The sequence below is a fragment of the Parasteatoda tepidariorum genome, chromosome 6 (genome assembly GCF_982258835.1).
Source record: "Parasteatoda tepidariorum strain Cologne lab strain chromosome 6, Ptep-v5.0, whole genome shotgun sequence".
NCBI lineage: Eukaryota > Metazoa > Arthropoda > Arachnida > Araneae > Theridiidae > Parasteatoda > Parasteatoda tepidariorum.
In genome coordinates, this window is record NC_141760.1 from 2,549,597 (window position 1) to 2,693,775 (window position 144,179).

Genomic DNA, 144,179 nt, shown 5'->3' on the forward strand with positions numbered 1-144,179 from the left:
CAATAAATTCAAGAAGAGCTTTTCCCATTATTAAAAATAATGCAACCTTTAACAATGACACAAATGTTGCTTTTAGCATAAAGAATATTTGATATTGAGACATCATTTGGAGGATTTATAAAGAAAAACAATTTCATCAGAACATTCTTTAAACTTTGATAAACAAAAGAACATATACCAATTAACATGATCATCGAGAGAAAAACAAGTTTAGTATTCATTTTAGAGAGATTTACTTATTTTCTTACAAACCTCAACATTTAGACAGCAAATAAGACTTTCAATACAGTTTATCTATAAAACTAGCAGCCCTGTTATTATTTTCACCTTTGGTTTTCAATTCTTCAAATACACATTAATTTGTGGGTACTTCTCATAAGATATATTGAACTCTTTTGATATGTATGTAATTCACTACAAAACTTTAACACTATACTTTTCTATATTATTTTAAATTAATGGGAAAAGCTATCATTGCATAATACCCTATGTTTCGCATGTAAGAAAATGGTATTTGTCAGCAGAAATATTTCGTAAAAATTTTTTTTAAATACATGAAAAATTATTTTTAGGACTGATAAATAAGTTCACTTATGATTATTTTTTTTTATACAAGAATTAGACTATTTGCCCTTTTATTTACTTTAATCTTATTTTTGGTTAATATAGCGTGATTTCGTACATTATGTTTCTGAACACATAACAAAATCCTCAATTATTTTCCTAGAAATCTTTCACACACTAAAATAAAACTTATCTAGTAGAGTCATTCGTAAACCATCTTATTTAAACTTTATACTCGTTTTTATTTGTACACACCTAAACACTGTTTAAAAAATAATAAATTGGTTTTACATCATGTCAGTTAACATCATGAATGTCCGCACTTGGCCTTTATGATTAAAAAATATATATAGTTAAGGCATTTAAAGAAAAATTATGCAATAATTTATGTTAATTGAAGTCATTGGACAGAATTTTTCATTCACTCTAAAAGTTTTTACTGTGAGTTAAGTTTAAACTTGTCAGAGCCTAAAATCTGTGTTATGCTCCCATCTTTTTGAGACTGCCCTCATATTTCTATTGTAACAGAAGCAATTTCTTTACAAATGTTTCGTTTTCTATTCATTTACTAAAAGTAACATTTTAAGTTCAATTTTTATAAAATATATTTTAATAATAAACGAAAAGTAAAATTAAAACTGTTGTAGGAAATTACACATATATATATATAAACAAGCCTATAGAAAACCAAACATCAAATATTTAAAGTGCATTATTTTTCACTTTAAGGTCATATTTTATGGATTTTAGATACTTTGTATCTTTTCAGGACTTTTTTCAAGAGTCTTTTGGATAATCAACATCCTAGCCTTGGTCATCAGATATAATGAAGAGTACATGATCATCAAAACCTTCTGTCTAGTTATTAAAAGATGGTCAATTTAATACTCTGCATTGTATGATAAAAATGAGAAAAACATAAATACTAGATGAGTGTTTTTGAGGCCCTATCTGAATGATGAAACTTTTTAATGAACTAAAGTTCAATATTATTTGAAAAGACGAAATCACAGACAAAACATTAAAAATGAATAAAAAAATTTTAACAAATGAAGATGGCACTTAAAATAATCAGTTAATAAAGGATAATTTTTCCTACACCTGGTCTGACAAGTTTTAAGAGGAGAACAAGATAGTGTGTTGATATGGAATGGATATGCATGTTTGATGCCACATTTCATTTAATAATTTTTTTTCTCTTTTTTTTCTGAGTTTTAGTAAAAAATGGACACAAGCCAAAAGTGTAAGCTTACACATAAGTACTATAGATATATTCTTACAATGCTATCACATATGATTAAAATGTTTAAATCACTCATAATATTGACAAAATGTTAAAACTAAGAGAGCATTTTTACCCAAAATGATGTTTTAGAGAATCTAGCTCAAAAACTGAAAGCAAAAATAGTAATAATGACATTTAAAAAAACAAACATTATGGACCCTCAGGGTTAGCAAGCTTACCGCTCAACAAATTATCATACAGAAACACAAGAATAAATAATTTTATTTAAATGTGACCCCTAAATACATAATCAGTTTCATATTTAAAAAAAAAAAAGATTTATGATGAAGGGAAAAAAAAAAAAAACGTTTTACTGGTAAATATGTGTAAAAAAAATTTTCCAGGATCTTTTCTGTGGGTGAATTGGATGGCACTTAAAAATCGTTTTAAAATGACCGATTAAAATCTATATCCAGTCTCCGTGAACTTCGAAAAAGGTCTCTACTTTTTTCTTTCAAAAATAAAGCTTTTAGAGTAATAGTGCAAAAAAAGAAATTCTCCGTTCTAAAACCCAAATAGGCTACTTATGTACACATTGCGATCCTATTTGAATTTCAAAGAAGCGAACAAAAGGATTTTTCATCCCTTAGTTTGATTTTGTATTCTCTCTTTTTTTTTTAGAAACAAAAATCCGACTAAGCATGTGATTTGACATGAAAAGTCGTGCGTAGATCCCAAAAGCTACCATAAAAAACAACTCAACCCTGTCTGCAGAGAATGAGCTTGTAAATAGTAGTTGATAATAATAATATTTGTAATGCACAACTATAGTGAGCATGTATTTGGTCGAACAAAGCACACCTTTTAATATGTAAAAGGAATTCTGATGCAGTGCCTCATGACAGTGCAGAATAGCGCTCATCTTCTGAGCTCCTCCTCCCTTCTGCTGGATGCCTTTTAGCTGTCGTCAAGCATCTTTATTTTTATTTTTTCATAGAGAGGAGGGCAATTTGATCTGCCATCTATTTTATTAAATGACTGAAAGAATATGTAATTGGACTCTTTCACAAAAGTGAACACGTCAGCTGTGGGCTCACTGTGTAGCACCATCACGTCTCTGCTTCTGTTGTTCCAGTAGGCGCTCCAGGGGAGATGGCCCAGGACCCGACCACAGCGACTGGAAGAGAAACAAGTTTTATTTTTAACTTAATTTTTTTTTTAAATAAACCATCTTATGATTGAATTGATCTATACAAAAAGAGCTTCAATACTGCTAATTTCTTTTCAAAAAAGCTTAACAGAAAATTATTTTCTGCTTTTCCTATTAGCCTAAAAAACCTGATATTTTTTTTATGATTGAGGCACGATTTTACATTTACACTAATATAAAAAAGCAGAAAATTGATTTCATTGAAACTTTTTTGAAAAGTAATTAACAAGAGAAGCCCTCTTAGCATAAAATAGTTGAATTCTATTCTCATTGTGATATTTATAAGGAAAATTAATTTTCTCAACTTAAAAGTGTATTTTACAAGTTTAAATTTATTGAATTATGGGATTTTTGTGGATTGAGTGATATCCTGGTGAATAAATCGATTTTTCAAACTACTAAAATTTTACGGAAATCAGGGGATAGACACAGATAGTAAAGTCAGACAATTGTTACTGATGCATTATAAATAATGATATAAATATTAATAATTCTGTATTAATTTAAAAAACCATTTTTTATATGTTACATCGAATTATATTTGCCTTTTCTCATATTTTTTTCTGCATATAAAATTCTTTTTTCAGAAACTTTAAATTACACTAAAAAAAAATATTAAAAATAAAAAAAGTTAAAACAATTTATTTAAGATTCTTTCAAGAAAATAGAATACAGTGAAAATATTACTATATATACTATAAAGCTACAAATTCAAGATCCCAAAATATCATCAATGTCAGATTCTCCTCATTTGAGTCCTACAAAGAATCAGCTTCACCCAAAGAATTTGAAATTGCACACTTTTTAAATGATTTTATAAAAACATTTGAATCCACATGTCTAGTATTGTTTGACAGATGTCGTCAATGCAGGAATTTCCTGCTTTTATAAGATCTCCTGACTAACTGGTCCCCCACAGCATTTGTTATTACATCATTCTTTGATGGCGAATGCATCATATCCGGAGCAAAAAATAATATATTTTTAGCTTAAGAAAATTTTGAAGACTCAATATTTTTATGTTTTTTAATTTTAGAAATTTTTATACTTGGCTTTTTAGAGCAGTTGACATATACACCCTACATAACAGAAATTTGCTAAAAACTAAACTAAACTCAGCGGCGCAACAGCCCTTGAGGGCCAAGGCCTACTGTGCCCATCTCAGTTTTCTCGACCTTGGGCTTTGGGGTGCAGGAGCAGATGTTCCGGTCAGGTGGTCAGCCGAACGTGGAACCCCCAGTGTTCAGTTTCCAAGCATACTTGGTGCTCATTTATCGACTCACTGAAGGGATGAAAAGCTGAGTCAACCTTGCCCGGCCCGAGGATCGAACCAGGGACCTGTGGCACGACAGCGCGAAGCGCTACCAATAATTATATTATTGGTAGCGGTATTAACACAAATAAATGTCATTGTTAGAAAAAATACACAAATAAATAGACTAAAAAAGGCCAAAAAAAGAACAGTATTACTTAATAGGGCTGGCAAATTTTCCAACAAAAAATAAGCACCTTTTTAAGCACTCAAAAATATTTTTAAGCACTTGGCAATGTTGAAACAGCCAACCAACAAAATGGCAATGTTTAGTTGGTCCCCGTGATTAGCAAACATTCGAGAGATTTTTCAGTTCGATTTCAGGGGGTGGAAAATGAAGTCTGGAATTGAGAATCTCTTGCAAATTGCAGCAGAGTTGTTCATGAGAATGCAAGAATCGTCTATGCATTTTGCGCAATTCGGGTCAAAAATTTATATGATAAAGCACCTTTAAGGGCTTTTAAAAAACAAAAAAATAAGCACCTTTAAGCACTTTTTAAAAAAGCTATGCACCTTGCAAGGTTCTCCTCAAAGGTGGATCCAACTCAGAAAAGTCGGATTGAGCCCACTTAAAAAAAAACCATCTTTATAACCAAAAGGGTTTTTTTTCACAATTTATTATTTCCAATAAATTTTCCTTACAATTATCAAACCAAATTTTTCTTTGAAATTATCAACTTATTGTTTTATAAACTTTAACTAACTATAACAATGAATAACTTTTTATACAAAATTATATGAAGTAAATAGTTCAGTAATCTGAATTTATTTCAGCAATATGAGAACATATTTCAGTAATTAAAATTATGATAAACAAATTAGCTAAATACTTGAAAAAATTAAAGTATAGTATATTTTTGATATCTTAAAGTTGAAGGGTTTTTGAGATAACAAGTTCAGAACTAAGTACGTTCTAAAAAGTAAAAAAAATATTACTCTAAAAAGTAGACACATGAAACATAAGAATAATTACTATTAAATATGTATTGATAGTTGACTATAAATCTAAATACAACAATGAACATTTTATTTTTAAAAGTAAAACAAGAGCAATTATGCAATAAATAGAAACAAATTGGGTTGCAATGAGCTTACATTGTGATTTTTCCGAAAAAATTCATTTTCTATCTTAAAAATAATTCGACATAATAAGGTTTTACAAAGGAACCCTTTGACATAGGAATTCAAATTAACATTAGATGGATTTATAATGCCAAGGGGAAAAATACTTTTTGGACATAACTAGATTTACGAGATATTGAAGTCTGCGATATCAAGCTAGTTATCATGATTAAACAAAAATAAAAAAATATTGCTTAATTACAGTACATTACTTATCTATAAAACGAATTACATGTAATATGCATACACATATTTATTGCATAATTTATTTGTATTGTAAACTTTTCAGGGTTTGTTAAAATACATCAATGGGTATATATTAGAAAAAATCCAATATTTCAAAATAAAATATGATTTTTTAGACAAAAAATGTCAAAAAAAATTTTTTAGTTAAAAAAATATTCTGAATCATCAAATATTTGGATCCAAAATAGCCCCATTTCATATTAAGATCTCTATTATGGACCATTAAGTCCATAATTTAGAATATTCTAATAACTCAATTATTCACTGCTTATCTTACTACAGTTGGAATAGAAAGAATCTTTTCTGATTAGTTCAGTTCAATTTGCGAAATCGCTTAGGGACTCAATAGTTTCTGTTACGTTTAAATATTTCAATAAGAAATAAAGAGACTCTTCTGATATTTTCAAAAAATTGTCATAACACTTTAAGATTAAATTTATGTTTTGCATTTTAACAAGTACCAAAAGTGTAGTTCATTTAATATTTATGAATATTACTTTTGCTTGCTAACTAATGTGATAAAAATCTTGTTAATTACAGAAGAAAATATAAATTACAAAATGAACTATTTCTTAATGAAATGCATATTGTATATATTGGTTGTACATGCTATGTTCATTCAAACATAACTAATTAAACTTTATGAACACTTTTGGAAGTTCAATAAAATCTTAAATTATATACTTGGAATGCTCAGAAAACAAATATTTAAAAATCTTTTTTCATTCATTTCAATATATAATACAGATAAAAGTCGATCATTATTTGTACAATGTAAATCATAAAAAATTCCAACATTGAAAAATACAAATGAACATACCATGAGTATAAAAAGGATAAGTGCATTTCATTTCATGAACGTTTACTATGATTCTAGAAATCCTTAAATTTAAAGCAAATTATATGTTTAAATATTATTTTAAACTAATCACATAACTTATTATGCTTTACATTTTTCAAAGAATCATTTCAGTAACTTCAACATTATGCAATTTATTATACATTTAGAAGGCAAAAAAACTTGTGAGCTGATGGTAAAGTAATATCTTTTTCTTATTTTGTTTTCTGACTTTTTAATTTTGTTAAAAAATATTTTATTTTAATGATTTTTTTTCTTCACTTTTAAAAAACGTTTAAATTTTTTTTATGTTTTCTCTCTCCATATAAAATGTAATAATTAAGGATAAATAAGATTTCTAAATAATACTACAGAATGAATTATAATTTGCAGGAGTATTGAAGATGGACAAGACTGATGAATGGAAGAAGTGAATTTTTTTTTTCTTTACGAATTATCCTCTTTATTCTACAAACTCAAAATTATTAGTGATCTTGGTACTAAGCTTAATTTTTTTTCTTCATAAACCTTTTGTAAAAACAGTAGACTCGGAGAATCCTGACAAATAAGTAAACCTATTAATCAGGCCTTTTTCAAAGGAGAGACTATTCTAATGTGAGATATAATAAAACATCAAAAATCATAAAGTATAAAATATCATTATCTGAAAATAAGTAATATATAAAAATATTTCAATTCTAATTTAAAAGCTTTTTCTGAAAAAAGATCAACCATGCATAATATTAATGTAGCATCATGATTTGGATTTAAAACTATGCAGCTGTAGTATTTTTATACCTAAAAGATAAGATAATAAAAGAAAATATTCACTATATAAACTCTTTTAAAATATACATTTATTTACATTATCAATATTAATAGAGACTTATTTTTCTTATTTGCCAAAAATAGATTTTTTCCATCTTCTTATGCTACTCAGTTTTTTTATTATTTTTAATTCACAAATTGCAAATTAATATATGACTATAGAATTACTTAAATTAATAAGAAATGCTAAGTTAATCAAATTATTTTGGCATAAGATGACAGCCTAAGAGTTAATGTGTAACTTTTATAAATTAATACTTCCCTACAGCTTATATAAATTTAGCTTCCTCGGATATGTTTGGGGGATGGACATATATATTGAATTTGGTCAAAATTGCATCCGCAGTTTAGGTTTTATACGCTATTAAAGAGAATTAGTTACCCTAATGGCAACTATTTGTGCTTTAGGCGGTTTTACGACTCTGCGACAGGCGATAAAAATTGACAATGATGGACGGTGAGAAGGACGTATGAAATGGGAGATAATTATTGAACATAACATTAAATAATAATTTCTTTTCAAAAATTTTCATTCAACACAATTTTTTGATATCAAAAACTCACAATTAAAGTGTGCAACACAACTTGCATGACATTTTGTAAAAGGGGAACAGAAAATTAAAAAAAACTTGTGCAGTTTTTCGGGGTTTTTTTTTGTTTTAAATTAAAATGAGTTTAGAAAAGAGGAATATTCTCAATAAAAAGAAAACATGATTTCTAAACATAGGGTGACTTGGGGTAATTCCTCATCAAAAAACGCTAACATCTATTTTGTGAAAAAAACTATTTAAAATAGAATTTTAATATTTACTGGAAGTTTGAGGCTATATGAGATGAGTCCTATGCCAACTTTTGTTTGAAAATCTAATTAGAATTTAAAAGATTTAAAATTTTTAGTGATCAAGAATTACCCCTGGTCTTGATCATTTCTGGGATAATTCCTGATCACTTCTGGGGTAATTAATGATCACCAGCTTTTATTGTAAAGGGGCTGTTTGAAAATAATTATATAATGGTAATTAACAAATAAGACATCAAGATAAAAAAATAAACCAAAAAGATATGCTTAAGCAGCTAACAAAACTATTTATTTAAAAGCAAGAAGAACGAATAACGCTTTAAATTTTCAAAAATCTTTGCATCGTGTCACACATTTTAGGCAATCAGCCAACTCATTCTCATGTTCTTCTGAAATATAAGAGAGTTCCCACATGGGTTACTTTTGCTGGATTTTTTAACTTCATTAAGGGGAAGTGTAAAGTTAAGTAAGGTATGCCAACAGCTCTGGCAGCAGGTCTCACACTGAAATTTTAATTTTCAATCATTAAAAGAAATTCACTAATTTTGTTTTCTAGAAGCTTAGTATCCTTTTTAGGCTAATAATTTCTCACCATATTTATACTGGCAAATTTATAAACTTAAAAATTATTCTAACAATTATACTAGGCTAATTTATAAACTTGAAAATTATTCTAACGATGTACACACATAAAATTAAGGTAGAAGCAAGGTAAGACAAACCAGAAATGGTGTAAATCAGAATACAGTCTTGTAAACAGTTAAAAACAAATTTTGTTCAAAACAAAAATTCCACTTAATAAATATGAACTGTTGTTTAAGAAAAGACAATTAGCTATTTATAAGCTATTTTATATACTATTTATAAGAAGAAATTACAATGATCAGGAATTACCCCAGTGATCAATAATTACCCCATCTGTAGGGGGCAACATTTGATATAGTTTCCTATAATCAATTATAAAGTTTACAGTTGATGTGAAAAAATTAAACAAAAGCTTACACTACTTTTATGACAAAGAAAAAGAAAGTAACTCAAAATATTTATTATTAAGAGAATGAGGGGGATCTTTGTAGAAATATGCACATTTTGAAACCCATCTTTGAAATGGAAAATACAGAAAGCAGTTTAAAAGATACTTATTTTGTTAGATTAAACAAAAAATTATTATTAAGTAAATGTAGTTATACTTTAGTAAAGTGTACAAACATTCTTGTCCATGTCTCAAATTTAAAAAAAAAATAATTTTTTAAAAATAAAACTTAGGTGATCATTATTTATCCCAGAAACAGAGTGATTGTGAATTACCCCGGGTCGCCCTACCAGGTATAAAAAATAATAATAATTAAAAAAAGAGTTTTATGCAACATTAAAAAGAAAAATGCAAACCTGAATTCTGGACTGCATGAACAGTGGCTCAATGTTGCCATGCTGACCTGTTAAAAGAGAAAAAAAATTAGTTTATTGAATAGTTATAATAATAAAAGTAATTTTGTTTTTAACTATCCATGAATAATTTAAATAAGTGCATGCATAAAATACTCACAAAAGCCCATTTTATTAATTTTTTTAACATACCTTGTACAATAAGGCATAATTTATTATAATTTTAATAAATATGAAGTTATTAGGAATATTTTATAATTTCACGCTTGTTACGTTACTTAAATTTTTTTTCTCATTTTAGATTAGAAATGAATCTTATAATGTTGGCTATATTCTGAGAAGTGCCTTATTATTAATATCAACAGTTTTTAAATTGTTTAAAAATTTTAATTTCTGAAAAAGCGGTCACAAGTTTCACTGATAAAACTACTACCAGTGGCGAGTAGCAACATTTCCTAATTTTGCGCAGTAGATAAATTATTAAGAGCTAATTTTTAATAAAAGGAACAGAATTAAAAAAACAAGTAATTTTATTGTTTTTGTTTTGTTTTTAATCAATAATCTGCAGCAAAAACACAAATATTGCACTCCGTTTGCAACACCAAAAATTTCATAAATTAAATTTTTTAATTAATTCAATTTGTAGGCAGATCAGCAATGTAGTCTTTTTATTCAACTTTTTACTCTTACATATTTACATAAACCATAAATAACTTTTTTCAATAACTGACCTTCTTTAGAGGGTTGTCGAGAGACTGCTGCCATGTTTGGTGGCCAAGGGGAGTTGAAAAGAGAGTAGGTGTTGGAACCTAAGTCATGGGAGAGAGCAGAAGATCCATTGGCATTCTGAATCTGCTGCGCTGATAATGTACTCTGCAAATTCTGAGATACGGGACGACCAACAACCTATATTTTTAATATTTTATAATCAAAACACCATCTTATCAACAATTATCATTCTGTATCAATAATTATTTAACTATAACACATAACTTACAAACGTAAAAACTTTTAACCCTTTTCAGAGCACTATGATTTTCAAACCAAGGCCCATGCAATATAAAATAATAAGTAAATATAAAAAAAAATATGCACAATCTTTATAAAGCTTTTGTTTTAGCATTATTTTTATGTTACGTCAACATTACTAATTTACTCTGGAATATTTTGTTTATAGAATTAGAACTAGTTGGCAATTCTTAAATATAAAAAATTATTGACTATATTAGGGGTGCACAACCTTTTTGAGTGGAAGGCCACATGCACAGCAGATTGACTAATGAAGAGCCGTATGCCAAAGTATTTAGACAGGCATATTGACAGCAATTGTTGATAGTAATTGTTATATAAGCATCATTGTTCTAAGCACTAAATTCGTTTTGTCAGTTAACCTTGTAATATCTTTGCATAAAATTAAATACTTTTAAATGTTTAAAATTAGAAACTTCAAAACTGATTACTAAAAAAAAAAAAAAAAAAAAAAAAAAAAAAAAAAAAAAAAAACAGAATCAATTTATCATTAAAAAATTGAAATAAATTGAAAATTAGGGGAAAATTCATCTTTTTAATCATATTGCATAATACAAAAGTCTATTTAAACATAAATTTTCGTAGAATTAAATTTTAAAGAAATAATTCTAGTTATTAAAATAAATGTAAGCTAAATACTTTGATTCAAAGAAAGTTTATAGGGTTTAAAAATGATTAAAATTAAGACAAAACCCCTTGAGTGGAAAATACGATTTAGCATTTAATTGTGAATATATTTGAACTTTAAAACATTTATTTCAAATTAATTATAAGAGGCTGGGGCTGAGAGAGGGAAGAAAAGGAGAGAAAGAAAACATGAATTTTGAAGGAACTATTTTCCTTAATAATAAAAAAATAATAGTATTTTTGTTTACAACTTTTATGACAAATGTTTTTTTAACTTTAATTTTTTTGACAGTTGTAATTTACAATTAATACACATATATATTAACAATTAATAAAATTTACATTACTTTTTTCGAAACTTATCTTGATTACAATTTTTTAAAGTCAAAATTTAATGATATAAACTGCTGTTTGTAGAAAATGCAACACCATGAAAGAATCATCAGAATCAAATGAAATTTAATGCAGAAACGACTTGTACTGATACAAATAAATGATGAAATTTTCAAAACAAAAGAAACAAATTAAGCGTCCGAAATCAGTATTTGGTGCAGCCACCACGCGCTGCAATAAGTGCTGCTATACGACGTGGCATGGAGTCAAACAGATGTTGAATATCTGCTTGAGGAAGAGAATTCCATATCGCTTGTATGCGCAACCAAAGTTCGTCTTTGGAAACTGCAGGACGCGGATCACGAGTGAGACGCCGACCAACCATATCCCACACGTGCTCAATAGGCGACATATCCGGCGAATAAGCAGGCCAAGGAAGAAGTTGCATGCGTTGTGCTGAACAGAAGTCTCTAACAGTCCGCGCAACATGTGGGCGTGCATTATCCTGCTGAAAGATAGCTCCAGGGATGCCTTGAAGGAAAGGAACGACTTCGGGCTGTAGCACTTCACGGACGTATCTGTTGCTATTGAGATTACCCTCAATTCGTATCAAATTGGATCGTCCATGATACGAAATCGCACCCCAGACCATAACTCCGGGTGTTCGACCACTATGTTGTTCAATAATACACTCAGGAAGGCAGCGTTGACCGGCATAACGTCTAACACGAACACGGCCATCATGGGTCCACAAATTGAAGCGTGATTCATCTGAAAAGACAACTTGGTGCCAATCAGCTCGCCAGTCTCTGTGCTCAAGAGCCCACTGCCGACGCAGCCGTCGATGATCCGCCGTGAGGGGAATCCTGTATAATGGCACCCTTGCACGCAATCCACGGCGCAGCAGACGACGACGAATTGACGAAGCCGACAATTGTACACCTGTAGCAGTAGACCAATGTGCTGCCAGCTGCCTGGAGGAAGCTGTGCGATCATTCACCGCCATGCGGAGCAGGTGTCGATCATCGCGCTCTGACGTCACCTTCTGTCGTCCAGTGCCTGTTTTTCGAGTTGTTCGGTGCTCGTCGGTCCACTGCTTCCAAACTCGCATCACTGTGGAACTGTTCCGCTGCATACGAGCTGCTATTGCGCGATAGGAAAATTCTCCTTCTCGAAGGCCGATTATCCTCCCTCGTTCAAACTCCGTAAGTTGCTTGAATTTCTTATTCTTCCGTCGTGGAGGCATACTCAGGTCTCACTAAACGTTTGCCACTAACAAATAATCATAGACTATTTTCAACGTCCCGCTACAGCACTTTATTTATACGCTTTCAGCATCAATTCAGAGGGCGCTGCGCGCGCCACGCACGCGCGATGGCTCTGAAACTTTATTAATTTGCATAATATCCTATAATTGACATTTGCTGCGAATTTCATTTGATTCTGATGATTCCTTCATGGTGTTGCATTTTCTACAAACAGCAGTTTAAAATGGTCTAAGTAGGTGGAAAATGGTTTAAAATTTTTTTTTAATGATTATCCTGTAATTTGCAAAATTTTTTAATATTTTTTAATTTTATCTACTCGATCATGTGATAGCTTTTTTGAGCCATAAAAAGAAAATTTAATGATTTTGTTTAAAGACTGCTCAGTAATTTTGAATATGCCAAATTCATTCTGGAAAACAGTCTTTCAACTGAAGCTGTTGTTGTGGGTAGTATTAAACTTAGGACAGTTTTGGAATGTGTCCTAGATGATGTTATTCCTTTCCTGATTTTTAAATCTCGCGAATATAAATAACGATGTGTTATTTTCAAATTGCGTAAATAAAAAAAGCGATCCATGGTTTTCAAATCGCGTGAATACGAATCAAGAGATGTGTGGTTTTTAAATTGCAAAAAGACGACTCACAATGTAGGATTTTTAAAATACGTGAATATGAATCGCAATATGTGGATTTTAAATCCCATGAATATGAGTCGCGGTATATAATTTTTGAATTGCTAGAAGAGTAACACGTATGTTATTTTAAAACGTCAGAACACGAACTGCGATGGATGATTTTTAAATCTCGTTAATGTTATTGTTAGACAAATAATAGAAGTTAAAAGGTATGAGGTTCGATTTTCCGTCGTCGATCTCATGCATTCAACTTGCGTCGGTGACGTCATGGTCTGCGGGGATCGGCCAGTTTATTTTCATTTGCTGTTGGTCGTTCTTGCGTGGATCATGACGTCACCTGTTATCTGTATTTAAGCTTCTGTTGAAGCAGATCATTTTGTATTCTTTCTTTTCGTCACTCTGTTTGTGACATTTTTTATTACTAATGTTTTTAAATAAACTCATTTCTTCAGAAACTTCGTTTCTTTTTTTCTTTTGAGTTATTGATATACAGGTATGATATTCTGAGAGAATCACGGCTGTCAGTTATTACGAAATGCGATGCGCAATTCTAAGATCGCCTAAATACGAATTACGATGTTCGACTTTTAAATTATGAGAAAAATCAAAATGTACGATTTTTAAAAGCGTAACGCGATATGTGATTTTCAAACCATGTGACCACAAAAAGAATAGATTGAGCATGTGTTACTTACACGTGTTCAGGGGACTAAAGAAATATGCACATGCTTTGAATTATTTTTTTGCAAAAAGGGACCGTGTTTAATATAAATGTAAAAATCTCGTTTTACAAAAAAGAAAATTAAAAACAGAATTGAATTTTACGAGTTGTAATATTGTGTTAAAATATCATGATATTCTAAATCACAAGTAAAAATGCCGCAATAACGGGAAAGAGAGGAAAAAAAACTTTATAAAAACCTCTTATATTTAAGTTAAAATTGGTACAAATAGAGCACGTAAAAAGTAATTATTTTAATGCGCTATTCAAAACTCGCGTGCTGTCAAATTATAGCAGTAAAAATATCAGGTTTTTTTTTAACCTCAGGGAAAAGCTTAGTAATAACTACCCAAAAAATTATCAAAATCCCGTTATATTTATGATAAAATTGGCGTAAATAAAACACGTCCAAAATTTATGTATATAAATGCGGGAATCGAAATTAAAGTCGCAATAGCATATAAAAAATATCGGGACCTTTAAAATCTTGTAGAAATGTGTAGCAATAATTGGCAAAATAACAATTGAAAAATAATTTGATTTGCGATAAAATCAATACAAATGAACCAGGTGAAAAAATGTTTATCGAAATGAGCGATTCTTTACTCGTGATTTGTAATAATATCGTGCTAAAATAACGAAAATGTAAAAACTACCTGGAAATGTGTAGCAATAACTACCGAAAAATAATTGTATTTACGATGAAATAGGCACACACAAAGAGCGTCAAAAGTGATAACTAAAATTCGCATATCGTAATAATGACATATTAAAAATATCGGGATTTTCTAAACTATGAGCAAATCTGTAGCGTTAACCATCGAAAACATTGATTGAGATTGGGTGTGTCAAAAACATACATTTCAAATTTCTGAATTTTTTTTTAACTTTTCAAAAAAAAAAAAAATTTACTTTTCCCCCCATTTTGTCCATATTGCAACTGAGGGCCGCACATCTAAGGCTGACGGGTCGCATGTAGCCTGCAGATTGTGCACCCCTAGACTATATCATTTAATGTTTTTTATTAAATGAAACAAAAAACAGCTAGTGTAAAATGAAAAGTTCAATACCAATCCTCCAATTTATTGTAAAAACATATATAAGCAGCCTTCGGCAACACGCTCGGCCGTCTCCATCTCCTCATTACTTGGCACAAAATTTGGCCATATATATGAATTTCAATAATTAATAAATAAATAAAACACTTCAAGCAAAGCTATATTAATTTGTTAACTTTAACTAATAATATTGAGCGAGCCCCCGAGAATTGTTTAAAGTTTAAGTGTATTAAACAACAATTAAATTCCTTTAATGAAGCATAATGTGACAGAGCCTGAAATAACACACAATTTAAAAATGAATGAATTCTTATAAAATGTTGGATACTACTAAAAACTGATTTAAAAAAAATAATCCAATTATTTTATTTTGCTTATAAATATGAATCACAAATTCTTTTAATTGATAAATTAAATTACAAAAGTTTAAAATAGACAGAAAAAATAAATAAAAATTGCTGATGTTTGTTATACAAATATATTTGGTACACAAAGGGTATCTACTAAATCTGGAGTTTTTAAATGCATGATTTCTAACAATAACTTTTGATGACTTGCGTAAGTTAATACATTATTTCTCTACAATTTCGAAAGAAATTCTAAACAAGTTTAACTTTCTTTTCTTAAAAACAATATTGTTTCATTTAAGCAATGCTTTGCACCTTTTTCAACTAAGCCAATTTAAACAAAAGTAATAAAAAGAACTGAACTTTTAAACAAACTAAAAAAACAAATAACCCAGCAACTAATGGTGACAAAACAAATCAGAACATAGATTTGAAACTATTTGATAAATTAAAAACATTTACAAAGCTAAAATCTTTTATCTAATGAAATTCAAATACGCTACTTTCAAAAGGACAATTCCAGGAATTATGTTATTTTAATTTCAATGAGACAAAAGTTTCAACAAAAAGGAATTCATGTACTATCATATTACTTTTAATATATCAAAAAAGTCTAAATTTAAAAAGCAACATTCAAAACATTAAACAAAAATATGAATTTAATTTTTCAAACTGAAATAATTTTTAAAATTAGGTTTTACCGAGTTTTTTTATATTCATTAAATTCAAACCATTTTAGTTGAATAAATTTTTTGCTACAATATAACAAATATAATTTTTATATAACTACATATAAAAAATGAAAATATATTAAATATATGATTACTAAGTCAAATTGTATTATAACTTAATAATCACACTTTTACTCCTACAACTTAATACTTACACTTATAGAAACTTAAAACTATCTACCTTTTAATTTGTGAGCTTTTTTGTAAACATTATATACAAGTCATAAAAAGTTACTGAATATTTGATATAAATATGAAATTTAAAAAACAAACAAACAAATAAAATCTTAAAAAAATTAAAGATCTGCAGAGAAAAAGATTAGCTTAGATCAAATTGAGAATAAATATGAAAATAAAGATTAATAAAAATGTTTTAAGCATTATTATATTTATAAAAAATGTAATAAGCATAAAATAAATATTAAATGAAAAAAAAAGAAGAAAATATTTACTTAAAACTTTTTAAACCAGAACCACCTTTGTCAAAAATTAGTTTTGGCAAAAATTTTGCTGTTCTAAATATTTCATGCTCAAATACTTAATAAAATTAATTAATTATGTAATAAATCACATCGTGAAGTACAATTTTTTAATTCAAGCAAATAATAAGGTGTGATGTCTAAGTTATGAGAATATAAATAATGTTTAAATGCCGTAAATAAAAATATTGATGCAAGATTTTTAAATTGCACGAATTCAGATCCCGTTGTGTGATTTTCAAAATGCATGAAAGCGGATCGCAATGTGTGATTTTTTAAGTCACACAAATATGGATTGCACTGTGATTTTTAAATGATATGAATACAAATTATGATGTGTGATTTTTCTAAATCACAAGAATATGGATCATACCGTGTGATTTTTAAATTACGGATAACGATGTGTGATTTTTAAATCCTGCGAATACAAATCGAAATGTGTGATTTTTAAATCGCACGAATGCTGATCATGATGTGTGCTTTTTAAATCATGTGAATACAAATGACAATGTAGAATTTTTTAAATTATGCGACAGGGTTAAGGGCTCCAATACCCAAAATCTATGATGAACTGGAAGTTTTCATGATACTTTAGCATTTACCTCTGACTCTCCATGACAAATTACAATCAAGGTCCTTAACTTTTCACGATTTTCAATGACTTTTTATCTGTGTGGATATAATTTATATATATACATACGTAGATATTTTGTCATCAACTTTTAACTTTCTAATTTGATATGTGTTTTAAAGGACTTTTTGATAATGGTCTAGATTTGCGATTTAAAACTTTGGAAAAAATAATCTCAATTTTTAAATTAAAGAAGACTCAAAATTTATACGAATGTTGGGGAGTTTGTCTTAAAAAGCTTTTTTTTCCCCATGTTCAACAAAAATGTTTATTGTATTTTTTATTATTAAATCAGTAAGGTTATATCAGCATTGGAAACCAAATTTTTTAAGAGAAAATTAGCAAAATATGATATAGAAGTAGCATTTTTAAAATCCTGATTAATAGTTTGATTTTGTTTTAAATGACCAAATAAAATGCTTTAGGGTAAGATTACAAGTGAATATCTTCAGTGAGCTTTTTATTTTAGACATAACTCAAAATATGTTTAAGAAAAATGGACATAGCTTAAAATGCTTTTTTAAGAAAACGGCTATTGCTTAAAATGCTTATTTACGAAAACGAACGGAGCTCAAAAGGATATATTTAAGAAAATGAATGGAGCTCAAAATGCATATTTAAGAAAACGGATACAGCTCAAAAGGCAAAACTGACACAGCTCAAAAGGATATGTTTAAGAAAACGAACACAATTCAAATCGCACATTTAAAAAAGCAGAGAAGGCATATTTATTATTATTATTTATATTATTATTAGGCCTCATAAAGAATAAAATAATTAATGTACATTAACAACCGTATTTATAAATTTTTTACACCCACAGCAACAATGTAAAAAGCATTGTATACCATTGAATCTGTTTAAAAACACTAAATTAATAAAATTTACAATTCAATTTATGTAAATAGACAGTATTATGCATTTTTAATTAAAAATCATTCGTTAAATTTATATAATAATAATATATATAATATTTATATAATACTTTTATTCTCATATTTAATTAAAAATTTATCTTTAATTAAATAAACATTACTCATCAGAGTAGTTTGAAAAATGGAATAAAATGCTAGGTCTGCTTTTTAAAATAGCTATGCCCATTTTCTTAATTATGTCCCCAGAATTGGGCATGCTTATCCAGCTTTAGATTAATGAGTATCAGCTTGTCTCTTGCGCAATGCTGACCACATGATTGCTACTGTTGGTCCTGAAATCGTGGGCGTCAAAACCTTATTTTTGAGAGAGTGTTTCGACTCATAGTGAGAGGGTCAGGAATTTTAATTTAAAAATGTATGTAGATATATACAAACCTGATTGACACCCATGTGGCTGGACGACATATCGTTCCTCCCGTTCTCCATGCTCTGTTGCCACATACGGCCCGCAAGGTGTTCTTGTACCTGATCACGTATCATGTCAGGTGGCTGTTGCTGCAAGAGAGATCCCCCTGAAGCATTCCTATAGGCATGCAACAAATTAGAAGCTGCTTCCAGCTGATTCAGGTCCTGTTGTGCTCCATTTACGAGGTAGAAACTGGGCTGCTGACGAGGGGGAGGTTGTGAAGGTGGATTGGTGCCCTGTTGAACGATGATCTGAGCACTAGCTTGAGCAGGATTAGCAGCTTGTTGGTAGGGTGTAACGAATCCCATGTAATTCCACAACACATTGGGTGGGTTGGTGATAAATGTGTTGGCCTGGGCGGGAACAGCTTTTGTCAGCATTTGGTTCGGCTGTGACTGCTGGGCTGGGGGCTGCTGTTGGAAATTAAAATTGGGTCCTGGAGCTCTGATAATTCTTGGCATGGCATTTTGAACGTAGTTTGGAACGGATGCGCTGTTATCGTGAGTCATTCTATTGACAGAATTGATCCCAGTTCTGAAAATATATTGTCATTAAAATGATTAATAGTTCAAATTCATAAGGATCTGCGGACACAAAGACAAAATCATCAAAAAAAAAAAAAATTCTCGATTGAGGTAAAATGCCATACAAAGAATTCTTTTAAGGAGTAATTAAATTTTTAAAAGGTCATTTAAATTAAATGTAAGAATGAAACATTCATTTAATATGTATAAATGGTAAGATAAAGAAATAGTAAATAACGAAAATGTAAAACAATTATTTTTTTGGTCAAGATGCTAAAAAATGTATCCCATTATCTGACATGTACATTAAGTGTATTTTTCAACATTTACTATGAGGAAATGACAGGAATCACAAATATGTCTGCCTTATTAAATAATATGTAAGAGGTTTACAACTGACCAAATAGAAAAATAAACAGGAAACTTAAGTTCCACAACAAACAACATATCACAGATACAATAATTTTGCCACTCAATAAGTCAAAATTTGATTTTAAAACATAGTTAGGAATATTTACAGATAATTAAAGGAATATAAATTAGGAATATAATGAAAATTCGGCCCTTTTGCCGAATATTTGTCAAAGTATTATTTGGGAAGTTTTTTAAGGAGAAATTTAATAAAGAATAATCTAAAATCCTTTTTTTTACTATAGATGGTGTTTTTAATATAAATGTAAACAACAATAATCTCTTGAACAGTTCTACTTCTTGTTGCAAAGTATGCAGCTGCTCTCAACAGTTTATTCGGCGAGGCGATATTTTTAAGCAGATAATTTTGTTTTCAATAAGAGTAAAAAATTGATATTAAATAATTCTAGTAAGTTTGAAGTGAAAATTTGTTTTTCTTCTTTATAGATGTATTGTTAAATTAGGTGACATGGTTGCTAGATTTAGAAATAACTCGGAGCTGGCAGTCCCCATTTGGTCTCTTTTTTATTTGTTTATTACTCTTTGTTCTCGCTGCGAGCCATGCACAATCATGCACTAGTGTTAGCATATTGTTCTAGCAGCAAGATTAAGTTCATTTTACATATTATTTAAGTTTAAATTTCGAAGTTGGTACATTGTTGATAAGGTAAAAAGTGTATTATAGAGATTCGTTTCTAAAAATGACGATTCTTAAATGATTCTTTTTTTAAACACAAATAATAAACTAGGTAATAAAAAAGTATACAAGAAATACTACTTAAGATGGTCTCAAAACACAATGATCACGCTGTAAGCACACAGGAAAAAGTAACCCAGAAGTATAGGCAGTGCACAATAGTGTAGAAAACACTATCCATGCGCTATTAGAAATAGTTTTTACACATAATTGTTAAGTTCTTGTTAATTCTGATAGACACATGGAAATGCAAAATTTGAAGATTGCTTTATACTGAACCATGATTTTTTCTTCTTTTTTTAATTGTATTCAGGCAAGTCAATTCCATCATTTTTTCAATACTTTATATTTTAAAAATTAAAAACTTCTTTTTGTTTTGCTTCGTTTTTGTTAGTTATTAAATGTTAACGGAGCATTTCTAATAGATTTTATTCCTCCATTTTCACTTTTTTCTTGTACAGTAAAACAGAAAGCAGGTAATATAGAATACTGTGACTCTCAGCATTAAAGTTATATTTCAGAACTAAGAAATATTTTTTTTCTGTTTCTCTTTTGACTTTTCTTTTTATCAGAATTTCTTAAAGAGCGTTTCTAATGAACATTATTCTTTTATGGTCACTTTTTCTAAAAATGCGGTGAAAAGGTTTGATATCGATTTTAAGCGTTAAATCTATTGCTTAAAAATTAAGAAAGATTTAAGCAGTATAAATACTTTATATATATATATATATATATATATAGTTCTGGATTTCCTGGATTAATTCCTGCAGTATCTAAGTTTATGATATAAAAAAATATTGAGTAATTTAAATTATGTATGAAATGCAAGTTATCTGACTGCAACATTTACAAATGTTTTGATGGAAATTTATTTAAAAAAAGAGTTCTGCATAAATGACAGCCTGACATTTATCTTAAACATAAAATTTAGAATACTAGATCCTCATCAAAATTATGGCTAGACTCCATGCTTATGGTCTGAAAAAGAATTCCCTAAAAATATGTGTGGCACTCAACATGTTAATAACCTTTTCAGTATATATCTCAACTTTAATTAAAAAAAAAAAAAAAAAAAATATACAATAAGATATTAGCTGTTTACAAAATTACATAAAATACTCCCCCTCATCACACATTTACTTGAATGAATGAAATAGTACATCATTTAATAAAGAAATGAGATCCATATTTCTAGATGTGACTATGGTAAGAAATTAAGTAGTTATATAACATACTGATGGATGTTGAATTGTTGTAGCCATGCATCATTTCTTTCACAGGGTTGAACACCTCCCTTCATAAAAAGCAAATATTAAAATTAATATATCACAGAGAAAAAAAAATATCATAGGGAAAACATAGAATTAAATAATAAAAAAAACAATTACCACAGGATGAGTTTGGGCTTGAAATTGATTAAATTGTTCGGGAGGCACCATATGGTGAAGAGAAGGTCGATTCATATTCACCTAAACAAAAAAGTATGTTAAATAATGAAGGATTATTAAATGAAAATTCTAATAATAATTCAAAGCTGAAAATACTACCAAAAAATAATAACAAAAAAAATCTGCAATGGTAAAAAATTTGAATTACATAAGCCATAAAAAAATATTTTATCTTTCTCTTATGTTTCACATCTAATGAATGTCTAAAAAGCATTTTTTATCAATAGTTTAATTATCATTGAGAAATGTTTGGATACACATAAGAGAAAAAGAGCTTGCAATCAAAATTAAGAACATGAAATTGGAAATTACAGTTTTATCGAGTTTGGGTGATTCCCAATTGTGTCATGAGAAAATGCTAACGTAATTTTTTTTGGGGGGGGAGAGGGGGGGGAGTGAAAACCAACAGTTTATCATCCAACCTAACTTTTTTGTGGCGTAAAAATGAACATAGGAGTACTCTTGTATCACTTTTTATAAGCTATATTTTTCAATTATTTAAAAGAAAACTTTATTTTGTTATAAATTTTCCATTTGTTATAATTTCAAGTTTTTTTTTCCTTTAACTTCTATTATACATATTCAAAGGTTCCCATTGTTAGCCAAATTGCAAGGAGATCATGATCCATCAACTACACGTCTGCCCCGTGGTTGGTGCAAGCTGGGAGAAGAATTTGATCCTACCTCATCTCTCCTGAGTAGGACTGGGCTATAAATCGATATATCGCGACATATCGATTTAATGCCTGTGCCGGCAGGCCGATACAGCGACTTTCGTTCCAGGCGATGCATGAGAAATCTGATTTAAACCGTCGAGTAAAGAAGACGAACGATATAGCAATACCAGACACGCAAGGATCTCTTACGTTCCGATGCCAACTCGCGCTGGGGAAGACGATGTACGTACCGCTAGATTAAAACGGCCTTGATTGATGAGCGGTAGAATCAGAATCAGTTTTGAGAACATATATCGTGATCTCGCATATTCGTTTTCGCACCTTTTCTTTTCTTTTTTTTCTTTGTCGCGACTTGATATCGTTTCTTGTAGATTATTTTCAGTGGGACTGACTTTGTGATCGCCGTCTTTACACTGTTCTGAACGTAATCTATTATTGAAAAGAATATATAAAAAAGTGTTTCTTAATTAATTAGGTAAATTTCTTTTGAAACAAAACTTTCTTTTTTATTTTTAAATGTGAAAATTTATTTTGATATTATATGTTTAAGTATTATTTTACATTATTGAATTTATTACAAATGGAAATCTAATTTAAGGTGCCCCTAAAGAATTAAATTAAAAAGTAATTAAATTTGTTAAGCTATTTTTTACTTTATTGTAATTTGTTGAAAACTTTTTGGATAAAATAATAATTTAATGGGTTTTTATTACTGATTTTAAATTTATAAATATTTAGTTGTCTTCATTTTTATAAATAAAATTATAACAAAACTTATTTTTCCTCTTTTGGATTTGGACATAAGTCAATCAACTTTGTTTATTCAAAAAAATTAGTAATGTTTGCGATTGCGACTTTTTTTAAAATCATTTAGCACTTCGTTTTATAAAAGAGTATAATCGTGTTTTTTAATTTTCGTTCAATATTGTCAGTTGAATATATTATCGAATATCATAATTCTTTTTTTTTTTTTTTTTTAAGAAATTAAACCTTACTTTGTTTTCTCGTTCAGAATTCAGTAATTATTCAATTTAACTTTATTATTTATGTGAAATAATAATGATAAAAAATAGTGTTGTTTTAAAAGTGTTTTTTTTTTTTGTTTAATTTATTTCGCACTTTGTTTTAAGCATACAAATAATTTTTAACGAACTTATTTTTTAAATTTTCTTTCAATATTGTTAGGTAAATATATTGAAAAATTTGAATTTTATTTATTTTTTTATTATTTATTTTTAGAAAATATAACATAATTTAGAAAATATAATATTAATATCCTTCTTAAGCAAAACATATACATCAAATATATAAATTGATTTAAATCAATCTGAGTATGAAGTTTTCATAGAAATCCGACTTTCTGTGCCTTACAAATAAATGAATTTCAAAAATACTATATCGCGATACATCGGGATGCAAAACTGACGATGCATCACGACATAAAATTTCTTATATCGCCCAGTCCTACTCCTGAGCGACAACGGCTACAGATACAGAAGAGAAGTCTGTTTTATTCCTATCGCAAAATACATCAAGATGAAATTTTTGTTTACCCATTTTGAAACAAATTAATAAAAAAAAATCAGTTTGTTCAAATATGATAATGTGCTTATTTTTTTAATTTCATTCCAAGAATATAAATAACATAAAACAATTTTTTTTTCTTCCTACATTACAGAGAGTGAATTTATTGATCCTGCAATTTACCTGATGTGAATGGAACTGGTCACATAATCTAGTGCCATTCCTTTACCTGCAAATCAGACCAAAAGAACAAACCTAGTCTGGTTTAGTCGGCGAAGAAGAATAGGCAGTACTCAAAACCATAGAAATGTTTTTAATTCATTTGCTAAAAGAGGTGGCAATGCTGAATGGGTTAGTATTCAATAATTATAGATCTTGCTAGAAATACACACATTCAGAAAAGGAAAAATACTAATAAGTGAAATGGCAGAGAAAAGGCGACAAACCTCTTTCACAGATTGGGGAATGGCACTGTTGTCGATGTTACGAATGACATGCGCAGCATCCAAATGATTTTGTGGTCGAGCATTTTGTCGATTCATTGTTTCTTGATGAAGCAACTGTAAGGAAAACACCATCTTATTTTATAAAATACTAAAATGAACAGAATGTACTACATAATTTCTAAGTTTATTAACCAGTAAAATATGTTTCAACGATTTGATAAAGACATTGCCTCAATATTATTTTAAAATAAAAACATTAAAAAGAAATCAATTACTACAGTTCGATAAATAGAAGAAAATAAAAGTTATATTTTTGTTAATAAAGCTCTAAATAATTTGCTCAAATAAACAGAAGTACAAAACTGATACAAAAGAGAAAACTTTAAGGAAGAATACATAGCATTTACAATTAATATTATTTATGAAGAATATCATTCGTAATGTATTACTAAAGCATTCTTAAAGTTATTACTATTACTTTTTACTAAGTTATTCGTAAATTATTTTGAAATCTACCACATTAATATATAGCTTTCTAGTATAACTTGTGATATGATTTTGAATGCATAATCCACATTAACAATAAAAATATGTAGCAAAACTGTTTATTTTATATACATTTAGCAAAAATTTGCAAGATTCATTTACGATATTTATTAGAGAGAAATAATAGCACTCCTGAAATAAATTGAAAATTATTTTGGACATTAAAATTTATTAAGTAACCTTTAAATTATTTTAAACACTTACCACATTTGTTTCTTTCCCAGTATCTTGATTTCGAACATGATTAGAAGATGAAGTTTGAGCAGCACGTTGCTGTAGAATAGCCTAAAGCATAATAGAATATGAAGTGATTATATGCATTCAACATTAAAACCTATTGAAATTGTTAAAATTATTTATAGAATGAATAACTGTTTATTAAAGATATACCTGCATAGCAACATTCTGCCTTCTTCTGTTGCTTTCCTTAGTGTGTCTCTCTTTCTCATTATTTGTTTCTGACTTCCTCTGATGAGGAGTGTCATCCAGTTTGAAGCGCACCTCTTGCTGCATCTCATTGTGGGTAGGTTTTGAACGCAAGGATGTGCTGCTGCTCCCGACTTCTAAAATGGATGCACCTAACATTCAAAGGAACTCATTTTAGAGCATTTATACAGATCTAAACTCTAACAATTAATTTTAAACTTAATTTACAGTCAAAATTTATAATTCTGTCTAGTAAAAGAAATTCTTATAAATTATTACATACATTTTCCACACATAACTGATAACAAGTATTTTTTCTAACCAAAGAACCAATTTCGGAAATGAGACAAATGTAACATCAAAATAAGAAAAAGATCTTTAAATAGTATTTAGGATTTTACAAATAAAAATCGAAGTTTAAATGAAATGGTTACTTGATAATATCTTAAATGAATGGCAGCAACAGATGAAGTTAAATTTTACTGCGTGAAGAATTACGAAGAAAAAACAATTGAGCGTTTTCATCCATACCGAAAGGTAAACTACAAAACCATACTATTATTTTAACAAAAACTAAATTAAAGTAAGTGAGAGCACCCCATAGCATAAATAAAAAAATATATAATTTCTCCTTCCTTTCTTTCTTTCTTTTTTTTTAATTTTTGTACTTCATTCTGCATAAATTTTTTTTTAAAATTTCAATCATCAATTTTAAAAGCTGTTTTAATGTATAAAACTATATATTAAATCACTTAAGATTTATTATAGGCTATAGTTTTCACCGTGAAATAGTCTGAAAGAGTTTCAATGAGATAAGCAGGGGTGGGGTTATTGCAACACAAAAGGAAAACTCCAAATATTTTAAGTATAAAAACTTAATATCAATATATTAAGTTATATACAATACATGTTTAATATTATTTTCTGCAAACGAAGAATATCATCACATCTTTAAAGTAAATAATTTTAGAATCCCAATATAGTATTTTAAAATAGAGTGAATATGAACGGCAAAATCAGTTTTTTCAATAACCTGAAAAGGAATGGGGATGCATGATTTTTATTCCACATGAATACAAATCACAATGCGTGACTTTTAAATGACACATAAATACAAAAATCGATGTATGATATCACAAACACATGGATGTGAAGCGCAACATTGAATTTGAAAAACGAGTGAATGAAAATACTGACATTGCATTTTAAACTCACTTGAATACAAATTATGATATTAGATTTTCAAAACATGCGAATCATGATATTGATTTTAAAAAAGTGTAAACAAAAATCAGGATATTTTATTTTTAAATTACATGAATACGAATTATGATGTACAATTTTTAAATCGCAGGAATACAAATTGCAACATGTAATTTTTAAATCAAGTGCATAAGAAAACCAACGTTTGATGTCAAAATTGCATAAACACATATTGCGATATCAGCGCAGTTTCAAGCATTGAAGATGGTGAAGATTTGCCAAACCAAAAGAATGAAATTTGTGGATTTGGATCTATTGGCATAAGAATCACATGTATGTAATCATGCCATTAACAGGATCTAAAAAAAATTTAACGTTTAAATTTCAGATTGCGGAAAAGTTTGTCGGATTATAAGCTTTTGATTCACAGATGTTTGTTAACCAAGGGTCTCGAGATAAAGGGAATTCTGCTAGTTTTGCGGAAAACCGGAATTTTGGGGTACGCCAGGAATACAATCCGTCTCCTAACAGAAGTCAAATAGATAATTAGTGTATTTACTTCCATTCATCAATGCTGGAGCATCATTGGTGGAATTTGAAGGACTTGGGTTGATTGTCAGCTCCTGAATTTGTTGCAACACTTCTTCAGAGAGAGATTCAGTTTGATGAACTGCTTTGAAGACTCTTTTTCCTTCCTCACACTGAGAGAGGGACAATAAATTCAACCTAGTACAAGAAAAAATTCAAAATTCAAAACTCACCATTATGATACATTTTTCTTTTTAAATTGTATCATCATCTTACCCCTCCTTCCCTTTTTTGTCCACTCCGGCCAAACATTCTCCCAATTTGCAGAGCCTCACAGAACGGAGCCAAGTAGACTCTTCCTCGCTGGGCGTTGCAGCATTCAAGCTGAATTTAAGTCTCCTGAAACAATAGATATCAAAAAAGCAAAATATTTTACAGAGGTCTCAATATGAAAACTGCTTTGCTAGAAATGTATTATTACCTTTGTGATTTCTTCAAAGGCAAGAAAGCCTGAAGGTCCCAATCTTCAGGAAGAGGAATATCTTCCACTGTAAATACAGGAATTCAAGATATGAAATAAATATTTAGGAGCTAGCTTTTCAAAATATAATAATAAAATTATTAACAAATCAATTGCTTTTTAAATTCAGATCTGAAAGAACAGAATCTTTAGATTATCAAAGGTTGCGAAAACTATCTTTTTATAAAACCATTAGCGCTGTTTCATAAAATTATATTTTTGTACATAAAATTATATTTTTGTACATATTTTAATAAATTAACAAACATGCATTTTTTGTTAGAATAGTTACATTTTCTAAGTTCTCAAGTTTTGAAATGATGCATAGGTAGTGAAAAGTCCCATATAGGAAATCAGTGAGATTTCACCGAATTCGGATAATAGATTTTCTGTATAATAAGATCCCAAGGTAAACAAAGGTCAGAACATGTCTTATTCAGTAAAAAGCAAACAAGAAACATTATTTTTTAGTCAACAACGTTTTATTAATAGAATGATCAGTAAAGTTTTAAAAGAAAAGTAAGTGATTACAGTATATTTCTGAGCATAAGCCCTTTTGTGCATAAACTGAAAAGTACACTTTTTATTATGAAATTCATCCAAAATTCAAAACTTGTATACAAGCAAATATAAAAGAAAAATAATTCTTGCTAGGCTTGGAAATAAAAATATACCCTCTTTCTTGTACTATTGGTTGCATGGTGGGTAAAAGAAATATGGACCTTCCAAATTCATAATTAGAAGGTTAAAAAACAATAGTATTTCTTTCAAATTACCTTTTTATGTGTTTCTTTTTTGATTTTTATACTTAGGCATCCTGTTTTTACCAATTATTTTATGTATTTTTATGTTCTGTAGGTACTTTTTTTTATATTTACCGGTTATCGCTAATGTCTTTCGAATGACAGTCAAATGTACCAGATACGAGTACTAAATTAGTTTATAAGTCAAAATGGAAAACTACAAAACTATGAATTAAATAACCAAAGTAGTAGATGAGAAAAACATTGAAAAAATATATAAATAAGCTTCTTTTCATTTTTTCTTACTTTAAAATGCGTTAATTAATTTTCATTGTAATTTGGATTCAATGAAACATGGATTAACAATACTTTTCGGCCGATCCAGAAAACGGTGAAATTCAGACATCCGGGATAGCAATGATCTCCCGGATAATTGGTATTCATAATACAGTATTCATAAATTTAAATGCTTAAATTACAATAAACTGAAATAATTAACTGCGTCTTACACTTCTTGAGATCATAAGTTTCCTTGGTTGTCACATCCAAATCATTCAACAATTTACAAAGTCCATGCCAAACTCTATAAAAAAAATCAAATTTATCAAAAAAATAGCCAACAGTAAATAATTTATATTAAAATAAGTTTGGAGAACTGAAATTTTAACATTGAGTTTCGTCTTTAAATTTAAAACCATACATTGTTTTTATAGCCTGCCAGGAAACATTAAGTGGTAATTTGTATAAGAAATCAAGACTTTTTCAGTGGCTACATACATAGTATTTTAAAGGATATCAAGCCTGCAGAGAAAGTATATTATAGAGCGAAAGCTATTATTGATAATAGAAAATTACTAAGCACAATTTCCAGTGCTGTCCAAGAACATAATGTGTGGCAAATTCTTTACAATCATGAAATTTATAATCAATCTAAGCAACTAGACATAATAAAAGTATAATAAAGGGGAATTTCAGTCACTTATTCTCATGAGAGTATTACAACCCCTCTAAGCTATTAACCTTCAACAAACCAAAAGGCATTTAAAAACAGAGAGAACTTTTCAGACGGCTGGATGATATCAAGAAAGATTTAAAAACAGTAAACAGACTAATTGGAAAGATTATAGCTTATTATGGGCTGTAGTGGCGAAAAGAGAAAGAACAAATAAATAAAAAAGAAATTACAGTTCATAATCTTAAGCTATGTGGGACCATTTTTAGTTTAATTCATCTAAAAATTTAGACTACCTCAAATTCCAATATAAATTTAAAAAAGAGTAGGCAAAATGTAATAATAATTCTAAGTACACAGCTTAAAGCATACATAAATTTTTCTACATTAAACTGACTATGATTTATTGCAACTTTTGATTGAGTCCTACAATACAACTTAATAAATTGCAACTGTCTTATAATTTTTATCATAATACAATATCTTTAATGCAAAGCATTATGTGTTTTTTTGCATCACTACTACTCTTAGGTTCAAAAATTAATGGCGTTGTATAGCACAAAATATAATTTATCAAAAAAAAAAAAAAAAAAAAAAGGAGAAGTATTTTAGATCAGTTAAATATAATATCCCTGCCCCCATCAATGCACTGAGCTGAGAGGCTTTAAAATTCTGCAGAAGATTAGTCACTGACTACATCCATCATCATACTCAACAAAATATAATTGCAGGATCAAGTTTATAATGTTCATCCAACACTACTGAAAAATTTGTTGTTGCATGTAATGTTGCTGGTCACCTGATGAGAACAACATTTTTCGTCATGGCCTCTATTTTACAGCTGACTACACTGCTAGGGAATATACTCTAAAGGTGCTTTGTTCCCTCAATGTCTGATCTAATCAGAATGAAAAATACTGAAATGGCGTCAGCATATTTTTAAATATTATTTGCACATTTACAGAAACTGAAAACACTGCTTAAAAAACTGAATTTAGTAAAAATACTGCTTCCTGAATATCGACACCATGTCTGATTGCCCCTAGGCAGCACATGACTTGAGAGATTTTATTACTTGTATTCAATTACATTCACTGAAGGATATATATCCTCCAATACTAGCAGCTATCAAAATCAAAAACAAGAACGAGCGCCATTATGACATTTTCCTACAAACAAGGGTGCTCCTCAACTATTGAAGTCTTAGGCAGACTGGCAGCTTTGTCCAAGATGTCCTTGTTTCAGATTTAAAGCAAGTTAATAATTATATAAATTCACACTGAAATTCTATGGATCAAAATAAAATCAGTAACTTACAGATTATTTTTCAAAGGAAAACATAACAGGACACTTCAAAATAATAAACCATTGTCACACTAATCAATAAAGATTTACCATCTTTGCACTAGAGTATCAAATGGAGAAAGTTTCAACTTACTGAGGATTTTTAGCAATGGCTTCATGCTGCAGAAGTTGAGGATCTTGCAGAAGCCAGTCAAGTACAATTTTGATGGCTGGAAGTGTGTAGTAACTTGCAGTCTCTTTGGGTTCGAGGGAGGCATGCACAGGAAGTAAAAATGCATGAAGCATGCTCGCTATACGAAAGAGAAGAAAATTGAGCTTTTATTTTTGAAAGGCAGATCGTTGCCTACCCACCACCAATACTTATTGAGTAACAACAAAACACAACCACAAAAGGTCAATAGTACCACTTTGCTAAATTAGAATCTTACTATCTTTCATGTCAGACTTTAGCATATCGACCAACATTGGAGAAATAAAATAACGGAGATTTTACTAGCGATATTTTTTAAGCTACGAGCAATGTTTTGATTTATAAGGCATAATCATGTTAGTCAAAAAGAGAAATTCAAAATTGGAAATAATGTAAGCACTTACATGCAGCAGAGTTAAAAATATGTACATAAATCTTGATCAAAAGAAGATTTTTTTAAACCATTATCCATAACTACTAAATCTATTTTATTTTATAACCGCCATTGAACAGCCGACCTAATTTCAGGCTTACAACTACTAACGGTCAACTCCATAGCCATGTAATTTGCCTTTGTGGAGGACTTTTTGATGGAACTAACCCGCATTTGTGTTACATAGAGAGGAAAACCATGAGAACCTCCCACGGCTAGGAGACTCTAACCCATGATACATCTTTCACTGAGGATATATTATGTCAGCACTGTGGCAGGTGTAAGTCAAGTGCCAAATTCACATCAACCAGTCATTGCTGGGATTTGAACCCAGTTCATCTCAAGAGCCACCACGGCTCTGCTTAAACTATTAACACTCAACATATTGCACTACTGGCAATAACATCATCTGTTGAGGAATATTTCTGCCCTCAGTGGATATTTTATTGGCATTTTTTAAAAAAAAATTTCTTCAATAAATATGGAGAAATTTGAGAATATACGGCTAAACAGGAGATAGGTGTAGAATATAGGAGTCTCTGTTAAAAAACTGGAGACTTGGCAGGTATGCTTAAGTATCAGTCGAAAACAATGTCTCTAACGAGATCTTTCTTTACTTAAAAAAACAGATAAGAAAGAAAAACAATTAATTCAATTTGTGAGTATAAAAAAATGAAATGTTCTGATGATTAAAATGATTTCTTTAATTTTTTACTTTAAAACAAGATATTCTGAATTATTGTTATGGTTTTAATTAACTTTTATATTAAACATAAAAACGTATTTTCTCTGAATAAAAATTTCCAGTATTTGAACTGTGTTGGGCTCACAACCTTTAAACTCAAGTATTGAATTCTTTTTAGTAACAATTAAATGTTAGCAATTTGAGTTCTAGTATGTTACCAGGGGTTTAAACCAATGATTTTAAATTTTGAAAAAAAAAAAAAAATGGAAGGAAAAAAAAAACATATCAATGATCAAATTTTAAATTGAAACAGCGTACAAACATTTACAAGTTTGTAAACTGGTTTCGCTTCTTAAAAGCTCATAACTTGACACGAATTAGTACTTATACAATTTAATGATGTAAATCACCCAAATAATTGAGTAGGTAATCAAATTAAAAAACTTTTTTTAAAAAACTAACCATATGCTTTATTTAAAAAGCTCAAGTTGGATTAATTTCTTGATATATATTAATACTTGTATCTTACCTAACAATTCCTCAACTAAAGAGGCTGCTTTAAGTTCCTCAAGGCTTAACATGGTCTCATCAAACTTAGTCACATTTCTGTCAATATCCATAGTTCCCCATGCATGCTCAATGGCAAACAAGCATACAGTTATCATTTGTACAAGCTGCCACGTTTCAAACTTTTCAGCAATAATAAGTGCAGGGAGAGAAGATGTTAATTTATTAATTATTGGTTCTGTTTTCTTGAGATCTAATAAAAACAAATAAAAGGCATTTCTTTTAATGACTGAACAATTAACTTAAGATAAAAAAATATTATCTGTTTTCAAATACCATATCTCATAGTAAACCAAAGGAAAAATCAGCACAAGATTTTTTAAAAAAAGGAAATTTTTTTAAACAGTACCAATACCAGTACAGAGATACTAGACTGTTATTAATAAGTCAAACAACAAACTAATTTGCTTTACTTAGATATAACAAATGTAAATTTTATAACAAAAGATTAATAAAATACACTATTTTTAATTTCAGAATATCTTTGCTAAAGACAGAATTTTTTAACAGTTTTTATTGATGAACAGCTTAAAATAATATAAGATCAATATGGAAAATGTAAAAAAAAAAATTAACAATATCAATTATTTTAAGTTCTCTAATACAAATATTTAGCTAACACTTGTAATCAAGTTCAAGACTTCCTTAATCAACCTTCTTTAAGAGTAAGGTTTCAATAATTTTGAAAAGAAAACACAGCAAATATGACATTTTTGTACAAAAGTAATTTAGTGGATGAGTCTTCAATTCCCCATTTAAAAATTCTATAATACGATTACTGATTGGAATAAATTATCTCTACAATCAGATGAAAGACACAGATCAATAATTATGAAACTGTAAAACACCGTCCTACAAGATTATACTGGATTTGCTGAAAATAAGATTATGACCCACAAAAATGTGACTAAATAAAATTTGTAATTGACCTTCTTTTTCATAAAATGATTAGAAAACTTTTAAGGTATTCGTTTGGGTTCCACACAAATATTTTTAAAAACAGCATTATAATTAAAATTTAAGAAAAAATACTTTTTCAAAATAAGGGCAAATTTGAGCATAAAAACTACACATCTTATGGCAAATCTACAACAAATTGTAATACCTAATTATCCAAATAATTTTTTCTCAATCAATAATATGGTTTCCTGTCTTTTGAAGTCAAATATATAATAAAATAGAACTAAATATATTGTTTAACATTTAATATTGAAAAATTCTAACGTTCTTATTTAAAATATAATAATAAATTTTGACTTAGACCTTAGCGTTCAGTTAAAAACTTAACATTATACAAAATCAGCATATATAGTTTAAAAGAATTCTAAGAAAATTTTTTTTTGCAATGTACGTTAGTGTATATATTCCAGAGATTAGCAAAGATTTACTCAAAATCAACGTTGTCCTGAAAATGCATTTAAAGTATGAACTGCTGAAAATACAAAAACAATTAATTTTATATGAATAAAATAATTATAAATCATAGCACTCATTCTCAAATTAAAGAGATTAAAATTGGCACATAATATGGTTCATTTTGGCAAGGTCATGGCTTTTATGAAAAAAATACAAAAACAATGTCTTTTGAGGAGTTATTTTTAAACTATGACTTAATGGCATCGCCATTTTTAAAAAGGAAGAAATTTGCGAATCGTCCATTTTTAAAATGGAAATAACTATGAGAAGAGTCCACTTTTAAAATAATTTGTGAAGGGTTAATTAACAGATCTAAATTTCTTCTAAATAGACACCTGATATGTTAATTAACAATAGTTTCAACTAATGCTTATTTAATGAGTGCAATTCCATTATTGTATTTTTATTTTTGTACACAAGATCTTTGACTATAAAAATAAATTAAAGAGATTTTTTTGAAAAATACAGCAACTTTATTTTGTTTGAGACATCATTGGGAGTTTTCTATTATTAAAGGTCAGAAGCACACTAGGGAGGTAAGGGGGAAGCGAGAGGAATATGGAAGGTGGGGTAAATTTGTTTCCCATAGGTTTCCACCAGCAAGCAAACAATGAGGGAATGAAGAGTTTTTTCCTCCAGGAGGCAAACAACTCCTGTAAACCTCTCGAATTGGTTCGACGCTATTTTCGCCTCCGTAAAATCTTGCCTCGTCTTCACACAAGATTGTGTTTTGCTCAAAATAAGGGACGGTCCTGAATGGAATAGATAAGTTCAAAATGAAGAATAAAACAAAGAAAAATTATAGACATATGAAAAAAAGGGGGTGGGAAATAATAAGTAAAAAAAAAAACAACAAACAACATTTTATTAAAAAAAAAAAAAAAAAAGTGAAATGTTAATTAAAAAACCGGAAAAAAAGCCGGAAAAAAAAGATATAATCTTTTCTTCAGCCCACACGATTATATCCGCAAAACAGAGTGCTTTCTGATATTGTATCAATAAAGCCAAAGCAAAATATATTAATACAATAGTGTGAGGAGCACTCAAAAAAATTTTTTTATAAAATAACTACATAAAAATAGATCATAAAAAGTAAATATAACATGTAAAAACAGATAATAAAATAAAATAAAAAGAAAAAATAAAATAAAAAGAAAAAACATTAGAAAGGGGGGACTATAAAGCGAGTAGCAAAATCATAACAACTTACATGGACAGTTATTTTTCAAGAATGATTTAAAAATGTTTTCGCAGAAAGATTGCCAGATTACAAAATATGAAATCAAAAGCGCAAATTGAGTGTAACATAAGGGTTCTAAAGTGTCGTTCTTACTGCACTGCTGAAGTGATTTGTTATTCTGAGTTTTGATTTGTTAGTTACCAAGGATGGGCCCGAAATGGATGTGCACAAGGTAATATTATACTGGATAATTTTAAAAATTGATCATAAATAGTTTTAGAAGATAGATGTTTATTTAAGAAAAAATATAAAATAGAAAAGAGAAACATAAATTGCCTGCTTTGCAAATAATTTTAGCCGCGGATTTGCACGATATGGATTAGCACATAGAAAAATTATTTAAATTATCAAAGAAAAAATTTTAATAGATAATTTTTAACACGGATTTGCCCGAAATGGATTTGCACATGGAAAAATTAACAAAGAAAAAATTTTAGCAGATAATTTTAACCACGGATTTGCACATGGAATTGTATAAATTAATAAAAAAATTTTTAGCAAACAATTTATCCACGGATTTGCCCGAAATGGATTTGCACATGGAAAAACTGTATAGATTAACAAGGGAAATTATTTAGCAAAGGAATTTTTAGTAAATAATTCTAACCACGGATTTGCCCGAAATGGATTTGCACATGGAAAGATTAACAAAGAAAAAATTTTTAGTACATAATTATAGCCACGGATTTGCCCGAAATGGATTTGCGCATGGAAAAATTACATAAATTAACAAAGAAATTATTTAGTAAATAATTTTGGCAATGAATTTTGGCCTGAAATGGATTTGCACATGGGAAAATCATAAAAATTAACAAAAAAAAATGTTTAGAAAATATATCCACCAAAATATACGATTAATTCAATGATTTTATATAAAATTTTATTACATTAGTTGGGTATCCATTGTTTTTTATCAGATTTTGAAAGAGTTTATCGATTTGTATTTTGGATAAATAAATATTACTACATATTCTTTTAATTCTGTTCATTTCATTAAAAGTGGTATTTAAATAGATGCTCCTAGAAACATTAATATTCCAAGTAACTAGTTTATTAATATTAAAATTAAAATCATTTCTTTTATCGTATAAATCAACAAAGCAGATATTTTCAACTTTCATAATACCCAAATCCAAAAAATTGAAATTAATATTATCATCATGATTACGAAGTAAGATTAATTCCACAGGGTATATATCACTCAATAAAACAGTAAAATCTTGGAAATTAAAGATAATTAAGTCATCAATATATCTAAAAACAAATTTAATACTCAGAGTAAAATTTTTTTCATAATAATGCAAAAATAAGTTAGCTAAGAGAGATGAATAATTAGATCCCTGTGGTATTCCATTAATTTGAAGAAAGATATCCCTTCCATTGTAAAGATAATTACTAAAAAGACAAAAATTAATCAGAATTTCCCAATAATCAAAATCGCAACAAAGGATATTTTTAAAATCATGAATTATTCATTCATCATTTGAATTATTACCATGATTTTAAAAATATCCTTTGTTGCGATTTTGATTATTGGGAAATTCTGATTAATTTTTGTCTTTTTAGTAATTATCTTTACAATGGAAGGGATATCTTTCTTCAAATTAATGGAATACCACAGGGATCTAATTATTCATCTCTCTTAGCTAACTTATTTTTGCATTATTATGAAAAAAATTTTACTCTGAGTATTAAATTTGTTTTTAGATATATTGATGACTTAATTATCTTTAATTTCCAAGATTTTACTGTTTTATTGAGTGATATATACCCTGAGGAATTAATCTTACTTCGTAATCATGATGATAATATTAATTTCAATTTTTTGGATTTGGGTATTATGAAAGTTGAAAATATCTGCTTTGTTGATTTATACGATAAAAGAAATGATTTTAATTTTAATATTAATAAACTAGTTACTTGGAATATTAATGTTTCTAGGAGCATCTATTTAAATACCACTTTTAATGAAATGAACAGAATTAAAAGAATATGTAGTAATATTTATTTATCCAAAATACAAATCGATAAACTCTTTCAAAATCTGATAAAAAACAATGGATACCCAACTAATGTAATAAAATTTTATATAAAATCATTGAATTAATCGTATATTTTGGTGGATATATTTTCTAAACATTTTTTTTTGTTAATTTTTATGATTTTCCCATGTGCAAATCCATTTCAGGCCAAAATTCATTGCCAAAATTATTTACTAAATAATTTCTTTGTTAATTTATGTAATTTTTCCATGCGCAAATCCATTTCGGGCAAATCCGTGGCTATAATTATGTACTAAAAATTTTTTCTTTGTTAATCTTTCCATGTGCAAATCCATTTCGGGCAAATCCGTGGTTAGAATTATTTACTAAAAATTCCTTTGCTAAATAATTTCCCTTGTTAATCTATACAGTTTTTCCATGTGCAAATCCATTTCGGGCAAATCCGTGGATAAATTGTTTGCTAAAAATTTTTTTATTAATTTATACTATTCCATGTGCAAATCCGTGGTTAAAATTATCTGCTAAAATTTTTTCTTTGTTAATTTTTCCATGTGCAAATCCATTTCGGGCAAATCTGTGTTAAAAATTATCTATTAAAATTTTTTCTTTGATAATTTAAATAATTTTTCTATGTGCTAATCCATATCGTGCAAATCCGCGGCTAAAATTATTTGCAAAGCAGGCAATTTATGTTTCTCTTTTCTATTTTATATTTTTTCTTAAATAAACATCTATCTTCTAAAACTATTTATGATCAATTTTTAAAATTATCCAGTATAATATTACCTTGTGCACATCCATTTCGGGCCCATCCTTGGTAACTAACAAATCAAAACTCAGAATAACAAATCACTTCAGCAGTGCAGTAAGAACGACACTTTAGAACCCTTATGTTACACTCAATTTGCGCTTTTGATTTCATCTTTTGTTTTCATATTTTGTAATCTGGCAATCTTTCTGCGAAAACATTTTTAAATCATTCTTGAAAAATAACTGTCCATGTAAGTTGTTATGATTTTGCTACTCGCTTTATAGTCCCCCCTTTTTAATGTTTTTTCTTTTTATTTTATTTTTTCTTTTTATTTTATTTTATTATCTGTTTTTACATGTTATATTTACTTTTTATGATCTATTTTTATGTAGTTATTTTATAAAAAAATTTTTTTGAGTGCTCCTCACACTATTGTATTAATATATTTTGCTTTGGCTTTATTGATACAATATCAGAAAGCACTCTGTTTTGCGGATATAATCGTGTGGGCTGAAGAAAAGATTATATCTTTTTTTTCCGGCTTTTTTTCCGGTTTTTTAATTAACATTTCACTTTTTTTTTTTTTTTAATAAAATGTTGTTTGTTGTTTTTTTTTTTTACTTATTATTTCCCACCCCCTTTTTTTCATATGTCTATAATTTTTCTTTGTTTTATTCTTCATTTTGAACTTATCTAATGAGTGCTGTTTACTTGCAGCTTAAGCGCAATGAATAATACTTATTGTTTTTCTTAACTTTCATAGTGTTTTCTTGTATTTATTTATTTATTTATTATATATATATATATATATATATATATATATATATATATATATATATATATATATATATATATATATTATTTAGGAAATAAAAATAAATTCGTAGTATACTAAATAAAAGCTTTAAAAATTTCTCAGTAGAACAATTTTAAGTGCACAAAATTGTTCTTAATACTACAGGCATAAATTATGCTATCAAGAATTATTTTTCAAAACTGATTATTCGTATTATAAAAAAGATTATATTTGGTGATTATTGATAATATTTGGTGATTAATATCTAAGAAGATTTTCTTAGTATTGCTAATTATGAAGTGTAATTTTCATAGTAAATTGAATTACATTGAATACAAATTTTGAGGAACTATTTATTCTGCGCACCCAAAATTGTTCCTAAAATTTTGTTAAGAAATATGAGTAATCAGCTTCAAGAATAAATATACCTTTTTCAAAAAAAATTTTCAAAAAAATTATATAAAAAAAGCTGTTTATTTTTACAATTTTAAAAGTTATTTTCTTCTTGAAAATGTTCTTAATAATTCTTAAAAATTTTAATTTTAATGAAAATAGCTTTTCATCTCCTGATAATGAAGAATAAATGGACTATCTATCTATCTATCTATATATATAGAGATATATATCTATATACATCTAAGGTTTGCAGACATGGACGTGTGAGTAGAATAAACAGGCACAGGATTTAAAAGAGAGCAAACAAATTTATTTTATTCAATCATTTTGATATGTATGACGAGAGAGATTGCGCCACAATTTCATTGTGCTCCAGCTTAAATGTTAGGGAAAATCTTGTAAAGAAAATCTGTAAAATGCTTCGATTTAGGGAAAGAGGGAAATCATAGTAATTGTAATTGGTTTATTAAATAGGTTGCGCAATACCCACAAAGAGCAAAGGGAAAAATGTCTTGCTTTTAATTAATGCATACTTGAGCCAAAAATAGATTAAAGGACAGGGTGTGAATTTAAAAGTGTGAGAAAGCATTTCGTTTTGAATAATAAATTAAGAAAAGGATTTACAGAAAAGGAATAATATAAAATGATTAATTTAAGCTTTTTATGCTATATATATATATATATATATATACACACAGTGGTGGCCAAAAGTGTGGACATTTTTTGAAAGTTTCATGTTCTTCAACTTTGTGTGCTTGTAGAATAAATTAATTTTCACTTAAATACAAATGTTGAAATATCAAATTGAAGGTAATTTAATGTAGAATTTAATAACAAAAACAGAATTAAAATATCTGCATTACAAAAAAAGTTAAGCTCATTTTAGTAGAACAAACAAACACAAATAGTTTTGAATAAGGACGTGTTTTGTAATAAAAGCGTACTAACCAATCACAAACACTGTTCTTAGGACCAATCAAATGTCTGTAACTATAGTTTAGGTTATTTGGATGGTAAAAGAGTTATTGTTGTGGAAATATTAAGCGGAATGATGCATACTAGTACAATTAAATAGAGTATTGCTATTTTTGAATACTTAAAGTCCTTTTTTTTTAATTAAACTAATTTCAAACAATCTCATCAACAAGAAGAACTAATTGGACATCTACAAAAAGAAGCCGAATTGTCATATTGATAGAAAATGGCCTGTCTTATGCTGAAATTGCAAGACAAGTTGGTGGTTCAGAGACTTGTTCTGGTGTACAAAAGTTAAGTTTACGTTATGAAAAAACGAAATCAGTGGAAAATAAAGTCAAATCAGGCCGAAAAAAATGCACAAGTGCTACTGCCGATAAAAAAATTAAACGGCTATACTTTAAGATAAAAAAAATTCATCAGATGCCATTAGATGTGAAATGAATGCAGCTGGTATTGCAGTAAGTTCAAGAACAATAAGAAGGTCATCAGGATTTGGACTACAAGCTAGAATTCCAAGGAAAAAACCATATTTAAATCAAAAGCAACGCGAAAAACGAGTCAAGTGGGCAAAAGAACACATTAAATGGTCAGAAAATCAATGGAAGCAAGTAATCTGGAGCAATGAGAGTAAAATATCGCTCTTTGGTAGTGATGGTAAAAAATACGTGAGACGTAGAGTAGGTGAAGCACTTCATCCTGATTGCATTGAAGCAACTACAAAAACCCCAACAAATGTCATGATTTGGGCATGTATGTCTGCAGATGGTGTGGGCCGAATTCATGTGATTGATGGCATCCTGAATGCCAAAAATTACGTCGAAACAGTCCTGAAACCAAAATTGATACCTTCCATCAGGGATTTCTTTCCCAACTACGCACCATTTATTTTTCAGAAGGATTCAACTCTATGCCACACAGCAAAAGTATGCAAATCATGGTTTCAAAATAAAGACATAGATATATTACCATGGCCAGGAAACAGCCCTGATCTCAATCCAATTGAAAATTTGTGGCGATGTTTGAAAATTCTTTAAAAAAAAACTTCCATCCAATAAAAGACAACTTATTGAAGCTATAATTGATTCTTGTCACCATGTGATTACGAAAGATGAACTCCAAGCACTCGTTCACTCGATGAAAAGACGCTGTGAAGCTGTCTTAAAAAATAAGGGTTATCCTACTAAGTATTGATCGTGTAAGTATCACCTTAAAAAAATGCAAATCTAAGATAGATCTTACTATTAGTTGCATAACTTTTTTTGTAATACAGATATTGTAATACTGTATTTATTATTAAATTCCACATTAAATTACCTTCAATCTGATATATAAACGTTTGTATTTAAGTGAAAATTAATATATTCTACAAGCACACAAAGTTGAAAAACATGAAACTTTAAAAAAATGTCCACACTTTTGGCCACCACTGTATATACAGGGTGATTCTAAAGAGATGGGCAAAATTTTAGGAAGTGATAGTACACACCCAAGCAAGCAATTTTTATCAAAGAATGCATGTTTGAAAACAAAACGCAAAACCACTAGAGGGCGTCAAAGTTTATGTTCGAATATGAGGCAAAAACACACAAAGAACGATGAAGTTAAGTTATAAAAGCAAATTTAATGGCATGTGATTACAATAAGTGTTCAAAACAGTGGCCGAGAGCGGCTATGCACGCAGTACAATGGGGAAGAAAAGATAGAGGAACATTCTGAAACACAAACTTTCCTTGCAGCGGCCGAAAGCTTGGCGACAAGTAACGCAGCGCAGTTACTCGCAACAGGAATGGAGCTTTCACGTTTGCATCAAACAACTTTCCAAATCCGCCAGCACCTTTGCGTTTTGTTTTCGACCATGCATTCTTTTATAAAAATTGTTTGCTTGGGTGTGTGCTATCACTTCCTAAAATTTTGCCCACCTTTTTAGAATCACCCTGTATATATACATATACAGTACAACCTCAAAAAACCGGACTCTTACGTCCAGTTCACCTGAAAAAAATTTCCAAAGGAGAAAAGAAAAAATCGCTTAAAATGAAAATTTAAAAGTAAGAGCGCAAAACCGCAAATCTACTCCAACAATGAAGCAGTAGGTGAAGAGGTAGGGGTGGAGAGTGAAAGAAAGCTGATAAGGAAATTCCAGTCTTTCTTATCAGCTCTGTATAGATAAACGATGAATATAGAGGGGATTCCCCTCGATATTCTTCGATGGAGAAGGTGTGAAAGAGGAGGAATTCTTCTACCACTTTGTTTTTCTCCCTTGTGAAGAAAGAAAACTGGTTCTTTCTTAACCTTGAAGCTTAGGAGGTGGGGACAAGTTCTTTCATCCCCTAACAAAAAAAGGATTAGTATCAGCTGGTACAGTCTAGTATAGAAGCATCTGTTTCAGTTATAAGTTGAAATTCAGCTCGTGTTTTAAGCCTATATTTTTAGTTTTAATTGTTAATAAAAACGATCGATTACGAGGGGAAATGACGAAAGTTGATTTTTAATGTCTCTTATTTATTATTTAAAGTGTATATTTATGTTAAGTTGTTAAAATTGACGTCGGAGGTCTACACACGCGCGTTTCGCGGAATCGGCCTGGCGAATTCGAAACTTCGATAATTCTATCAATTTAAGAAAGGTATCTAAAATTCGGAAATCCGGATCTTCCAAATCCCCTAGCAGTCCGGATTTTCAAGGTTGCACTGTATATATATACACATACATATTGCTAGAAGAAAAACGTCTTTTAACTCCAGATCACACAAATATCTGCCGAATCTATGCCTGCGGTGAGGAGGTGACAATACTTCAGCAGTGCGCAGTTATTTTTCAGCTCACTCCCTGAAAACCCTTTGATGGAGAGGCAAAAATCAAACTGGAGGTTTTCCTCCTCCCTCTCGCTTCCCCAATGTGCGGCCAGCCTAAGAGCCAATGGACTGCCTTATGCAAAGTTTTGTAAAAAGTGGAAAAGTTTAATAGCCAGAAAATAAAGACTAAACCACCCTTTTATTTTTATATAACCATAGTTTAACTAAATCAGAGTTTCTGAAATTGTGCATCGCAACAGGAGTCACTAAAAGTTTCAGAAATTTCGATACATTCTTTTTTTCCTTTTTTCTACGACATACTTGTGTGAGACAACATTTTGCCTTACAAGTGGCTATATTTAATGGACAGAATACATTTGATGTTTGAATTTACCCAAGAAATTTAATTTTATTATTGCATAACTTTCAAATTTGTCACTTATTGATCTATTCTATAAAATATTCTTATTGTTCTATATCTCAAAATTAAAGTTTATGTCCTAAAACTGTGACAGTACAAGCGAAGAATCTGACAGTGTATCAGATTTAGGCAATACTTATGAAGTCCCACAAAATTTTTCTAAATATTTTGAAGTCCCCAAAAAGTTTAAGAAACCCTGAACTAGATTAATCACTTAGCTAATATATGAGATATTAAAATATCTATGATTTATTTTTTGTATTTTAATTTATTGGATCATGTTTTTTTATGTAAAGTATTTCCTCCAAAGGCACAGGAATGCTTTAAATTCATTATCCCAAATTGCTTAGATGAAATGTTTTTACATACAGATTGAATTTTCAATAATCACATAATGAAAGTGACACAATTAAATGAACAAAAAGCAAATTAACAAGTATTAAATAAGACTATTTGCTGGTTAAATATTCAGTAGAATGCTAAATAATGAGTATTTGGCCGGTCAATTATTTGTTGTTTGCTGCCCGGCCAAAATTACCATTTGGTCCTTTCTAAAATGTAAAATTAATTTTTTCTTAACTCCAAATAATTAACAAACAAAGAAATTTAAAAGCAAACTAACAATTTTAATATGAATCAATAATTGAATGTTTAACAGTGTTCAAAAGGATTAATGATTACCATTATTAAGATGAACAACAGCATGGAATTGCAGAAACATTGAGACATATTCAAAGGCAGACATTCGGACTTTTCCTTCTGGGCCACTTCTGCACAAATAATAAAATAAATTTTTTTATATTTTACAATTCTGCAACTTTTTTTAAAAAAAATTTAAGAAAATTCAAAAAGTTTATTGAGTTCCTATTACAAAATAAGTATCTTTGAATTAAAAAACACTATATAGTTAATCTAAGTTCATGATCCTGAAATACTTTGGTAGCCATTCATACTACAAATAAGTAAAAAAAAAAAATGGAGGATAAATAAAGCTATTAAAATGCAATAACAATCAACAGTGTTAAATTCGTTGAATTAAGGAAATTCAGAGTAAAAGAGAAAAGATTTATTCTTGATTTTATATTTATTATTATTTCTTTCTCTCTTTTTCGCCTAAGAAAGCTATACTAGCAAACTATAGCTGACAGGATTCATTCTTTGTGATGTCCCAAAGAGAATAATGATGCACTTGTGTACTACACTACCACAATTTGAATCAATTGCTGTACATTATTGGAATCTTTAGCATAAATTTAATTACGTCAATGCCAAAATTATTTTAACCCCAGTTATATCAGCTCTTCTTGATGCGCAGGAATATTGTTTTGTCCATATGAACGCTGATTCCTTTGTTAACGACATTAAATTCTCAACACCTCTCCATAGCAGATGGAAATGCATTTATCTTGATTTGCCATTCGGCCACTGTGGGATTTTTTCTTCTTCTCTGCGTCTGCATTTTTTCTAGTTTCTCTTTTCATCTTTTTTTCATTGGCAGCTTTACGTTTTATATTTCAAATCACTTTTGTTTCGTCTCATTCACAGCTGGCAAGTCTTGAAAATGGGAGCCTATTTTTGAAGTGCTTAAAACTTCTCGACTGCTGTTTACTTTTTATGTAGGGTCTGGGGGTAAAGTGGGTATATCTTCAAGCTTTTTTTTAAAGAAGGCTCTAAAATAAAATCACTAAATTTATTTTACTGAAAATTTCAGTGCATTTTATATACCTTGGATTCATATAGATTAAATATGAAGCATAACTTATCTTTGTTTGATTGTTTTCTTACAGTAATACATTCAAAAGAACTTGATTTGATATACTCACTTTACCCCAGAGTGAGGGTAAAGTAAGTATAGTTCTAAAAGTAGTATATATTTTATTAAAAAACATATGTAAATATTGCTTTAGAAATAAAATGATCTTTAAAAAATGTATCTTGATTATATTTTAAAAAATAAATGCCAAAAAAATAATATTTTTTCGTATTATTAAATTAAAGAGTAATGGCTATAATAAAATTAAGTTTCACTGCAGATGCTGAACTCCACACAATTTCATCAAAAAGCAAGAAAAGTGTAATAGTTTTTGGTTCATTTGAAATATAAAGAGTGTAAAAATTTATATTTATAGTGTCAATTTAAAGTGTCTTTACTATTTCTTTTACTATTTTTATTCAATTTAGTTATTTTAAAGAAATTATTTTGTTTCCCATGAAAAAACTGCCATATGAGAGCAAAAGTGAAAACACATTTTTATCTTTAAATATGCTCACTAAATGGTACCATTGTGCTATTTTGGAAATTTTTAATTGCATATGTCTGTTATATTGTTATTTCCCCCTTATCATTCTTCTCTTTTAAAAATTTAATTTAAAAAAAATTGTTTTCAATGTTAAAATTACTATAATCAAGGGCTATAATCAAACAAGTAAATTATTTTTTGAGCTATTTAATTAAAAAATGTAGAGCATTAGATATTTATTAAAACTGACAAAGAAGTGAAGAAAAAAAATTCCTCTCATACAACACTTATCTCAACCATATACCCACATTGCCTTACCCCAGAAAACAATTGATAATAAAAGAATTTCGAAATTTATTCTTTAATTTCTTATAGATCAGTTCTTTAGGTGTCCATGTACCAGTTTGAACTAAAATTAATAGTGTTTGCCAGTTTTTAATGATATTAAAGAAAGTTCATCAACAGCTTAAACTAACATTCTATATAAGTTGATCATAAACATATAGTTTGTAAACGTTAAACTTTTCATCAGTTTACAAAACTGAAACAAAAATTATTGCCACAATCACTGTAAATGCTTCTAAAAATGATAAAAGAATTTTCATTATATAAAAGGAGAAAATAGACGTTCCTTAACAAATGCCCACTTCCCCCATGTACCCCCTTTACCCCACCTGCCCTTATTTTTGAAGCGAATGAAGCTTTTAATCAGGTAATATCATACTGTTTCAGTTTCTTGCGATTATTTATTTAATATTATCACTACCTTTTAATGGAAATAAAGCACTTGGTCTGTAAAATAAAAGAATTTTATAAGACAATCAAAGAAGTTTGAAAGGATAATTGGTAAAATATAAGGCACAGGCGAATGATTAAAACTATCTTAGGTTTTGTAGTGCCTAATTAGCTCCAAAAAAAAATCCTACAAAAACATGCAAGGTCATAGACAACTTTGAATTCAATGATCAGTAACTTAACTATTACTTATCAAGCTGTCTCATTATATTCAAATGGATTGTCAAAAAACAATGTAACTTTTGCTCTACGTTAGTAATGCCCCCTACATAAACAATGGCTAAAGCTGTCTACTACACTTAGATAATACTTCTAGTTATATCTGAATAAAGTCAATTAATAAAATGTGATATTTGCATTAAAATATAAAATGAGATTAATAGTGTTTAAAAAATTATTAGTTTCTTTCAATTTAGCTTTAAAAAATCCAAAAAGAATTTAAAAGCCAAAACTAGTCATATTTTCATAAGTGAGACATGCATAAGTGAATGTTCTTAACATTCACTTATGCATCTTTAATTCCATATTATAATACAATCAATGAAACTATTTAAGGTAATAAAGAGAATTCTTTCAAAGGCACAATACCATTCTTAATCCAATTTGTCATTCCAAGACAGCTGAAGATACTTAATATATAATCTCAATTAAGTCTAGCATATTATAAATATAAAACAAATTACTAAAACTAAATTGAAATCAGTGGCATGACAGCCCATTAAGAGCATATTGCGCCTATCCCAGTTTTCTTGACCTCGGGCTCTGAGGTGTAGAAGAGGATGTTGTGGTTGAATGGTTAGCCAAAAGCAGAACTCCAGTGTTAAGTTATAAACAATACTTGGTATTTGTTTTATCGACCCACTAAAAGGGATAAAAGGCAAAGCCAATTTTGCCTGGTCCGAGGATAGAACCCAGGGCAGGAAAGCTAGCATTCAGCCAAAACAAATAACAGATTCTTTTTTTCCCACAAAAAGCAACACAAACATTCAGTAAAGACAACACTCGTCCCAACTTTAAAATATAAAGTTTATTTCCTAATTATGATTTCTCTTATTATTGTGATACCAAGGCAACTAAAACCATGTTTCTTAATGTCCAAATTTTAATATGTTACATAACGTAAACAATTAGTTTCTGTTCCACTTTCTGCAAAGTTGAGATATTACAACAAATTAAATTTAGGCAAGAAATAAACCAGATGGTTACAATCAGTCTGGATCTAGATTTTGCTATCAATTGGTTTTTCAAGTTGGATGACACAAAACGCAGCATAATTTCAGGATAAAGTCACACAGAATGTTTATATCTATAGGCAGATCTTCAAGTAGGGAAGTTTTTAATTTACTGAATAATGATGCAATATAGGTAAAACAAAATTTAATACTCCATAAAAATTAGAACAATTAATTCAATTGAAATAACTGATCTTACCCATCTGAAGACATTTTTGAGAACAGATTTTGTAAGTTTGTTGCAGCTAAAGGGAATGGATGTTGCACACATAAACTTCGGACATAGAAAAAGACGGTTGAAAGTTTCTCTCCACTTGCTGCTTCTAGTAAAGCCAGCTGGTTGTATGGTTGACCTAAAACAGAAACAACAGATTTAACAAACTAAATACCACACTTTCAGATACTTGATGCAATCTCACTTACCATTGCTAGGAACTAAGTCAACTGCATGACGATAAAAATTTTCAGCTTGCAAAGACTGTCCCCTGTATCGAGCTAAAACATATAAAAAGAACTGAAATATTCATTCTCATTAAAAACTACAAATTTAATAAGACAGTACAAACTAGTTTCATTTGAAGTAATTATTTCTTGGTACGTAGAAATCTGCGCAAAAATTATGTTAACAAATCAAGGAAGATTTAAAGAGTTCAAATTTTATGGTTGTTCTTAGAATATTATGGCAAAAATTGTACACAAGAACATCTTTCTATATATTTAAAAAAAAACAAAAAAAAAACAAGGTCCTTTCCCAATTGCACCCACTATTGATTAGTCAACATTTCAGCAAGTAAATCTATTTACCAGCAAGTGGAAAGGTTAGTTTTTTCGGAAAGGGCATTATTGCAACCTTTGAGTGATTTGCACTTCTTTTGAATGATTTCATGTGTGGTATAACAATGAAAGTTTTTGTGCAATAGGAGTTATTTTTCTTTAGTCAAAGTGCAATATTTTTTTCTTTTAAAATCACAACCATAAGAGGTAAATAATCATAATCCCTAAAGTCTAATTTGGCAGGTTATGTCAGTAGTTAATTTGATACTGTTGATCCACAGAAGGTTACAACTATTTGGGATCGTATTTTAACTCTCTCCCACACACACTTTTTGACTAAAACTAATAATTTTCAATTTAACAATAGGAAGACTTATTAACATTTTTGAGACTTATTAACATTTTTGAAGTCAACCCTTTAAACCATTAAAGTTGGCACTTAGTACCTGGAAATCCGATCATTAAAACAAAAGATACTCAAGGTGATCTCTTATTTTTTTATGGCTCACTGTACCTTTTAGATAAAACTCAACTGAATTACCCCATTTCAGAAAACATATTATAATATTGGATGAATCAATACTATCGACCAGCTTTTGGTCTAAGGCAGAGATGAGGAACTCATAAGACGTTTTGGGAGCATGCAAGAAGTACATACTTTTCTTTCAGTTACGTTTACTGAAAATAATATTTAAAAAAACTAAAGATAAACATCTTCAATACTAGTAATCATTAAAGGAATTTCAAAACGAGTACTATGACATTTTAGAGGGGTGACTATAGTGCAGCACTGTCCATGTTTTTGGGAAGTACAGTGCCATGAGTTATAAAGAGAGAACCAAAACTAAATGGCAAATTATGCATGAAAAAAATACATTGGTAGTTTTTGACAAAATATAGATGCATATAATTTTTCGCACCATAAAAGATAAAAATATTGAAAATTAATCTTAATTTAATTCTACTACTTAAAATATAGGGTATCCACTTTATACTTTTTTACCACACTTTAATATTAGATTGAAATATTTTCAAAATACCATTAATTCGATTTCCATTTGAAGTGAACTCAACTATAAATATACAGTGGAGCATCGTTTATACGAGGCCGAAGGGACCACCGAAAAACGTCGTATAAACGATAACGTCATATAATCGATTTTTACTTCTAAAACTGAAACTAACTCTGTTTTCAGTTAATTTTATTGTTTAACGTGTTGATTTACATAAATTTCTAAATTAGACAAAGCAAAACAAACAGATAACCAAAGGAGAAAAATTGCAGTGAGCCATTTGAATGTATGTTACCTTTAATTATATTTTCTTGCTATTATTCTTTACAATGCTTTGAATAGCGAGTTGAAGTTACTGCTTTCTATGATGCAATTTTAAATTTCTAATCACGGCCAAATCTAATGGCTGAAGCGCACTTGTGCAATTTGCAGGAAAAAAGAGAGCTTTTACATTTTCCAAAATAATTAGTATCGATGGGTGTGCTGGACATTGGTCGATGAATAGCAAAATTTTTCGTTTTTTCCTCTTCATAACATTGTTTAGTTTTTTTTAGTCACCTAGTAAAAATTACGGTCGTCATTCAAGCATTCTTGTTGACACCCTTTTCTGTATCATTCATGTTGGCAAATTCCGCCCTTTTTTAAAATACACAAGAAAAAATAAAAAATTAAATAAAGAACAAAATCTAAAAATCGACGTATAACCGATTCTGTGCATCGTATAAACGATATATTTTTACATTAAAATGAATAGGAATGATTTGGGACCACACTAAAACGTCGTATAAATGTAAACGTCGTATAAGTGATCGTCGTATAAACGATGCTCCACTGTAGTTACATAATTTAATTATATAGTTTGAAATAAAAACAGTGGTTAATAGATTATTTTTATAACGAAATATAACGAGTGGTACATCAGAAACTTGAAACTAATACACTGTAATTTAACTGGAAAACTAATAGAAAAAGGTTTGTCATCCTTGGTTTAAGATTACTGAAATTTGATTCAGACCACCATAAAATAAATGAGCAATTGTACCCTAAGCCTACATAAAGGGATGGCATATTCTTTGGGTTTTTAAATTTTGTAATTTGGTCTGTATTTTGTCACAAAATAGCATATTTCATAAGAATTATGAACTATTATAAGTTTTTATTTGAATTCATTCCATTAACATTATAAAAATAAATGTAATCAAGGCATGTAAGTAGCCTAATGAAGATGTGTGAGTAAAATCTTTCATATTATTAATCTTTTGGACCTGTGAATTACCATCAACAAATATTAAGTTGTGTGTTAAAATTCCAAACAAAAAAAACTGTTTGTAAATGTAATACAGCAAATCACTTTATTTAAGAGTTTAGTTAAAGAACATTAATTGTTTTACTGTCCTATCATATTGTGAAAACCATAAAATATAGGCACATTTAGATAATATTATGAATACAAAATAACTGCTATACAAGGGAGAATGAGAAATAACCATATTATGAGAAAAGCAATAACTATTAAAAATAATGAGACAAAAAATTTAAAAACTGGGGATCAAAAATGATGACTGTGTTCAATAATTCCATAAAAAGCAATTATTTATATGAATACTAAGGATTAAATTACAATATAAATTACAGCTATTTACTTTACTCACAGCTTTATTAACCAGAAATAAACTTTAAAAAAAATGTGTTATGATTTACTTAAAATTAGGCATAGTAAGTTTCGATCACAATGGAAAAAATCATGGAGCCAAACTGCCAAGAAAGAAATAGGTTTCATCCATGACAAGTGACGGAAATGGAAACATTTTTTCAAAAAGAAATATTGAATCCTAAAATAATTTTTTTAAAAGGAAAAATATCGTTATAGAAAATTTTAATAGGGTAATAATAAATTTTAATAAAAGAGAATAATTATATAATAGAGATGCATGTTTTTTGGAAAAGTATTTTCTGGAATTTGAATAGATTTAATAATGAATAATCTAAAACCATATTTTTTAGTATACACTATGAGTAGTTTTTACACATAGTTGTTAAGTTCCAAAATTCTGCTTGCATTTTTTCTGCAGAATTATATTCAACGAAGGGGATAGAAATGCTCATGATTTTTCTATTCTCATTTAAGAATTAAAAAAAATCGATAATGACTGGCTTCAGCTAGAATCATGTTCCTTCTCTCATTTTTTTAAAACAAATCAAATTTTACATTTTAATAAAATATTACTGAGTGGGGTTTCGTTTACAAATTCAGATTTGTAACAAACAAATTAATCAATGAGGTATATTTTTCTAAAACAGGGTGCGTAGCCAAATCTTTGAATAAAAAATAAGCACTTTTTAAAAACTTTTCAAGCACTTTACAAAAGTTTTCAAGCACTCAAAAAATTCATATTCAATCAATGATATTATTGAAAAACAAAAACTTCTTATAAACAGTTTTAGCGTTAAAAAAAACCCAAAAAAGAAACGGGCGTAAATCGAAACAATCAGTACTTTCCCACATCACCGAGTGAATTAAACTTGACCCTGAACTCAGAACAAAAGTACCCTTACCCCCTACGTCAAAAAAAGTGTTAGAAGTAAAATAAAATAAACAAGAACAAAATTAAAATAAATTAAAAAGAAAAACATTTCATAAGGATCTGATACTCTCTATCCGAATTGGAGCACTCGGGTTTCGGTTTCAAGTGTGCGAGCATGCGCAAGTCATAACGTGGGTACGACATGAAGTCCACGTGAATGATTACGTAGCTAACTCCCCATTTTTTGTGAAATGCATGGGATCCACCAGATATCACTGAAGGGAAGAAAAAAAATTATTCGGAAAAAAAGCACTTTTTAAAAACGCCAGCTGAAAAAAGCACCTTTAAAAGCTTTTAATAACGAAATCCACAAAAAAGCACCTTTAAGTACTTTTTACAAACGCTACGCACCCTGTAAAATGAAAATTCTAAATCACACATTTGAAACTTCACCTTAATATCGCTCAAAACTCATGCCAATTCCATCATAAATATATGTAGTGTTTTGATAATTATTTTTTGCAATTATTCCTACGAATTTTGCTTTTTTAAAAAAAAATCCTGAAATCTTTCATAGCTCAGTTATTATTATTGATATTCTCATAATATATTTTTTTAAATATAGATATTGTTACTACATGCGAATTCCAGAAATCACTTTTTGACACACTTGGTATGTGTCGTAATCATCATTAAACCATGAGGTGCTTTAATCGTTCTTTCAACAATTATTACTACAGGTTTCAAAATTATTAATAAAAATAAAATCTCAATGTTTTTAAAAAAAATAAAATCTCAATGTTTTTTATTCAACTAAATTAGCTTTTGATGTGACGAATTCCTTGTTTTTTCGACTTTTGGGCATTTAGTGCTAATAAAGCCCTGAATAACAACTAATTCAGGCTTTAATTGCTTCGTATCATACTAAATCGGCCTTTCGTATATTAAAAGTTTTATGCATTTAATCTTTTTAGACGCTGATTTCAAAACATGAATACTTGCCATACTTTTCTTTATGAATTCAAAAATGGTCATAAATGGCTCATTTGAAACATTAGTGCTGCATTTGGTAAAGCCGCTGTTAATGAACAGACAATTCAACGTTGGTTTAAAAAATGTGAAGATGATAAAAATCCTTAAAATGAACCACACGGAAGACCGGAGTCAAAGCTTGATAACACTCCATGGAATGAAAACCTAGCATTACTGTTAGAGAAATTGCGCAAGAATTAGGAGTTAGTACAGTCATAGTATCAGGCCACTCAAACACTCACAAAATCAAAAAGTTGGATAAATGGATTCTGCATTGTTCTGAAATCTGCACTTCTTTGCTTAAAAGAAACAAACGAGAACATTGTAGAACAAAAATATCGCCTATGATGAAAAATGGAACTTATATGATAATAGGTATCGTTCACGCAATGGTTAGATGCAGATGAAAAACAACACCGAAAATTCCTGTTTCGTGGTCTACAGCTGTAATAATTTATCATAAATCTTTAAATGCTGACGAAATAATAACAGCAGAGAAGTATCGCACAGAAATTGAAGTTATGGCATTTAGACAACTTTCTCTGCGATAAAAGTTCACCAATCTTTCATTGACACCAGAGCCAAATTTTTATGAAAGTGGTATCTAGTAACACGTTTGCAAAACTGTGTTGATTGTGATGGCTTTTACTTTGATTGATAAAATAGTTTTTTCTACTATGAATTTCATGAATTTTTCAATGTGATTCACAAAATGTGACTATATCGCTCATAGTATTAGAATTAAAAAAAAAATTACATATTCAATACATACAAATCATATATATAAATTAAATACAGTTTTTTTTTTGTAAGCACAGTGCTTTTGTTACTTTAAATTAGTAACATATATATTTATTATTATTAAAAGTATCTCACAGAAAGATGCAAGAAAGTTTTGTTACAGAAAGCCTGAAACACTTCTGCCACAGGGCTTATTGGTTGTATTGATCCAGCTAGTTCCTACCTAGCTTTAAAATAAACATACATGGCATTTAAAACATATTAAATAAGAACAAGTTTTATAAATACCTATATCACCCAAATGGACAAGGCAATGTTGGCAGATGTAAAAAAGTGATGTTTTTCGAGGCTGGTGAGCTACAGGATAGCTGCTTATCCATTCTAATGAAAAATAAATACCACTTTACATGGTGTCACAGTCAACATACACAAATAATGAATTAAAAGGGCAATCATTATAGTTTACAATTAAAAAAAATCTTTTATTTATTTACAACATGAAATATTTTTTTTAACAATATCGAGAAACTGCTGCATTATTCCATTGCTAGATTTAATCTTAGAGAGGATAAAACACTAATACTTGCTCAAAACTTCAGTAAATCATTCATTTCTGCAACCTACGTTTCTAATTATTTATTTTCATATTTTGGAGAAAACCTTTTTTTTAACTCAAATAAAATCAAGCTGTTTTGATTCCTCTCTAAATGAGAAATCACAAGAAAGGGACTAAGATGGTGAATTCATATCAAAATAAATAGGAATAAAAGTTTCAAAAATGCATCACAAAAATGGGGTAGTGACTTTATATTCCTTAAATATAAGGTCATATATACCTTAATATAAGGTCATTAAATAAAAGGCTGCAGGGAAATTTTTATAATGAAATCTGGAATATTGCTAATGTTAATTGGTTTGAACATTCGAGTTAAATGGCACAACAGCCATAATTGTCTATACTTAGCCCTTAATAACTTTTAAGCCCCTTAATAAATTTTGATCTAATGATTGAATCATCACGTTCTACGGCTTAAACTTAAAGATTCCAGGACATGACTTAAAATATGCTAATTAGTGGAAATAGTATTTTAAGACACAAAATCAGACAAAAAAAAAAAACATATTTTCTATGAAATAAACCCAATTTCCAACAAATTCGGATTTCCCACAACAAAAAATAGGGAGTAGACAAAATCACAATATGGTCACAATAGTTTAGTTATAAGAGCGGTCCAAAGTTTGGACACCTTAAAATTAACTTTACTTTTTGCATATTTCACCATATCTTGAGAACTTTTTAAGCACATTTTTATACACAGTTATAAACTTCGTTTATCCAAATATAATTCCAAGCACAGTATAACTTTTAGTAAATATTTTTTAATCATTTTATATAATAATAGTTGAAAAAAGTTGAATTGTAAGGTATCAATTTTTTTTATGTCATTTTAAAAAGTGCAACTTTAAATATCAAAATACAAAATTAAGAGTGCAAAATCGGGCGATTAAATCCTGAGAAATGAAAATTTAGTAAAAGTGGTATTAGTAAAATTCAAATTCTCTGAAACTTTTCGACCAATTTTGCTCAAATTGTGTATTTTGACATTTAAAATTACATTCCTTAAAATAATGTAAAAAATTGTATACCTAATAATTCAAAATTTTTATTAAATAAAATAATAATAAAGATTTACTGAGAGTAATATTTTGCATGAAATTATCTTTGCATATATGAATTTTACAATTGTGTGAGAAAATTTTTCAATTCAATTACGAAGTTCTCAAGATATGGAGAAATATGCAAAAAGTAAAACTAATCACTTTTCTGTCCAAACTATTGTGACCATATTTTCGAGATTTCGGCTACCCTCTATTTTTCAGAGTCAAAAATATGAATCTGTCACTCATTTATTTATTCAGAGAAAGTATGTATTTGTGCTTGATTTCGTAACTTAAAATATTGCCTGCACTAATTAACTAGCATATTTGAGGTCACGTCCTCAAACCATCAAGATTGAGTCGTAGAATATTAAGATTGGATCATTATATCAAAAGTTACTCAGGCTGGCCATTTATTTCTTTTTGTGCTCAGTACATAATATATACATAGTGTAAATTAGATAATATGTTGATTAATGGCAAAATGATTGATTAATCACTTTCAGAATATTTTCAAACAGAATGCTGCTGTTCTTCAGTTATTCGCCAACATACAACTTCTTCATTTCATAAATATTTAGAACAAAAGAAAACTTAGCAGGATTTAAAAGAAAAATGCAATTATAATACTGAAACAATATTTAGTTTTATACCTTTTGTCAGTCCATAAACAGAGTCTCTAGGGTGACAAGGTAGGTCTATATCATATGCGCAACATAATTTTTGAAGAAGCTGAAAAATTAAAGACATTCATTCTAATTCATTCAAAATTAGAAAATTGGAAACATACTTAGATTCTAAAATGACTCTTTCTTTACAACTCTCAAAAGTCTGTTGATGGAGGCTTCTGTGGAAGAGTCACAGCGCTTCAAAGAGTTTTTATAATTAGTAATGAATTTCAAAGCCTCTAATTAACAATTCATAATTTTAATAATATTTTGGTTGTTTTTATTAAATTATTGAAGTAAAATGCCAATGAAAAAAGAAATAACAGAATCCATCCCCCCCCCCTCTCCCCAAAAAAAACAAACACTGTATTGAACAAATTATGAAAAAGAATTAAATATTTATTACAAAAAATTGTATCCTTTAAAAAAAACAATTTATAGTAAAAAGAAATAATCAATTTCAAGAATCAAAATGTTTCTATGATAACCATTCTCAATGCTTATAACAGATTTAGTTTTTGAAAGCCATAATTCAAACTTTATTTTATTTATTTTCAGCTTATACGCACACACTAAAAATCAGGGATGAGAGTAGTCAGAGTGTAAAAAAAGAGGAAATCTAAGAATATATATATAATTAATCACATCATGAATATGAATAATATGCATGATTTTAAATTGAGAGAATATGAATCCAGATATGTGGCTTTTAAATCCCGTGAATATGAAACTCGAAAGTGGATTTAAAAAATGCGAAAATACAAATCACGATGCGTAATTTTTAGATCACGTAAATACGAATCCCAATGTCTAATTTGTAAATCGCATATAAATATGAAAATCAATGTTTGATATTACAACCGCAAATAAACAAATCACGACATTGGATTTTAAACTTGCGTGAATATGAATCGCTACATAAGATTTTAAAAGATTTGTAAATACAAATCGTGCCATTGGATTTTTAAATCTAGTAAATAATAATTGCAATATATGATATTTAAATCACGTGAGTAAGAATCGCCGTGCGCAGCTTTTAAATCAAGTAAATACGAAAATCTATGTTTGATATTAAAATAATATAATTGAATAAGAATAAAGATAACACATTCTGGACTAGGGATTTCTCAAAGGCTTGTTTGTATTGTTTTTGTTTAGCCATAATAAATACAAATTTACAAGATTAATTGAACGAGCAGATAAACATTTTCACTGCAAATCCACCGCTATTTTCTATCATTATTTTGTTTGCTTTTGAGGCCGGCAAACAGGAAGCAGCGAGATGTCTGAATTACAAAAATACAGAAAATATTATTTTCTGCGTGTATAAGCTAAATAGCTAAAATAAGTAAAAATGCAGAAGGGTTGGCAGCTACGTAGATTGAATTTTCTATTATCTTTTAAAATCGGAAATAGATATAATTATTTTATTTAAACGACTGAATTTCCAGAAAAAGGGAAATATTTATTTTTAAAAAAAACTTTTAGAGAATTGAAGTTTTTGATAAAAAGGCTGAAATTGGAGGGGAAAAAAACGGAAAAATCTCATCCCTGAAAAATAAATGCGAAAATATTTTTATGTGAAAACTCACAAATTTTAAATAAACGGTAATCTCTCTTCCATTCGTGTTTTTCACAGCTGCTAATAAACTTTATTTATAAAAGTCAAAACTCCGTCAAAACAAACTGGATTACTTAGGATTTCATTAGGCTGCTCTTCAATTCTAGGATTACAGAATTAATCTTTTGAAAAAAGATTTGAGAAGAATATGATAATTAAAAGATAATAAAAATAAGTAAAGCTTTACTTGAAGATAGAATCCACTTGCAGTTTCCAACAAAGTAGATAGTTGGCTGCTAATGTAGCTGTGGTTAGACTTCTAAAAGAAGAAGAAAAAAAATGGATGCCAAGCATAAGATTTATTTATTATTTTTTTATAAAATCTAAGAGAATAGATTTTGAACTATAAGCAATAAATATTTTCTTAATACAAAATGAACTTTTAAAAACTTTCACACATCTTTTTGTTTTATCCCAACAACTCCAAATAAAATACGAAATGCAAAATTTGATAATCGGATTGGTGTCACAATCATTTTAATTGCATTTGTGGAAATTCTTTTCAAATTTAACCAATGGTGGGAAGCTTACATTGCTCTGTATGTTTTGCATTAGTGTCCAAAAAGCTCCTCGGGAAGGATGATTAGAATCAACCGTTATGTTAAATTGTTAGCTAAGAATTTTGCTCCCTATTCATTAATGCACACACATAAAACCCTTAATGTAAGAGAATCAGATTGAAATAAAGAATACACACTAAAAAAGAACAAAATAAAAAAATAAAAATTTGAATTAAAGAATCGAAAAAAGACAAACTTCTGATCTGCTTGCAATAAATGATTAAAATGTATTCCCATTTAATTAAATTGCCACATCATAAAATATAAAATGAAAGCATAATAGAAGGGAAAATTAATCAGCTGTTACTAGCGGTGCTGAATTTTTAAAAAAAAATGTAAATAGGAAATTTTCTCAATTAGTTAGTTTTTGCAACTTGAAGCAATATTTCTCATTAAAATATTTATTTCCATTACTTAACAGTAGGTTTAGTTAAAATACTCACAAGGAGTAAAAAAATATGCAAACACATTTTGTGTATTTGAAAAAAATAAAGTAGGGTAAAAGTCATTACTGTCCCTTTTCTCTAATACACATTTCTGAATGTTGTAAGCAATTTACTAGTATCAGAGGCGATTGTGGCACAGAGTGAAAAACCCAGAAAATTTTATGTATGAAAAATCGAATCAATTTATATACCATACATGTTTCATATTTAACATAACTGTTTGAACTAACATTTATAATTAAATTACCTACTAATGGTTATTATGCACATTTAGAGTAACTAATGCAAGAAAAAACTTACTTCTTACAAGAATTGCAATATTGGGTTTTAAAATTGCACAAATATAAATCGCGATGTTGGGAGTTTACAATTGCGTGAGTATGAATTGGGATATCGGATTTTAAAATTTTGTGAATATGAATCGCGATAATGGATTTTTAAATCGCGCAAAAACAAATTACTGTGCATAGTTATTAAATTGTGTAAATGCAAATCGCAATACTGAATTTCAAAAACTCGGAAATGTAAATCTTGATCTAATGTTAAACTTTTAAATTGCGTGAATACAAATCGCAACATGTAGCACTTAAAAATCAGGTTAATACGAAAAATCGATGTTTGAATAAAGAATCCAAATATTAGCAGATTCCGGTGAGGTTCCAAATATTAAAAAAGGCAAAAAACCGCCAAACTAAAATAATCAATTTGGCGAAAAAATCACGTAAGACGTAATTCTTCACGTAATTAGCGAAAGAATGTATGTAAACTTCTCATTAATGGGATTTAGAAAAAGCTTTGAAATTTTGTCGGATTAGAAGTTTTTGATTTGGGGAAGTCCGAAACCAATTGTCTTGATTTACATAGAATTCTGCTATATTTGTGCAAAAAATTGCATGCCTCATTCCTAGTTTTTAGACCTGAAAGAATGATACGAAAAACCTGGAATTCCGGGGTACCGCCAGAATACAATCACCCCTGTACTATATTATGAAAATGTTACAATGCATACATATTCCAATATAGTATCACTGTTTACTTGAATCTGAAAAATCAATATTCGTGAATGTGCACCCAAATTTTATGTAATTATTATCCCAAATACAAAAAGTACTAATAAAATACTACAATGGCTCTAATTGTATAAAATGTAGAAGATAAAAAGAAGAATGAAATTTCTACCCAAGTTAATTGAAATTCTACTGGTCTGAGTGGATGAAAAGTTTTATCAGTCGCATGCACAAGACACATGAAAAATGAAGTTATACACTTAAAAAATGCACCAAGGACAATTTCTACCCATCAAGACAATTTCTAAAGGATAAACAAATTAGATGAAATATTTTAAAATGTAAAACAAGCAATATCTAGAATTATTGTAGAGCGTATTATAAGTATTGTAACATGTGTTTGTTTATAAAATGCAGTCTTACTTAAGGTAATATAAAAATTTAAGTGATACAAGTATGTTTTTGCAATGAAAAAAAAATTCTAATGAAAATTTATACTTCCTTAAAATTCTAGATACAATCTATTTCTCAAAAATATTAAACTTTCTATTAAATACTGTTTAAAATATTTTAGAATATTTATTTATTAACTTTTAATTGATAAAAAAAAAAACAATTTCGTGTACTTTTGAAACATTTAAATCAGGAGATAGTAATTACATTTTTCATAGGAATTTAAAACTGTCACTAAATTTTTATTTATTAAGTTATTTCCTTGTTCGTGGATTTCTGTACCTAACTTACTAATGTAAAAATTCTCAAAATTAAGTAAACTTGAATAATAAGTGAAATTTCTTAATTGTCTTAATCAAAAGTTAATGTTTTAAGAAAATCACCCATATATATACATACATAAAGTTACTTTTCTATGGGCAAAAATTTTTTAAAAGTCTTTTCTATTGGTAATTTTTCACCTCCAGAAAATGCCTCCAGGGTCAGACTGCCCTAGCTATACCACTGATTTATAAGCTTGTAACCCCCCCCCCCCCATTAAGAAACATTTTCAGTAATTTATTATACAGGGTTCATACTAAAAATAAAAAAAAAATTTTACCCTAAATTACAATGTACAAGTCATAAATATTAAATTGAATGAATACCTTGTGCTCCCTCGCCTTTGACTGGCAAGCTGATATAGGATTTCGGAATATGAAACTCCAAAGATCTTGTTCAACTTTCTTGTCAAGGGCATAATCTAGATCGATGAGGAGGAGAGATTCCAACAGGTGGCATAATTCTTGTCGCTTCTGCCAATTGTCTGAACTGGATAGGCTCTCACCTTCACACAAAGAAAATAAAAACTGTTCATAATTATGTTCATAAGAAACCATTCATGAAAATCTAGGTTCTCAACAATTTATAGAAGAAAACTATTTTAAATAATGAGAGCACACTAAAATTAATTATACTGACACGTTTGTTTTATATAAAAAAAACTAATACATATTTAACATTAAATTTTATTAAAGCAATTATTAATTAAGAAATTTATTGAGAAAAAGGATACTAACCAAAAACAGTCAAGATAACTTTACGCTTTCTGCTGAATATAGAAAGATTTTAATACGAGAAAGTTCATGGTTTGTAGTTGTCCTGGTTTTACAGATAAAAATATTTTGGCCTGATTTTTAGCTTTTTGTCCTGATATTCCTGGTTTTTGAGAATGTTCAGAACATCCTCTTTTCTTAAAACACAGATTTTTAAAAAATAGAAATGAAGAATCAAAAAATGTAGTTTTTGATCCAACATCTTTTTATTTATATAATACATACTAATAGAAAGTGCAAAATTTAAAAGTTCTAATTTAGCAGGTGCCATCTACTAATTAGATAAATAATTCAAGTAAATAGTTTTAACCACAGAATTCAAAACAAAAAAAAATCTATACGTATTTTAGAAATTTTCAACTCATTGATGTTTCTTAATTTTAAAATAATTGTAGATATATAGGGGATAAAAGAAGATCAAGAATAAAACTTTTGCACAAGTAAAAAGTTAGCTGTAATTTTACTGTGTTGCTAGAATGATGCTTTATTGGCTGCATACACAAGCAGAATAAAAAAAATTTGTCGTTTAAAAAAACGCCACCAGAGCCAATTTCTACCTATCTGTAAACCATAAACCATTCAAATGAAAAATACAAATTATATTTTAAAATGTAAAACAAATATTTATTATATTTTTTATATATTATGGAGCAAATGGTCTAATTAGGTAAAAAAACGTTTGAAATTTTTAAAAAAATAATGTTTTTCCAGTAAATTGTCTTAATTGATCCAATATCCAAAAACGCATTTTAAAATTTAAAAAAAAAAAAAGCATGAGTTTTGTTTTAAATCATAATGTGTTAGCTTACAAGATGTGGTCATACTTAAGATAATATAAAAATATAAATGATGCAAAGATTTTATTACAATGAAAATGTAAAAAATTTTAAGAAAATTTCCCTTAAAAAAAATATTAGTTAGGACATTTCTTTCTTCTAATTTCCATACAACACCTCCAATAATTCCAATTGCACTAAATTTTACATACTGCCATAAAGACAATTTTTATTATAAAATGTTTTGGAAGCAATTAGCAAATTCAGCTTTTCATAACTTAATATTTTGTATTATTCACTTAAGAATTCTGTAATGTTATGTCGAAGGATCCTCTGACATTCTTATGAAATTCAAATTATTTCTATTTGACACGGCAAACAATTTCACCTTATTAGCTTTTATACTCTTTGATTTAATAAAACTTATACCTTTTTTTAAAAAATAAAAGTTATTTTTAAAGAGATATAAGATGTTTAAGATTTTTTTCCCCATAAAATTCGAAAATCACCTTCAGTTTCTCAAAAATTAAAACTTGACTTAGAATGAAGCTGAAGCAGTCAAAGATCAATTATACCCATTTATATTCATCAATTTTTCAAAATCTACGGAAAAATATGTTTTTTAACAACTAAATTAATAATATTTAGCTGCATAGTTGTATTATTAATTAATAATATTTAGTTAATTAAAATTGAAAGATGATACATTGAATTCAGTTCCATGCAGAAACCTATTCTTATGTTAGGGCCACTTTAATAAGAAACGGCTAAATAAACATTAAAACATAAATTCATTGATCAGTAAAAATTTTTAATAAAATAACTATGATTAAAAGTAGGCCATATCAGAAATGTTAAACATTAATTATTTTTTAAAAAAATGTTTGTTTAAAAAAAAAAAAAAACATTTTTTTTTTAACGTTTAATAAACTTTTTTAAATGAAACTTTAATATGGGGGTCATTCAAAAATACTTGATAGAGTGTCCCAGAAAATAAAATTAAAACATTTTATAAAAAAATATTAAGAGGTCCCTCAGGGTCACACAAATTACAATGATACATGCGAAATTTTAAGTCTCTAATTTTTATCAAAAATATAAGTTATAATTAATTAAACACTATGCGTTCATTATTAATAATAAAATATGCATCAATAAAATATCATCGTTTGCATAGTGAAATTGAGCAACAAAAAAAAGAGTTTAATGTCTCGAAATCGGTAGTAGATTGTGATAGAAAGTTACTACCTGGTTTATCATTAAATGAAACAAAGTAGGTGGATCGTTTACCAGTGTTAGTTTTCTCTCTGCAAGATAGTAACACAGAATTTCTTGGAATTCTTAAACTATTATCAAGTACGTAGAAATCAGCAGATAATGTGGTTTTTGAACAATTACAGTCATGAAAAAGTAATTTGTAGATTTTTAGTATGTGCTTAGGCACAACTTCCTCAAATACTAGAAAAATTCTAATAAACATGAATTCTACTTGAAAATAAATTAACAAGAAACCTTTTGAGGTTCGCTTTAATTTTAGACACTATATGTTTGAAGTGTTACTTTCAAATGCATTTAATGTCTGTCTTTTAATGTTCAGTGGACCTGAAATTTTTATGTTTAAAAGATTGAGAAAATTGAGATAGAACTAAACAATCACAAACCAAAATTTAAAAAAAAAAAAAAAAAAAAAAACTTGATTGCAACATCCAATTCTTTGAAAATTTTCATTACTAATCAACTTCGGATAACTAAACACTTCCCTAGAGATGATTTTAGACAATTTTAATATCTTTCTGTTTGTATGATTGGAATAGTTGTAAGCAATTTAATTCGAAAAGCAGGTGCTCTCCATACGGCTTGTTGGATGGCAAAAGACATTTATTTAATCATTAAAAATTGTACTACTGTTTGACGTAAATGAATCTGTAATATAATTAACACCTCAACAATATAAAAGGGCTTAAAATATTCAATCGGCTTGTAGCATGCGTATACTTTCAATCATGGTACACATGTCAGTCTATTTTAGATGAATTTGTAAATGATATGTGCCTAGTGCATTTCATCGATAGGCTCTTTTTTCGGCACCACTTCATCAAGCGATCATTTAATCGACAAGATAATTTCATCAACAAGTTCGTTTAATCGACAGTGTCATTTCGTCGACAAGGTCATTTTGTCAGTAGGGTTGTTTCGTTGACAAGGTTTTTATGTCATTTACATTTCTTCACAATTTAGTATATTTTTATGCGTCTAAATTTTCTAAACTTTAGCAAAAGCAAACTTTTTCCCTATGTTGCAATCGTCAAAAAAGAATTTCTTTCCTTTAATTTGAAATCGCTTACTCCTTTTATTGTACAGTTGTACTTATAATACTATAAGATTTCACTTGACGACCACACTGTCACAAATTATCATTATCTTCATACCTAGGTACACACACCTGCATGTTCTTGACTGCATTATTTTTAAATATTAAGTAAATACAAATTTAAAAGCTTCATACAGATCACAAAACTACAAAGTTAAAAGAAAAAAATAATTTTCAAAATAACTAACTTATACAATAAAATTAAGATACATTTTCGAGTATATAGATTTAGCATCATTTTTGAAAATCACTTCTTTTTATGGGAATTTCTACCCAAGTTTTGCATCTATTGGAATACCCAGAAAGCATAAACGTCCAAAAATATATCAGTGAAAGTAAAACTATAAATGTTCTTATGGTGCGTTTTTAGAAACTAAGATCCACATTCGTGGATCAAGGTAATGAAGAGGTTAAGGGGAACCTTTAATAAAAAAATTCGCGCTGAAATTTTACACATTATACATACACCAAGGGAAACTTTTTAGGGAGTGCGAATCAAAATATTTAAAAAAAATATTTTTTTTTTGCTAGGGGAACACCTGAGCGGTGAGCTAAAAAAAAAGTTGGGAAACAATGATGTAGAATAGTGATTACCAACTGGCAGCCTGAGAAACTTTTTTTTGTGGCCTGCTAACTAAAATATATTAGCTGTCATTTTTTTGATGGCAATTTTAGCAAAAAATCTATATGGATTTAAAATACTTTTCTCTTTAAAAAAAAAAACACCAATTGCTTCGTTTCTGTGAAATTCAACTTACCAACGGTTCAAAAAAATTATGTCTCAGGTTTTGCATCTAAGAAAATATTTATTCAAATACAAAAACAATCGTGTATTTGCTCTTTTTTATTTATTTATTTATTTTTATTTTGTGAATATAATTCAGCATGTGCGTATCAGAAATTTTCTCGAAGAAATTCTCCGATTTAACTTTTTGAAACCACTCATTTTGGACGAAATTATTTACATTTGTAAATTTCAAATTTAAAATGTAAATATCTATTCTCCGGTGGTTGCAGCAGACAAACCTCAATTCTCTCACTGAACATTTTGTGTGCTACTATGTAAGTTTTAATACCATTCTTTTTAAAGTTTTATAACTTAACAATTAGATATCCGTTGCACATTAATTGTTTAATACATAGGTGCACATTGAAGTTATTGTAGCCAGAATTTTTTAATATGTAATTAAATATTTTTAAAAATCTAGTTCTTATTTTAATTTGCAATTCAATACTTCCGTTTTGTACAACTTGATAAAAATCTGACCGTAATATTTAATGTTCCTTCAAACATATCTTATCACTATTATCCACATTTAGTATCTTTTATTATTTATTGTTTCAGTTTGAATATCAAATAATAATTTACATATATTCCCTGGCGCATCTAGAAAAAACCTTTCATAATAAATATTTTAAAATATCAATGAAATCAGAGTTTTTTAAAAAAAAATCATACCCTTAAGAATGTATTAATAAATTCTGTTATAAAATATTTGGTATAAAACAATGATTTTTAAAAAAAATTGTTTTCAATCAGATAATTAAAATATTAATTAATGAGATAACTAAAATATTTTTTAAAAAATATAAAATAATTTAAATCATTTTTACTCTCACTTTAGGGGTATGTGGAAAATCCTTTAGTCGATCATGAAAATTACTGAAACAATTTTTGTATAAAAAATGAATAAGGTATCATTTTTGGATGATTGAAATTCTACACACATTAACTAATGATGTTAAAATCTATAAATCCAGACAGCCATTCTCTATTGTACCATTTATCCGACCTCAACTATCAAAGTTAAAATATTGTTATTTTGCATTCACAGCCTATAATCTAGATCAATTTCTTTCCTTTAAATCAGCAAATGCATTTTAAAATTTGTATGAAACATAATTTCACTTTATTTTAATCACTTTCTCTATGCATCGTGAAAAGCAAAGGAAATTAATTGAATATTTTCTTTCAGTTCTTTAGTGTTTGGTGAGTCAGAATTCAATTAGGATCCCTTCTGTGTGTAGAATAGTTAAAAATGCACTAGTTAGAGCAGTGTTTCCCAAACTTATGACTTTTGTGTACCCTTTCTAAATTGTTCGTAACGCTGAGTACCCCTAATAAAAAAATGAATGAATTTTTTACTATGAAAAATCGCACAAAAAGTAAAAATCACAACTGGCTGCTGACACCACTAATTATTAACTGTTAACTCTGCAAAAAATATCCAATAGAAAAATACGTAATCATAAATTTTCATGGCTAGCTTTGTTTTTAAATAAAATTTTTTGTAATTTTCGTTTGTTGCAAGATATTTCGCATAAGAACGCGTACCCCTGCTAAACTGTTCCCGTACCCCTGGGGGTACGCGTACCACACTTTGGGAAACACTGAGTTAGAGTATTTGAAGGGAGGGAAAGTGAATCAACAATAGTGCTAAAATGTGCAACAGCTGACAGTACAACATTCTTAAACAGGGTGCATAGCCAAATTTTTCAACAAAAAATAAGCACCTTTTAAGTACTTTTTTAACACTAAAAAAATATTTTTAAGCACTTTAAAAAATATTATAATTGGGATATGCGTACTAATAATTTTCTTCCCTTCATAATGTTGGAAGTTCTTCAGATATATATATATGATAACAAAAGGCAAAATTATTTTCTAAATTACATGATCATGAAAAAATAACTACAGTGATCTCTCACTTATGCACCACCTCTTTTATGCACCTTTTTCATTTATACGCCGATTTTTATAGGTCCCAGTACATTAGATAGGAAAATAATGATTAACATCCTTCGTTTATGCATCGCTCTAAAAATAAATTTTTCAATTATGCGCCAAAATTTTAGGATAGCATTTTAATTTTTTAATCCTTTAAATATTTTTCCCTTTAAAAAAATTTTTTTTAAATTAAAAATGAAGCAAATGAGTAATCCTTGTTACAGAAAAAAAAGAAATATATGTTGTTAGATCCTATTGAATTTTCTTCCCCCTGTGACCTTTTCATTTTTGCTGTTTCTGGAAAGACATTCTTTCTAAAATTTTGAATAGGGTGTCTTATCTGTTACACCAACAACAATGAAAGCCCATTCATCTTTTAGAAAATGACCATTCCTCTTGTCCAGAGGTTAGTTTTACTCCCATGCTGTTTTCTAGAAAAAGAAGACACCTGGAATACGAAAGATGAAAGAGACCGCGATCACTTACTTGCAGTCAGAAGGACATTATGAGTACATAAAAGGAGGTGATCTGTTTAGTGAGGGAAATACTTGAACAACTTATTGTGCAGCATATTAGGATGTCAAGTACTTTTCTTAGAAATTTACCATGTGATGTTTCACCCCTCCCATAAAACTCAAATTTTTTGTGAAAAACTGTTCATATATATCTAACTAAAACTTGTGAATGATGAGAACGTGGTGGATGATACTGACGAGATGATAAAGTTCCTCCAAATCACACAGCAGTATTGAAAGCTTTTGACACTATTCCTGACTATTTAAAATTTAATTTTGATTCTGAAACTCCCCCTTATCCCATTGATATGAACTGGAAAAAACAGTTTTTGAATAACGTTGGCAAAAACAAATACAAACATGTATTAAGAATATTTTGTAAGAAAATAAATTGTCTTAAGGTATGTTAAATTTTTTCTTTATATAATTATAGTAAATACCAAAACAGTATAAATACTAACATTAAATCTTTAGAAACATATTTATTCATATTGTCACTGCAATTTACGTTGCGTTTTAGAATTTTGAAGTTTTTCACTTATGCGCTTTTTTCTCTTGGCCCCTTACACCGTTGCATAAGTGGGAGTTCACTGTAGTTTCTAACAAAATAAATTTTTCGTGATTATATTAGCCACCATAAAAACAATTTATGCACAATTGTAAATATATTCAATATAGAGTGAATCATTAATTTTTTTCAATTAATAATTACTTAACACAATTGTGTAAAAAAAATTATTCAAAATTATAAATAATTAATTTAACTATTATTTAAAAAGATTATCTCTCTTGCAAAATGCAGCAAAGTTGCTCATGATAATGCATGAATCCTTCCCACCGAATCCAGCTCAGTACTCGAACCCTCAAGTACTTCATAAAATGATTGGAGCTTTCATGTGCTACAGACCAATGGTATGTCGAAATAGATTCTGATTGAATGAATTATGAAAACGTTGAATAGAACAATGTGAAAACCACGCGTTTTGCGTAATTTGAGGTGAAAATTGATATGGTAAAGAAACAAAATCTCATTTTGGAACATCAAGCACTTTTCAAAAACACCCAATGAAAAAAAGCACCTTTAAGCACTTTTTAAAAACGCTATGCACCCTGTTAGAGAGTCATAAAAATCACCTTAACTATTAAAATATTTAAAAACTATTGAAACATTAATTATATTTTAAAACAAGTTAGTTTGAATTAAGTAAAAAATAAAAATAAAAAGTAGTCATAATCATTCCAATTGACCCTAAGTAGGACAATCAACAAACTGCAATACTATTTTTTAATATTATTACAAAATAATATATTTCTTTCTTTTATTTCAAAGCTTTCAGTGCTTAAAAATGTCACTTCAAGATTGTGATTGCTTTTTGAGTTGCAAAACATGAAAAATATTGTGCACTTTGGATCTTTTACAGGTTTTTGTCTCACAAATTTAGACTTATCCTAACTGAAGAAGTAACTTGATAATAGTAATTCTATTATTAACATCTACATTAATACTTACCCAGTAAAGAAGCTTTGAGTGTCTCAGCTTCTCTGAAAAAAAGGAAGAACCTCTTAAAAGACGTAAAATTTAAATATGAACAAAATAAAATAATAATAATTAAAATCATTGAAAGCAAAACAAGATAATTTACCTACTATCGAAACAAAATAATATTTTATTTACAATTAAGTGCATTTTAAAAATTATTTAACGTTATACAGAGCATTTACTTGGAATTCTTTCACAAGCCTCATCATATTGAGTGATAAATAACTAAAAAATTATATAAATAGAGGAAAAGTATTAAAAGAATATCAAAAAAATCATATTATCATATTTTGTATTACACAGGCTAATGGGGAAGGGAAAAAAAGGTGAATAAAGCACAAATGAAAATACACAGTATAGTTTTGTTTCGATAAACAAGAACTTTTCTTTAGGTCTAAACACCAAATGATAGTAGGAAAGTAAAAAGTCCATGTACGAAATGGTTAAACCAATTAGGAAACAGGGAAAAGTGTGAACAATAATAAAAAATGGGAGATAACAAATTGGTTGAGGGGATTTGGTGGGAACCCCAGGCTGCAAAAGATTAGATTTCCGAACACTGGGAAACAAGAAAGAACATTAACTAAATTCGAATTTTTCACTAAGTGGAATGATTCCAGAAATAAAGGTTGGTAGATGAATAGCAGGGTTAATGATTTTTTCAGAAGAAAACTCAAACATGTGATTAGAATTCCAACTACGCACGGTGAAGGAAGATCATCCTTATTTTGGCCTTGTTCTATAAATTAAAATTTGAGAGTATGTTTAGTTAGTAGTCAAGGCCACATTAATATGAAATTTGATAAATAACCTAGCTATTAATATAAGTAATAGGGTATTTAAGGTTGGTGAAATTAGGTTTATTTACAGGGAAGAAAAATGCTTTAAACTCCAATTTATTCAAAATCTTAGTAATTTAGGAACTGGTTTTCAGTAAAGAAGATAAAGCAATCAAATTGTTAAAGTTCAAATTGAAGAGTTTACTCCATAAAAGGATAAATTTTCTATGCCTTTAATCAATAATATTAAAAGGAAAACCACAATCTATAATAGTAGCTCAATGTAAAGAAACTCTTCCTTGAGTGGATAACAATTAGAACAATATTTAGAAGAAACAAGTGTGTAAGGCAGAGCTATCTTTAGAATAGGGAAATAGATTAAAAAGATGTGAGGGGGAGTGAAGCCGTAAATAGAATACGATAAAAAGTAGTGAGAAATTTTTCGTAATTACGAGCAATGAGAACATTTTAGAAAGGCAAAAACTTAGTATTTTCTTGTTCAAATGTGAATTGTATGCAAGAATCTGTAGATTTCATAATATTGAGAACATGATCAATGTTAGCACTGTTTATCAATGTAAAACAACTGTCGTCCTATTGTTATATATATTATAACTTGTAGTACCCCCTGGGCAACATCCACCTGGTTCCTTTTTTCAAAAATTTACAAATTTAAAATCTATTTGGTACCGGGGCGATTGTAATTAGCACAACAGATCACGATACAGAAATCTCCCCGTATGAGGTATAAGCCTTTGAGTTGGTCCCTTTCTTTGTTTTTGCTCTTAGTTTCTCACGAGCTGCTGCCAGGAATTTGCCAAGACTTGGCGATTATGTTGCCACAGATCATGATATGCAAATCTCCCCTCGAACCTCTCTCTATTTTTTTTTAAATTTGCAAATTTAAAATCCGTTTGGCGCATTGGCAATTGTACAAGGCACAACAACTCACGATATCCAAACATCTCCCAATTCATAAACAGGCACACCACAGCTGTCTCTATATATCCAAATTAGAAAACATTAAATAAATAATGTGAATAGCTTTTTGCTGGAATATCAATGGGGCTTTTAGTAAGTAGTTAAAAACGCTCAAACGGGTAAATGGAGAAAAAGTTTTGACCTCTTATTTTGGAAAATATAAATAAAAATAATGTCAATAGCAACATATGTTGACGTTAGATAGTTAGGTGACATTTAAGATAAAGAAAAAACTTCCCTCAATAAATGACTAATTGAACTTTAAAATTCATTATGATACCAACAGAATGCAAAATATGCGATAATTTTAAAAAAAAATTTATTTTTAAGAAAGTAAACATACTTAAAAATTTGTGAAGGTGAGGCCTTCATTTCTTCCCTTAGGGTTTCCAGTTTTTTTAAGGGACAAAATAATGTAATATTTTCAGGAACACCATAGAATAGCGTTATACAGTAGCTTTATATCCGATAATAAATATTTAGATATATTTCATAACCAATGAAAGAATGATTTAATATTCCTATTATCACATCACATCACATCACTGCTCATCAAAACATTAAATTTCATTAAACAAAACAATAGGACGATGCCATTAAAACCCACTAAATTGCATATTATTTTTTAAATGAACAAATTTAACAAATATTTAATATAAATTAGTTTAATCTGTAATTTTTTAATTCTTTTATGGAATAGTACTGAAAACTTAAGATATTTTGTTTATTTTCAAATTTCTGAAATTCGGATAGTATAATCGATTATATAACTGTAATCAATATAGTTTAATTTCAAATAAAGCCAAAAGCTAAAATTTCACACTTTGCTAAATGCTTTGAAATCCATAATCCGTCCTCAATTTAACTCAATAATTTACGTAAAATTTATGTGTGACTAGATTTTTATGTAAGTTGTATTTTTTCTCATTAAAAAAAAACAACATTTGTTTTCATAGTGCTTTTCATTAATTCAAATTTTAGTAAATTCTTTGTTTTATTTCTTGCAGTTTATTAATAGATAATCTATCTCGCATTTTTAGTTCTCATTATGTCATCCCTAACGTTTCAACAGAAGCCTTTCTTTCCATCTCCACCTGATAAAGGAAGCTTCCCATTAGATCACGATGGTATGCATTAGATTTATTTATTTATATTGTCTTTTTATGTAGGTAATTTACGAAATTTTTTAAGATTAACATAAGCTGCATTCAACATAAATTCAGAAGAATCGAATGATTCTTTTTTCGTTGACTTAACCTTTCATGAGCAACAATATAGAATGTATTAAGTGGTTTGGTGGCTATATCATCTTTTATTAGTTATTGCAATTGGTTGATGTGGAATAATGGAGAATGTGATGTAAAAGTAATTTAAAAAACTTTTATTTCATTTTTTTATCTACAAATGCACCTTTAAAATGTTCAGTTTCTAATAATTTTCAGAGGGATAGTAGTTGATTGTAGTTGGGCCAACTACAGTCACCAAGTTGCCAAATAGATTTTAAACTTAAAAATTTTAAAAAAAAAAAAAAAAACATGTAGCTGTGGTTGCGAGTTATACCTTTCGTGTTGGTCCCTTTCTGTGGTGTTTTTTTTTTTTTTTTAGTTTCTCGCAGGCCGCTGACCGGAAGTTTCCAAGACTTGACGATTATTCTGCCACAGATCACGATACGGAAATCTCCCATATTTTCAGTATAAATTGTATAAAAAATCATTTAAGCTGTCTATCGAAAAATATTTTTTCTAATTTTCTTTTTTTTAATGTGCGCTCGGAGATTTTCTCTTAGCATGCCTTTAATTATTATTTATAAAGTGCAAATTTTCTCTTATTTAGATAATGAGTGAAAATTACTTTTTGAAATATATACATAAAATAGTATATGGTAGTAACTTAAAAATTGTTGAACAAATTTAGTTATTACATGATATTACATATTTTGATAAATTTTCAGGGTGTTAAGTGAATGCCCTTTTACGTGAGGAAGCACATTCTCTTTTTTTATTCTTAGGAAGAACTCTGTAACTGTACTAAATATTAATAGTAATTTAGTTAAACCCTTGCATTGATTGAAAAAATTATTAACTCATATATATATATTTTAATTATAATTAGTAGTTCATTAATAAGTGAACAAATTATTCATTAATGAAATTAACATTAGTTCACTAATATTGAAAATATTTATGTACGTATAAATAGGAGTACAGAAAATTCTCAGAGCCTAAAAATCCCAATGAAAAAAAATATTTTTAGAAAATAAAGTTTATGTAAGAAAAAAATTCATTTGATTTTATATGTGTTCGTTTGACTTGAATAAACGAGCATATGTGTCATAAAATAATAGAAATCAAAATAGTAATAATTTATTCAAGAAAATTTAAAGTCTCACTTATTAACTAAAAGGAATTCTAACTAACTTCTTTTTTAACAAGAAGAAGTTTTGCAAACCAAAATATTTTGTAGGAATTTTTTTAGACCAAAAACTTCCCCATGGCTGTCTGAATTTCCTCCAAAGCCTTGTTCACACAGTTAGACATATTCTGCTCATCTCAATATAATCAATAACAACAAATATTAAGAACCATAAAAAAAAATTATCATTGTGATCAGACAATTATTTTCAAAAACTTTGGTTTCATTTAATCTAAAAAGTCTGCCTAAATCATAACATAAGAGAATTAAAATCAATGCTTATGTTGATAATAATTAACAACTCATAGTTATTACCAGTAATAGAAGCCGAATTGTTAAAATATGGGTTTTAAAATATTAAGATTGCCATTAGAAAAGCCAATCAATAGTTTCAATGATTTTTGCAGCATTTTTAAAAGTTGATATATAATATAAATGATAATTATAGAAGTATATAATATAAGTATTGTGCATGATTTAGTATCTAATAAAATGACTCCAATGTCAAAAAAGAAACTTGCCTCAGGGTTTTGACAGTTTTTAATGGATTTTGACAGTTCTTGACACTTTTCAGCAGGTTTTTGTTGTGTCATGCCAAAAACCAGTTTTAGACACCGAAAACGCAACCCATGTTAACTATCTTGATTCAATAAAATATTTTTTAAGCATATACATTACGGTTTTTAGGAAATAATCAATATTTGGCTCTGAATGATCTGAAATAATATTTTTAACTAGAGAATATTAGAAATAGTTTTTACACACATTTAAGTTCTCAAAAACTTGCACACGGCTTGCAAATTTATGTCCTAGAAGACAAATTGAAAAGTGATGTGAGAAAAATTTAAACTAGATTACTTTATACTGAACCACAAGTTTTGTACTAGTATACTAATTTTATTTAGGCAAGTCAATTTCGTGGTTTTTTCAACAACTTTTGTTTTGAGAAATGATCATTTTGTTTTTTTATTATCGTGAAGCATTTTAATGGAACATTTCTGATAGACTTAACTTTTTACTGTCATTTTTTTCCTGTTCAGTAATCAGGTAACATAAAAAACTGTTATTTTTAATGCTTAAGTTACATTTTAAGAACTAAGAACAATTTTTTTCCTGTTTATTAACTTTTCTTTTTATCAGCATTTTTATAATGATGCTTCATTTTTGTTTAACGAGTGTTTATAATGAACGTTGTTCTTTTATTGTCATTTTTTTTCTCCTTAAAATACAGCAATGTGAAAAAGTAAAATTGAGATTTTTAGTGTTAGATTTAATGTTTAAAAATTAAGAATAAAAAAAGATTAAAAATTAAGAATGATTTTGTTTTGGTTTCCATCTAGCTTTTTCTTCTTAAAAAACACTTTAGTTTTTATTGATATTTTTATTATTGCACTACAATCAAGAGGGTTTCTATTAGAATTAATTCTTTTTTCATCACCTTTTCTAAAAAACTGATCAGTAATTGGAAAACTGAAATATTCAGATTTAAAATTTTCTTTCAAGAAATAAAATCGATTATAATTTTTTCTGTTTTGCTTTTGTACATAATCTTTTTTTTTTTTTTTTGATAGCGTCTCATTTCTAAAAGTGTTAGGTACTTAGTTTCTCTTATAACACAAGGTGTTAAACCTAAGAATGGTTAAAAATGTCGCCATTAAATCTGGGCTTGTCATAAACAAGTTTTTTCTGTATGGAATGATAAAATAATTTTTAGTATTAAAGGTTTAAAAGAATTTGTTCCTAAAATTCAAATGTGATTTTTTTTGATAAAATATTAACAGTTTAAATTTAGTAAAAATTAAGCTTCATTTTGTTTTAATTGATATTGTCATTTCAGTTAGTGATAATGTGCAATTGATGTGTGATGTCTGAATTTTTAGTTGCTCTTAAATAAAAATGTTTGTTTATTTTATATTCACTCATTTTTAGGAGAGTGTAAAAGGCAGATGCTGAAGTACTTATTGTGTTTAAATCGTCAGAACAATTCCAATGAAGAATGTCGGCATCTTGCTAAAGATTATCTGCAATGCAGAATGGAAAAGTAATTTTTTTTTATCTCCTTCAAACATGAGCAAAAATTAAACTTATCTAAGTTTAATTTTACAATTGACTCTTCTTTTTTAACAATTTTGAAGGGACTGAGAAAAATGAATCTTAAATAAAGTTCATCTTTAAATAGAATTTGTAGAAAATAAAACTTTTCCCTTCTCATTTCGACAGGCTTAAAATTATCACTTTATTTTGTAATAAATTAGCATGTTTAGAAAAATATATAAGTTTTTGAATGTTATTTTTCATTGAACAAAGAATATTAGAACAAAAATAAAATAGATTAACAAAAAAAGCATAAGAATTAAGTAAGTTTCTTTTTTAAAAATTTTTTTACATATTAAAATAGTATTGAGAGTATTCTGTATTAAGAGGAAGCAGTGACTTATATTTTGTCTATGCATGGTTCACGCTGAACATTCATCAACCTGCCAAATAGGATAAAATCATCAATTTGGCGAGAAAATCATGTTTTGGCAAATGGTTTTTGTTTTTCTATCAAACCCTCAACCCTGAAAAAATTGTGAAAAAAAATCAAAAGGAATTTTTTGGGATCAAATTTTGTAATTTTTATTCAATTACAGTAATTTCCATTAGATACGTTACATAACCAATTAGAATTAGTATTACAATAAGTTCAGATAAGCAACAAGAGAGATAACGTAAGCATGAGAGAAACTACTGTAAAATACAGATTAATATGTTTGTTGCCGGATCTCGTGATATCGCATAACAAAATTCTTTTCTACAGTTCCTGCCACTAAAGCAGATTAAATAATATCAAGGTGCATGTTACCATCCAACTAGTTTTGCAGAAAGTATATTTTCTTGTGACAGTAGCATATCCATTACGTGACAACAACATAATGTTGCTTCAGGTTTATCCTTATATTACTGCCCTCTAGTCTAAGAAGTAATCTAAATTGAACCCCAACATATTTCTATTTCTTTCTCATCCATTGCTCATTAACTTCTCCCCAACTCCAGATTGACTCTTGATTTGAATTTGGATTTTATAAAATAATTTACTTTATAATAAATTTGAATTTCGATTTGAAGTTTTTATGAAAAAAAATCAATCATACAATTTTTTTAAGTTTTGTCTTTGGCTAAGAATTGTGAAAATTGGCTTATACTTTTGATCTTTGGCTAATTTACTGACTAATAATTTAAATTCCTTAGTGCAGGCCTTGTCACTTTCTCCTTCATCATTTTCATTGATAATTCTTCATAAATTTCATATACTTCTCTTAAATCATTTCAAATATTTTCACATGAGATGAAGAAATCCTCTTAATAGAAAATTTCAATCGTCTTTCTCGACCCCATTACAACTATTTTGTTTCCTCTGACAGAAAATTAAAAAAAAATATATATATAGACATGTATATATATTTTTTTGCACATTAAAAAATGTCATCGCTATAGAGAGACATCCTTATATAGTGTTCTCACTAAGCGTTTTTAGAAGAGTGGCCCGCCCTTTGATGCACCCTCTTTGACCTTTTAGTAAAAATAAACTGCCATCTCTTAAGAACATGGCCTTTTTATTCATATTCTGTTTTTAAAAAAATTAATTCGCTATTTAAATAATAATTATACACTCGTGAAATTATCTGTGTTTATATCTGATTACTATTACAGATATATATTTTGTCAGGATTATTCTCAAATGGTTAAATTTGTATAGTTTTGTTCGGGGGGGGGGGGGGGGGGATTTATATTGATGAATTTCTTACGTGATTTTAAAACTATTTTTAAATACCTTTCTTTTTTTTTAAAAAAAAGGCATCTTTAAATATTTATTTTGTGATAATTTTCAGTTTTTGAAAAAAATTGTGCACAGTGATTGTTTTTTAGCATGCCTTTAAAAAAAGTTTTTTTTTTTTAACTACCAATTTTTCTCTTGTTTTAGGTAATAAATCAGAATTACTTTTTGAAATATACACATAAAATAGTATAAGAGGTTAATTTAGAAATTATTGAGGATCGAATTCAGTTATTATATATTATTACACATTTTGACAAATTTTTACGGTGTTAAGTAAGTGCCCTTTCAAGACTCAAAATGCCCTTTTCTGTGAGGAAGTGTCCTGCTCTTTTTACTCCTCCAGAGAACTCTGTCCTTGTATAGAGACTTTTCTACTATGAAGGAGGGGAACATATCGTCTTTCAATAGAAACTGTCATTATGTAGTTAATGAGATTCTAAACTGTATTTAAGTTTATAATATTTATATATATAGTAAAAGAAAAGGAGCCACATCTCACTATAGCCTATATCACTGCATTCCTATGCTGCTTTCCGATTGTGTTAGCTATTAATATGTATAGCTAACACATTTAAGCAGTTAAAAGCAGACCTAAATTAACAATTTTACTATATACCAAAAAATGGGCGAGTTCCCTGACTTGGAGTTTTGAAAATGTGCTCTTAATTGTTCTGCTATTTGTAAATAGCGAAAAAAGTTTTAACCTTTAGAGAGTTATAAACAAAAAAATTTGTGTTGAAAAAATGTTTTTATTTTAATACAAAATATTTTCCAATGCTGCTCCAACTTTACATCAAGATAAAATTTCATGTACATTTAGAAATTGATAATCTGATGGGTGTGTGTTATGTAAGGCAATCTATGTACAAAATATACTTTCTAAAAATTGTGAATCAAATTTTATTATTCTTTAAAATTTTTATCCTAAAGCTCTAATATTTAAGAAGAAAAAAAACTGCAAAATTGTTGTAATCAACTCAGTCAGCAGCAGTGAGACATTTCAAACTGTTTTGTCACCAAAACAATAATTGGTTACATTACATTTGATCTATAAAAGCAATTATTGGGTTAAGATAATTTTATTGGAAATTGAGTGTCAAAATGTGTTTGATCGTTTATCGATATGCATACAATGTTTTTCCAGTTTGAGCTATATGTTATTTCAATCAAAATGAAATGAAAAGTATAAAATATTTGAACTATAATTTCATATAGAATTTTATAAAATGAAGTGGATAATGATTGTTACTTAGCAAATGGAAGAGACACTTGTGATCATTTTTACTATTTTTTAATTATGTTAATCTAAATATTACTTTAAAATAGATATTTTTCTTATTATTTGTGTTCTGAAATAACGAGTTTCAATTTTATCCATTTATCATAATATCCATGTAAAATTGTTAAAAAAATATCTGATCATGTGAGCCTATTCATTATTCTAAAATATTTTCTACAATTCTTTTCTTTCAAAATTCAGTTTTCTATACCCATTATCAAATATTAGTGATTTGGTTAAATTCATCAAATGTTCTTGCATATTATCAGCATTATGGATCGAGAATTACGGAGTATAGTATGTTTCTCTTCTGTGTAAATAACATATGCATATTCTTTTAATTTTGATCATGTGTGTACATTTATTTGTACTAGACATTTCTTATTCTAAAACGACATTTTAATTGCGTCCGCTTGGGAACTAACGCAAGGTTTGCACTAATCATCAGATTAAAAAAAAATTTGTTGTGTTTGAACCTTATTTCTTTACTAAACTAAAGATAAAAGTAACTGTCAGAATTTTTTTTTAATTGCTAATGCTTGTATAACTGGTATGGTTAACAAGAATTTCATTTGATTTTTATTTCAGAAATTTAATGGCTCATGAAGAGTGGGAAAAGCTGGGTTTTCCAGAAAAAGAGACAAAGTAGTGATTGTGATGAACATTGCAAAATTGTTTCTATTTTTAAATATGTAAATAGAGCTAATTGTCTAATTTATAGTGAAAAAAATTTTTTTTCCTTAATTTTTTGGAAAAAGGATTTCAGCAGCATAAACCTATTGACCCTTCAAGAGTTGAGTTTCAGGACAAAATTATATCTAAATGATTTTCAGCTCGTAATTTCAGATGTATGGAATTCGTTGTTTGTAATACGAGGGATATTTTTTAAATAAGGGCTGTTTGGAAATAAAAACCAAATGAAAGAAAATTTTTATGAAGCAAATTTATTTTTTGATTCAACATACATTTCTCTTTTTTTCAAAATAGTTGTCAACTTTGCTTAAACACTTACACCAACTAGATTTAGAATACCCTCTTCATAGTAACTTGCCGCCTGCTCCGATATCCAAGAGGTTACGACCGTTTTCACGTCTTCGTAATCATTGTACTAGTTGCCGGCAAAACGATATTTAGAACATCGGGTAAGGTTAAAATCACTTAGCGCAAGGTCTGGGCTGATGAGGGGTGATCCAAAACTTCCCAGCCGAAAGAGCCAATAAAGCTCGGGACTGAGCTGTGGAGAGTCATGGAGTAGCGAAATTTTCTGTCAGCGTGCCAGTAGGAAGCTTCAGAAATCTGTCAGTGAATGTATGTAGCAGACAGGTTTTTTGCCGACTAAAAACGCATCACTGACCGTACCTCGTATTGGCGGGTGATTTGTTAAATTTGAACATAAAGACGCAGAACAACTGACTGCACAGGGTACATACACAGCGGAGCATAGTTGTTCCCAAGAAATGCCGAGACACTCCGCAAGTACTCGTTGTGACGCAAGCGTCATTTATTAATGTACACAAGAAAATGGACCTTAATTTTTAAAAATAAACAGCCCTCGTACCACTTAACTGAAGTTGGAATCTGTTGAAAATAGCATTTAATTGGACAAAAAACTATCATTTGTATTTTTTTCTTTTGTATAACATTTAACAAATAGCATTAGTATTAGTTTATAAAATGTGTTCTATAATGTGTAATATAAAATGTATTTAAAATAAAGTTCTTAAAATAGAATTGTCAGTATTTTTCCTTGGTGCCAGTTTTTGACCAATCAGTTGCTTTAAAAAAATCTATTTTCAAAATATTTTTTCAGGAAGAGGGTAAATAAACATCATATATATATATATTTACAGTGGAACACAGATTTTACATTTTCCACTGGACCAGCTTTAAACACCGCAAGAAGCGTAATAACGTAAAATTGCGGTAAAAACTATATTTTTCGAAAATTCATTCTTGTGAGATGATATACTAGAAAAAATATGTAATCTTTACATGTTTTTTTTTTGCTTTTGTATACAATTTCAGTCTTCACAATACTTACTATTGTTTTCAAATTTACTTTTTTCGCAAATGCTTTCAAACTCTTGATCAGTTGTAGATATATTCTCCGATATTTTCATCTCTGTCATAGAAAGTAGCCTTTAAATCAGATATGGAAAGGAAAAGTAATGGAATGTCATCGACTTCAGAAGCAATTTCCGATGGATAACTAGAAGTTATATTAAACCTGTTTGTGAGGTGACTCTATCCAATCAGAACATTTATTTGTGAAGCATCTTGCAGATCACCTGAATCAGGAAAAAGAAATGATTACCTAACCAGCTGTTTAGTGCAACGTTCTTTAAATGCTTAGATGATTCAAAAGTTGGAAGAAAAAGATCACAATTAAAGCTCCTTTCTACCGTGCATTGGATATCCTACCATTTCTGATTTTGAATGAAGGGGGAAATCCTCTCCCTGAGACACTTAGATAGAAAGAATGTGAGAAAAGCTAATAAATCTTTTTTCAAGAAGAAAGAAAAAATTCCTAAAAAGTTTTTGCAAGCTTTGTGGAGAAAAAATGATTTTTATCTATTAGAAAAACCTATAAAACCGATTTTTTTTTTTGAAGGAAAAAAAAAAGAGAGTAATGGAAAATTTAACATTATCGGTATAGGCAATTTTCCCGGACCAGCAAAAAATTACGTAGAAAGCGAAATAATGTACGAAAAAAAGTAAAACCAGAGTTCTGCGTGTGTATATATATATTGACTAGGACTGGGCGATATAAGAAATTTTATATCGTGATGCATCGTCAGTTTTGCATCGCGATATAGTATTTTTGAAATTCATTTACTTGTAAGGCGCAGAAAGTCGGATTTCTATCAAAACTTCATACTCAGATTGATTTAAATCAATTTATGAATTTGATGTACATGTTTTGCTTAAGAAAGATATTAATGTTATATTTTCTAAAAATGATCGCTCAAATAACGAAAGATTTCTTAGTTTAAAAATAAATAATAAAAAATAAATAAAATTGAAATTTGTCAATATATTTACCTAACAATATAGAAAGAAAATTTAAAAAATGAGTTCGTTGAAAATTATTTGTATGCTTAAAACAAAATGCTAAATAAATTAAACAAAAAAAAAACACTTTTAAAACAACACTATTTTTTATCATTATTATTTCACATAAATAATAAAGTTAAATTGAATAATTACCGAATTCTGAACGAAAAAACAAAGTAAGATTTAATTTCTTAAAAATAAAAACAAAAGAAATGATATTCGATAATATATTCAACTGACAATATTGAAAGAAAATTAAAAAACACGATTATACTCTGTAATAAAATGAAGTGCTAAATGATTTAAAAAAAGGAAGTCGCAATTGCAAACATTACTAATTTTTTTGAATAAACAAAGTTGACTGACTTATGTCCAAATCCAAAAGAGGAAAAATAAGTTTTGTTATAATTTTATTTATAAAAATGAAGACAACTAAATATTTATAAATTTAAAATCAGTAATAAAAACCCATTAAATTATTATTTTATCCAAAAAGTTTTTAATAAATTAAAATAAAGTAAAAAATAACCTTACAAATTTAATTACTTTTTAATTTAATTCTTTATGGGCACCTTAAATTAGATTTCGGTTTGTAATAAATTCAATAATGTAAAATAATACTTAAACATATAATATCAAAATTAGTTTTCACATTTAAAAATAAAAGTTTTGTTTAAAAAAAATACCTAATTAATTAAGAAACACTTCTTTATATATTCTTTTCAATAATAGATTACGTTCAGAACAAGGTAACGAACGGCGATCACAAAGTCAGTCCCACTGAAAATAATCTACAAGAAACGATATCAAGTCGCGACAAAGAAGAAGAACAAAAATAAAAGGTGCGGAAACGAACATGCGAGATCACGATATATGTTCTCAAAACTGATTCTGATTCTACCGCTCATCAATCAAAGCCGTTTCAATATTACGATACGAACATCGTCTTCGCCAGCTCGAGTTGGCACGCAAGAGATCCTTGCGTGTCTTGTATCGCTATATCGTTCGTCTTCTTTACTCGACGGCTTAAATCAGATTTCTGATGCATCGCCTGGGACGAAGGTCGCTGTATCGGCCTGCCGATACAGGCATTAAATCGATATGTCGCGATATATCGATTTATAGCCCAGTCCTAATATTGACTATTATTTTAAAGCTAAAAATTATGAAAGAGTGTCATATTCTCATTTATTTTTGAGGGAATAATTAGAAATGTTCATTCAAGTGGCATGTTTACAAGAATGGACACAGCAAAAAATGGATCTTTTGTCTTTTGAGTTTTTAACCCAAATTTAGAAACTACCCTTACGAAAATTTAAGGTTGATTTGAGGTATATTTGGGGTATAATTTTTATTGCTGAGAAAACAGCAATCAATAAATTACACCCTCGTGAAGGTTGTAATTAAAGTGCACGAGGTTGTTTTGTATATATTTCAGCCTATTTTGAGGTTGTTTAAAATCAACTTCAAATCAACCAGGCTGATGAGGTGATTCTCAAGGTATACGAGGTTGATTTTCTGACACTTGTAACAAAAGAGGTACTTACGAGGTATAAAAAATATACCTTTTTTCAACTAAAGAGAGTGAAGTATTAATTGAGGTGTATGAAGTCATTTTATTTATACCTAAGGTTGTTTAAAGTACACTTCATATCAACTAGCTCACTTCCCAGAGTTCCGTGCAAATGGCGTGTGTGTTTACAATCGAAAGTTTCCTCGAAATTCGGTAAGTGTGCTTGACATTTATTAATTTAGCTTTATCACTTTTAATCAAATATGCTTCAATTTTCGAACTTAAATTTCATTATTTTTGTTTTAAAGACGCGTCCTGATCTTACATTATTTAAGTCGGAAGATATTCTTTGAGGCTATTGTTGTAGGCTTAGCAATAAGACAGAACAATCGAAATATTTCTCGTCGCTGTTTAGGGTAACGTTACTGGTGAATCGTTACAGCAGGTTACGCACAGTATATTTTATTGTTTGTAATTTATTCAAATGTAACTATTCTTTTTGTTTTGCTTAAATGTATATGTTTTAACTCAGCAGTATGCAAGCTGATTGAGTAAAAGATTCATAATTTCTCTTATAAATAAATCACTGAAAATTGAAAGATTTTTAAAATAGCAATTTTGCTTTGAAATTCTGCTATAGCTGTATGCTTATCGTTTGCTTGGATATCTGTTGCAAAGTTTATATTGTTGTTTATGAGTGAAAAAAATGTGTATAATAACACTGCATTTTAAATCTGATTAACATACAATTTCTTTTTGTAATATAGGGGCCGTTCAAAAAGTACGTACACAAAAATGGAGAAATTTTAAACCCCTCCCCCCCCCCTTCGTACATTACCGTACATAAGGTCTTACTCCCCCCCCCTTAGAGTACGTACATTTTATTAGTCTACCCCCCTTTTTCATAAAAATTAAAATAATTATGTTTTAAATAAAATTAAATATTTACTTAAGGAGTGTGTAGGATAAAGTCAAATTTAAATTTGGTGTATGTTTATAAAGTACGTACTTTGTATAATACCTCCCCCCTCCCCATCGTACAAAACCGTACATAATAGCAAATCCCCTCCCCCCCCCTTCGGGATGTACGTACTTTTTGAACGGCCCCTATATATATATATATATATATATATATATGGGTCATTCTCACAAAAACAGTCATTTTCATGTCCCCAGTGTATTTTATGTTTGTTTTACAGCTTACGAAAAAAAAAATTCAGGGAAAGTGTCCTTCAGAATGCAAGCTAACAAAAGAATAAAAATAAAAATATCAATTTTTATTTTTTATTTATTTTAGGTAATTAAAATATACCAATATGTCATTCCCTCACTTGTCCCCACTGCTGATTTAGAAAAAGAAAAAAATTGTTTCTGAAATAAATTTTTTTTTTTTACAAATTCGTGTTTTTTATTTCAGAATACTGAAATATAGAATTCAGAAAATCAATTTTAAATTTAATTTCTGATAAAAATATTAACACAGCACTATTTTAAACTTTGTCCCCAGTGTTTCGCGTCATTCCCTAACAACAATGTTCTTATCACCTGCAATCTTCTTAGAATAAAAATATTTTAATAAAAACTTCAGAAGTTAACAACTGGCAACATAGAACAAAATTGCAGTATGTTTCCAACTTCAACTTAAAGAGGCTTTGCTGTGGAATAAATTTGAATGAATCAAACCAGGTAAAATTTTTTACATTTGTCATTCCCTCATGTCATTTTTTAGAGTAAAATAAAATACAACTTCATCGAGAAAGTGGATAATTATATGTTGCTTTCTTGTATGAATATAATTGTATGTGATTGATTTCAGAAATTAATTAGGCCTAACTGTTATTTTAAATTTTATTGAATTCGTCATTCCCTCACTAGTGTATAAAGTGAGGGAATGACGCTGAAGTGAGGGAATGATTCAAGATGGGTATATTATCAAATTTTTTTTTGTTTAATCATGCCAGCCAATTTTATTTCCCAAACCTGTAAAAACTATTAAATATATAAGACTAAATTATAATAAATATTAGATATACTTAGTATGTTATCATTTTCAAACTTTAGGTAGATGTAACTTAGATAAAAACATGTATTAAAATAAAATATCATTCCCTCACTATTAGCGCCATTCCCTCACTTTTTAAATAGTGAAAATAATTAATTTACTTATTAATTAATTTGAAAAATAAATTAAAGAATTAATAAATTAATTTATTAAATCAATTTATTTATTTATTAAATTAACTAATTAATTATGAATTATTATAAATAAATTAATTATAAATTAATTATTTAAAAAATTAATTAATTTAAATATTAAGTATAATTTATAGGATATATACTTTCTTTATAATGCCATTACATATTTCTATTAATATAAAAAGTTTCGGAGGTTTTTATTCAGTTTACTTTTTTGGGATTTTATGAACTGAAAAATGACAGTTTTCGTGAGAATGACCCATATATATATATATATATATATATATATATATATATATATATATATATATATATATATATATATATATATATATATATATATATGGTGTCCCGAAGCGAACGCATCAACTCTCCACAGCTAGATTCCATGTTGGGAGCACATAAAAACTGCTCAAGGAAGCGTTCCTGTACGATCCATAGTTTACGAGAAACAAAGTAGGACGTCACTGCGGGTGCAAGAAAAAACACTTTATTGAACATATCAACAGCAGTATACAACGCACAATTTAAATCAGATGTTCAAAGTGTTCGTTTTAAACATCATCGTCTGGAAAGATATGCAAATATTGTTGCTGATATGTCCAATAAAGTGTTTAATGTCTTGCATCGGCTGTGACGTCATACTTTGTTTTTTGTATTTTTCTTGTAAACTATGGATCGTACAGGAACGCTTCTTTGGGCAGTTTTTATGTGCTCCCCACAAGGAATCCAGCTGTGCAGAGTTTATGCGGTCGTTTCGGGACACCCTGTATATACACAGAGTTTATCCACAGTTCCCTGATATTGATGAGATGACCTAGGTTGTAAATAGCACATGTGCAGCAGCGAAAAAGAAGTGGCTAGAAAGCTACTGCTCAGCTTTGCCTTGGGAAATAGTTCTGAATTTATACCGAAAAGAAAAAGTAATCTCTCCTAATAAACTACGGAATTAATATAATTGTTGATAACAATAGTTTGCTAGATATTTGGTAATTGAACACTGGTAACTGTACTAGCTCACTTTTTCATGTTTGATCACGAAACTGCTATTTTTCTCTACATGTTATTTTTTCACAATTTACTCACATTAATTATTTACTAAGCAGATTGTCATTACTTATTAGAATATTGAGCAGAATTAAATAAAACCCGATTTCAAGTTTATATGACAATTTGTTTGAAGGTTATGAGCAGTTTTATGCAGCTGTTTATGGTGCACAACTTCAAAAATTAGCGAATTTTGGAAATCTTAAATTTTTTAGAAAGAAGTCAGTACCTATAGTTTCTTATGCAATTTTAATGCTGAATTGAATAAAATCATTTGCAAATAAAAACATTTATTGTTGAAAGTTACATGCATTTTTTTGAATTTCATCCTATGGGATGTGTTTTTATATTTAAACAAATGTTTGTAACAACTAACTATTTGTTTTATTCTGCTTGGCATTATAAGTTATATAGGAGATATTATACTCAACTTCTTTTAAAAGTATTATTTCAAATCATTTTCTCTTAGACATTTTCCTCAAATAAAATTGCTCACAACTTTAAAATAAATGCTCCTTATCAGCTTGTAATTAGTTATATTCGATTGAGTGTAAAAAAAAAAAAAATTTGGTACATAACTTTAAAATTTTAATTTATTGAATGATTGTTGATTCTTGATTACATTGATTAAAAAATATTAAAATAACTATTTTGAGAAACTCTGATGTGATTGACAATAACGGGAGTCCTTTTCAGAATTAGAGTCAAAAATTTGTAAAAAAAAGCTATTAGTTTCATGAAGTCTGACAAAAAGTTTAAAAATATAGACTAGGTTTATTAAGTTTAAAGATTTGCAAGAAAAAAATAAGAAAATCTAATTATCAAACTTACAAGTACTATAATGATACCAGATGTATAGGAAAATAAAAAGTGTTAAAATTTCATAATAAGATAGGAATTATTTATTTGAATTTCGGTAAAGGTCTTTAATGGTAGTGCTTTCTTCAGTGTATTTTATTTTGTGGCTGTGGTACCTGTCATGCTTTTTAGCTACGAGGATTGAATAGAAATGGCAGAAGGAGAATGCTATTTATCTGATAAAGAAAATTAATTTCATCCAGTTAATTTAAATCATAAAAATGATTCTAATATTTTAAAACCTGCCACTATTATTGTAAATATGACTTTCTTACTAATTCACTTTTTTTCTTTTAGGTTCCAATAATCACAAGTTTCAACAGGTTGACGGAAACAGTATTTAAAATAATTTTGTTGGCTTGTAAAAAAATGAAATTTTAGTTTTAAATAAAAGTAATTTGAATTTCAGATGACTAATTATTTAAATTTGTAGTTTTATAGCTTTAAAAATTCAAGCACCTTAGACAACTATCTTCTAAAAATATGAGTTCCCATTAATAATTTTTTAAAACTGCAGAATTTGGATAAGTGTCATTATTATTTTTTTTAATTTTTTTTTATTTATTTCCAATTAGCTGCACAATCGGTATTGCCGCTGAGCAGACCAAGTGCGTTCTCCAGAGGTGGTATCCACTCTTTCAGAACCACCACAATGGGTGTGATACCGTTGGTCATGTTAATTTGGACGTCTAGTTTCTGCCATACTAGATGGCAGCACCGAGACTCTATTTGGATGCTAATGTGCACTAGGAATTTAATTTTGCCGGAAATGCCAAGAGCCAATGAGGCACTCCAGGGATCTTTTACATGCCGCATAATCATACGACATGGCCGCTGAGGATTTTCTGCATCCCGAAAATCCGGTGTCTGGGCCGGGGATCGAACCCGCAGACTTGGGCTCAGAAGGCCGACGACAAACCAACTGCGCCACCCAGCGTGTGTTATTATAAGATGACTTAATTCAATCAATTAAAATTACAGAAGAATTATGCATTTGAAACTTTCTTTTGCAGCTTAACAAAAGAAGCAATTACTGCCGAATGTTTAGTATTAAAAACTTCAGGTTGATAAATAAAGATCTCTACTAGTGAAAAAATGTAATGATATACATTATTCTTTATATAACATAAATAATATCTTTATATATAATATATTTTTTATATAGTGAGGTTAAAAATTTATAAACTACGTGGTCCGTATAACACCTCATCTTCGTTAGTACTAAAAAAACAGCTTTAGGTTGAGCTACATAAGACTGAAGTGTAAAATGTCGCATCTTTGGTTGATAAATTAATACTTCTAAAGATACAAAAATATATACTTGAGGTTACAAAATAATAACTTAAGGTAGAACATGGAACACATGACGTTAATAAAAAATAAACTTTCCAAGTGTTGAAAATTCACTTCAGGTTGATTTATAACAACCAGAAGTGTAAAATGGCACACCTTAGGTTGAAATATATATACCTCTACAAGCATAAAGTTAGATACCTGAGGTTGAAAAATAATTACCTGAGGTAGAAAAAATTACACCCGAGGAAGATTTATAATAAGCTGAAGTGTAAAATGGCACACCATAGGTTTAAAAATATATACCCCTACAAGCATAAAATTAGATACCAGAGGTTGAAAAATAATTACCTGAAGTACAACGAAATACACCTGAAGTTGATTTACAATAACCTGAAGTGTAAAATGAAGCACCTTAGGTTGTTGAATAAATACTTCCACAAGTGTAAAAAAATATACTTCAGGCTGATCAGTAATAACCTAAGGTTGAAAATGAAGCAATTTAAAGTAGTAAATATTTACCTCTCCACCGATGTAAAATTAAACACCTCAGGTTGAAACACATATACCTCTGGAGGTATATTTGAGGTTGATTTTGAGGTATTCATTTGCACCCTTTTCAACCTTAACGACGTATTTAAATAACAACCTCCTTTATACCTTTAAAATATACCTCGTTTATACCTCATTTATACCTCGATTTTTTCATAAGGGTAAATGGGAAACTGCGTTCTTCCATACCCAATTTTAAAATGTTTCTCGGCACTTAAACAATGACGAAATGTTTTAAATGTTGTTAAACTAAATTTTAATTAACAAGTGTAAATTTTCTATAGGGTGAACAGTTTTTAAAATTTATTGTTCGATATTTTCTATCTTCGAACGTGTTTTACACTTGTTAATATAGCTGTTTTAAACGCATTTATGTATATTGAAAAAACAAAAACTTAAAATTTACTATAGAGATTTTCGCCTTTCAGTTATTGAATATTTAGTCGGACTTTCTCTAAAAAATTCATCATCTCCAAAAAGACATATAACAAATTCTGTCGGTCTCTTGGCCTGAAAAGTCTTTGAAACTGAGACGAGGTGTCCAATGTCAAAGACCGTGATTACTCACTATTAGGCATCCAAAATGTAAACATTGTTGTTTTCACATTATTTTTGAAAATATATTTTTTTTTCCAAAAATTCCTTTGATACACATTTGACTTTAACGTCTTTAAAAACTAATAAAAATATGCTCAGTTCCCTTAGAAAAATTTGCCATAGAGAAGCCTATGGTAATCTATGGCTACCATAGAAATTTGTATGGCAAGATACCATACGCCTATGATTACAATAGAGATTTGTATGGCACTACCCCATAAGCCTATGGCTACCATAGAAATTTGTATGGCAAGATACCATAGGCCAATGGTAACCACCCAGGTTAAAATTTTTGCTGGAATTTGTTTGCTAGACAAGCATATAAAGCTATGTACCAGCTAAAATACCAGCATATACTACCATAAATCTTTGCTGGTTCCAGCATAATTACTAGCATTCCATACCATGAATTGGCACACTTTATTGCTGGTCCAGCATACATAAACCAACTTGTGTTGCTTGAATATCTTGCTGGTCCAGCATAATAAACCAGCTTGTGTTGCTTAAATATCTTGCTGGTCCAGCATACATAAACCAACTTGTGTTGCTTGAATATCTTGCTGCTCTTGCAACAACCAAGACCACAACTTGCTTGTTTTTTATGCTTTACTAGCAATAATTCCCTAGCAACAGATGCTTTTTTTTATTGCTATTCCAAGCATAATTCTCTACCAACAGTTGCTTGGAATCTTTGCTATTCTAGCATAAAAATCCGACCATCAGTTGCTGGGAATCCCTGCTATTCTAGCATTATTTTCCTACCATCAGTTGCTTGAAATCTCTGCTATTCTAGCATTACTTTCCTACCACCAGTTGCTTGAAATCCCTGCTATTCTAGCATTACTTTCCTACCACCAGTTGCTTGAAATCTCTGCTATTCTAGCATTACTTTCCTACCACTAGTTGCTTGAAATCTCTGCTACTCTAGCTTTACTTTTTATTTTGTTCGGTGACAATTTCATTTTATTGCTGTCATATATTAATATCAAAGTCAGTGTTTACATTCTCATTAGATTTTGATTTTAATTCCACTTAGGTTCTTGCAATGCTTTTTTACATTTTCTTACATATGTTAGGGCTTTATATTTTTATTTTGTGTTTAATTTTTGCTTGCCATTAAATTGTTTTTCACCATGCCTCTGCGTTTTACTATCTTATAACTAATATTTCTTAAGTATCCACATATACTTGTACAATGTTCTGTTACATATTTATACATAGCTTATAGGGTCATCACTTAACTAGATTTGCAGGATTACTGGTTGACAATTATTTTGCTTCAATATCATCAACGGGACTGTCCCTGGCCATATCATCTGCTGTTGTTACCGAAAATGCTTTTAACAATTTATCCTTTTCTTAAGTTTACAACTTTTTCGTCATAGCGATTCCCTATACCCAATTAATTTTTATTTACTATCCCTGACCAAGTGTCAATAGCAATTATTAATTTTACCAATTTTAATCATGTCTTAAACATGTTTTGTATTTACCAATGTTTCTATATTGCGTTCTCTTTTCTAACTGTGCTTAACACAACTCAACATAAATTTTCTGAGTTTTATATCCCTCACTAGTAGGGGATCAACTAATTTAGCCTGTTTTCTATTCTTAGCTTTTCATAGTCTAATACCATCTCTTTTTTATAGGTAAAATTTTGTTCACATACCACCACTGGTTGCACCGTTACATATTCGACTTTTGTCCCGTTTTGTCTATTTTAAACTAATTTCACTTCGACCACCTGCCCCACTCTTTATCTTATGAATTTTCATAGTATTTTATTGTTTTAGTAGTCTGTTTAATTTTTAGTTTAGTATCACATATCAAAATTTAAAAAATTTTCATACTCGCTCCGACCATCGCACCATTATTTAAATTCGCTTTCCTTTAGGTTTCTATAATATCTGACGCTTATCTAACTAATTATGGTACCACCCTTATGAAAATTTAAGGTTGATTTGAGGTATTAAGGTTGTTTTGAGGTATATTTAAGGTTGCAGAGAAAACAGCAATAAAAATTATACCTCGTAAAGGTTGTGATTAAGGTGTACGAGGTTGATTTATATATACTTCAGCTTGTTTTCAGGTTGTTTAAAATTCACTTCAAATCAACCAGACTGATAAGGAGATTTTTAAGGTATACCAGGTTTATTTTCTTACACTTGTAACAAAAGAGGTATTTTTGAGGTATAAAAATTTTTACCTTATTTCAACTAACGATAAAAAGGTATTTATTGAGGTATATGAAGTCATTTTATTTATACCTAAGCTTATTTTGAGGTTGTTTTAAATTCACTTCAAATCATCCAGACTGATAAGATGATTTTTAAGGTATACGAGGCTGTTTCTCTTACACTTGTAACAAAAGAGGTATTTATGAGGTATAAAAAAATCAACCTTATTTCAACTAACGAGAGTGAGGTAATTACGAGGTATAAAAAATATACCTTTTTTTACTAACGATATTTAGGTATTTATGAGGTATAAAAAAATATACCTTATTTCAACTAAAGAGAGTGAGGTATTTATTGAGGTGTTGAAGTCATTTTTTTTTTCCTAAGCTTGTTTTAAGGTTGCTTAAAGTACACTTCATATTAACTAACTCACTTCCCAGAGTTCCATGCGAGCCGGCAAATGGCGTGTGTGTTGACAATCGAAAGTCTATTCGAAATTCGGTAAGTGTGCTTGACATTTATTAATTTAGTTTTATCACTTTTAATCAAATATGCTTCGATTTTGAAACTTAAATTTTATTATTTTTGTTTTAACGACGCGTCCTGATCTTAAATAATTTAAGTTGGAGGATATTCTTAGAGGCTATCGTTGTAGGCTTAGCAATGAGAGAAAAACCGAAATATTTCTCGTCACTGTTTTGAGTAACATTACTGGTGAATCGTTACAACAGGTTATGCACAGTATATTTTATTGTTTATAGTTCAGTCAAATAGAACTATTCTTTTTATTTTGCTTAAATGTATATGTTTTAACGTAGCAGTATGCACGCTGATTAATTGAGAAAAATGTTCACAATTTCTCTTATAAATAAATCATTGAAAATTGAAAGATTTTTAAAATAGCAATTTTGCTTTGAAATTCTACTATAGCTGTATGCTTATCGTTTGGATATTTGTTGCAAAGTTTATATATATATATATATATATATATATATATGTTTATATATATATATGTTTATATATATATATATATATATATATATATATATATATATATATATATATATATATATATATATATATATATATATATATATATATATATATATATATATATATATATATATTTACAGAGCTTATCCACAGTTCCCTGATATTACTGAGATGGCCTAGGCTGTTAATAGCACATGCGCGGCGGCGCAGAAGAAGAGACAAGCAAGCTACTGCTCAGCCTTCCCCTAGGATATAGTTCTGAATTTATACCTAAAAGAAAAAGTAATCTCTCCTAATAAACTACAGAATTTATGTAATTGTTGATAACAATAGTTTGCTAGATATTTGATAGTTGAAAACTAGTAACTGTACTAGCTCAGTTCTTCATGTTTGATCACAAAACTGCTATTTTCACTACATGTTATTTTCTCGCATTTTACCCACGTTAATTATTTACTAAGCAGATTGTTATTACTTATTAGAATATTGGGCAGAATGAAATTAAATCCGATTTCAAGTTTATATGACAATTTGTTTCAAGGTTATGAGCTTTTTCATGCAGCTGTTTATGGTTCACTACTTCAAAAATGTGCGAATTTCGGAAATCTTAAATATTTTAGAAATAAGTCAGTATAGTATGCAATTTTAATCCTGAATTGAATAAAATCAATTGCAAATAAAAACATTTATTGTTGAAAGTAATATGCATTATTTAGAGTTTCATCCTATGGGATGTGTATTTATATTTAAACAAGTGTTTGTAACAGCTAACTATTAGTTTTATTCTGCTCGGTATTATAAGTTATATAGGAGATATTATACTCAACTTATTTTAAAAGTATTATTTCAAATCATTCTCTCTTAGACATTTTCCTCACATAAAATTACTCACAACTTTAAAATAAATGCTCCTTATCAGCTTGTAATTTGTTCTATTCGATTGAGTGTAAAAAAAGAATAAAAATTGGTACATAACTTTAAAATTTTAATTTATTAAGCGATTGTAGATTCTTGATTACATTGATTAAAAATTATTAAAATAACTATTTTTTAAGAAACTCTGATGTGATTGACAATAACATAAGTCCTTTTCAGAATCAGCGTCAAAAGTTTAAAAAAAAGCTGCTAGTTTCATGAAGTCTGACAAAAAGTTGAAAAATATAGACTAGGTTTATTGAGTTTAAAGATTTTTAAAAAAGAAAGGGAAGGAAATCTAATTATTAAACTTACAAGTACCATAATGTTACAGATGTATAGAAAAATAAAAAGTGTTAAAATTGCATAATAAGATTGGAATTATACAGGGTGTTTATAAAGTCCCGGACCCATTTTGATGCTTAATAACTCATAAAATAATGAAGATAGATTAAAATTAATAACATTAATGGTTAGATGGACTCAAAAAGTTTCATGACCCTTGTCAATGAACTTCCACGTGTGCCCCCTTCGTCGCACGGAGAATATCATGTCGATAGTCAATTTCACGAGAGGTAGCTTTCTTTTTTACAGAAAAGACAATCTCATCAGTCGTATACTTAGACATGTTGGAAAACTTCGTATTTCCACAACTAGAAGAGCTTCAGCCACATGTCTTTTTGCAACAAGATGGTGCACCACCTCATTGGGGTATCATCGTTCGTAGTTCTTTGAATGACCATTTTACAGGAAGATAGATTGGGCGAGGAGGTCCAATTCCTTGGCCACCCAGATCACCTGATATAACGCCGCTGGACTTTTTTCTTTGGGGATTTATAAAGGACAATGTTTCCAGGAGGATCGTGTCGAACATTGATGGCCTAAAAGCCAGAATTACAACCGCAATAGCCTCTGTGGATGCCGACATGCTTGCCGCTACCAGGCGTGAAATTGACTATCGACTTGATATTCTCCGTGCGACGAAGGGGGCACACGTGGAAGTTCATTGACAAGGTTCATGAAAGTTTTTGAGTCTGTCTAACCATTTATGTTATTAACTTTAATCTATCTTTATTATTTTATGAGTTATTAAACATCAAAATGGGTCCGAGACTTTATAAACACCTGTATATTTGAATTTCTGTAAATTTTGTTAATGGTAATACTGTCTTCAGTGTATTTTATTTTGTGGCTGTGGTACATGTCATGCTTTTTAGCTACGAGGATTGAATAGAAATGGCAGAAGATATTTATCTGAAAAGGAAAATTAATTTCATCCAGTTAATTTAAATGATAAAAAAAATACTTTCTAATATTTTAAGACCTGCCACTATTATAGTAAGTATGACTTTCTTACTAATATATATATTTTTTTCTCTTAGGTTCCAATAATTACAAGTTTCAACATGTAGACGGAAATAGTATTTAAAATAATTTTGTTGGTTTGTAAAAAAAGTGAAATTTTAGTTTTAAATAAAAGTACTTTTAATTTCAGCTGACTAATTATTTAAATTTGTAGTTTTATAGCTTTAAAAATTCAAGCACCTTAGACAACTATCTTCTAAAAATACGAGTATGAGTTCCCATAAATAATTTTTACTAACAGTAGAATTTGGATAAGTGTTATTTTAAGATGATTTAAATCAATCTATTAAAATTATAGAAGAATTATGCATTTGAAACTTTCTTTTACAGCTTAACAAAAGAAGCAATTACTGCCGAAGGTTTAATATTAAAAATTTCAGGTTGATAAATGATCTCTACTAGTAAAAAAAATGTAATGTGCATTATTCTTCATATAATATATATAATATCTTTATATATATATATATTATATTTTTTATATAGTGAGTCTAAAAATTAATAAACTAGGTGGTCCGTATAGCACCTCACCTTTGTAAGTGCTAAAAAAAACGTCTTTGGTAGAACATGGAACACATGGCGCTAATTAAAAATAACCTTTCCAATTGTTGAAAATACACTTCAGGTTGATTTATAACAACCAGAAGTGTAAAATAGCCCACCTTAGATTGAAAAATATATACCTCTACAAGCATAAAATTATATACCTGAGGTTGAAGAATAATTACCTGAGGTAGAACAAAATACATTTGAGGTTGATTTATAACAACCAGAAGTGTAAAACGACACACCACAGGTTGAAAAATATCTACCTCTACAAGCATAAAATTAGATACCTGAGGTTGAAAAATAATTACCTGAAGTCGAACAAAATACACCTGAGGTTGATTTATAATAACCTGAAGTGTAAAATGACACACCTTAGGTTGTTGAATAAATACTTCCACAAGTGTAAAAAAATATACTTCAGGCTGAAACATATATACCTCTGGAGGTATATTTAAGGTATATTTGAGGTTGATTTTGAGGTATTCATTTGCACCCTTTTCAACCTTTACGACGTATTTAAACAACAACCTCCTTTATACCTTTAAAATATACCTCGTTTATACCTCATTTATACCTCGATTTTTTCATAAGGGCAATCAATCAAATTAACGTTTTTTATACTCGCTCCGACCTCCAGACCCACTTTCTATTTTCTTGTTTTTTATAGTTTTAACAAATATTGGTTGCCTGTACTCAATATATTTTGTTCCTAATCAACATAACCAATATTTTCTCCACTCGCTCCGACCACCGGACCCGTTTTCTAACAGATAGTACTAACCGTTTGAAATTTATTTGAATAAGAACCGCATACAAAAAGGATTCTGCAAGTAAAACAGGAGAAGTTTATCAAAGAAATTTAAAAAAAAGCTTTCTGGATATATATTTATTCTACAATTATTAAGTTTTGCATTTTTAATATCCACTGCGAAAGATTCTTGTAAGTAACTATTTTTTGATGTATGGTAAAATATCAACGAGAAATGTTGCCATAGCTGTATGGCAAAGATGTACCATAGCCTATGGAAAAATATTTCGTCATAAGCTGTAGTACATCTTAGTTTTATAGTAAAAATTTGCCATGTAAAAAAATGCCACAGGACATTCCTATGGGGTTTTGCCTATGGTAAAAATTTTCCATATACGTATGGCAAAATTTTGCCATGTAAAAAATGCCATAGGATATTCCTATGGGGTTTTACTATGGTAAAATTTTGTCATGCACTTTTGCCATATACGTATATGGCTTTATATGGCAAATTTTTTGCCATTGCGTATGGCAAAAAATTTGCCATATAAAAAAATGCCATAGGATATTCCTATGGGGTTTTACCTATGGCAAAATTTTGCGATACACTTTTGCCATATACGTATGGCAAAATTTTGCCATACATGTATGGCAAAAATTTGCCATAGGATATTCCTATGGTGTTTTGCCTATGGTAAAATTTTGCCTTATACGTATGGCAAAATTTTGCCATACATGTATGGCAAAAGTGTGTGGCAAAATTTTGCTATAGGCAAACCCCATAGGCATATCCTATGGCATTTTTTTATTGGAAACCTATGGCAAATTTTCCTAAGGGTTCAAAGAAATTTTATTCTATTTGTTTCTAATTGTATTGGTATAAGCGTTGTCCCGCAGTGGACTGATCGGTTACCAAACGGATCACTGGCTGCGGTCAGTGTGCAGGTGGGTGACCGCTTGGATCAGTCTGCTTAGGGACCGAGGGTGTGCGGTATTGGTCCTTGTTAAACTGTTCTACCGTTAAGTGCTCGACTTCGCTTGCAGGTCGTCAGGCTGCCGAAGCGGGGGTGTTATCCCCTCTGCAGAAGATCAAAATTGCGATGGCATGTTTTCGGATCAACCTCAGGGATGTTTCCCAGACCGTCGCCCATAGCCCTTAGGAAAATTTGCCATAGAGAAGCCTATGGTAATCTATGGCAACCTATGGCTACCATAGAAATTTGTATGGCAAGATACCATACGCCTATGGTTACCATAGAGATTTGTATGGCCCAACCCCATAAGCCTATGGCTACCATAGAAATTTATATGGCAAGATACCATACGCCTATGGTTACCATAGAGATTTGTATGGCAAAACCCTAAAAGCCTATGGCTACCATAAAGATTTGTATGGCAGTATACCATAGACTAATGGTAACCATAAGGATTTGTATGGCACGTCACCATTGGCCTATGGCAACCACAGAAATTTGTATGGCAGTATACCATAGGCCAATGGTAACCTTAAAGATTTGTATGGCAGTATACCATAGAGAAAAGCTGATCTAGATCTCCACCAACGAAACAACAACTTCTATGGAGTCCTCAAAAATATCTTCTAAAAGAGATAAATATCCATTATTTCACCCCGAAGTTAATTAAATTCAACATGTAAACCCACAAGGCATTCCTGGTGAGTCTTTTCCGGCCTCCGGGTGGCCAATTTTTCCAATTTTGAGTGTTTCAAATCCGATGTTCCATTGATTTAGGCTTAGAGTATCAGACCGCCATATTAACGTGTCATCCACTACAAGTGGAATCTTTCGCTAACTTTGGCTACTTATTTTTATATTTTTTCGATCTCATTCTTGGTCAAAATTTTTTTATTGCAAACGCCTATGCAATTATCTATCTGAATTTATTAAGTTTTTTAATTTCCGGTTGTCTGGTACTTTTATCAGTGTTTACATTCTCATTAGTTTTTTATTTTAATTCCACTTAGGTTCTGGCATTGCTTTTTTACATTATCTTACATATGTTAGGGCTTTATATTTATATTTTGTGTTTAATTTTTGCTTGCCATTAAATTGTTTTTTTTTTTTATCATGTCTCTGTGTTTTACTATTTTACAACTAATATTTCTTAAGTATCCACATATATTTGTACAATGTTCTGTTACATGTTTATACATAGCTTAGGGTCATCACTCAACTAGATTTGCTGGATTACTGGTTGACAATTGTTTTGCTTCAATATCATCAACTGGACAGTCCCTGGCCATATCATCTGCTGCTGTAACCAAAAATGCTTTTAACAATTTAATCTTTCCTTAAGTTTACAACTTTTTCGTCATAGTGATTCCCTATACCCAATTAACTTTTATTTACTATCCCTGACCAAGTGTAAATTTGTCAATAACAATTATTAATTCCACCAATTTTAATCATGTCTTAAACATGTTTTGTATTTACCAATGTTTCTATATTGCGTTCTCATTTCTAACTGTGCTAAACACAACTCAACATAAATTTTCTGAGTTTTATATCTCTCACTATTAGGGGATCAACTAATTTAGCCTGTTTTCTATTCTTAGCTTTTCATAGTCTAATACCATCTTTTTTATAGATAAAATTTTGCTCACATGCCACCACTAGTTGCACCGTTACATATTCAGCTTTTGTCCCGTTTGATCTATTTTAAACTAATTTCGCTTCGACCACCAGCCCCACTCTTTATCTTTTGAGTTTTAATAGTATTTTATTGTTTTAGTAGTCTGTTTAATTTTTAGTTTAGTATCACATATCAAAATTTAAAGAATTTTCATACTCGCTCCGACCATCGGACCGTTATTTTGCTTCGCGTTCTTTTAGGTTCCTCTAATATCTGACGCTTATCTAACTAATTATGATACCAATCAATCAAATTAACACTTTTTATACTCGCTCCGACCTCCGGACCCACTTTCTATTTTCTTGTTTTTACAGCTTTAGCAAATATTAGTTGCCTGTACTCAATATATTTTGTTCCTAATCAACATAACCAATATTTTCCCCACTCGCTCCGACCACCAGACCCATTTTCTAACGGTTAGTACTAACTGTTTGAAATTTATTTGAATAAGAACCGCATACAAAAAGGATTCTGCAAGTAAAACAGGAGAAGTTTATCAAAGAAATTTAAAAAAAAGCTTTCTGGATATATATTTATTCTACAATTATTAAGTTTTGCATTTTTAATATCCATTGCGAAAGATTCTTGTAAGTAATTATTTTTTGACGTATGGTAAAATATCAACGAGAAATGTTGCCATAGCTGTATGGCAAAGGTGTACCATAACCTATGGAAAAAATATTTCTTCATAAACTATAGCACATCTTAGTTTTATGGCAAAAATTTGCCATGTAAAAAAATGCCATAGGATATTCCTATGGGGTTTTGCCTATGGCAAAATTTTGCCATACACTTTTGCCATACACTTATGGCAAAGCTGCGCCATACAAAAAAATGCCATAGGATATTCCTATGGGGTTTTGCCTATGGCAAAATTTTGCCATTCAAAAAAATGCCATAGAATATTCCTATGGGGTTTTGCCTATGGCAAAAATTTGCCATACATGTATGGCTAAATTCTGCCATACGTATATGGCAAAAGTGTATGGCAAAATTTTTGCCATAGGCAAAACCCCATAGGAGTATCCTATGGCATTTTTTTATGGCAAACCTATGGCAAATTTTCCTAAGGGAGCCCATTGTGCAGCTCTAGTGCGACGTAAATGAACTACAACATCATTGGTAGAAACGTAAGCAAAAAATGGAGATTACAATATACATCTTAAATATTTTCCATCTATTTTGCTATGCTCATGCCGAGTATTCTAGTTTCATAAATGTTTTATTTAATTACTGTTAGAAAAGCCATTTTAAATAGCTATTATTTGTTGTGAACGTTCTTTTAGTCTTTTTTATTAAAATTTCTATTTTATGTAATTTTCAGAGTAAAAAGAAGTTAAATATTAATTGAAATATACTGAAAAAATAATTAATTAAAAAAAATTTTTTTTTTAGTTTTTCATAACATAGAATTTAAACAAAAACAATCGTTTTTAGCTTTACTTTTTATACTTGTATTTCTATTTCGTTTATTTTTTATTTCATGGTCATAATTTTGTATGCGCTGTTACTTGTTTTCTGCTTTAATGATTTAGTTTGAAACCTTTCCCGATTAAAATTTCTTAAGGTTCTAATTTAGATTTTATGCTTATATTATGTTCTAATTATTCAAATTTCCATTCCTTATCATTTCAGATATAGTTATAACTATATATACTCGTAAAACTAACTTTCTAAAATGTATATGTTCCTTCCAAATTGAAAATTAGAGAAGCTAATTTATATATATATATATATATAAAAAGATATTTAACGTTCTCCTGTTGAGAAACTTATATCATAATAAAATATTAATTTTATTTTCTACATTCGTTTAGTAATTATATGACCAATTTGGTTCACAATTTTTTAATTTCGCAATAACGTAGCATTAAACCTTAAACTAACATAAAAGATTTTATTTCTTTTATCTTATTTGGTTTACATTTAAAATAAACCTTCTTGTAGTCAATAGAATACCTTTTGCTTACATTGCTTTCGTTAACTTGTATGTTCAAAATAGTTAATACTCTAAAATATTCATTCCATGCTTTGTATATATTCACTAAATTTAAAAAATAATTGAAATTCAATTCCTTTGTTTCAGTATATTTAACAAGAAATAACAATTTAATTGTATAAATGAATGTATACAAATAATCCCTAGCAGCGAATTAACTTGGGAATTCATTTGGCCAATATTCACCAATCTTGGCTCAACAAGGTTTTAAAGGGCCAATATTGAACTGATATAGAAATGTTCGATTCACTATTCAGCCGATGTTAACCCTATATAAAATTGTCAAATTTACCCGTTATTTTATTGCCCTTTTCCCAATATCGGCCCTATACAGATTTGTTAAGTTCACCCGATATAGCCGTTAATCAGTCTATGTCGGGTAATATAGAATTGTTTGATTCAACCAATATTTTATGGCCCTTACTCAGCAATGTAGACCATATATAGAATTGTACGATTCGCCCGATATTTTAAAGCTGTTATGCAGCCAATGTGGGACCTATATAGAATTGTACGATTCATCCAACATTTTATTGATCTTATTTAGCCAATATCGACCCTATACAGATCTGTTAAGCTCACCCGATGTTTTATAGCCATTATTCAGCCTATGTCGGTTCGCTATAGAAATGTCCCACTCAAGCGATGTTTTATAGCCGTTGTTCAGCCAATATAAACCCTACATAAAATTGTCCGATTGATCCGATATTTTGTAGCCGTTATTAAGCCTATGTTAATTCACTTTATAGAAGTGTTCGACTGAACCGATATTTCATAGCCGTTAAATAAAACCTAAAAGGTAAAATAATAAATGCTTTTCTCTAAAATCATATTTAGTTGTTTTCATTCCCATGGGCAGATAGCCAACTCTAGTGCTACTGGTACAATAAAATCAAAACATGCAGTTGCTCTTGGTAACTCGATTTTCTACTATCAGAATTTGTCATTTTGACTAACGTGAAAATGTTTTATTTTATAACAGCCAACCCAATTATGGGCTTACGACTACCAATGTTTAACTCCGTAGACTTGTAATTTTGAACCTAATCCAAAAGACAAGGGAAATCCTGGATCAAGTATTGAGAGAAATTTGCTATTGTGGAGACCTTTTTGATGAAACTAACTAGCATTTGCTTTGCGTGGATAGGAAAACCTCCCATGGTTAGCGTGATAGTAAGGGGACTCTAACTCATGATTATTGAGGATATTTTATGCCAGCTCGTACCCGGTACGACATGATTGTAGTTATCATTTCCAGTAATTAGGTAAAGACTGAATGTTTAATTGGATTGCACATCACGTCTTCTGAACACCACTTTAAAATATCGCCAATAGTTCAAATCCAATTTTCATCTCTTGCAGCATCAAACATAAATTTTGGCCAGAAACTTGCCGTTTTGACCATGGTGAAAATCATTTCCAGTGATGGTGTAAAGACAGTGTTTAATCAGTTTGCGCATTGTGTCTTCTAAGCCCAGTCTTAAATGGAGCCGATAGCTCGTGTGCAGCTTAAATAATCTATTTTTTAGCATCCTGTAATATCAAGAATAAGTTTTTAAGACCTTTTACATCGCTTAGTTTTCTACGCCTAATCGCACCGTATTACCCCCAAAAGCCGTATAATGAGTAAAAGCAATTTTTCCTTTTTAAAACATGTGTGTTTAATTTTTCTATTAATTAATTAATTTTCCAGATATTTAAATCAGCTGAGAGTTTTAAGACAAAGCATTTACTCAGTGGTTTTCTAATTTCATAATAAATAATCCTAAGCAAAAATTTTCTTTCAACCCTGTATAATTTTGCCAAAATTTTATATGAACTATCAGAAGTTTAATAAACAAACAAAGAAAAAATATTTATTTTCAAAAGGTGAATGCTTATATTGTATTTGGACTATTGTGAATTAAACAAAAATATCTTATGAGCAAAAAAGAAAAATCTGGTATAAGTAGGTTTGTTTGTATTGTAAATCACTTATTAGGGAACTAGATATAGAAATGGATATTATTAAAATATTTAAATCTTTCCAGGTTCAATAGATGTAAATACAAAACTGGTCCTTAATTACAAGCCTGTAATGGTCCTATAATTTTCTACATAATAGTCGTAGAACGGAATTCAATATTGGACCGACATTGAGGTGTATAATTTTTGTAATAATGGGTCCTAGAGTTTTACTATGGCTAATTTATTTCTATTTAGGACCTTTATAGGTTTACATTATAGGGCCTCTACTGGGGTGTCTATAGTTTTTAATATTGGTCCTCGAATGGCTTTGAATATTGAACCAATATTAATTTTTGTATAGGACTCTTGTAGACTTACGATATAGAGCATGTAGCGTAGCTATCACCTACAACTATTAAATTCCAGTTCATTAGTATGTAGGACATGTTAACTCGATTCTATCTTGAAGTACCTCTTGATAGATGAAGGTTGACATTGTCGGTAGCCTAGCTCCACATGGGCATGATTTGAACATTCCTACCTCGACAGAAACGCCCATCACGATTTGAACACGTCTAGTTTGATGAATGGAACACAGTGAGCAGTTGACTTTGTGACTGCGACATTGTCCTCCTCATGCTATTGCTACTCAATCTAGATCAGACATATCGGGGGCTTTTACACACTCGACTGCCAATAGCAACACAGGAGTGACCACTCACAACAGTCATCTTAATACAGCCTCTCACGGAAAGCAGACAAAGATTGGTCATCTTAATACAGCTCTCCCGGCCTCTCGCAAAACAGTAATAAATTAACTAGTGGTATCCATTCATCGAATTCTATCACAGATAAAATTCTGATGGGGGAGATAGATAGATGAAAGTTGACATTGTCGGTAGCCTAGCCCCACATGGGCGACTCCCAGGTGTGATCCGAACGCTCTTACCTCTACCAACACTCTACGTGCCAATATTGGGGAGTCTATATTTTACAGTTTTGGTCCTAGAATGGCCTTCAATAATGGACCCATATTATTTTCTCTGTAGGACCTTATAGACTTAGAATGTTGGGTAAACATTAGGATGTCTAGATTTTCTAATATTGGTCCTAGAATGTGGCTTTCAATAATGGACCATGATTAATTTCTATCTAGGTCCCTTATAGGCTCATAATGTTGGATAAATATTAGGGTGTCTATGTTTTGTAATAATGGTCCTAGATAGAAATGAATCTTGTTCCAATATTGAAAGCCATTCTAGGACTAATATTAAGAAATCTAGACATCCCAATATTGGTCCCTCGATGCATGTATAGGACCCCCCAACTATGAGCCCAATTGTTTCTAGGGTTATATTCTTCATAGTAAAATATTAGTCGAGTGTCATATATTATGATATGTAAATAAATATGTACTTTTTTTGAAACTGATTTCAATTCTTATTTTGAATAACGAAGTCATTGACATTTTAAAATTATTGTTATAAGAAAAAGTAGTGTTTATTATTTTGTTTAATGTGTTTCCGTATTTTTTAGAATACTTTTAAATTTTCGATATTCCTATATTTGTTTTGTAAATTCTGTAGCACAATACTTGTTACATAAATCATTCATAATTCGATGCCCTGAAATGCCCGCTTGAGATTTTTTTTTATTTATCTTGGTGTGGGTGATTTAATCTGATTTTCCTTTATAACATAAGCTTAATAACCTTTTTCATGTAAAAAAAAAAGTTAGACATATTCTAAGAAAAAATAAACTTCTAAAGAATAAAGAATTTTATGGAAAAAGGGAACTGACGACATAGTTTGTACGAAACATAAAACTAAATATATCAGATTAAAAGTTCGTGAATTCAAATTCTAAAAGCTTATAAAATCATAAATAATTTATAAATCGATTCAATATTTTTTTTCAAAAGGAAATTAAAAATAAATAAAAATTCTGTTAACTTAATTAAGAAGTCAAACTATTAAATAGATGCATTTTTTAACCGATAACTTAACCGCATTAGCCGGTGACCATTTTCGCAAATTTTGAAAATATGTTTGGATGTGGTTCAAATTAAAAAAAAAAAAAAAAAAAAAAAAAAAAATTGTGATCTCCGCCAGGCGATTACAGGTCCCATTGGCAAAATGGTTGTCGAATTTTTTTTTTTTTTTTTTTTGCAAAGCAACTTTATTGTGTTTTCATCTTGGACATCTTTAACTGTTAATCCTAAATTGCTCGGTACACAATTTCACAGACATATTTGAATGCAGCTCAGACACATTTTGTGTAAATTCTTTTGATGACTGAATAGATATTGAACAGCCAATTGAGATCCATATTAACATTTTCGAATATGGATACAGTCCGCAAAACAAAAAGATATCACCCTGAATAACTTTCGTTCTAATGATCGGATTTCCACGTACTAAGTGCCAATCTTAATGATTTCTGGGGCATATTTGAGCATATTTGATTAGCATATTTGAGGTCACCTCAAATATGCTAATTGTTTAGAGCTATTGTGCTATGATGCTATTATGCTATTAATTTAGTTACGAAATCGAACACAAAAACGAATTTTCTCTGAATAAACGTTTTTTTTTTTGTTTACATATTTGGATTTTTAATCTTCAAAATATAGGGGGTAGCCGCAATCTGGGAAATGTGGTCCCAATAGTTTAGCCAGGAGAGCGTTTCAAAGTTTGAACCCCTTAATGTTAATTTCACTTTTTGCGTTTTCAGTGATATTTTAAAAACTAATTAAGCAATTCAAACAAAATTGCACCCAGTCATTAAACTCATTTACCCAAAGATAATTTCATCCAAAAAATAATTTTTAATAATTATTTATTATTTTTTATTATTTAATTAAATTGAGGATGAAAAAATTTTGAATTATAAGTTATGAATTTTTTTATTCCATATTAAACTACATATTTTTCAGTTGAAAAATGTTGTTGTTGAAAAATGTCAGTTGAAAAAAAAGTGTAAACTGTTTTTATTTAGTAGAAGCTGAAAAAAATTAAAATTAATTATTTAAAAAAAAAATAATTTGGCGGGAATGAAGAAATATTTAAATGGGGCGATTAATATTAAAATGTGATTAACTTACGGGGAACTTGACATCGCGCGCGTAGCGTAAAATTTCATTCATATTTTTTTCGCTAATGACCAATTGCTAATATTTTTATTTTTTAAACTATAAAATACGATGTTTCTTTTTTAGTCGTCTAATAATTTATTTGCAATTTAGTAATGAAATATGAATAAAACATTTTATTGAATAGAAAACATTTTATTCAACGAATGTCGAGTTTTATAAAAGCATGCTTCTGATTGAATACGATTATACACCAAATAGTGCTTATTTAATGTAATTATTTTTTAATTTTTGGTTTGTTTTCTCAATAATTGATACAATTTTAATAATATACATACGTACGCAATAATATATTTATCAATTTCTTCAATATATATATTTTATAATTATTAATACGAATGCGTAGTCAACATTTTTAAACATCTTAAAATTTATCAACATCTTATATATCGTCTTAATCTTAAAATAAATTTTTTAATTACCAGTCCGAGAGAGTTTTGCAGAACTATTTTACTAACGATTTAATTAAAAAATTTTAAAAATCTTATTCTTTACGCTACTACGTATATTCATTAATATATACTAATCAATCAATTTTTTTAGTAATTTAATTTATGTTTTCTTTAAAGTAAAGTTCCTTTTTAAATTATTGTAAATTTTTTTTAAAAAGAAAACTTACAATTATTGTCTGCTAGCTAAGAAAAAAAACTTGTTAAGAAATGAAAAATATTCCGCTATTTAAAATTATTTGATGCAAAACAGCTGATTATTTACTAAGCGTACTATTTTATTCGGAAAAAGAACACAAATTATTGATTGCTTTTTTTTTTGTTTCTTGTGACTTCAACATAAATTATCTAAAATAGTGTTGATGCTCTATAAGTCACTACGAAGAGTATAAAGAATCTGAACATAAAGAGCTGTCGAATACGTAGCCAAAATTTTTAAGCGTCTCAAAATATCTCAGTATCTTAAATGTCGTCCTAGCATCTTAGTTGTGAAATTAAATTTTTAATTATCTGACCACTTGTGATTCACAGAATTATCCAACCAATTATTTCATTATATCTTTTATTCTTTATGATACCATGTAGATTTTTTTTCCGGATAATATAACTAAACTATTTTGCTTAATTTTTAATTTTAGCACGATTCCCAAGATATTATTATAGTATAATTTGTTATTAGGAAAATGCCTTATTTTGCTAAGCAGCAAATATTAAAAATTGAAATTTGTTAAAAGATTCCGAAGCCGTGCCAATTTTAGAATAATCTGATTTAAAAAAAAAAAAAAAAAAAAAAAACTCAATAAAAATACGCAACTTTTGAACTTATTTTGATAAAGAAAAGAAAAAATATACGCGGCCAGAAGATTAACATACTTTTTACAGAAACTGTGAAAACAAATTTTTCCTCTATTTCGTTATAAGAGGATAAGAATGATATTGCTCCAAGGAACCTACTCAATAATTTAGTTATTTCCAGAATGAAATCTGTTTGACTTAAATTTATTTGATTTAAATCTGTTTGGTTGAAATCTGTTTGAATTAAAACGAGAAAAAAATTAACTTTTATTATTTTATCTAAGCTCTTTCCATTTATTTATTCATAGCGGTATCAAAGTTAATGATATGCGATGGAAGCACCGTTTACTATTATACTATAAATGCATTAAATCACATAGCTTGAATAATTTATTTTAAGCAAATCGTTTAATAATTTTAAGCAAATAAGGGTGTAAAAATAAACTCAATTGAAATACTCCTAAAGTATACCCTAAAATATACGTAGAATTACCTTTGGCTGTCTTATAGGTCTCGCCAAAATGCTTCTCCCCTACCTGAATGATCGATGGAGTGGGCGGAGGATCTCTATTGAAAAAGCACACCTGCTCCCGTAGATCATTACTCGCAAAATCCTTATGATGCCAAAGACGATAAAGGGTCTCAAATGGAAAACCGATTTACCTCGTTTTTGAGCGACATAGTTGATTAATTCTTCCTTTAGTTTAATTTTTCGGAGGCGCAAGGGATTTTTAGGGAGGAAAGCTTTCTTATTCACCCCTCATTCTCACATGAGAAGGTATAAATCAGTAAAAAGTGAAGAAATTTAAGATTAAGATTTTAAAAATAATTTTATAAAAAATTAGTATCATCTGCAATTCAAGACACAAGCTTTAAATTGTTCGTTCAGTTCTCGTAAAATTATTCACTCGACCAATACAAAAATAATAATCTTATTTCACGACGTTTCCGAGTGTTTTTGTCATGGGCACCGTTTCAAATGACGAGGAGGGGGGGGGAACTCCGATGCTAACTTTTTGAAGATTATCTATCTATACATATCGTGTGTTTTCGTGCATTTTTTATACTGAAATTTAAAGGGCATACTGCATTGCATTATCCGATTGAAAATGCTGGGAGTAATCAAACTATAGCATTTGCTTTTTTTTTTTTTTTTTTTTTTGAAGCCTTTAAATGATAGTGAAAAAAATCAGTATACCACAATGATAGTTATTTATGGAGTTCAAGTGAAGATGCTACCGTTCATAAAGATGCTTTATGAATAGTAGCATAGTATTACCATAAAGATGCTTTATGATTAAAATTTTCTTACTATGTAATATTCAAAAAGCTCATAAACATTAAAATATTCGATTGAAAATTTTTTTTACAAAATGATAAAAGAAAAAGATATTCGTGGCACTTAAGTTTTGTAAAGGAATGCTTTCAATTTTTTTAAAAAAAGAATGCTTTCGTTACTGTTGGTTCATTTGTCGTCGTCGTAAGGTGTAGGCGAAAAGTTACAAAGGTAGCATATTATTAATCTTTTGACGCAGATAGGAGACTGGTGTCCGTTTTAAAAAAAAAAATTTCTGACGCTCTAATTATAGGCAAAAATATATTTAGGTATTTTTTAATTATAAAAAACACACGAATAGTTACTAAAAATTCGTTTTGATTATCAGGAAATAATTTGAGCATTTTTTTAAAAGTGTTATTCGAAAGAGTTTCTTTTATAAAAGTGTATCAATAATTCTTATTCAAAAATGTATCAATAATTAATTTTATAATTTCAATAATGAATAATTGTTTTTCTTAATTTAAATCTAAATAAGTGCACATTTGAAGATTGTTTAGAAGTGTCATGTTTGGAAAATTTTAATTTTAACGCAGGAGAGACAAGGGTGTTTCATGTTGTATTTCGTAACCATAAATTATTAAAATGCTAAATATAATATTTTCACTTATTTTGACTTAAATTATTATAAAATAATGCGAAAAATATAAAAATTCCGAGTCAAAAAATGAACGATTTAAAACATTGTAGTGTAAAATAAGTGAAAAAGTAAGAGTGAATCAGTACACGAATAAAAAGTATTAAAAATTAACAAAACAAAAAAATTTTCCTTTATGAACATTTGTTATATTGGGTATGGGTTGATAAGGAGTTGAATTTCCAGTATTGTTTGTAAAAGAGGAGAGAGATAACGCCACTATCTTTATCACTATATTTAGAAATCACATATACGAAACCCATGAATGCTCCCCGATAGACCAAACCCGCATTCATATAAAATTTTGTAATAAATACAATTATTTCATAAAATTATTGATAATTATTATAAAAAATAGTTTAATCTAAAGTGACAGCTTTATAGTTAGAAAAAGAACCTAATACATTTTTTAGTTAATTTTAAAGCGGTTTTGAAAATAGCAATTTGCGTATGTATTTTTTGTGTGTTTTGACTTCAAACCTGTAAAGCGAATAACTAAAGTTCGTGTAAGCAACAGAGCACCCCATGTTTTTTTTTAATTATTTTTTTTAATCGTTTAACAAAAGACGTCACACTGGTTAATTGTTGCATAAAGATCATACTTTTAAGCCAAATTTGCCAAATATTCTAAACTTAAAGGGAAAAAAATATTAATCCTATGCGCAATGGTATTTACTGTATAGTTGCTTACATATTCTTCAGATTATTGATTACGCAATTAAATCAGATAAAACTTCCAAAATTTGAAAAAAAAAATACAGTGTGTGCATATATTCAAGACTATTTTTAATGCTTACGAACCTTTGCGAATATTTCGTGCATTAGAATTTATTAGCTAAATATGTATTTTCTCCTAAACTTTGAAAATAATGTTCTTACATGTATAAGGCGTATAATATGAATGAAAACCCTCTGAAGAATTTTTATTTTAAAGATTGGATTTTCACGACTTAAAGACCGATCATATTGAGTCATAGAGGCAAAATACATCAAATATGCTAACGATTAATTGTGTTACACAAACTTACGGATAAAGGTTCTTTCTCTGAAGAAACATAATTTTTCCCCCTCGAACTTGGTTTTTTGACTATCAAAATACGAGGTGGCGGTCTGGAAAATATTGCCCCAATAGCTAAATCTGGAGAGCGGCCGAATTTGTAAAGTATTCACATTTTTTACATTATTTTAAACTTAATTTTAAATGGCATATTACAAAATTTGAACGAAATCGACCGTATATGTATCTCTGAATAGATAATCTCTAAAAATCTCTCATCAGATAAAAATTATATTTAAAAAAGAATCAGAAACTATTAATTTTTGAGGTCTTTTAAACCCTTAAGATGGACACTTTGTCAGTGATCATTTGAATATAGTCTATCAAAATTAATTTAAAATATTCTTAGAGATAAGAATGATTTACTGTGGATTATTGATAGACGCTCTACTTCCGCATGTTTGTGCGAGTAATTATTCAACAGAGAATACAACTATTGAGTAACAATAATGGGCGAGACACTTTCAGATTTTGACATTTTTATTAACTTCTCAAGAAATACTAAGAAGATAATTTTATAACTTTAGAGATACTTAGGTCATTCGTAGGGTTTAATTTAGCAATAAAAATTTAGTCGTCCAAGGGCCACCTTGGTATTCATTTAATTGTCATTAAATTTAATATGGCAGACAAATTTTTAAAAAAATGAACTTTACAATTGTATATTTGTTTATAGTACACATGAAAATTAATAGAATAATATTAATAGAATTAGTAGAATAATATCACTGGAATTATCACTTAAGTAACGCAAACTCAGTTCTTAAAGGTCTTTCACAAAAAAATTAGTTCTTAAATTAAGGGTTTCCTTGTCTGAGTTGGCTTCCTTGATAAAATAGCAATCACGTGGTATATCTTTTCCCTAATCTACATGATGATTAGTTTGGAGTGGAGACGTGATTTTCATTCCTTTTTAAAGAATGCATTAAATTCTTAATCACCTGTTTAATATATAATAAATACATAAAAATGTTAAATGGATGAAAATGTTAAATATATAAAAACATATGTTTTTATACATTTAATTATGAATAATTTTAATTTAAAATTATTCCACGCATGCATAGAGTGAATAAACTACTTTAAAAGCTCATATCTTGAGAAATTTTTAACAATTTTTTATATAAACTTTAAAATAGCAATTTTAATATTAATTGAAAATAGTTCCGAAAATTTCGTTGATTATTTGCAAAGTTATAGCCCAAAAAAATGCAAGAAAAAAATTTCTATTTTATTAAAATTTTCACATCTCCATAAGTATGTAAGGGTTTGCAAATAACAACCAAAGTAACCAATGCAAATTAAGATCTTTTATTTCATCTATCAATCCATCATCAATCTTTTTTTAATCTATCATTCAAGTTAATTGCTTTATTTTTTGGCATAGGGAGTTCAAAAATACTTGTTTTCGTTCGTAATTCATTGCTGGTCTTTGAAAGCTTTGAAACTTTTTTCAAGTATGAGAAATTTCATGACCTAAACACGACTAAAGTATTTCTTGAGAAATAATTCTAATTAGATTTAAGCTACTTTCTTTTCATTCTGCTATTCAAACCTTTTTCAATGTTTTAAATGTCTCTCCTACCTCATAAATTATTATTGGTCCCGTTTTTATTATATTTTTCCTCGCTTCAATGTTATTTTGTGACATCTAATATAACTAAAAGTTCAACTTTACTTTTGAAAGAATTTTAAAAATGTAGTTTACGGGCGTTGTTTATGGGATATTCTATGTGTAAAAAAAGGTTTCTGTACGTATTTTTTTTCTTTTTGTATAAAATATAATTTGATTTAAATTTAAAAAAATTTTTGGATTGAGCAAATGGATTTACATTCCTTCATTTCGTATGACAAAAACCAATAACTACATTTAATTTATTTTAGTAAAAGGTGATTTTTCTGAAAACTAATAAATTGTCGAAAAAAGAGCAAGAAAGAACAACTAAGTTTTTTTAAAAAAAAGCTTCAGGATCAAGATTTTTGAAAAAGTAAGAAAAAAACTTTGGGTTTGGGAAAAAAAGTGAGTTAATTATAAAAGCGCATTTAACAATGTTGTGCTTAATAATAATAAATAAAATTGCCGTGAAAATAATTTGTTAATACTAATAAAGACTATTGAATGATTTCTCAGTTCTGTGCTGAACATGGCATATGAATTTAATTTAGTTCTTATTTCGCAAGTTTGCATCACAGTCACGGCTTGAATATCAATTGATACATAGTAATAGTTTCAATCATAATCACATAAAATCTTGAAAAAAATTTCTAATTATGCTTTTACGGTGCAGTTACTATATTATGTCAAATTCTTATATGTGATGCCTTTTCAAACCTCATTGATACACATGATAAATTACATAGTTTAAAATTATTAATCATAATAATATTATGATCGATTTCGTTAAATTTAATTGACGTAATAATTGTTCCCAAGTAGCACCTAATATTAGATAACATCAGAAAATCGGGAAAATCTAACTTTATCTTGCACAGCTTCTAATATTAGAAAGATGCAAGAGGTCGCTGTTTGCTCTGCATTATATAATATTAGATTCTATGCAAACTAATATTATCTAGCGTTCGCCATAATATTACTTTGCGTTAGTTTTGATGCTATATAATATTAGATTTTGTATTTTCTGATATTATTTTGTTTTGCTTTTTATTTTTTTGGACTAAGCAAGAGGAAGATATGGACGGTAGTAGAATAATTCGGCGATATAATTTTACTCAATTTTCTGTATTGTTGTGAAGCAGTAAAACATAGAACAATAGTTTTATGTCATTCCATGCATTATTTACTTAGCAATACAGAAATAATAAATAAAATTATATTAGCGAATTCTCCTCCGTACTCCAAAGTATATCTTATGTTCAGCTGATTTTTTTGAATATTTCAAACTTAATTAAGAAATATTTTATTGCAACTTTTATTGATATTTTTTTTCTTTTATTCATACAATGAGTTTTCTGACAAATTTTATATCATTAATAATTTTCATGAAAAATAACACATTTTTTGCTACTACATAATATTTTTCAGTCATTTATATGAATATAATGTAATAAAAGGGAGGAGTTTGGGAACCATTAGTGAAATTGCCTGAGTAACGAATATAGTGAACTCCCGGTTATAGTGAACCGAAATTTCGGTCCTTTGAAGGTTCACTATAGCGGGGTTTGACTGTATATTTACATATTTTTCTCTTTTTCTCAAGAACTTGAAAATAAGCCTTAAGTATTGTCCCCCCCCCCCAATAAATTTTATCTGACGACACCAGTGTGGTCAGTCTATTATTTTAATAATTGAGCTTTTATCAAATACGCATAGAGCAACATTTGCATCTGTGAAGTTGATAAAAATTATATACAAATAGGTTTATGATGTTTAAAATATTAATAACTTTGATTTCATTATCTTATCAATATCGCGTTAGAAAAATAAACTAAATTCCGAAACTAAATAACTAGAATTTCCGTTTTTTTATAAATAAATTCCATTTAATTGAAGAAAAATAATATTTAAGAAAGTAAATCTAACTACAATAGAAGAAAAAAAAGGGACATATATTGTTAATGCCAAGAAAAGAAAAAAATTAGAGCATGTTTCTCTTTTTTGGGTTCATATGAGATAAAAGGAAAGAACCAGGATGACTTATTGTGAAGGCAGATTTTTAAAAGAGAAAAATTCAAAGGATTGGAGGAAGTTCAAAGAGAATGGATGCCTCTTACGTATCAAACGGCGTGAAGTCTAAGAGAGTAAACAATTGAAAAAAAAAAAGGTTTACAAATCTTTAAAGAGAATTCGTTATTATTATTTTTTTTTTAAACTAATTATCTGCAGACAGTAATGGAAGTTTTGGGAGAGTTTAGGAAATCTTCGCATTATGCAACGAGAAAATTTTTCTTATATTTATTACTCAATTTCAATCATTTTTTCCCCTTTCTATTTACTCTCTAATTTTTTTTCGTTCTTTTCCCCAGCAATTTCAACCTTTATTCGTCTTCCCCTCCTCAAAATCAAGATGAAAAATAATCTGCAGATTTTGTGAAAAATCTACAACGCTCACAGCTGCGCTCACAGTTTTTGCTACTAAGGATCAAGCTTATCACAACTAAAGGGCATGCAAAAATTAATAGAAATCATGCTGCAGAAAACGAATAAAAAGAAGTTGGAAAAATAGTAAATGAAATTTCTAAAAATTGAAGAATTGTTGTTAAGAGAGGGAGAACATCTAGCTGACAAATTAATCACTGAAGGGCAACAAAAGGTTCACTGCTTTACAAAAGATGTATAGTTATATAAACCAAAGCTGGAGTTGAACAAAGTGACAACAGCTGGTAAAACAGCTATTGAGAAAGGTGAAGTTCACTACTCATAAAGTAATTTAATTACAAATTTTGTAAATAAAAAATTTTAAATGGGTTAATTTATAAGAAATTATGTAAATATTTTTTTCAAGTAAATAGATTAAAAATAATATCTATTAAATTTGTTTAACAAACGTGATTTGTATTAATATTTGTGTGCTTAGTATTTACTATTATAGTTCAAACTTACTGGAAACCCTGGATCTGGTTCTTGTGACAATAATCCCTCTCTTTAAGCAATGATGTCATTAATATATCAAACCTATACAGCGAATGCGTAAACAATGGCAAGTACTGACAAAATAAATATCCCAGGGTCTAAAAAAAAAAAAAGACTAATACTTTTTTTTTTAGAACAATATCTATGTTTGCCCTTCAGAAAAAATAATGCAATTTATTTTGAGTATAAAAGTGACATTTATAACAATTATTTAAAAGGAAAAACCAACTTCCAAAAATGAGTGTTGCAGCAGCTTCTATTTTCCAGCTTAAAGGAGTCCTTGGAGTGGATACAATATTTCCAAATTATAAAAAGTTATCAGAAAAAAAAAAATCTGGGAGATTTTTCTTAGTTTCACAGTATAACTAAAACAGTGAGGTGCTGACAACTTAATAAATCGGCCAAATTATTACATTGAGTAAAGCCTTCACAATTCAGTCCATCATTTGCTAAGTTAAGAAGTGTAGGGAATATATTTAAAAAAGACATTCATATCAGGCCAATTATTTACATGAAACATATTTATTATCCAGTTGTCAATGCTATGCATAATTATAAAAATTATAATTTATATGATTACAATGTAAGAATTACAGATAACAAAATATACATACAGCAATTACTAAAACTATTCTGAGATTTTAATAATAATTATAATGTTGTGTAGATTTATCTTTGATCACATTTCCCTTCGTAAGTGAAGAGCATTTTTAATCGCTCAGGCTTTTCAATTTTTAAATACATTTTTCTTTTTGGTTTAATTTTTTTGGAGACATTCCAACTTAATTAAATTCTTTTGGTAACGCAGATTTCTATTTTTAATTGCTAAAATTATAAAATTAAGTTATGAATAAATCCCTCACTGAACATCAGGTCCTGATCCAGAAAAGCGGCCCCCCTGGCCTTTACGTTCAACAAAATTTACCTTTTGTATAAAAATAAAGTGTTTTTAAGTTATTTATAACAGAAATGAACTACGATAAATTAGTCAATTTTAACTTTATCTATTTCAACCTTTGTTAAGATTCAATTTTAAGTAGGCAATTCTTAAGGAAAAACATAACAAAGTAATTTGAACATTGGCGAATGCCTCTCAGGCCTTATAATAATCTGGCAATGCGTACATCTTTTAGGACAAATTTAGCCTACCTCTCTATATTTATTCTGAAAAGGATACAAAACGACAATATGGAGAAAAGCCACAGTTTTGAGAAATGGAGAGTTAGTGGTCTAATTTTTTAATATTTAAAAACTTATTTCAATGCTGCATTATCTGGGCTCATAAAAATTTGAAAAAAAAAAGAGAGAGATTAAGGCATTGATTTTGATAATTTGAATCTATATGAAGTGTTGAGAATTGGCAAATTTGAAAAAAGTTAAAAATATTTAAGTTATTTTTGCGCTCTTAAGCCCATATAACTCTTCGATGCACGATGACGCATATAGTTTAAAATTATAGCTGCTTTAAGTGTAAGGCACTGAAACTGTGGCTTTCTATGTTAAGTGAATGACAACAATATTTTAGATTTTAAAATGTGAGCCTCTTATCAAAGAAAAACATAATAGATTGAATTTGAATAGTCAAAAGCCAGAACGTGGTTGAAGTTATCTCCAGTTGAATCCTACCCAGGCAGAAGATTGAGGAGCCTCCATCAGGTTGTTACTTTATTTCATATACTGTACAACCAAAATAATGATTAACCAATGCTTCAACTCATGAAAACTTTTTTTTTTTAAAGAGAAGGTTGAGAAAAAATTGTTGAGAGATAAAATTTTCGATCATTAATTTTGGATAAAATGTAAATTTTCTCTCAGCTTCAGTACCTGCAGATTGAGGTCTGTTTCGTTAAAAAAAATTTTACAAACCAAAGATGCATACATAACAAATTTTAACATTTATATGTTACGTATACACTTGTGATCCTTTTGGCACAACTTAAGTTTCAGTTGGAAAAATTATAAGGTCTGAAACTACAAAACTTAGTTTATTGAAAGCAGGATGAAAGAGAGGAGATTTAACAGTCATTTGATCGGAAATGATTTTTTCTAATCTTTTCAAATTTAATGTAAATGAAGAAAATCACTTTTGAAAATATACTTGAAGAGTCATTGCAACATTATCAAAATAAATTCTACAAACTGAGAGAAAGAAAATAAGTTTCCCTTTTCAATGGCACCTAGGACATGTGACCAGAGATGAGTATTAACTCATTATTATTAAGTTCAGCTGTTGTAAATGTAAAGAAGATCAAAAACAGAATGTATTTAAATAAAATTTTTTTATAGAGTTTTAGTATTCATCTGTATGGAGGTATAACAAAGATGTTAAAGTCAATTTTATTTAAATATTATCAATTATATATATATGTAAATTATTTTAAAAATTAATTAGTATTTTAGTACGTTTCAATCGTATGTTTGACAGTCACAAAAAATATATTTATTCTAAATCTTTGGCTTTGATCATTCTATGAATGACTATTTGAGTTCTACAATGTAATTCAGCTCCAAAAATTAAAAGAAACGCAAAAAAGTTAACAGATGGCGCCACTAAAATTCTAACTTATTTAAACACATACTCAAAGGATTGAGTATATCTGAAACACAAGGTATTTCCTATCATTAAGTAATGCACAATGTTAGATGTAAATTCTATTTTCACTTGTAACCTACTTTTAAAGACTTATTTATTTTAACTATAATGGCTAATTTATCTATTATTTAAAATTCGAACAGCATGTTTTACTAAAACTCAATAATTTTAGTGCAAAAAAAAAAAAAAAATCCTTAATCAAGACTTCAAACTTCTCTTTCTATCAACAACACTTCGTCTACACTTGATTGTCAAATATTAGTTGAACATACTTAGAACTTTGTCTTGGTTCACCCATTTTAATACAATATCTACATAAAAAAAAAGTTAAATATATGCATATTAGGGAAAAATTAGAAATTTTTTTTGATTCAGTTCTTGTGCTGTAAAAAGCAGAGGAAAACGCAATTATTTTTTTAAAGAAACGTTTTCAGCTACTCAAAGAAAAATGAATGAATGAATATATATATGATAACACAAAGTATTACTATGTATTACTGAAAGCATTTTGTGTGATGCATGAACTAATAAATACATTTTGTCAGAAGTATCTGTCAAGGAAAATACGCTTGGAATTGAAGAGCCAAAGAAGCGTTGTTTTGTAATCTTTGCTTCCGGGTGAACAAGTAACTTATGCACACAGAAAAAAAAAATTCATAAAATTACTTTCATATTAAGTTTAAATTTTCAGTACCCTTGATTTCCGCCATCTTTAACAGTTAATGAAAAATATTTAGGATATGCAGATTAGTAAATGATAATCCTTTTAGACAAAATAATGAAAAAAGGTTTCTTGTCCTTCAAGAGCAATGCGAATGAACTTATTCATACATTTTGTCATACCTAAGAGACTTTAATCAACATTTATAAAACTTGTTTATTTAGAAAGATTTCATCAAAATACATAGCTGCCAACACGGATAAAAAAAATCCAGTAGATTTTACAAAATAATATAAATTTCATAATAACTGTAAGATATATATTAAATATTTTATGTATAGGGAATTTTAGCGATTTTTTTTTGTCCTTATTAACTATAAATGGTCTGCACTCATCAATTCATAATTGATTAAATGAATTTAAAATGCTAACTCATAACTTTAAATGGTAGTAGACAAATGATTCATTATTGATAGTTAAGATTTCTTAATTTAAATTGGGTGTTCTAAATAATAATGAACAGGATATTTTAGAAAAAAAAAACTTTAAAACAATGACTATAAATGAGGCTCACTTCATTATGTATTAGTAATACTTAGTTAAATAGAAACTAGCAAAATCCAGTAGTTTATTGGTTGGCAGCTATGAAAACATGTTTAATAACTATCATTTATTATTATTCAACTTTATAATAGTTATCAAAATACATTTTTAAAATCTTATTAAACTGTAAAACATTGTATATATTAATTCAAAATTTTTTAAAAGAAAATGTTAAAATTTCAAAAATAAAATCTGCGAATTTTGTTAATTAAAAGTATAATGAATATATATATATATATATTTAAGTGCAATTTTGTTGATGTAGTATGTGTAAAAACTTTAAAGCAGTAAAAAATTTTGAATTTCAAAAAAATTTTTTTTTTGCATACATTTATGAGTTTGTTGCCATGCACATCAATCAAATATAAATATTTATCTATCAGCATTTCATTTAAATGCAATTTTGATCGGTAAAAACTCTGGGAAATAATCAATAATAGCTTTAAAAGATTCATTAAGAAACTTTATATTTGAATAAAGAGGGATATTTTTTGCAACAAAATTTGATTTATATTAAAACAATGAAAAAAGGATTTAAAAGATCTGTTTCTCAAATCAAGTATAAGTAGAGTAGTTCCTTTTTGAATTTTAAGAATAATTTCTTAAATGTGAAAAAAACATGAAAGAATTGCTATCCAGATAGCTGGAGAATTTTTTTGAAGCTAGATTTTACCATAAATATGTTTGAGTATAAACAAAGGTAGAAGGATTACTTTAAAAATAACTTCATCACTTTTTAGAGAGATTTGATTAAGCTTACAACACAATTTGGAAAGCACCAATTATAAAAGAAACAGACTGTTTTTCATGCAATAAAAAATGAATTGGAACTCTAATGGTTTCAGATATTTTTTAATCCATAAAATAAATTAAATCTAAGATATTAATAATTTAGGCTTTTATTTATACCTTCTGCGAAAAAGTTTTTTATTTTAATTTTATATATTTTTGTAATTAAAGCTAAAAAAAACTAGGAAGGTTAGATGGACAATTTATTTCGAAAACATAGCTCTGTGATTTATGAAGGTTCTTAAAATTCTTACACAGGTTGAAGCACATTGTTTTGAAATTATGAAGATTTTATATTAAAATAATTTTTGCCCATTTTAATTTCTTTGTATTATTATAATTCACATCTTGTAAAAGTTTATTGGTTTTAAAATTTTTAGAATAATTTCACAATCCCTTCACACGACACATTGATATTTGTGTGAAAAAAAAGTTTGAAATATTACATTCTGATACATCAACTTAATTAAATTATTAATTAATGCTGATGAAACAATATTTTAACTATTTTATGACCCACTGAATAAAAAACACTGCAACATACAAATGAAGATAGCATATACTTTATACCACACATGAATTAAGTAAAACATTAAAGCACACATAAAGGTGCAGAAATGGACATACTATAGATGTTGTATAGACAAGAACCTACCTCAGTATCTAAAAACGAAAGATATTATTCACCTCAAAGTGCGTTAAGACACAGAGGAAGGCTTTTGTTAATAATGATAACGAACCACTGTGAGTCCATTTTTGTACTTTTGTGTTTTATTGGCATTGTTTTACTTTATTTGAGCCAATATTCATATTATTTTGGAGACTTAAAAGAAAAAATATGCTTTAAAATTTTTTCTTAAAAACAGTAATATAGAATTTTTATAAGCAGCAAACTAAAATACATCAAACTAAAAAAGAAAAAAGTAGTAAATAATATAATTTCAAAACATATTTTTCTGTCTTACTTAATAACGTCTTAAAGCATATTTTTCTGTTCTACATCATATTATGACTGGCTTAAAAATCAAACCATTTAAAAAGTTTGAACAATGTTTGAATTTAGTTTGAACATTTCGCATTTAAAAAAAAATTGCAACTATCTATCACATAAAACTTTTCAAAAGAGTCGATACTGCTAGGTAATTACCTAGATCCTTTATCTAATTATTAGCACATTTTTAAAGATAAAAATCAAAACTCAGTTTTTTTTAAAAAAAAAAAAAGTTAAATACACTTCAATGTACATTTACAATTATTATACTAGGGTTAGCAAGGTTATTCGGAACTCATTCGTTGTTCAAATATTAGCAATTGTGATTAAGTTAAAAATACAAACAAGTACAGTTCATTTATGTTGCCATGTAAATATTAACATTTTCCCCATGAATGTAGTTTATAATGGGAAAAGCTTGAGATTTACTTAACATATAAAACAGTTCCAAAATAATCAACAAAAATTGAACCAAAATTTAAATAATTTTGCTATGTAACAACAGGAGATGAGATCTTTGTGTAACTTTAAACATGTTTCTCCTCCACAAAACAGCTTTTAAAAATGGTTCAAAACACTCAAAATTATAAACTTTTTGAGCAGGAAACTAACTTAAAATGTGTCCATAACAGACCTGTTTTAAGACTTAGTTTACCAAAGGTTACTTAAATTACTGCTTGATATTTTTTTAAAAGCATTGCAAGAAAAAGGAATATTTATTTTTATTTTATATTAAAATAATAATACAGAAACTAAATGATGAATCAGACAATAGTTCATAGAATGAGTATCTTAAGTAAGATTTTTAAACATACAAAATATGAGTGGAAGTAACACAGAAACAAAATTGGAAGAACAATATTCTGCAAAATAATATCCACAATTTTAAATTTAATTTATAAATTCAGTTTTTTTTGTATAGTTTAAATTCCGCATTAAAATATTAGAAATAATGAAATCTTATAATAAAACCTAAAAATAATGATTTTATAACAAGTAAATTTTTTTACCAACTGTTCTATCAATCATTCTAAAACTTAATATTTATTTTTTATTACCCCATTTTTAAAAGTTTTTGATATAAATATTTAATGTAGAGTAAAATATTTAAAACAAAAATAAGACATATTGCGCAAAAATATTTAGTATTCATCAGAATTTATAATTAGTTAGAGATAGCTAGCCTGCAAAGAAATAAAATGTACAGGTTTGCTTTAACAGTCATGCATCTATAGTTACATATGCGTATTTTTTTAATTTTATTTATTTATTGCATAGTGAGAAAATAGTATCTAGAGAATAATTTTATTTTTAATCATGCATTTTATAATGTATGGATTAAATGGAAAAACATAGAACTTTTTTTAAAATAAAATTTTACTTAATACATTATATAATAATTTAAGTTAAAAAAGTAATAAAAAGTGTCAAAAAACATAAATAAACTACGAAAAATACTTACAATACTTTCATTACATATAATACTAATTTTTTAAATCATACAATCTTTTACACTTTTCACACAAATGCAAATTAAGATTTCCTCAAGATATCGCTATAACTATATTCAGGTTGATTCCTAGTCACCATAGATTATAGCAACAGCTATACATGAAATCTTGAAATTCTAATAATTTAATGAGAGATCAATAAATTAAATATGCTTCACACTTAAAAAAAAGTCTCACAAAGTTAAAATAAAACTGTACAAACCTCAAGTGATTTAATTTAAAATTTTTTAATGTGATAACAAATTTGTCTATAAAACCAATAGATTTAACATATATACAAATAGTTAATACAATTAAAATAATGAAACAAAACACACAATTGCTTTTAAAATTGAGTGCACACTCAGTTGTTCGATGGGAGCTACAATTATTATGCCTCACTGAATTAGTCTAAAAGATAAGAGTTCACTGCTTTTAGAAAAAAGTGCTATTCGAATTATTTGCATTATATACGTTACTGATAATTTCTTACTCTTTCAGCAATGGCAGAAATATTAATAAAAATCTGCCTTGTCTTTATTTATTTCCATTTAATTATTAATCTGAAGCCAAAAAAGGTTTTAAATATCAGTACTTTTTAAAATGTTATTTAGAATGTATTGAAATTAAATGCAGCCAAATGTTGGGTTTTTTAAACACATTTGCTCTTCACAAGCTAGGTATATATTCAAATTATTTCCAAAAGATCAGATTATTCTCTTAAACTCAAATCTTGCCCTCCTCAAATTCAAATAAGTAGGTAAAATACTATTTTAATTTAAGTATAATTATTGCACTAAATGGATAGAAATTTGTTTTTGTTGAACTGAAGCAGGATATGAACCATAGCTCCCATAACAGAATTCAGATGCAATGTGAGTGTGTATTATCAATTCTGGGGATGTCAATGTAAGTAATTTTTTTCTAGTAACAGAAACATTTTATTTAAAAAAAAAAATTTCTAAAACTCTAAAAATTTAAGCTTAAAAAAATATCCTAGCATATTTTTCCCTATTGAATGCAATTCCTAATTTACAAACCGCAATAACGAATTTTAATAAGATGATAAAAATTATATTCTTTCTAACCATGATGTTCATGCGTAAGGTTTGTACTAAACAACATTTTCCGGTCTAAAAACACTTTCACACACGCACACTGATGCTTCGTTGCGGAAGACTAAATTTACACACTCGCTGTTGCTCTACCCCCTCTGATTTCCTTTATTTACACACTACTAATGAGCTGTTCGGCAGGTGTGGATACGTGCAATTCACAAAAAGGCTTCTTTGTTCTTCTCACACTGATGTCTCGTTCTGATCCCCACCTTTTCTGGAGTGCTTGGGGGAGCTGTGAGCAGAAGTGACATTAGAGGGAGTAGGTGTAGGGGCATCGATTCTGATCATGATTCCGCAATCGTCTTCGTCGTCTTCCTCGGCCATAGTAGACAGACGCTTGTGCTCTTCATCGCAAATGGCATCTTTCTTCTTGCCACGCTTCTTTTTACTAAAATAAGAGAATTTAATTATGCTAAACATTTACTTAGAACATAAAAAGCAGGGTTCAGGACTTTTTTAAAAAAAATATATAATTCACGTGATTTATGATGTTGCATATGACTATATCTGGAAATTAAACCATAAAAATATCATAGTTCATTGCACAAAAGAGTAGGAAGAACAACAAACAACTAACACAGTGTTTAATAAACATATAAAAGTGAACAATGAGCAGTCAAGAGAGGACAATTGCAATTCTGGTGCAAACTGATTATTTTAAATTTAAATTTTTTTTTGTTGTTTTTAAATAGACTTTGAGAACTTTAGTTTACAATTACTTAAATTTTATAATTGAAATATTATTAAAAATAAATAATAACAATACATTTCAAACTGTATCACTGCAATATAATTTTTTTTATGATTACTTAAAATGCATGATTGAATTGGAATAGAAATGTCTTATCTATAAACTAGGGGAAAAAAAACTGCTAAAATAAACAAATAAAAAAGTTTTCAGACCTTTTTTCTTTTTCTTTATGAATTATGTAAGTAAATAATATATGTTGCCTTATGCATCGTTCTTACTAAACTGAAGGTAGTCAAATCTTTTTTATATAGAATAACTAACCCATTAATTAAAAAATTGTTAGTTAACATTAATTAACTAAAAAAGGTAAGAGTTCTTGTTCTTCTTAAGTATTTCTTTCAAATTCAATTCCTATTTTTGGCTGATGAGCCTTTTTATTGTGCTTAGAACTAAACATCTTGCAAATTTTTCCAAAATTTGTAGTAGATTTAAATGGACAGATTACAAAAATGAGAAGAGCCTTTTTACATAAGTTAAAAATTAACGAGATCACAGCTGATATAAAAACTCAATTTATGCAGTAAAAATACTTTTGAGCAAGCATAACCACTAGCGTATGAAACTGTTTACTTGTATTCACTATTACACACACAAAAAAAAAAGCCCCAACAGCAATCAAATTAATCTTACTTCGAGGAATTGTTGACTTTAGGCTCATTGACAACCGGGACGTTTTGCGCTTTCTGATCAATACTCTGCCAAATTCCAGATTTGTTGAGTTGTTCTGATATGTTGATAGCAGATTGGTCGGGATCATCTTTGAATTTTTCCACTGGAACCTTGAGAATGTTGCCATTAGCCAATGTAATAGCAACATTACCAGAACTAGCATTTGGCTTCAGACCACCCTGGAAAGGAGTTATTTTTTCAAACAAGAACAAAATTATTCGAACAAATATAATCGTTGCTCAAAAGTTGATAAGCATATCTTATGTCTCCACAACTAGTTTGATAACAACAAACATTTTGAATCACCTTTTTTACTTAAATTGTGAATGTTATCTCTTATTTTTACCTGTTACTCCTAGTAAAAAAGATTCCTTATGAACTTTTTTTAAGAACTTTTCAAAATCTATATTATTTTTTTGTTGATTTAATCTGAAATTAAAGATCAACTAAAAAAATATTAATGTATGAATTTTTATGAAATAAAAGCGTTTTGCAGTTTCCTTAGTTTTATGAAATCTGTATAAAAAAGAAATAGTATGTAAATCTTTTATATTTTCACTACAGCTTCAGGGTTCCCACTCTTTTAACAAAGCAAAAATTAAGCACTTTTAAGGACCTTTTCTTGAAATAATTAAGGACTTTAAAATGAATGTATATATATACATACACTAACAGTGACAGTGCCAATTATTTACATCGCTTAAAAAAAAATCGATAAATAAAAAAAATAAACAATTTTATCCTAATGTAAGCACTGATAATTATTGCATTCATTAACAGGGCTCGCCAAAGTACCAGGCAATTTTTGCAAACCCGGGTTGATTTCTTTTTAAAAAACATTTTCAGATTGTTGAGGTTAACATCCTCTATGAAACTAATCCATATTCAATTTTTAATGATTTCCTTGAAATTGAATTGTAAAATAATGTCCAGAAATTAAAATGTGCAATTTTTTTCATGTATATTAAAAAAAAAAGAGTAAAGAAAGAAATTTGGCAAAAACATTGAAAAATTTATTACAACAAGTTTTTATATTTCGCTACTTGACCTGCATTACATATTCATTTGTGGGCCAATCTTGCTAAATATTCAGTTACGCTAAAAAAAATAAAATGTTTCATTTATGAAGGTATATCTTAAAATAATTAATACTAAAAAGTTGAATTAGAGTTATGCTTGAGAATAGTTTTCTTAACTGCGCCATGTAAAATTAAGTCCTATTTTGAGTAAAAACAGGCGATACTAACATCTAAGCACCCTAAATCATTCCACATTCTTTTCATAAGGCTTAACTCAATATATTTTTTAAATTCCTTGCAATAAATATTTTTATGAAAATTTATATAGAATAAAAATACAATTACATTTGAAAAGAGTTAATTACCAAGAGTTAGTTACCAATTTGCTTTTTATTAGCTCTCTCGTATTAGTTTGTTTTTATTAGTTATTATTAGGTTTTTATCAGTTAGTAAACACGCAAACAAAAGGGTCTAAAGCAATTTTTTAAAGATATCAACATATTTCTATGGCCCAAAAGTTGATAAGGTTCCTTAATTAATAAATACGGATAAATTATTTATATCTTAATCATTTATAGATTTTTACTAGTGCCGGCCAGGTGGACGAGCGGTTAGCGTGCCTGACTGCGAAGCCATAGGCTGCGGGTTCGAATCCCGCTCTGAGCATGGATGTTTTTCTTCTCTTTGTGCGTGTGTATGATGTGTGAATGTGGCCCACCCTATAAACTGGTTTGTGGCAGTGTGGCGTGGGCAATGTTGCTCGCCTCAGTGACTTTGGTTCACAGGTGTCCACTGGGTAACGCGAAATGAGCAACAATTCTGGCATAGTATAGGCCAGGGATGGCGAACCAATGGCACGGGTGCCATTTATGGCACCCGACACAATATTTTGGGCACGCCACAGATCCCATTTGTTATTACACTATGAATTGTTATTACTCAAATTCTATTTCACTATGAAGCATATGTAACAATTAAATTAAAATTCACAAAAAACACGCAAAATAATAAACAATTATTAATGAAAAAAATTAACAATTAATGCTAAAAAAGCAATTAATAACCATAAAAAACAAGCTAATAATAAATAAATAACAAAAAAATAAACAGTCCTGCTTAAACTAACAGCTTACAACCTAATATAAGTTATTTGTCATCTAATCTGCAACAGCAGAAGTCACACTGGTGTTACTTTAAGTTGAATTAAGCGTATAACTGTGACATTGCAAAATATTTTTTTTTCAGTGTAAATAAAGAGTTTTGAGTTGATAGTATTTAGTATTATTATTTTTCCAATAATCACGAAGGCATAATTATTTGACGGCACGTCTATGACCTTATTAAAAAACTTTTTGGAAAAAATGGCACGTTGGTGTATAAAGGTTCGCCATCCCTGGTATAGGCAAAAGATTCAAATTCAGTGCCTGCCATTGGAAAAAAACTAAAAACTTTTTACTAGTAATATTTCTTTACCATCCTCTACCATTCCTAATATACTCTAACTATTATTATGATTTGAAAATTTTTTTATCACAAATTAACAGTTCAAAACTGAAAGTGGTGTTCCTTTGTTATAAAATAATCCTGTAATATCACCTTATCAGGTAACGTTTCGTAAAAAAATATTGAAATATTTTATGAAAAACATATTGAAAATGGTATATACTTAACAATTTTGAAATTATTACTAAATAACAAATGTGCTATATTTACTTTTATAATGAGTTTTACACAAAAGTATTTCTAGCCAAGCCCGTTATTAAGAATTAACTTTACATGATGCTACTAAACAATCTGATGAAAAACATGAACTATTTTTAAAGGAACCAAAAATTTAATAAAAATTAAAAAAAAAAAAAAACAGTATTATATTAAGTTACAATGTTAACTGAATAAAGATTTTATTAATATCTAAGGATCCTTTAATTGAGTAGATTTAAATATTATGTAACAATCTGCTTACCCTTAAGAAACAAAAATAATAGTGTAACAATCTAAAACTTTAAAAAAAAATTTACATTGCAACTAAACAAATTATAAATAGTTAAATATTTAAAGAAGTAAATCATGCATTCTTATTTAGTACTCAGGAAAAGTATTTTTGAAAAAATTTGAGGTTTTCATCAAAAACCCAGGTTTTTGATGAAACCCTGCTTATTACAGATCTGTTTAATTTTTAGTACAATCAGGAATTTTACAAAAATGTCACTGCTTTCAATAAATTTAGTTACTTATTACACATTGAAATATTATACAAATTAATTAAATTCTTCAAGATTTTAGGAAATAGAATTTGTTATGGACTCTAGTACAAAAAATATTTCTGATACTTCGCTTCTTAGGGTTTTACATAATTCCTATAAGCAGATGACCAGTAGAACTGAATTTCTTGAATTCTGTCAATTTTGAAGGTTAGTGTGGGTCTTCTACATAGGTACCTTAAAACTGCCCCCCCCCCCTGAGAAAGCATAATGAAAGAACCAATATATTAATAAAAGGACATGCTTCCTTCCCCTCAAACACATTCATTTTTGTCTTTCTAAAATGATGCATGCCCTCTATGCATGGTCGAATTCTAGGTGATAGAAGAACATTATTTTGTTTGAAAGAATTGAACTGAAAAATTGTTCCGATAGTGATGCTGAAAAATTAAGGACTTTTAAAAACCTTGTGCCAAAATTAAGTACCTTTAAGGGCCCTTATATTCCAAAATAAAAATTGAGCTGTTTTTAAGGACTTTTAAGGACCGTGAGAACCCTGAGTTTTGTAAAAGAACTACAGTGTTTGAGTTTCTGAAAAATATTATAATACATAAATTTTTATAAAACTATACCTTCAGGTCAATTTAGCAAAGTTCACTCTTTCAACAAATATGTTATGAAAAATATAATAAAAGAAAGCAAGACGACAATAAATAGAAAATTATAGGCATTAACTTAATGTTAGATCATAAAACAAAGCACCAGATCTATTAGATGAAAATTTCAAAGTTCAATATAGGAAAGTTTGATTTGTTTCAATTAAATTCAAAATAGCATAATAATAAACAGTTTAAATTTATATTGAAAAATTACATACAAAACTATTTTGTAAAGATTAGATAAGGCTAAGAAAAAAAAAAAAAAAAATAAAATAATATTAGCATTTATATTATCTTTTTTCAAGTAGTTTACATTTTTATTCTTATTAATGTAAAATTCAAGTTTTTTTTTGTCATTATTTGTGCAATAAAATAGACTTTTATGAAAAATATTTTAAATTTTTAATTCCAGATCAAAATTAAGTAATAAATCTATATAAATTTATAGATAAAAAAACTAAAGTCCAAAATAATAAAAACATTCAGATAAATTACCAATTTTTAAACTAAGCAGCAGTAAACTTTAAACAGTTTGTAAACAATTAGGGGACACTTATAGAATTTATAAAGAAAACTATTATGTAAAATTTGGCAAATTTATTAATGTGAAAACTTTGTAAAAATTCTCTATAACCTACAAAAATTTAAAGTTTTTTTTTTGCTTACATTTTAATACAACTTTTTATTAACAAAAAGTTTTAAATTTAATTAAAGCTAACAAAAAAAACAATATCGATTTAATTTTATTTTTAAAGATTTAATAAATAAAAGGAATTACTTTTCCCATACCTCAAAGCAACGATACAACAATGGGAGTTACAATTACCCAGGAAAACATCGGTTTCGTATTTGAAATTTTGCAGCGTAATGAGAAATAAAACATTTTCTTGTTGCTAAAAAGAAATCAAACTTTTCCTAATTTCCAAGGTACAACGTTTTTATAATAATAAAACATATAAATATGTTTTTCACATTTAAGGAAATGTTAAAAAGCAATATCACTGACTATAAGTACCCTTAAAATAAAAACTATGGCCTTCTGAAGGTTTTAAGAAATAAAATAAGGCCTTTCTTAAATGCTGTAAGAGACCTGTGTGGCATTTTTACTGAGACCTGAAGTTATTACCTCTGTTTCTTCAAGTGTTTCCTCCTCATTCATCCTTGACTGTTTTGCAGATTCTGGAATCACATCATCCAATATCTTTAATTCTCTTTGAGTAAAGACAAAGTCCAGAAGTTTACGAACACCAATCATCACCACCAACTGCACGAAAAGAAAATGAAATTTGATACAGAGTATTTCAAAAATAAGTTGTTGAACAAAGTCACTGAATAGCAGAAATTTTGATGTTCAATTATTTTAAATACAGTATGCATGGAAAAAAAAGGGGGGACCTGAAAAAAATAGCATTTGAAGAAAATTTTTATTAATTTTAAAATTTTAAGTTAGGTTGTAAGTGACCAATATTTCTATCTTGTAGTTAATTTAAGCACACTTTCTAAGAATGCAAACAAATTGTAGCTTCTATATTCTAAATGGCACCCAAATTTTTTCTTAGAGATATGAGCACATTAAGACTTTTTAAAATTTGTGTCTCATATGCTGCTTACCTGATGTAGAACAGTTAATTCTTTTAATATTTTTTTTTCGTTTCACGAAGAAAAATAATGATTGCAATGGAGTTTTACATTAAAATTTGAAAACAATATTAAATTTACATTTTACTATGGAGCTGATGCTTGGCATTGTGTCAATAAAAACATCCATAAAAACCAAACATTTATGAATAAACATATAAACAAAGATTGAACATAAAATGATTTGATAAAGTTAAAAATGAAAAGTTTCTGAATATGTTCTAATAACCTTACCTAAACTTTCTACAGATCAAACACGCCAATCACACTGTTCTACGGACAAAATTCTTACTTTTTTGTTGACATTTTGGGCTTCTGTTTACACCTGATACGGCAAACGTGCGGGCTGCCTCTAGGTAGCAGGGTTATCAAATAAAGAGTCATATTGCATTTTTTTCATGCTGTAGTTCGGAATTTGCATATATTTTCAAATTAGAGATAATTACAATGGTTTATTTTTTGCAAAACGGTGTTGGCATTGACATCATGTAAAAGTTTAAAAAGAACTGTCACTCATATCTCAATGCTATTGCTGTTACTATTTTTGTCGGATCTCTAGATGGCTTCCAGCAAATGAAACCAGGGTGCATAGCCAAATTTCTCAACAAAAAATAAGCACCTTTTAAGTACTTTTTAATTTAAGCACTTAAAAAATATCATAATTAGGATCTGCGCACTAATAAATAAAATTATAGCTAATTTAACAATTATTTAAAAAGTTTATCCAGTGTATTTTTTAGATTTCAATAAAAGTTATTTATGAAGGCATATTCAATAAAACATGAACATGATTAATATTATGGATCATACCGAATTTATAAAGATATGTAAAGAATTAAGCAAACTAAGCAAACTTTAATAAATTCATATCACAAATGTAAATTAGTGAATAGCCTTAAATAAATTTTTATTAAAATTTGTTATTCAGTATTTCTTTAATGAAATGCTTAAAAAAAATTAAAATAATTTTGATATGTAAATACAATAAATATTGAAGCTAAATATTTTTGTTGGAAGTAAATTATTATACGGTCCCTACGCTCATAATATTTAACAAATCTGAGATAAATGATTTTTTTTATTACAATTTTTTTTAAATTGAATCACTAAAAGATGAATTAAAGTTTTTTGGAATGAAAAATCTGAATAAATAATATTGTTTGCTAATATTTTTTCCCTCACTTCATACTTCTTCAAATCTTGTCTATAAATATTATTTAGTTTCTTCATAAAATAAGTCAAGAGTACTAGAAATTTTAAAAGTAATAATACAGTGATAAAAAGTAATATGTAAAAAAAAAATTTAATAAGTAAAAAAAGTGATGAAGTACAATAAAAGTTGAAAAAGTAAATTTTTAATTCCAGATCAAAATTAAGTAATAAATCTATATAAATTTATAGATAAAAAAACTGACTCATATGAATTAATATCTCAATAAATTCTTATCTTAATTAAATAAATAAAAGGGAAATGAAAATTTTGAAATGAAACTTCATGATTCTTTACTACTTTGGGAACCCACATGAAAATTCGTAATTATTGAATGATCCCCAAGTTAAGTTCAAGGATTAGGGTACTGATCTATAAATAAAAGAGTGGGAGAAGGTCATTAGCTTGGCAGTGACGAAAACGATGGTGCTTCACCAAGGATGAAATAGACAAAAGTAAAATGTTCTTTTGCTTTTAGGGTAAAAAAAATTGGCATATTTTAGTTGGTCCCCGTGATTAGCGAAAATTCAAGAGATTTCTCAGTTCAATTTCAGAGGGCGAAAAATGAAGCCTGAAATTGAGAATCTTTTGCAAAATGCAGCAGAGTTGCGCATGAGAATGCAAGAATCCTTCCCACTGAATCCTGCTTAGTATATGCATATGCGGACTCTCAGGTATGTCATCAAACATTTAAAATGGGGGATTAGCACTTTCATACGCTATGGACCGATGGTGTGCAGAACTGTAGATGAATGAATAATGCAAAAGTTGAATAAAACAATGTGAAAGCCAAGCTTTTTGCGAAATTCGCGGCAAAAATTGATATGGAAAAAGAGAAAATCTCATTTTGATAAAAGGAAAAATTAAACACTTTTTAAAAACGCTACTCACCCTGGGAACCTAGCATTCCCTGCGTAGTCAGCATGTTGTTCTTATGATGTAATGCTTTTCGATTAAATGCGTGGGGAGGTAATAAATTCCAGCACACAAAGTTTTAGATTATACTACCCAAGGTAAATTGAGAGACTTAACATAGAAGTATTGTTAAAAGTTGATCAGTAGAACTGAGCATGCATTTATGATTCTTTTAATGAGTGAACAGGTACTATAACAATTTTCACCCATTACTACAGTTGCCATAATGAAAAACTACAACAAAACTGTATTTAAAAATATATAATTACCATTAGAGGGAATGTTATAGATGTAGGCTTGTAAGATTTGATCAGCCACAAGATAATTAAGCAGACCAATTGAATACATGTGAAAAAGTGAACTTTTTTAGTTGGCACACTTCTCAAGAAAATATAGTCAGGTTGATATTTCTGTGGCATGAAAACTATCAGCATTCTATCAAAGAACTGTGAGAAGAGACATATTATTTACAAACTATTTTTTTTATATGCTTCAGACACAAAAAATTTAAATAAGGTGAACGTGAAAAAAATTAATACAAACAATACTTACAGTATCAATCAAAAAAAGTGAAACTCATGCTTTTTTAAAAAAATTTATTTTTTGTGTCTAGTTTTGTCAGAAACTACTCTGCGTTTTAGGAAGTACTGTAAATCTTAAAGCAAACAACTAAATTACAGATTGTTAAAATTTTTTTAAAAATAATTTCACATTTCAGGCTAGTTGGAATTGCGTTTTTTTAATTTATTTTAGGACATTATCCTCTTTGCTTAGTTACTAAAAAAACTAAACTCAGCGGCGCAACAGCCCATAGTGGGCTAAGGCCTACAGTGCCCATCTCAGTTTTCTTAACCTTGGGCTCTGGGGTGCAGGAGCAGATGTTCCGGTTAAATGGTCAGCCGAACGCGAAACCTCCAGTGTTTAGTTCTCAAGCATGCTAGGTACTCATTTATAGACCCACTGAAGGGATGAAAAGCTCAGTCAATCTTGCCCGGCCCGAGGATTGAACCCAGGACCTCTGGCACGGGAGCGCGAAGTGCCACTCAGTCACAGGGCGTCTTTGCTTAATTACACTTTCTTTATTTTTATTGATGATAGATTATTGTTATAGCATCCATAATTATGAATGCTAAATGGATATATATATATTTACATAACCATTTAGCATATTTATTGACATACTCAAAATTGGGCTCTTCTTTAACTTTGGAAACATTTTATTATATCAGAGCATCTTAAAACAATATGATAAATCTTCTATCAGAAAAGTTTCTTTTACAGTCATAACTGTTTAACATAACAATCATATTCTGTTCAAGTAACTGATTATTTTAAGTGCAAAATTTGAATGTGCCCTTTTCTGGAAGCAAGCACATTTCTTATTCACCGGGAGGACACTGTTAACCAAAAATTAGAATTACAACATAAAATTCTATATCTGATACTCAAGTATCCATAACTGCCAACAATCTGGAATTTAGTTAAAAGTTTTGATTCATAATTAAAACACATGCGTAATTCACATAAGGGTCGATACTTTAAGTTTCAAATGATAATTTTAACGATCTGAATTGTTTTGATTGTAAGGAAAAAGTATTTGAAATTTAAAATAATAGGTTACGATGATCGTTTACCTGAGATCCTTGAAGAGAAGATATTCCCATGTAAAGAAATACTCCATACAACACAGGCATTGGGATATACTGAGGGAAGAAATGAACAGGAATTAAAACGCTTTTATTTATTTCACTTATAATTAATTAGCTCATGATTTTGAAAAAATAATTATTTCACTGTTGAACACCTAAATTAAGTTTGGTATTATGGCATTGCAAGCAACTTTTTGTAGCCAAAGCAGCATAGCAAATTCCTTGAGAATTCGTCTCACAATCCTCAAGGAGTTCTTTCTTTGTTGCCCAATGTTTTTAATGATTAAAACATGTTATGATTTCATAACATAACTTAGGTTTTAGTCCTATAATTCAATTTTCATAACAATAAATATGAATTATTTTACAATGCACTATCTGCCAACTCTAAATTTCTTAAAAAAAAAAAAAAATTAAAATGCAGATGATTTTGAGTGGTTCCAAATATAATGCAAATTTATAGTATTAAAGAACTAAAAAATTAAATTATGCCACCTACAGTTATCCCATACATATTAAGATAAACTTCAACTTATTGTAAAAAAAAAAATCTGATTATAAAAGTTTAAAACTTGGTTACCAACAATAAAACATAAATTTTAAAAAAATGCTGAAAAAATAAGATGCTATGTCACATTCAGGCTTTTTAGTGGAACGAAGAAAAAAAAATAGAACATTAAAAAAAGATGAGACATTTTAGGGAGATATACCAGAACTTTTGTAAAATGGGTAAAAGAGAAACTAAAAATAGAGTTTACTTTAGATTAATAAAGACAAATTTTATCGATTTATTCTATTTTGTAAATTTATTTTACCCGTTTTTACCTATTATTTTTCTTTAAAAAAAATGCAGTCATGAGACTATTTTTTTATGAACAAAAGAAAGTATGATGTCATCTATAAGTTAATTTGTAGAAAGAAAGCTTAAAGAGTTATGAACTGAATAAATGTCATGGGAGTCATCCACAACAAGGGATGCTGCTTTTAAATAATTACATAAAATCACCTATTTATCAAGAATACTATATTTTAATTAACATATTGAATTTATAAAGATACGTTGAAGTAGGAAAAAAGAAATGAATAGATAACAATATTATGTAGAAAAATTGATGATTCATTCTTTGCTTCAAAATTTCATTATTTACCCAGTAGCAGAATTTGCAGAGTGAACCTTCATAAATCAAAATTTGCCCTCAATACAGTCAGACAAAGATTATTACTTTTATAATTCAGCTTAATCTAACGTAGGAAAAAAATATAAATAAAGAGCCTTTAAAAAATATACATCAAAACTTTTTGTTCTTAAAATTTAAGTTGAAATAAATTCTTATACAGTTAAGCTGTAATCAGGTAAATAATTTTTTTTTTTACTTTTTGTTCCTAGTGGTTTTTTTTTGTTTTTCAACTCAGCTTTTAATTTGTATTAGAAAAAAATTTAGAGATATTTTAAAAGGCAGTCAGAACAATTTTCTCATATTTTAAAAAAAAAAAAACTTGGATGAAAAATAATTTGCAATACCTACAGCTGTGCTGAAGAGTTTCTGCTCCTGGGATTATTGATAGACTGAATTCATTTCTTAACAAGATTTAATATAAATATTTAGTTAAAAATTATTGTATTAGTCTCATGATTTGGAAGCTTATTGAATCAAGTTTTTTAATAAAAAAAAACTAAAAAATTGAAATTGGGCAGCGGACAATAGAAAGTTCATAACACTACATATGTTTTTGACTTTTACTCTATTTAAGATATTAAATATAAAATGTTTTAATAATGTAGTTTAAGAATAATTAAAAAAAATTTTTTCAGGAAGGTGGATTAATTTTTCACTTTCAGTGATAATGAAACAAAATAATGTTACCTGAAGAACAGAAGTAAAAAGAACTGATAGACCAACCAGAGCAAAAATCACTATCTGTGTAACTCTCTGCTCCCTAAAATAAAATAGTAATTTAAAAATGCAAATTTTAAAAAATTTCAAATTTTATTTAACTTTTTATATTAAGTTTCATAAATAGCAAATCTAGAAATCAAATTTGAAAACAAATCATTTGTGTAACAAGTTTAAATGCTTTTGAGGTGCTTTAAAATATTGCTTACTCATGTTATTATTTTGAACTTGTTATTTATTCAATATTGAATACAATTAAGAGGTTTTTTCTCCTACTTATTAAAATTAACAAATTAACCTGCAAATCATTAACAAACAATAGCAGCCATATTAAATTCAGTTACAGTAATTTCCGGTAGATAGGCCGGGGCCTATAGGTGTTAAAAAGTTTTGCTGTCACGATGTGCGGTCTGTGCGGCCACAAGACTATGGAGTTGAACATTAGTAGTTGTAAACCCATAAAATTGGGTCAGCTGTTCAATGACGGTTATAAGAAAAATAAATAAAAAAACAGATGTTTACCGAAAATTTTCCAAAATAACGTACCTATTTCGTAATGTTTGCTCTGAAAACTTTTTTTTCCATTAAAATATAGTTCGATTAAAGAAGTTTTCGATTGACGAAAAACCGTCCGACGTCATCTACAAATGGTATTACAACTTCCGATTTGTAACTTAAGAATAATTAAACTTAGTAAACTTTAATTTCAAATTCTTACAAAACTAGAAAATCAACTCTTTTTGTTCTATTTCCGTAGATACTTCTAGTTGTATACTTCCTTTTTATTTATTTTTCAACGCTGATTAAAAATTTCTGCCCCTTTTGTGAACCGATGCATTCAATATATAAGATATAAAAATTGAAAAAAAAAAAGCTCTTCTGCCTTAAATAAACAAGCCTAAGAAAAAGAAATCACTGGAATTTTTAATTGACACCGATCTGCTGATTGACTGATGTAGAACTGTCAAATTGCAACAGAAAAAAAAAGATTAAATTTGAAAGAAAGAAAAAAAAATTTAAAAATATAGAAAGAAAGAAAAAAAACGATATTCTTCAAAACAAATCCCATTACTGAGTTTATAGAAAATACCAAAATAAAAAACAAATGGAACAAGACTTCGAACTATTAAAATATTTCAATTGGAACATCTGCTTCTGTCTCAGAAACTAAATTCATTCCCATTGAAATTTATAATTCATTTTATTTTTTCTTGAAAGAAAGTATTCTTTTTCTTATAAATTTTATTTCTTTTTTTAAAAATCAATTTCAGTAAAAAAAAAAAAAAAAAATTCGTAGCGTTTATTTCAGCAATTTCTACATCATCTAAAAATCAAAAATAAACTTTATCAATACTTTATTATTTTTTATTATCTATGAACTAATTTATCCGATTGATATATAGATTTTATAATAAATAATTGAAGCTTAAGATTTGGAGAGGAAAGATTTTGTCTTATTTGAAATGTTTCCTTTGTGATCTAAGTGCAATCGTAGTTTCTTTCTCTCTTTCTTTTAACGAGTTCTCTTACGAAGTAGAATTAAAACTTTTTTTTTTTCTTCTATGTTTAGCTGTTTTGGTTAGAAAAAATTTTACTTTTTTAATGATAAACAATAAGAACTTTATTTTTAAAATTAGATATCGTTCTTTAGAACCATGATTTTTTAATTATGAGGAAACATGTTTTTTTTTAGAATTCATCATCTCACCTTTTTTATGAAGCTAGAACGAACCCAGCTAAAAGAACAATTTCATCATAAATCAAATTTTAGAAACAAAACGAAAAACAAAGAAAAACTGTCTATATCTATTGATCAAAAGAACAATTTGTTTAATTTTCCATATGTTCTGCTGTCATTTCCAACCCTTCCTCACACAGGTCATTGTGCTAATGATAGCAGGGGGTTGAGGGGAGAAAGAAGGAAACATTTATTATCTCTCCCTTCCGAATTTCACAGTCCAAAGAGGAGAGGGAAGTATTTCATTTTTATCTTTACTCACACTAAATTTATGTTGGGCTGTCGATGTCATAAGTATTTTGGACATCATAGAATCCTTCCGCGACTTCCTCCCCACCTATGACTGCGGTGATCATTCATTTTCTTTTTAATTATTAATTTTTATTTTACTGAAGGTCACTGAAGAATCTACGTTTCAAAAGTTGCGGTTACATTTGACCATTACTATTATAACTAGTGAATGAAATAGTTCTTCTTCCTGGTTGCACCTGGAATAAGGTGACCTAGCATGGGAAGGGGGCCGTATGTATTTCAACATATTGTGCAGCTTTCTTTATATTCTTTAGTTTCCCCCCTACTTGTTCTACAGAAAGAAGGAGAAGGAATTACATTTCCTTCTCTTTCTTTTATCTTACCGCTACGAGCTTTTGCTTGAAAGATGTTCCTTCCTTGATGAAGATGATATAGATAATGAACTAGGTGATGATTTACAACGTTTGTTTTGTTCTGACAGTGAAGAATCCGATTTCGATGGTTTTGAACAAATATATGATCAGAAATATTTGAAAAGTAAATAAAAAAAAAAGGAGATTTATTTTTATCTTGTCATCAGTTTATTTTTCAGTGCGTACACATTCTCAACTTACGATTTAGATTGGTTATACATATTTCTTCTGTAAAAGTATCATTCTCAATTCTTTCTTTTTATAATAAGAGTATATATAAAAATAGATTTACCAATAACTGTTTTCTAAGCATAGAGTTTATGTTTTAAAGATTATTATTTTTCAAGTGTATTTTCACGCATGTGATATTAGATAAAAATCGATGATTCATCCAAAAAACAAAAGTGTGGCCTTTACCGCGGTGCGGCCTGTTGGAAAATGTAAACAAATAGATGGGCAGTAGGGTCACTTCCTAGGGGATGTTTAGAGAGAGTTATGCCAGTTTAATTGAATGTAGTTTTTCTTTCTTTATATTTAAAGTTTTATCTTCAATAAATATAGTTGCACAGTTTTCTATGAAGTGAATTCTTTATTTGTAATAGATTTCTTCAATATCTTAAACTTAATAAGCTGGCTCCTATTTTTCAACACGGTCTATAAGATGAAAATTGAAAGTTTTAGCAATGTTTTTCGCGGGTGCGGCCTGTATGGTGGTGTGACGTGTCCACCCGAAATTACTGTATTTATTATTTCTTTTTAATTTATTTGCATTCTTTTGGTTTGGTTTGCATAATTTAGCTTCATAATTTTGCTACTTGAATCGCAAAATTAATATCTGAATAAGAATTAACATAAATTATATTTATATTTTAATAGGCTTAAAATATTTTTCATTGTTGAGAGTATGTGAATGATCAGAAATAAATGGGTCAAAAAATGTTCCACAATTCTTAAGAAATACTGAAATATTTTATCGGTCCTTAAGTTGATCTTTATTTATAAAAAGGACTAAAAATACTCATTTGTTAATTATGAAATTCATTATTTATATAAATTCTTTAACAATTAGAAATATTTCTGTGAAATCCATATTTTTTTATATGCTGATTTTACTTACTCTGAAAATAAGTTTTATCTTGTAAGTTTCTAGGATTAAAAGCTTATCAGCAATGTGAAAAACAACTCATTACCAATGGAGTGGTTTTGTACTTACTATTATTTTACATTGAGTTTATTTTACTAATCGAATAAATATAAAAATTATACATCTAATTTTCAACACTGGTCCATTATTGTACTGGTAAACACTGGTACTGGTTCAAATAAACAGCAATAATATATTGTTATCTATCTCAGTTTCAAAATTTTTAAGTGTTTTATAAGAAATCCAACACTTTGTTCAGTAAAAGTTCTTATTTGAAACTGACATAATCTATAAAAGATAATTTGCTTTTGTTAGTATTTTCAATGCTGCAGTCCAGAGGGCATTTTGGTGCGCATATTGGTAACCAGTGCTTGAACATAAATAACTTTTTTTAAACAAGTAAAAAATAAAATAGTAAGCTCCAAGCAGTGACTTAATCGGATAAAAAGAAAAACAGTTTTCTTTAAACCAGGACAATGTTACTAACTTAGCTGTCACAAAAGTGGGCTAATACTGGATGTAGAGCAGGTTTTGTAGTGGTTCAAAAGAAAAATCAGGACAAGATTTCACAAAAATATCAGAATTTTTTTTTGATGCAATACATAGTAAACTATTAAGAAGAGGAAATGAAGGACTAAAATAAGGTTGTTATTAACTGGTATGAAAATTTTGTTTTGTGTGGCATGTCTCTTTAATTCTTCACAACATTTTAAAAAAGAATATGGACAACACTCAACGTTTTCCAATAAAAAATAACGATAGGAACAATTCCATCAGAAAGGTTTTTTTTAAAAAAAAAAAATGCATTTTCATGCATACCTACTTAAGGTATGAAAACTCAGAACCTTCATTTTCTTGAATTTAAAAATAGATTCCGCAATATAAAGACAGATTGAAATAGGTTTAAAATAAAACTGACAATTATAATCATTTTTATATAATAATAAATTATTTTAAAACTGTAATATATGTAATCTACACACTAAAGAATAAATGTATAAAAAATAAACAAATGATTAGAAAACGTAATACATCGTAATCTGGAAAGAAAGATCATAAAAATAAAACAAGAAATTAAGCCATTACTTATAGTAAATGAACATTAAAAGTACTTTGAATTTTGCAAATAAAGGAAATGTATATGGAATGATAAACAGTGCCTTCACTGAAATTTGATAACCCAGAGAAAAGAATTTACTACTCAAAAAATCTTAAGCTAACCTTTAGCAATATTTTTCACTTAGCAATTGGACTTATTAAGTAAAAAAAATTGGCAGCAAAAACGCCAAGATTCATAATTTGCAAGATCATATTAAAATAAATCATAAGCTCAAATTTTATAAAATGACCAAAAGACTGAAACAAGATTAAAAGTCTAAATATGAGTAATTGGTGAATGGATCCAAAATTCCAACTATCATGTTTAAAATTCTTAAGGATTATTAAGTTTTATTATTATTAAATAAAAATTAGATATAAACATTCCGAAACAACCAAGATTTTAAGTGTATCGTGTATCAAAACTATACAATCAAAAATGAGTGAATAGCCACCGAATTTAATTACTGTTTTCCCAACTGATTAAAATAATAATAGGTAAAAGGATTGACAGCAATCTGAATGTAGAGGCAATATAAATTTAATGCGCCATTTTTTAGACTATAAAAACAACACAAATTTTGTAAGATTAAAGGCATTCATAAAAAAAACCTAGCCCACAAACCTACCATGGAGATCCTTAAACAATTTCAAAAATTATACATCATTTTTGGTACAAAATAATATTTAATTTAGTACAGTACAGAACCCGTTATCCGAAAATCAGAAAACCGGAAAACCAAAAAACCGGAACGAAATTCGATAAATTTTCCCGCCATTTTTTAAAAAGAATTTTTTTTTTCCTCATAAGATTTTAGGATTTTTCTTTCTTTTTGGAAAGATGTTTACCTTACTATCATTTTGGAAATAATCATTAGTGTATTACTTCGTTTTTTCTTCTTTTTAAGATTATTTCCAAATATAATTTTTTTAGTTGGGTTTAACAATAAAAAAAAACGGCTTTTTGTGGCGATTCAGAAAACCGGAAAAATCGGTTATCCGGAATAGCGATGGTCCCGATCGTTCTGGATAATCGGTTCCCTACTGTACATACAATAAGTAAACTTACAATATTTTCAAGAATAGGAGCCGTGACAGGATACACAGCAGTACTTAACTTTTATATCAGGCATACTTTGGAGTTTAGAAATAGCATAATTGGATTATTTAAAAAAAAAAAAATGAAATTTTAGTGTTGAAGAGGGATTCTTTAAAAATTTGCTCTTCAGTATCCTGTAAGTAAAAAACCAGTTGTGCATGACCTTGAGGTTCAAATGCTTGTACTACTAATTTATGATGAAAAAGGGTGAAGAGGATGGGAGCAATTAAAAATTCTTTGTTGCAACGATAATTCGTATTACTGAGGAAAAGGAAAACGAAAGGAATATTTCTCCGCATTAATTCCATTCCTTTTGAGACTAGTTTTTGAATTCACACTATGAATAAAAACATACTAGTTTTGAAGTTACAAAGTCTAGTTTTTCTTATTTTCTAGATAAAGAAATTTAAAAAAAATCCAAATGATTCTTTTACCATCAAGTGTTTGTTAAAGTGTTCTGAAAAAAAAAAAAAAAAAAAAAAACAGGAATATCAGGACAAAACACCAAAAATGAGCACATAATATATCGTATCAAGAAAACTATGAACCCTGTATAGAACCAATATTCTTAAAATAAGTATTCAAATTGCACCAAAAATAATCATAAATTATACATTTCACTCTTAAAAAGGATGGCAGGTAAAATATCCTACCTAACTCCCAAAAAATGAGGTTTCTCTCCTGGAGCAGAGCACTCAGATTCCATCCGCAAAGAATTGACGTGCGTCATGGCAAGCACGGTTGCAGCAACAAACCACGGGAGACCAAAGATGGAGCATATTGCAATTAATATAGCCAACACAAATAAATCTAAGTGATAACCACAACCTTTCTAAAAAACATGATGTAAAAACAATTATGATTAAGTGTTCTTAAAATGTTCACCAATAAACATCCCTATAATTTTACAGAGATGTTAATAAAATAGATACAGTATGCAAAAATATTTTAAAACAGTTACAAACTTGTAGTTGTTTTTAAAGTAATTTAAAAAGGTGTAAAAGTTGTGACTCAAACTATTTTACAAAGTTTCTATCACCCCCTAAGTTGATTTGTTAACAATTGCTTATACTGATTTTGAGGCACAGGTTTCTAATAATCTCAGCATAAAGAAGTGACTTCCTTTCTAGAAATTTTAAAACCCCATTTTTCAAGTAAACTTTTTATAGAAATGATTTTATACAAATTATTTTAACTCCAAAACTTTATATTGAAATTTATATAATCCTTTTAAGATAATGAAAAAAAAAATGTTTCCATTAAAAGGACACTAAATTTTATAATTAAGATCAGTGATATGAGTGGAGAGGGGGGCTGTGTTGAAATTTTGGAGCAGCACTTTAATTTTTAGATCAATGGTTTGCTTTTACATCTCTCTTCAAACTTGTCTACTATTTTTACTCCATCTTAAATGGTAATTAGAAATTGTTTCTTTTCATTTTTTATTTTAAAATTATGGTATTTCGGGATTATCCAGCCGACCATTTTCGTCAAACCCGATATTATTGCCAAAAGGTAGCTTCTGCACCAATAACCACAAATTTTATGATTTTTACTGTGTAATCCTTAACTATGCGAGTATTTTAGAGTGTTGAAATATACTATTTTCTTTTTTAACTGCGCTGCAAAGAGATTCAAATTTGAGAGTGCAATGGCATAGTTATCATTTCTTCTAAGAAAATGTGTGTGAATGACCATGATATGGCATTGTATATCAAAACTGATACGCAATGGTGGTGCAATGTGAAGGGGTGCGATAAACGAGTTTTTTTTGTTATTATTATTTGATAAATTCAATGTGTTTGGAATTGTGTTTAGAATGTTTATTTTGGAAATTGCTTTTCATTATGATGGCGCTAAAGAAGTTGAACGCAAGCGTTAACAGGATAATCCCAAAGTACCAAAATTATTCTATGTCACAAACCCTTATTCTAAGGAAAATATTGTATTTTCGAAGAAAAAAAAGAAGTTCAGAAAAATTTAAATATCAGAGATTAGCTAAGATGAATTGGAACCCTAATCTCTGCTGTATTTAAATAAGCAGTATTCAATAAGAATCCTTCTTCCTGTAAACTTTTTCTTCCTCTTAACTTTGAACATTAAAAGCGTAAAATATTTTAAACTACAAATATGTTATTGAATATGAAATGAAGCTAACAAAAGGGATTTGTAACACTTTCCGCAATAACACTGAAGTGCAAAATGATATCCAGTAGGTTAGTTTCTTTCCAAATTCAATTTTTGCTTCTAATGCCTATCGGCTTTCTGAATTGCAAAACATTCACAAATTAATTTAAGAATGTACCAAAAAGAAAATTCAACTTTTCTATAATTTTAAACATTTGGAAAAGCATAATAATTTAAGTTTGAACCTTCAACTTGTTTTCATGTCTGTTAATAATGACTGCAGTAATCTGTTGATCCATAAAAATCAAGATAGTTGCCAAGAGTGCAGGCAAAATTGCAACAAGTGATGTCCACCAAGGATTTCTCTGACCAAATGGAGTAATAAGCCAGGTACGTCCGTGCCATGTTGGCTAAAAAAAATAATAAATATAAGACACAAAGATATAACTGATTATTTTAAAATAATGGTTTATTATTAGAGTTAGGTAATTGATCGAATTTATCAAAAGAAACTAAAATTTACTTATAACTAGTTGAAGCAAAAAAATAAGTTTAGTAGAATACTTTCTAAAATCTGA

General features: G+C 28.6%; 3 protein-coding genes and 1 long non-coding RNA gene across 7 annotated transcripts in view; 2 read left to right on the forward strand and 2 right to left on the reverse strand.

Moving 5' to 3' along the window:
* Positions 1 to 730: 730 nt before the first annotated feature.
* On the reverse strand, positions 731 to 71,632 carry LOC107445605 (uncharacterized). The gene is made up of 24 exons (XM_043050198.3): positions 71,244 to 71,632; positions 69,111 to 69,142; positions 60,764 to 60,942; positions 57,838 to 57,909; positions 56,015 to 56,093; positions 53,991 to 54,083; positions 48,041 to 48,112; positions 47,817 to 47,970; positions 44,032 to 44,120; positions 32,517 to 32,747; positions 30,813 to 30,969; positions 28,932 to 29,005; positions 27,641 to 27,707; positions 27,436 to 27,558; positions 27,191 to 27,357; positions 25,393 to 25,580; positions 25,207 to 25,287; positions 24,457 to 24,570; positions 21,750 to 21,830; positions 21,597 to 21,655; positions 18,699 to 19,263; positions 10,262 to 10,436; positions 9,534 to 9,580; positions 731 to 2,966 (listed from the first exon to the last, which is right to left on the reverse strand). Exons 1-24 carry the CDS (start codon positions 71,270 to 71,272, stop codon positions 2,883 to 2,885), a joined length of 3,012 nt encoding a protein of 1,003 aa, XP_042906132.2. The 5' UTR covers positions 71,273 to 71,632; the 3' UTR covers positions 731 to 2,882.
* Positions 71,633 to 71,684: 52 nt separating this feature from the next.
* On the forward strand, positions 71,685 to 80,142 carry LOC110282374 (cytochrome c oxidase assembly protein COX19). 2 transcript variants are annotated; one of them, XM_021145587.3, is made up of 4 exons: positions 71,685 to 71,807; positions 71,941 to 72,027; positions 75,242 to 75,353; positions 79,000 to 80,142. In XM_021145587.3, the coding sequence occupies exons 2-4, from the start codon at positions 71,949 to 71,951 to the stop codon at positions 79,058 to 79,060; spliced, it is 252 nt and encodes an 83-aa protein (XP_021001246.1). In that variant the 5' UTR covers positions 71,685 to 71,807; positions 71,941 to 71,948; the 3' UTR covers positions 79,061 to 80,142. The 2 variants fall into 2 exon arrangements, with proteins under 2 accessions (XP_021001246.1, XP_021001247.1); XM_021145588.4 differs by having other exon boundaries at positions 71,722 to 71,807; positions 71,908 to 72,027.
* Positions 80,143 to 92,139: 11,997 nt separating this feature from the next.
* LOC147807447 (uncharacterized) lies at positions 92,140 to 95,086 on the forward strand. The gene is made up of 3 exons (XR_015434889.1): positions 92,140 to 92,199; positions 92,832 to 92,973; positions 94,989 to 95,086. It is a non-coding gene; the product is annotated as an uncharacterized LOC147807447 (long non-coding RNA).
* Positions 95,087 to 121,223: 26,137 nt separating this feature from the next.
* Positions 121,224 to 144,179, reverse strand: part of Ndae1 (Na[+]-driven anion exchanger 1) — a 167,941-nt gene continuing 144,985 nt past the window's right edge. For all 3 annotated transcript variants that reach the window (XM_043052758.3, XM_043052756.3, XM_087165310.1), the window contains 8 exons: positions 143,847 to 144,011; positions 142,128 to 142,306; positions 135,701 to 135,773; positions 133,821 to 133,889; positions 132,456 to 132,632; positions 129,550 to 129,687; positions 124,506 to 124,723; positions 121,224 to 123,512 (listed from right to left, as the gene is read on the reverse strand). In XM_043052758.3, the coding sequence (XP_042908692.1) occupies positions 123,305 to 123,512; positions 124,506 to 124,723; positions 129,550 to 129,687; positions 132,456 to 132,632; positions 133,821 to 133,889; positions 135,701 to 135,773; positions 142,128 to 142,306; positions 143,847 to 144,011 (1,227 nt within the window). In that variant the 3' untranslated portion in view covers positions 121,224 to 123,304. The remainder of the gene's footprint in view (positions 123,513 to 124,505; positions 124,724 to 129,549; positions 129,688 to 132,455; positions 132,633 to 133,820; positions 133,890 to 135,700; positions 135,774 to 142,127; positions 142,307 to 143,846; positions 144,012 to 144,179) is intronic.

Excerpts from the sequence above, each read along its gene's own strand:
- LOC107445605 (XM_043050198.3), bottom strand. The coding sequence starts at position 71,272 with ATGAAGGCCTCACCTTCACAAATTTTTAA. Across the intron at positions 27,708-28,931 it reads AACTTATGATCTCAAGAAGT|TGGAAGATATTCCTCTTCCT; the intron begins GTAAGACGCAGT and ends CTGTATTTACAG. Across the intron at positions 25,288-25,392 it reads GGCAGAATGTTGCTATGCAG|GCTATTCTACAGCAACGTGC; the intron begins GTATATCTTTAA and ends ATTATGCTTTAG.
- LOC110282374 (XM_021145587.3), top strand. The coding sequence starts at position 71,949 with ATGTCATCCCTAACGTTTCAACAGAAGCCTTTCTTTCCATCTCCACCT. Across the intron at positions 72,028-75,241 it reads CTTCCCATTAGATCACGATG|GAGAGTGTAAAAGGCAGATG; the intron begins GTATGCATTAGA and ends ACTCATTTTTAG. Across the intron at positions 75,354-78,999 it reads CTGCAATGCAGAATGGAAAA|AAATTTAATGGCTCATGAAG; the intron begins GTAATTTTTTTT and ends TTTTTATTTCAG.